Source organism: Rhinoraja longicauda, chromosome 6 (assembly GCF_053455715.1).
Source record: "Rhinoraja longicauda isolate Sanriku21f chromosome 6, sRhiLon1.1, whole genome shotgun sequence".
Taxonomy (NCBI): domain Eukaryota; kingdom Metazoa; phylum Chordata; class Chondrichthyes; order Rajiformes; family Arhynchobatidae; genus Rhinoraja; species Rhinoraja longicauda.
In genome coordinates this window covers 38,575,048-38,719,226 of record NC_135958.1, presented here as the reverse complement: position 1 = coordinate 38,719,226, position 144,179 = coordinate 38,575,048, and the positions used below count along the sequence as shown (strand labels likewise).

The 144,179-nt window shown below is 43.0% G+C and overlaps 4 protein-coding genes across 5 annotated transcripts in view; 1 reads left to right on the top strand and 3 right to left on the bottom strand.

The window, feature by feature from the left end:
• Window positions 1-46,529: 46,529 nt before the first annotated feature.
• snai3 (snail family zinc finger 3) lies at window positions 46,530-50,608 on the bottom strand. Its single transcript, XM_078401786.1, has 3 exons — window positions 50,444-50,608; window positions 48,459-49,097; window positions 46,530-46,824 (listed from the first exon to the last, which is right to left on the bottom strand). Exons 1-3 carry the CDS (start codon window positions 50,550-50,552, stop codon window positions 46,643-46,645), a joined length of 930 nt encoding a protein of 309 aa, XP_078257912.1. The 5' UTR covers window positions 50,553-50,608; the 3' UTR covers window positions 46,530-46,642.
• A 14,345-nt stretch (window positions 50,609-64,953) lies between these two features.
• On the bottom strand, window positions 64,954-109,103 carry rnf166 (ring finger protein 166). Of its 2 annotated transcripts, none has more exons than XM_078400825.1 (6): window positions 108,950-109,103; window positions 83,690-83,846; window positions 81,118-81,230; window positions 79,274-79,388; window positions 77,632-77,739; window positions 64,954-71,321 (listed from the first exon to the last, which is right to left on the bottom strand). In XM_078400825.1, exons 1-6 carry the CDS (start codon window positions 109,093-109,095, stop codon window positions 71,256-71,258), a joined length of 705 nt encoding a protein of 234 aa, XP_078256951.1. In that variant the 5' UTR covers window positions 109,096-109,103; the 3' UTR covers window positions 64,954-71,255. The 2 variants fall into 2 exon arrangements, with proteins under 2 accessions (XP_078256951.1, XP_078256952.1); XM_078400826.1 differs by lacking the exon at window positions 108,950-109,103 and adding an exon at window positions 84,400-84,520.
• Window positions 109,104-109,239: 136 nt separating this feature from the next.
• On the top strand, window positions 109,240-135,276 carry ctu2 (cytosolic thiouridylase subunit 2 homolog (S. pombe)). The gene is made up of 15 exons (XM_078401785.1): window positions 109,240-109,572; window positions 117,251-117,325; window positions 122,120-122,198; window positions 122,530-122,589; window positions 123,847-123,907; window positions 125,459-125,568; window positions 125,800-126,164; window positions 127,304-127,439; window positions 127,764-127,895; window positions 128,889-128,980; window positions 129,271-129,368; window positions 129,683-129,857; window positions 131,765-131,831; window positions 133,622-133,680; window positions 134,516-135,276. Exons 1-15 carry the CDS (start codon window positions 109,490-109,492, stop codon window positions 134,586-134,588), a joined length of 1,665 nt encoding a protein of 554 aa, XP_078257911.1. The 5' UTR covers window positions 109,240-109,489; the 3' UTR covers window positions 134,589-135,276.
• Window positions 135,277-144,134: 8,858 nt separating this feature from the next.
• piezo1 (piezo type mechanosensitive ion channel component 1 (Er blood group)) overlaps window positions 144,135-144,179 on the bottom strand; it is a 168,761-nt gene continuing 168,716 nt past the window's right edge. Inside the window, exon 51 of the mRNA XM_078401557.1 lies at window positions 144,135-144,179. This exon is cut by the window's right edge and continues 1,338 nt beyond it. The gene's annotated coding sequence lies outside the window, so the exon portion shown is untranslated.

Genomic DNA, 144,179 nt, shown 5'->3' with positions numbered 1-144,179 from the left:
AATGTGAGTGATAGAAATTTACTGGGCGCAGAAATAACTATGAAAGATGTTGAAGAGACTATTAAATCCATGAAAAATGGGAAGACTCCTGGCCCTGATGGCTTAAATAATGAGTTTTATAAAAAATTCAGTGGTTTGATCTCTCCACGTTTGCAAACTGTATATAGTCACGCCTTTAAACAACAGAGATTGCCACAAACTCTGACTGAATCAACAATAATCCTCATTCCTAAAAAAGATAAGGATTCTGAAGACCCTGGTTCGTATAGGGCGATAGCTCTTTTAAATACTGATCAGAAGATATTAGCGAAAATCTTAGCTCAGAGATTAAGTCTAGTTATAGACAAATTGATACACCCCGATCAATCAGGCTTTATAGCCAAACGATATTCATTTTTCAATTTGAGACGCTTGTTTAATATAATTTATTCAAATAGACTATTAAATGAAGATTTAGCAATCATCTCGCTAGATGCTGAAAAAGCATTTGATCAAGTAGAATGGCCTTATCTTTTCTCAGTGATGGAAAAATTTCAACTAGGTGAAAATTTTTGTGCATGGGTGAAACTTTTATATACATCCCCAACAGCTAGAATATTAACTAATCAAATGCTGTCATCTAAATTTCATTTAGCTAGGGGTTGTAGACAAGGATGTCCACTATCACCACTTTTATTTGCCCTAATTATAGAACCACTTGCTGAGAGTATTAGATCAAATTCACATATTTATGGCTACAACACTAAACATACAACCAATAAAATTTCTTTATATGCGGATGATGTATTAATATATATTACAAAGCCAGAAATTAGCATTCCGAATTTATTAAATCTCATAACTCAATTTGGTTCATTTTCAGGTTATAGAATTAACTGGTATAAAAGTGAAATTATGCCAATAATGGAGCATAATCCGGCCATACTTCAACAATTTCCTTTCAAAATTGCCTATGAAAAGTTTAAATATCTTGGAATTTACGTGACTAGGAAATATACTTCTTTATTTAAATCAAATTTTCCTCCTTTACTTGTTAAATTACACAGAAATATCCAATTTTGGAAAACACTTCCTATATCATTAGTTGGTCGTAGTAATGCTATAAAGATGATCTTTCTGCCACAGCTACTATACTTATTTCAAGCAATTCCGATCTACCTTCCAAAAAAGTTTTTTTAAAAAATTGATTCAATTGTTACTAATTTTATTTGGGACTACAAGACTCATAGAATAAATAAAAGACACTTATGTAAGTCTAAAATTAATGGAGGAATTGCTTTACCTAACTTTTTATTTTATTATTGGGCGGTTAATATTAAAAATATAACCTGCTGGTTGGATGATTCTGATCAACAACCGGATTGGTTAAAGATGGAGAAAGAGGATTGTTTACCATTCGATATTGGTGCGATCCTCTTAGCTCCAATAAATTTAAATAAAAAAACATATGGAGGTAATTCCATTATACATAGTGTTATCCGTACCTGGAAACAATTAAAGCTTACGTTAAAATTGAGTAAATTATCTGTTTTCCTTCCTATTGCGAATAATCCTTCTTTTAAACCGTCTGTCTTAGATAGAGGCTTTGCTCAATGGAAAAGTTATGGAATCAAAAGGGTGGGAGATCTTTATCATAAGGGAACTTTTCTTTCGTTTCAGGAGTTACAGCAGAAGTACGGATTACATGTTAATAATTATTTTAGATATTTACAACTTAGAGATTATGTAAAATCACACATGCAAGAATATAAGTTTAGAGGTCCAGAAATACTTGATGTATGCCTGAATCGACATTATAATTCAAATAAATTAATATCTTTTATTTACAATATTCTCCTTGACATTGACATTCCGTCATCAGAATCTTATAGACGAGCATGGGAGGACGAATTGAATCAAGTTATAATGCAAGAAATATGGGATGAAAGTTTATAACATATACATCAATGTTAATTGAATACTAGACATTCCCTAATACAATTTAAAATAATACATAGATTACATTATTCGAAGACGAAATTAAATAGGATTTTTCCTAGTATCTCTCCTATGTGTGATAAATGTCAATTTCAAGAAGCTAATTTAACTCATATTTTCGTAACTTGTATAAAAATGCAAAACTTCTGGTTGGAGATTTTTAAAATAGTTTCTAAAGTTATTAATAAAAAATTAGATATGGACCCAAAATTAATTATATTAGGATTATCAGAACATACTACAAATTTTACAGTAAGTCAGGTACATTTTCTTGATTACAGTCTAATAACTGCGAAAAAACTAATACTTAAATTTTGGAAAAAACCAATAACCCCCACAATTAAAATGTGGACTATGGAAATGACAGAGACCCTGCATTTGGAAAAAATAAGGTTTGCCTTAATCGACAAACCTGAGTTATTTTTAAAAATATGGTCTCCATTTATTGAATTTTTAGAAAAGTAAATGGGCTTGGCACAGGACTAAAATTAAAAAAAAAATTTAAATAAAAAGTTGAAACTTGAGTTGGGGGTTGGATGTACAGCTGTGGTTTTTGTCTCCCGGATCTACTCCCGTTAATTTTTATTGTTAGATCCTTTTTTCTTTTTTTTTAACCCTCTTACTCTCTCTCTCCCCAAGTTTATAGTTTTATATTTTTATTTTTACTTTCTCTCTTCAAAAATTTAAAAATTGAAGCTATGTAAGAACTTTGTAACAAATGTGTTTTTTCTTATTTCGATTTGTACATATGCTTTTCAAAAAAAAAAAAATTAAAAAAAAAAATAATAATTCAATATCCTTCTCCTCGGTAAATACCGAAGAAAAGAAATTATTTAATATCTCCCCCATTTCTTCCGGCTCAGCACATAGCTGTCCACTCTGACTCTCTAATGGACCAATTTTATCCCTCACTATCCTTTTGCTATTGACATATCTGTAGAACCCCTTGGGGTTTACTTTTACATTACTTGCCAAAGCAGCCTCATATCTTTTTTTCGCTTTTCTAATTTCCTTCTTAAGATTCCTTTTACATTCTTTATATTCCTCAAGAACCTCATTTACTCCCTGCCGCTTATATTTATTGTATATCTCCCTCTTTTTCCGAACCAAGTGTCCAATTTCCCTGGAAAACCACGGCTCTTTCAAATTATTATTCTTTCCTTTCCACCGAACAGGGACATAAAGACTCTGTACTCTCAAAATTTCACCTTTAAATATCCTCCATTTCTCTATTATATCCTTTTCATAAAACAACAATTTCCATTTCACTCCTTTTAAATCCTTTCTCATCTCCTCAAAATTAGCCTTTCTCCAATCCAAAATCTCAACCCTTGGTCCAGATTTGACCTTCTCCATAATGATATTGAAACTAATGGCATTATGATCACTAGACCCAAAGTGCTCCTCAACACATACCTCCGTCACCTGACCCATCTCATTTCCTAACAGGAGGTCCAACACTGCCCCTTCTCTGGTAGGCACCTCTACGTATTGCTGCAAAAAACTATCCTGCACACATTTTACAAACTCCAAACCATCCAGCCCTTTAACAGAATGTGATTCCCAGTCTATATACGGAAAATTGAAATCACCCACAATCACCATAACCCTCCAATCCCCTCCTATCCATATACCTATCCAATTTACTCTTAAATAATAAAATCGAGCCAGCCTCCACCACTTCCACCGTTTCTATGGGCTATTGTTGATTTTCGACTGCTGATAAAGTTGAAAACAGGCTGGATCTTCTCATGTTTCTACGGTTGTTCAACTACTCGCGGCTGCAAATTACATCAATCTCTTGTTGGACTTGAGCGACATTTGGAATGCGTCATTGAAGTTGCATTTCTCTGTATTAAATTCCATCCACCATTCCTCAGCCCACTTGGCCAACCGATCAAGAACCTGCTTCACTTTTTGACAACCATCTTCACTGTCTACAATACTACGCATCTTGGTGTCATCTGCCAACTTACTAATCATGCCTTGTACACTCATTCAAATTATTGATATAGATGACGTACAGCAATGGGCCCAGCAGCGAACCCTGGGCACACCACTGGTCACAGGCAACCAGTCCGAAAGGCAACCTTCCATGAAGCCCATTTTCTAACCAATCAGCTATCCTTGGATCCCATGCAATCTAACCTTCCAGAGTAGTCTACCCAAAACATGATTATAAAGCTTACCCCAACCTACCACCTTGTCAAATGTCTTGTTGAAATCCATATAAATGTCTACAGCTCTGCCCTCATCAACCTTTTTGGTCACAACTTCAAAAAAACTCATTCATATTTGTGAGATACAAACTCCCACGTACAAATCTGCGCTGACTATGCGTAATCAGCCCTTGTCCATCTAAATGCCTGTATATCTTATCCCTCAGAATACTCTCTACTAACTGTCCGACCACAGATGTTAGGGTCACTGGTCTGTAGTTTCCAGGCTTCCCTCCAGCCCTTATACAGAGGCACAACATTTGTCACCCTCCAGTCTTCTGGCATCTCACCTATGTTTAATGACGACTCATAAATTTCAGCCAGGGTACCTGCAATTTCTTCTCTAGCTTCCCAGTGTCATCGAATATATCTGATCAGGCCCAGGAGATTTTTCTACCTTCATATGAGTCAGGACCTTCAACACCTCCGTGACTATAATACTGACTGTCCTCAAGATGCTTCCATTGACGGCCCCAAGTTCCCTGGTTGTTATGTCTTTTTCCACAGTAAAAACAAGATAAATACTCGTGGAGGACTCTGGCTCCACACAGAGTTGACCGCTTTGATTCCTCCCATTCTCTCTCTGGTTACCCTTTTTCCCTCTATGCACTTATAAAATCTCTTGGGATTATCCTTAATATGATCTGCCAGAGTTATCTCCTGTCCCCTTTTTGGCCTCATAATTTCCTTTTTTAGCTTATTCCTTAGTTCCCAAAACTCCTCCAGGGATACACCATCCCAGTTGCCTATAACCTGCCCCATGCCCCCTTCTTATTTTTGGCCAGAGCCTCAATTTACGTCATCTTCCAAGCTTCCTTCCGTCCACCTGCCTTGCCCTTCACTCTGACAGGAACATGCATGTCCTGGACTCTTGTCAGCACACTTAAAAACACTCCTGTATCCTGACGTTCCTTTTCCTTCAAGCAACCTGCTTCAGCGAGTTCCTGTCTATTACCTTCAAGGTTGGCTTGCCCCCATTTACAATTTCAACTTGTGGGCCTGTCATGTCTCTATCCATAACTATCTTAAACCTACTGTAATAGAACAGTGATCACTGGTCCCAAAAGGCTCATCCACGAAAACATAATGCACCTGGCATTGCCAATTTCCCAAGACCAGATCAAGTGTTGCCTTCTCCCATGTAGGGCCCTCTACACGTTGCCGGACGGAACGTTCCTGAACACATTTGACAAAATCTGCCCCATCAATATCTTTTACACTATTTTGTTGCCAGTCATATTGAGAAACTTAAAATCCCTTACTACAACAATCTTATTAGTCCGGCAGCTGCCTGCAATCTCCTGGCATATTTGGTCTTCTTTTTCCCATTGGCTATTTGTAGGCTTGTAGTACACTCCCAACAAAGTGATCATCCCTTTCTTGTTTCTCATCTCCATCCATACATCCTCACTGGCCAGACCGTCAGAGGTGTCACCACTGCCGTGACATCCTCCTTAATCAATAACACGACTCCCCCTCCTCTTTCACTCCCACCTCTGACTTTCCTGAAGCACCAGCAAGTTCATTCAATTAGCCCTTCTAAATCTGACCCACTCATTGTAAGTAACTGTTTATTGGAACAAGCAATTTAAGCACTGAATTTCATAGTGCATGTTACCAGGAAGGATCTTTGTCTGCACTCTGTATATATCAGGCAAACATACGAAAGTGAGCAATGATTCACCTTCATTTTTAACTTGACTAGCTACAAAAATGTAAATGGTATAATTTGTTAATTGCATTTGGAAAATTAATTCTATATGTCATTTTCTTTCAAGATGTCAAGTTTAAGAATAAGGGGTAGGCCATTTAGAACTGAGATGAGGAAAAACTTGTGAATCTGTGGAATTCTCTGCCTCAGAAGGCAGTGGAGGCCAATTCTCTGAATGCATTCAAGAGAGAGCTGGATAGAGCTCTTAAGGATAGCGGAGTCAGGGGGTATGGGGAGAAGGCAGGAACGGGGTACTGATTGAGAATGATCAGCCATGATCACATTGAATGGCGGTGCTGGCTCGAAGGGCCGAATGGCCTCCTCCTGCACCTATTGTCTATTGTCTATTGTCTATGTCATCTCGACATTGTTCCTGGTCTGCAAACATTATTACTACCTGGATCCCTAGATCACGAGGATATTGCTGTGAATTGCAGGAGTTATCGCCATCCGGCACATCAGTTTTCTCTTTTTGACATAATAATTAGGTTGAATAGTCAGTTAGAATAATAGAGATGTAGCTATGTGGTCGGATATGGTGATAATAGGAAGAGTAGAACTTTTAGACTTAATTTATGTACGTTGTTAACTTTACTCGCTTCAGAGTTTCTCTCTTTTGTGCCATGGATTGGTTTGCATGTGGAAAGTATTTTGGAAGTATTGTGGAAGCTGTTATTTTCATAGTAGCTGAAATGTTCAAATATTACACCACAGGGATATAGCTGCCGCCTCAGTGCGCAGGGCTCTATCCTCACCTTGGCTGCTGCCTGTGTGGAGTTTGCATGTCTCCCTGTGGCCACGTGGGTTTTCTCCAGGTGCTCTGGTTTCCTTCTCCATTCCTAAAAAATGTGCAGGTTTGTAGGTCAATTGACCTTTATAAATGGCCCCTAGTGTGTACGGAGTGGATGAAAAACTCGGATAACAGAGAACTAGTGAGAATGGGTGATGAATGGTCGGCATGGACTTAGTGAGATGAAGGGCCTGTTTTCATACTGTATCTCTAAACTAATCTAAGAATAAGACCATTAATCCACCATTCTTGTGTGAACACCTTGGTCAAATTATCAGATAAATCCTACCCAATTAATAATAGAGACAAGAGAATGATAATATTTTGTTTAATTCTTGTCATAGAGAGAGACATCAGGAAAGGTGAACAGTTTATAATAGAAAATTCCACATCGTCTAAATTATATTTCCTCCTGTAAGTTTTCCGAATACATAGATTCCTGACTGGCTGAGCATTGAAAATAGTTTCTCCATTTCTCCAAGCCACTCACTGATAATTCCTCGGAAGAGAAAGAGACATTTATCATAACTGGACCAAACGTTTCAGAGTAGCTTTCAGATCAATTTGAAAAGATCATCATTTTAATTTTGTTTTATTTATTAAACATAGAAACATAGAAAATAGGTACAGGAGTAGGCCATTCGGCCCTTCGAGCCTGCACCGCCATTCAATAGGATCATGGCTGATCATCCAACTCAGTATCCTGTACCTGCCTTCTCTCCATACCCCCTGATCCCTTTAGCCACAAGGGCCACATCTAACTCCCTCTTAAATATAGCCAATGAACAGGCCTCAACTACCTTCTGTGGCAGAGAATTCCACAGATTCACCACTCTGTGTGAAAAAAAACGTTCTCATCTTGGTCCTAAAAGACTTCCCCCTTATCCTTAAACTGTGACCCCCTTCCCCAACATCGGGAACAATCTTCTGGACTTCCCCAACATCGGGAACAATCTTCCTGCATCTAGCCTGTCCAACCCCTTAAGAATTTTGTAAGTTTCTATAAGATCCCCCCTCAATCTTCTAAATTCCAGCGAGTACAAGCCAAGTCTATCCAGTCTTTCTTCATATGAAAGTCCTGCCATCCCAGGAATCTATTAAGATAACTATCTAAAACAATGCAAGAAATTCTAATAGATATTAATGTTATTAGTGCATGTTATATCATGACTGTGAGTTGTATGATCTTTTAATTCGTTATTTTTATTTGTGGGTTGTGTATTTCAGATGCCATTTAGGGTATCAGGAAGGGATGTGTATCAAGTATAAGCTTAAGATCCAGAAGAACAAAAAAATCAAAATCAGCACATTGTTTGTTTGCCATAGGAACTGCACAATATAAAAGATAGAATTTTAGAAATTGTGATATAAATGAAAATGCCGAAATACTCTGCAGGTCAGGCACAATTTGTGGAAAAGGAAACAAAGTTTCAGATTGACACCTTTCATCAGAATTGTATATAAATAGCAACAGAGATTTTAATGTGTCAAGCAGAAAATCATCAGCTTTTTCTGTTTGCTGACAACTAAATAAATGTATTGGGTGGGGAATAAAAATAATAAAATTAATGAACAATTTATTCTGATTCACTGTGAATATTGAACAGAAAATACTGACATTTTAGACATAATGAACATTATATGTAAAGGAAAGTTGTATTTGTTCTTTTTGGAGGTGTAAAGTAAATATTGCCATTGCACCAAAATAGCATCTTGGTGAAGTTAGTCTTGTTTGGTCTCCGAGGAGGTTTAGCAAACCAACACTAGGTGGCACATAACACTAAAGTTCTAAAAATGTACTGATTACTCCCCCTAGACAGAACAATGACAAGAGTTCTCCTAGCCCATGCCTTTCACCCCACCAGCTTCCACATCCAACACATCAATCTCTGGCATTTCCGCCACCTACAATGTGATCCCACCACCAGTTATATCTTCCCATCCCCACCCCCATTTGTGGAGACCACTCCCTCTGTAAATCCTTGAGTCGCTCATCCCTTCCCACCCAAACCATCCCCTCCCCAGGTACCTTTCCTTGCAGCTGCAGGAGATGTAACACTTGTCCTTATACCTCCTCCCTCAGCTGTAGCCAGGGATCCCAGCAGTCAATCCAGGTGAGACTGAGGTTCATTCTAACCTCATCTACTGTATTCAATGCTCCCGATGTGGCCTCCTTTATATCCGACTATATAGACCAAGCGTAGATTAGGCGACCGTTTTGCCAAACACCTGCACTTCGTCTGCTGGATTTCCCCATTTTAATTCCCCTTCCAATCCCCATACGTACCTTTAAGTCCTGGGGCTCCTCCATTGTCAGAGTGAGGCCAAATTTAAACTGGATGAACAGTACATCATATTTTGCTTCAATAGCTTACAACACAATAGTATGAACAATGAATTCACCAATTTTTAGGTAAACCCCACCCCCTTTTCTCCTTCCCATTTCCCCCCTCTCTCCCCTCTACCCCACCTGGATGTGCACCTATTTCTCCCTCCCCATCCCCTTCCACTTATATTCCCTCCTCTGGCTTCATATTTCACCTCTCTTCGATGCTTATTTCACATTTTTTGTCTATTCAACTCTGCCCTTTATCCAACCATCTGCCAATTAACCCCTTGCCCCCTCCTTACCTGTATCCACCTATCACTTGGCAGGTTTTGTACCGCCTCCATCTTTGTTCTAGCTTTCTCGCCTCCCGACCATTTAGTTTAGTTTAGAGATACAGCACGGAAATAGGCCCTTTGGCCCATCGAGACTGCACCGACCAGCGATCCCCGCACATTAACACTATCCTACACACTAGGGACAAATGCACCACTTTCCTTTCATTCTTCCAAAGCAAAATAGACAACATCTACAGCACCTTAACCACCAACGCACCTGCTCCCCCTCAAACCAGCTGCCCCCCCTTATCCTGTCAACCCCTGCCTCAGTTCTCCCCAGTCTCCACCACCGACCTCTCTGACCTCTTCACAGGAATAAAAACTGCCACCTGCTCTCTGGACCCCATCCCCGCCAGCTTTGTCAAGGCCTGCCTTCCTGCTCTCTCTCCACTTATCACTGCAACAATAAACTCCTCCCTGTCCACTGGCATCGTCCCGCCATCCCTCAAAATCGCTGCTGTCACCCCCATTCTGAAAAAACCTGGTCTCAACCCTGACACCCCAAACAACTTCAGACCAATCTCCAACCTACCCTTTCTGTCCAAAGTTTTGGAACGTGCTGTAGCTTCCCAACTCAAATATCACCTCTCTACCAATAACCTGTATGAAACTTTCCAATCCGGATTCCGCTCCAACCACTGTACTGAAACTGCGCTCCTCAAAATCACAAACGACCTTTTCCTCTCCTCCGACGCTGGCAACCTCAACATCCTCATCCTACTTGACCTCAGCGCCGCCTTTGACACCATAAATCACTCCATTCTCCTCACCTGACTTGAAACCTCCTTTAACATCACCGGCACAGCCCTATCCTGGTTCAAATCTTACCTCTCTGACAGGCACCAGTTCATCTCCATTAACAACTGTAAATCCCCCACCGCTCCCCTCCCCCAAGGTGTCCCCCAAGGCTCAGTCCTTGGCCCCCTCCTCTTCATCCTCTACCTGTTCCGCCTTGGTCAATTAATCCGCCGTCATGGTCTCAACTTCCACTGCTTCGCCGATGATATCCAGCTCCTCATCTCCACCAAGTCAATCTCCACCACCACACACTCTACACTGACAAACTGCATCACTGAAATAAAATCTTGGCTTCAATCAAATTTCCTCAAACTCAACTGCAACAAATCTGAAATCATCATCATTGGTCCAAAAACGCTCACCAAATCCACCCAAAACTTCATCCTCAATATTGATGGTCTCCCAGTATCCACCTCCCCTCACATCCGGAATCTTGGAATCATCTTTGATCAAACCCTCTCCTTCGACAAACACATCAAACACATCACAAAGACAGCCTTCTTCCACCTCAAAAACATTGCCCGTCTCCGTCCATCCCTCTCCTCCACAGCTGCAGAAGCCCTCATCCACGCCTTCATCACCTCCCATCTGGACTACTGCAACAGCCTCCTCTATGGCGCACCCTCAAAAATCATCAGTAAACTTCAATACATTCAAAACTCCGCTGCCCGTCTACTCACCCACACCCCGATCCGTGACCATATCACCCCCGTCCTTTACAAACTCCACTGGCTCCCCATCCCCCAGAGAATCCAGTACAAAATCCTCCTCATGACCTACAAAGCCCTCCATAACCTGGCCCCATCCTACCTGACTGACCTCCTCCACAGGCACACTCCCACCTGCACCCTCCGCTCTGCTGCTGCCAATCTCCTATCCCCCCCCATCCGGACCAAACTCAGATCCTGGGGGGACAGGGCTTTCTCCATTGCTGCTCCCACCCTATGGAACTCACTACCCCAAACCGTCAGAGACTCCTCCTCACTCACCACATTCAAAACAGCACTGAAGTCTCACCTGTTCAGTACTGCCTTCAACTACTGAAGGTCACCTCACCTTCTGTCTCCTTTCTCTGTTTGTTTACTTATTTATCTATTTATTCACTTCCCTATGTTCTTTAAATCCCTGTAAAGCGTCTTTGAGTGTATGAAAAGTGCTATATAAATGTAATACATTATTATTATTATTATTATTAGGGACAATTTACACTTATACCAAGCAGATTAACCAACAAACCTGTGCATCTTTGGAATGTGGGAGGAAACCGAAGATCTCGGAGAAAACTCACACAGGTCACGGGGAGAACGTACAACTTACCTAAAGATCTAACCCGGGTCTCTGGCGCTGTAAGGCAACAACTATACCGCTGCACCACCCTGCTCTCACTATAATTAGACTGAGGAAGGGTCAGACCTGAAGCTTCGCCTATCCATGTTCTCCAGAGATTGTCCCACTGTCCCACTGTTTTACTACGCACGTTTACTTTTTTTTAATTGAATAAGCTTGTTCGATTCGTTATCAGTTGGATAATGACTTTATCCTCTTATCTGGTCTACTGGAGACTTTGCTTTATCAAGAACTCTGAATTTTGCTTCTTTTTGTTTCTTAAGTGTTTTCTGGGATTTACAACAGTAAGCAAATGGCAGAACAACTGACATAAAGGAGCTGCATGCAGCTTTTGGCATCAATAACAGGTAAAAATTAAAAAAGCCGTTCCAATGAGAACAGAAATAAATGTTAAAAAGGTTTCTTGTATATTGGTGAGCCAGCTTTATTGAATAGTCCATCATTGCAATTTATTAATATCAATAGTTGTTCATGTTTTACTTGTCAGCTTTTCTAACAATATTTTTTTAACAATTTTCACAATTTTTTTAACAATTTTTAAAAAAACTTGTTCAACTTTTGGCTTCTATGGTCACAGCTGAGCTTCAAACATGTCCTAAGCCAGCTTCTACCTACCTCGGAAGTATCCAAGTTTGTGAATTCATGCTTTTTCCGTTCTATCCTATTTGTCATGGGTATTCACTGGAATTTAGAAGGATGAGAGGGGATCTTATAGAAACGTATAAAATTATAAAAGGACTGGACAAGCTAGATGCAGGAAAAATGTTGGGGGAATCCAGAACCAGGGGCCACAGTCTAAGAATAAAGGGGAAGCCATTTAAAACTCAGGTGAGAAAAAACGTTATCACCCAGAGAGTTGTGAATTTGTAGAATTCTCTGCCACAGAAGGCAGTGGCGGCCAATTCACTGGATGAATTTAAAAGAGAATTAGATAGAGCTCTAGTTTTGACCTTTCCCTCCATTGTCAGAGCGAGGCTCAATGCAAATTGGAGGAACAGCAGCTCAAGGAATCAAGGGATCAAGGGATATGGGGAGAAGGCAGGCACGGGTTACTGATTGTGGAGGATCAGCCATGATCACAATGAATGGCGTGCTGGCTCGAAGGGCCAAATGGCCTCTTCCTGCACCTATTTTCCATGTTTCTATGGTATCATAATGTAGCTCTGCATTCTTCCTGTGTAATTTGTACAATCTGGAATCTTTTGCACTTTAACTAGGCTTAGGGGTTGCTGGAGCTATGTGATTTTAAATAAATAAAATATACTTAGGTAACCATAGTGTTTATCTTTTTTTTGACACTTGATGAGAAAGGTAGTGTACATTTCCTTGGAATGATGATAGTTGCAAACCTTTCTGCATAGGTACATGTGTTTCAAAACAGTAGCATTAGTGTAGTTAGTGAATTACAAGTTTCCTCAATCATCACTCCTACTACAGATATCCTTCCTTTGTCCCGCCCCCCTGACATCAGTCTGAAGAAGGGTCTCAACCCGAAACGTCACCTATTCCTTCTCTCCTGAGATGCTGCCTGACCTGCTGAGTTGCTCCAGCATTTTGTGAATAAATACCTTCGATTTGTACCAGAATCTGCAGTTATTTTCTTATACTACCTGTTGCTCCACTGCGATTTCTCCTCAAGGTATGTCCACTTTGAAGAAGTTCTCCTCCTCTCTTCAATGAGAGTTTAGCAACATGCTCTCTCGCTGCTTCCCCTCTGTGATTTCTCCTGCCCTCCTACTCTACGACCTACTACAGATAAATAACTCGTACAAACCAAATAAACGAGTACAGGTCCAGCACCAATTTTCCCGCAACTGTTGGTCCTTAGGCACCTACTTTAATCCAAACAAATTACAAGAGTACATTTGAAATCTCTCCTGGAAATCCCCCAAAAGTGTGGAATCCAGGCCAGTGGATTGATCGAACATCAAGACTTCCGCGCCGATCGATGGGTTGAATTTGCCGCCTGCAGCTGGGGCACTGAAACTCCAGCTCAGCCGAAGCCAGCAGATCCGTTCCCATTGTCGACTGCCGTGGCCAACATGACGGCCCAATATCTCTGCTCCCTGAGGCCATGATCTATGCTCGTCCGGCAAAATGGATAATCCAGCAAGGCTGTGGAACCAAGGGAAATCGGTGGTGGACATGTATTATACAACCTGCAATGCCTACTCTGCCATGTATTGTACAAAGTAACATTAAATCAGTCTGAAGAAGGGTCCAAAACCAAAACGTCGTTTGTCCATTCCTTCCACAGATGCTGCCAGACCCGCTGAGTTCCTCCAGTAGTTTGTTTTTTGCTTAAGATTCCAGCGTTTGCAGTCCTTATGTCTCCATCTTAGACATTAAATCTTGTTTGTTCTAAAGTCCTTGTGTAGGGTTTGAAACTGTATATGTATAAAGCACATTGTATTTCCATGAATAGATGATAAACAACAAATGAAACATTGTACAAAGCAAAAAAAACTCAAAGCTACTACAAATCACCATTAGTTGCAAGGGCAACAGAAAACAATTCTAACTATTTACACGGGTAATAAATGAAGTTAGCAACAACAAAAGATGAGGACAAGTAGGGAGTTGTAGACAGAGCCCAAATATATGAAATCAGGATTCTTTATGTTCGAGCACATTTTTTTCCTCATTTATTATATTGTTTACATTGTACTATAGTTACCTATTCTGTTGTGCTGCTGCAATTAAGAATTTCATTGTTCTATCTGGGACGTACGACAATAAAACACTCTTGACATTCAAAATTAGATGTCAGTGGACACAATGCAGAGGTAGCAGAGGGCTCATCTGTGCAGGACATGGAGGACAAGCCCTGGGAATAGGATCATGTATGTGAATTGAAGGTTGGAGGGCGGGTAGGTGGATCAAGATGAAAATCCTCATTTTGACCTTTCTCTCCTCCATTGTCAGAGTGAGGCCCAATGCAAATTGGAGGAACAGCAGCTCATATTTTCCTTGTGCAGCTTATACCCAGCGGTATGAATATTGATTTCTCTAACTTCAAGTAACCCTTGCATCCCATCCCACTCCATCCCCCCCCCCCACTCACCCTAATCATTGTACTAGTTTCACTGTCGCCCTGTTGAGTTTCGTTGTGTGTGTAACCCGTTATCAACAATGGACTTTTTCCTTGATCATCGTTACTTTTTTGCATATCTTTCATTCATCTGTTCTGTATCTCTCTACATCACCGTCTACATCTCTCGTTTCCCTTTCCCCTGACTCTCAGTCTGAAGAAGGGTCTCGACCCAAAACATCACCTTATGGCGAGTCGTAGGCGATGTGCGTTGAGGTAGACGTTTATTGTAAGATTAACAACCGTGACAACCAACGCACCAAACGACAGACAACCATAAATCTTACTGTCTCTCTCGGAGTTCTAAACCAGACTGCTCTGTACCTTTACCTGCGCACCACCTCACCTCTTCTACCAATCAGAGGGCTCGATGGTCTGGACCAATCCCTGTGCCCCTACATGACCCCCCCCCCAGAACCCTCGGCGCGGTACCGGGCAGGTGCCCGGACCACCCGACCGGAGCGGGTGCGGAGAGGAGAGGGAGGCCCCGCCGGGGGTGGGGATGGGGAAGCCGGCACCGCGGGAGGAAGGGGAACTGACGGAGCCGGAGGCGGCAGTGGCAAGGCGACCGGGGGAAGAGGAGTCCCGAACGGGGGCATTGAGGGGGAAAACTGCTGTACGGGAGCCGCGGCCGGAGGTCGGCCCCGGCGAGGAGGTTGAGCTGCTGTGACTGGCTGGTCTGGGTCCAGGTAGGCGGGCTTGAGGCGGGACACCGAGATGACTTCTTGTCGTGTGCCCACTTCTAACGTGAAGGTGACTGTGCCTTTCTTCACTACCCCGAACGGACCCTGGTAAACCGGCCGGAACGGGGGACGGTGGGCATCGATGCGCCGGAACACAAACTCGCAGTCGCCCAAGGCCGGCGGGACATGTGAAGGGGGATCCCCGTGACGAGAAGCAGGGACCGGGGCCAGGGACCCCACCCGCGCTCGGAGTGAAGCTAAGAGTGCTGGCATGGAGGGAGGGGGGGTAGAACATTGAGGGAGAACGTCGCCTGGTACCCGCAGGGGCGAACCATAGACCAGGTCTGCCGAGGAAGCTCCGAGATCGTGCTTCGGAGCCGTGCGGATACCCAGGAGAACCCATGGGAGCTGGTCGGCCCAGTCGGGGCCGGACAGGCGGGCAGTGAGGGACGCTTTCAGCTGCCTGTGGAACCGCTCCACCATCCCGTTGGCCTGGGGGTGATAGGCGGTGGTTTGTTGTAATCGGGACCCGCACAGCTGAGTCAGAGCCACCCACAGGGACGAGGTGAATTGGGCGCCCCGGTCGGTAGTGATGACGTCCGGGACGCCGAAACGGGCAATCCAATTTAGTGCCAGAGCCCGCGTGCAGGAGGCTGCTGAGATGTCGGACAACGGGAGCGCCTCTGGCCACCGGGTGAACCGCTCGACTACCGTGAGGAGGTGGGTGTAGCCCCTGGAGTGGGGTAACGGGCCGACGAGATCCACATGGATGTGGAGGAATCGGACTGCGGGGACCGTGAACTGCTGGACGGGGGGCCGAGTGTGCCGGTGTACCTTGGAGGTTTGGCACGGAATGCAGGAGCGGGACCAGGCGGCCACCTGCCTCCACAGCCCGTGCCAGACAAATCGAGCCGCAACCAGGGCCGAAGTGGCCCGGATGGACGGATGTGCCAGACCGTGAATAGTATCGAAAACCTGGCGCCGCATGGAAGTGGGTACTACCGGGCGGGCGCGCGGCAGAGAAACATCGTACCAGAGTTTGGTACGCGTGGGACCACAGGCTACCTGTGCCAACCGCAACCCCGAGGTGGTGTGGGGGTACAGGGAGGGGGTGTCTTCCAGGCGCTGAGCCTCCGCGAGCTCCTGGAAATCCACCCCGGAACATACCTCGGCAACCGGGGAAACCGCCGGTCTGGACAGGGCATCCGCCACGGCGTTTAGTTTTCCCGCAATGTGCCGAACGTCGGTGGTAAATTCCGAAACGAAAGTGAGGTGTCTCTGCTGGCGGGCCGACCACGGATCGGAAACCTTCAAAAAAGCAAACGTCAGTGGCTTGTGGTCAGTGAAAGCCACGAAAAAGCGACCCTCTAAAAAATAGCAAAAATGACGGATCGCCAGGTAGAGGGCCAGGAGTTCCCGATCAAAGGCACTGTAAGCTATTTCGGGGCGAGTGAGCTGGGGGCTGAAAAAAGCCAAAGGGTGCCAGAGGCCGTTAACCTGCTGTTCTAAGACGCCCCCCACCGCCACGCCGGAGGCATCGACGGTGAGGGCGGTGGGGGCAGAGGAGCGCGGGTGGACGAGCATGGTGGCATTCGCGAGGGCCAGCTTGGCCGCCGCGAAAGCCGCGTGGGCAGCAGGGGACCACCCGAGCTCGGTGGGGTTACCCGCGAGGCATTGGAAAAGGGGGCGCATGATCCGGGCTGCCGCCGGGACGAATCGGTGGTAAAAATTCATCATGCCTACAAATTCTTGTAACCCTTTGATAGTGTCGGGGCGGGGGAAAGAGCAGATAGCAGCCACCTTCTCGGGCAAGGGAACGGCACCGGCCTGTGTGATCCGATGACCCAGGAAATCGACTGAGGATAGTCCGAATTGGCATTTGGACGGGTGTAGGATCAGACCGTGGTCCTGCAACCTTTGGAATATGGAGCGCAGGTGGGACCGGTGTTCGTGAGCCGACCGACTTGCCACGAGAATATCGTCCAGATATATGAATACAAAAGGCATACCCCGACCCACATGATCCATGAGGCGTTGAAACGCCTGGGCGGCATTTTTGAGGCCGAAAGGCATCCGCAGCCACTCAAAAAGCCCGAACGGGGTGATGGTGGCGGTCTTAGGGATGTCTGTAGGGCAAACCGGGATCTGGTGATACCCTCGGACTAAGTCCAGTTTTGAGAAAACCGTGGCACCCTCTAGGCTGGCAGAAAAATCCTGAATATGCGGGATCGGGTATCGGTCAGCCGTGGTGATGGCGTTCAGACGTCGGTAATCGCCACATGGTCTCCACCCCCCAGATGCTTTTGGGACCATGTGTAATGGTGAGGCCCACGGGCTGTCTGACGGGCGTATGATCCCCAGCCGTTCCAAAGTGAGGAACTCTTCGCGAGCGACTGCCAGCTTATCAGGGGGTAGGCGTCGGGCTCGGGCGAAAACAGACGGTCCCTCCGTAGGGATGAAGTGCACGACTCCGTGCTTGGCGCCAGGTGTGTCGAAACGCTGGACTAGGAGCTCAGGTCGTGGTGACGGCCTGGACGGTTGGGCTGGATGACACGGAAACCGAAGGAGCGGGGGGGTCAACGCTACTGGACAACGGCTGCAGGCTCTTCCCGCGGACGTCAGGGATCAATGAAAAAGCCCAAAGGAAATCCGCTCCCAGGATTGCTTGGCCTACATCTGCGATGATGAAAGTCCAGTTGTAGGTCCTGGAACCAAAGGACAGGGACATGTCCCGTGTTCCGTAGGTACGGACAGGGCTGCCGTTCACCGCAATGAGTGGGGGGCCGGTCTTACCTGATCGCGCTTCCTGGCAGGATGGAGGCACAATGCTGACGATCGCCCCGGTGTCCACGAGGAAAACGGTACCTGTATGTTGCTCCGCAAGGTAGAGGCGATGGTTCTGGCCGATCGAGTTTGCCTCTACATTTGATCGGCCGAGGCATTTCCTGAGAATGTGCAGGGGCTTCTACAGTTGCGTGCCGCTGCTCCCCACTGTCTATGAAAGAAACACCAGCCGCGCTGGTGTGTTTCTATGTCGCGGGCCTGTTTCAAAATGGCCGCCGTCGACGTAGCAGCTTGGCGGGTTTTTTGAAAAGTGGCGGGCGGTCGGTCGCTCACCGGTGTGGAAACCCGATTTACTGAGCCGGGGCGCCTCGCCTTTGCCGCGACCAGTGCGTCCGCCTTTTCTGCGAAATCCATCGGGTCCCCGAAAGTAACGTCTGCTAGGACTACACGGACGTCCTCTGGCAGCTTCTCGTGGAATGCCTCCTCGAACATGAGGCATTTGGTGTGCTCCCCCGCTAGAGTCATCATCTCCGTCATGAGGACCGACGGCGGTCGGTCCCCGAGCTCAGGTAAGTGCAGGAGTGTGCTGGCCCGCTGTTGTTGGCTGCGGCCGAAGGTTTTCAGCAGCAGCGACTTGAGGCCCGCATACTTGCCGGTTTCTGGCGGGTCGGTGACGTACTGTGCGACCCGTGCGGACGTCTCCGACGGCAGGACGCTCAATAGATGGTAGAACCTGGTCTCGTCCTCCTGTACTCCCCGGAGGTGGAACTGTGCCTCCGCTTGGGTGAACCACAGGCGTGGTTGGTGGGCCCAGAACGGGGGCAGATGAATGCTGACTGCGTTCGGCGTCGATGCCTCCCGATGGGACATCTTGGTGATCTGTGATCACGTCAGGGTCACCACTATGGCGAGTCATAGGCGATGTGCGTTGAGGTAGACGTTTATTGTAATATTAACAACCGTGACAACCAACGCACCAAACGACAGACAACCATAAATCTTACTGTCTCTCTCGGAGTTCTAAACCAGACTGCTCTGTACCTTTACCTGCGCACCACCTCACCTCTTCTACCAATCAGAGGGTTCGATGGTCTGGACCAATCCCTGTGCCCCTACAACTTATTCCTTTTCTCCAGAGATGCGGCCAGACCCACAGTGTTTTTGTGTCTATCTTCAGCTTAAACTAGCATCTGCAGTTCCTTCCAACACAAGATGCCGAACAAGCACCTACACTATCCATATTTTTCAAAAGTCTCAACTTGTCTCATAAATCACCTTTGATGTTTCCCTCTCTCACCTTAAAGGTAATTTGACATTTCCACCCTGGAAAAAGACTCAGACTGAACTAAGGGAGTTTTTGTTCCTCCATTCAATAGAGGTACGCCGCTAATCATTATTCTTTTTCTCCTGTCATTGTACTTCCAGCTAGTTTTGCTTCGGAAATTTCAGATGTTCAAATGCATTACAAATCGGTTGTCCTGTTTGGCAACTTGTACCTAGTTCTAGTTCTAAGGCCCCCCTCGGTTATGGCTGACCATGGGTGATGCATCCTGGTTGTTGGCTGCTTGCTAGAGCAGCGTAGATGTGTGGTCGAATGCAAGCCTGGGCGATATCATATGAAGGGCAGGCTGTTGCCCATGCAGCACGTCCCCCCTCTCCACGTCGCTGATTGATCCAAAGGAACAGCAGAGCCATTACAGTTTACCACCAGCGCCATCGCAGGAACTGCCAGAACGAGGTTGTAGACAATGACGAACTGCCAAGAATGGAGTGGAATTCCTGAAGCTGCTGTCAGGTTCAAAGTGCAATGATGTCAAAACAATTGCTTCATCCTAGCTCATCTCTCTTTGCAAAGAATGAATTCTCTCTCATCATATTAATAGAATAGAAAGCTTAATCTTAGGTAAAAAATCATCTAAAGATGATAGTTACGAGATTGTGTCTAGTTCCGAGCCACATCATACTGTGTCCTCTGATTTACGAATGTGTCATTGATATGCTTAATCAGCTCGCCTCTTATTACCTGATGCTGTTTCAGGAACCTCCATTAGATATCGTGAACGATCATTGGAAAAAGCTACCCTGCGTGAGGTACCTTTTGTTTTGGGTTATTATTGGGTTATTTTCACTGAACATTTCTCTCTCATCCATGTTCATTAAAGAAACCATATTGAGTAATTTTCAAATGGTTCATCTCAATGAAATATGAGCACAGGACACAAATGCTGGGCCTGACCTTGCCATGTCCAGGATGTCAATACAAAGGCACACTGGTAGGGTCACAAGATTGTGTCTCAGGGTCCATTGTCAGGATATAAATCGCAGCACCGGCTTTTATAAACCCAGTTTGTCAATGGAAGTGGAAGTATACTCAAGATCTTGATGAATAAAAATAACTATTTTTAATGATCAATCTTGCTTCGTCCTGTTATTTTCCATCTTTTTCTCATTCATTCCAAAGAAGCTTTTACAGGACTCAAAAATTAAAAAACAGTATGTTGCAGCTTCAGTCAAAAATTATTTCTGTCAAAAAGGGCCAATGTCTGCGATCAGAAGCTACAATCATAAACCTGTTTGTTTATGGTTGGAATTCCTCTTCTATCTCACAACTTGAGTAGAGTTAAACATCCTGCAATTGTTCAGTGGGATAGAGAATGATTCTTTTTGCTCTAGTTATTTGACAGCATGGGTCCTTTTCCATGCCCTGCTCTGTCTCCACATTTCTGCCTTTGTCAAAAATTAGCATAACCTCAGAACCTCTCAGTATTCAGGCTTGAAAGGTTCCCTGCAGCAATGCATTGATGGTGCATAATGGACACAAAATGGCCGGATCTTTGCATGAAATGAAACAGGTTGCACAAAGGAATCTCAATGGAAATGAAGAACTTTGATGGACATTTTACCTTCTTTAAAATGGGAATGAGCTGAAGGTTACATTTCAGCCTTTAAATTCCACCACAGTTATTCTCATCGTACTCTGTGTTGTTTTTCACTCTAATTTTTTCATGCTCTTTTATTTTTTAGGTTGAAACTAAACCCCTCGCCCATAATTGCATTGCCCTTGAAACAGCATTAAGGAAATTAGCATCCTGAAGAAGACCCCAATGTTTAAATTATTGCTTCAGCTGGCATTTACCATCTCCGAGAAACTAGGCTGTGTCAATCTGAGGTCATCCAAATGCAGAACAAAAATATGTTCGCTGCAAGAGTGGGTATTGGTGGTGAGGAAAAAGTGGAGATTGCCAATAACCATATTCATAACTTTATTCAAAATTTCTGACTTGCTCTCCCTGACACTGGCTGAGAATGATAACATTGATGCAAGGTATAAACATAGTTGATGAAAACGCGGCACAGATGGAAAAGAGATCAAAATCTGAAAGATATCGCAATAATCCCTACACAATATTCTACACAGTAATCTAATCATCATTCCAAAATTGAGAAAAAAATTGTAAGATTTAGGGTATGAAACGAAAATTGATAGTGGTGATCAGAAGAATCAGAATCAGAATCAGAATAGCCTTTATTGTCATCCAAAAAATGTCTTTTGGACGAAATTCTGTTACCCACGGTCCAACAATGAGCAATAAAAATAAGCAATAACACACACAATCACAAACCAACACAAAACAAAATAAAGAAACATCCATCACAGTGAGTCTCCTCCAGTCACCTCCTCACTGTGATGGAAGGCCAGAATGTATTTTCTCTTCCCCTGCCGTCTTCTCCCGCAGTCAGGCTGTTGAAGTTGCCACGTTCCAGGCCGTGCCGGACAGTGGAAGGTCCGCAGCGGACCCTGGAATATCTGTCTAATGATTGAGACAAATGTACATCGTATTAAATTGCAGCACCTGATATTTGTTACAATAAACATTTGCATTGCATCCAATCACATATTACATGCACCATATTATTCCAACAGCCAGTCTTTGTGGAATTCTCTGCCACAGAGGGCAGTGGAGGTCAAGTCACTGGATGAATTTAAGAGAGAGTTAGATAGAGCTCTAGGGGCTAGCGGAATCAAGGGATATGGGGAGAAGTTGGGCACAGGTTACTGATCGTGGACGATCAGCCATGATCACAATGAATGGCGGTGCTGGCTGGAAGGGCTGAATGGCCTCCTCCTGCACCTATTTTCTATGTTTCTATGATTTATATTTTTGTTCTCACCCAAATGAAGACAATATGTTGATTTGATTCAAGACTAAGAATTAAATTGGCTTTGATGGCAAGAGAGTTTACATAGAGTGCAGTAATGTGGAATTGATTTGACTTGGGAGTTTGCACTTTTACTTGGGAATTTCTTGAAATCAGCAGTTGCATTACGAGATCGATGCACCATTATATAACTAGACATCATTTATGATAGTAACCTTCAGTATTTGGAATTTTAAATGTTTTGTTAAAATGAAAACACTTATTTTTACTGCACCTATATCATTCTTCCCACTTTCTCTCAACAATCCAAATAACCTTTAAGAATGAATGAACATTCTTAAAGATGAATACTTCATTCCACAGAATCATAAACATCTGTATATAATAAAAACGCCATCTAATTTTTAAAAAATCACAACCTTTTGCTTCATAATGCATTATAAACATTTGTATTATTGTGAATATTTCACAATTTGACTTTCCAAAGTTATTGCAAGCCTGCGATGAGCCTTCAGTTCTGAATATGGACTGAAAACTTTGGAAAATCAAATTGTGAAATATTGACAATAATAAAAATGTTGGGCATTAATCACTGTATCTGTATTTACTCTAAAATGCAAAAATATACTTATGATAATTTGATCTTTCATGGAATGCTCAAGTTAAGTCACTAAAGGGTTAATTGGCTACGCGGAATGGCGGGACTGTCGTATGTTGAAAGGCTGGAGCAATTAGGCTTGTATACACTGGAATTTAGAAGGATGAGGGGGGATCTTATTGAAACATATAAGATAATTAGGGGATTGGACACATTAGAGGCAGGAAACATGTTCCCAATGTTGGGGGAGTCCAGAACAAGGGGCCACAGTTTAAGAATAAGGGGTAGGCCATTTAGAACGGAGATGAGGAAGAACTTTTTCAGTCAGAGAGTGGTGAAGGTGTGGAATTCTCTGCCTCAGAAGGCAGTGGAGGCCAGTTCGTTGGATGCTTTCAAGAGAGAGCTGGATAGAGCTCTTAAGGATAGCAGAGTGAGGGGGTATGGGGAGAAGGCAGGAACGGGGTACTGATTGAGAGTGATCAGCCATGATCGCATTGAATGGCGGTGCTGGCTCGAAGGGCTGAATGGCCTACTCCTGCACCTATTGTCTATTGTCTATTGTCGAGTTTTTAAATATGCAGTTATATTATTATAGTGAAAAACTAATGTGGAAGGATAAGTGTTTGAAAGAAGAAAACGTTAATGCAGGATAAAAATATTAGGGATTTAGAGACCAGAGAGAAACAAAAATTATATATACCACAAAGATTCAGGGGCCAAATGACCTATTTCCACATTGCATTATCTGTGTGATTCTGCTTGTGAAGAGTGAATGAATGAGAGAAATTGTGGAATGGAGGAGAATAGGGAGCCAAATGTAACAACATAAATGAAAGAAGAAGGACAATGAGGTGCCAGAGAGCAGCAACTTACGAAGGGAGATGGTTTGGGAAGGTGAGCAAAGGAAGCAAAGCTGCAAGTAATTTAGCACGTGGGAACCACCAGTTTGATGAAATACGGGAGTACAAAGCTACATTCTTTCAAAATTGGGCTTTACTTAATTGTGCCCTTGAGTTTCCCTTCAAAAACTTTACATATCAACAACTTTTACTTCATTAAGCATTGGCGGACTATTGTGTAAGTGATGGGGAGTTGGGGACAGCCAATGGCTTGCGTTGTACAGCTTAATTATCTGCAGTGAATAGGCTCGGAGAGACTGCAGGAACCTCCATTCTGTCTCTTTCTACTCAGTGCAACCTTGGCCAAAGAACGTAAACAAACAGCTGTTGCCATGGCACGGTTTCCCTTTAATATCCTTTTTTTGGTAGCTGTGTCTGCGCACACTGAAAACACTTAATGCCATAGCGATGGAGGAGGATGAGAAAGCATCCACAATCTGATAAACTTTGTACAGACAGTCACAAAGCACCTGCAAGTAAGATGAAATCTTAAAGCTGTGCTGTCCTTAGAGTGACCGAGGTGAGGAGGAATAAGCTGAAGGGTCTATCTCACAGATGAAATGTGACTGAACTTATTTTTATATGCAAAACCGAATGAAGTGTAACTTGGTTTAGTTTTTAGTTTACAGATACGGCGTAGAAACAGGCCCTTCGGCCCACCGTGTCCATGTTGACCAACGACCACCCGTACACTCGTTCTATCCTACCCACTAGGGGTAATTTACAAAAAACAATTAACCTACAAACCTGCACGTCCTTGGAATGTGGGAGGAAACCCGAGCACCTGGAGAAAACCCACGCGGTCACAGGGAGAACGCACAAACTCCGTACGGACAGCGCCCGTAGTCAGGATCGAACCCGAGTCTCTGGCGCTGTAAGGCAGCAACTCTACCGCTGTGTTATTGTGTGCCACACTGTTAACTCTTGATGAAGGAACAATTGATTTGAAAATCTCACTTTAAAAATGATTCTGAGTTACAGTAAACAAAATGTTGGATTCATTTGTATGTGGTCTATTGAATCTGTTTACATAGAGTGTAGAACATGGCCAAGTACAGCACAGGAACTGCCCCATCAGCCCACAATATCTGTGCTAAACACAATGCCAAGATAGGAAGTGGCGGCGCTGAGCAGCAGCTGCAGCTCACCTGCAGTCCGTTTGTCTTTTGTGTTTTTTGTTGTTTTTTTGTCATAATTGTAGCGTTTAGATGTGATGTGTTTTTTTGTGGTTGTGGGGGGGGGGACCGTAAAATTGTCTCTTCCGAACGGAGACGCCATCTTTTTTTTCTGGGTGTTGTCTCCGTTCCCGCTGCGGCTTACCATCGGCCAAACACCTGGAGCTGGCGGCCTCCAGCTGGGACCACCTGGGCTCTGGTTCGCAGAGCCCGCGGACCGGACTTACCATCTGCGGAGCTGGCTGCCTTCGGAGGCTGTGGTGGCGCTGCGAGTGTGGCTGCGACTCGCCTTTCGGAGGCTCCGGCCGCGGGCCGCGTGGACGTCGGCAGCTCGCAGGCCCTTCCAATAGTCAATAGTCAATAGTCGTTTATTTGTTACATACACATAAATGTGTAGTAAAATGAAACATTACCTGCAGTTGAACAATAAGACCAATAAGATTAATCAATAAAAATGCAATAACACATACAATCACAACTAACACCAAACAAAAAGAAACATCCATCACAGTGAGTCTCCTCCAGTCCCTCCTCACTGTGATGGAAGGCCAGAATGTCTTTTTCTCTTCCCTGCCGTCTTGTCCCGCGGTCAGGCTGTTGGAGTTGCCACGTCGGGGCGGTCGGGGCTCCCGATATTGAAGCCCCCGCTGGGCGGTGAAAAAAAATCCCGCGGCCTATTTCAGGCCGCGCCGGATGGTGAAAGGTCTGTGGCGGGCCGACCCAAGCCCCGCGATTCGGGGCGGGCGAACACGTTGCCTCTGCCGCTGCCGGAGCTCCCGATGTCGGCCCCCATCCAGGGGCCTGCGGGCTTCCGACATCCACGCGGCCCGCGCCGGAGCCTCCGGAGACGAGTCGCAGCCGTTCCCGCAGCATTCGCAGGCAGCCAGCGCCGCAGGTGGTGAGTCCGGACCGCGGGCTCTGCGAACCAGAGCCCCAGGTGGTCCCAGGTGCATGGCCGGTGGTAGGCCGCAACGGGAACGGAGACACGACACAGAACAAAGGTCGCGTCTCCGTTCTGGAGAGAGAATTTTACAGTTACAGTTCCCGTTCCGTCCCACCCCCCCCCAAAACATAACATACAACACTACATCATATTAACCCTACAATTGAGACAAAAACAACAAAAAACACAAAAGACAGACGGACTGCAGGCAAGCCGCAGCTGCGACGGCAGCGCTGGCTCCTCCCTCCTGGGTGGGTGTTATGCTCTGGAGCACACAGGAACTGGACTCAAACGCACGACTCACACACAAGAGTCAATTTGGAGAAAATAAAGGCGTTCTTTAATTTTCACATTAAAGAACACTGCGATTCGAACCAAAAACTCTAAACTTACTCAGCTACAAAAAACATTAGTTACAAAAATTACTTACTAGCTATACTACGACCGAGAGCACATGAATCACAAGACGAACTGGCACAGGACAAAGGGAGGCGTGGACTATATATACATGAGGTAAGGGCACACAGGTGGAAACAATCAAGGCGGGGCTGACAATTACAATGGCAGGAAGTCAAGGGACCTGAAATGAGAATCTAAACACAGAACATGACACAAGACTAACAGATATGACGGGACATTACAGTGGGGGCCGACTTCGGGAGCTCCGGCAGCGTCTTCGCCCGCCACGAATCGCGGGGCTTGGGTCGGCCCGCCACGGACCTTTCATCGTCCAGCCTGGCCTGGAACCGGCCGCGGGATTTTCTCCACCTGGCGGGGGCTTCATAGTCTTCCCGACTGCTGCGACGTGGCAACTTCAACAACCTGACTGAGAGAGAAGACGGCAGGGGAAGAGAAAAGACATTCTGGCCTTCCATCACAGTGAGGAGATGACTGGAGGAGACTCACTCTGATGGATGTTTCTTTTTTTTGTTTTGTGTTGGTTTGTGATTGAGCTTATTTTTATTGCTCTTATTGTTGGACTGTGGGTAACGGAATTTCGTCCAAAAGACTTGTTTTTTTTGGATGACGATAAAGGCTATTCTGATTCTGAAGATAAACTAATATCATCTGTCTGGATAAGATCCATAACCCTCCATTCCCTGCATATCCATGTGCTTCTTAAATGCCACTATTGCATCTGCCTCCACCACCACCACCCCTGGCAGTGCCCACCAAGCACTCTCCACTCTCTATGTCCCACACATCTGCTGCTCAAACCCCCATAGGCCTCACACCATGAACTAATGAGAAGAGCACTTTTGTGCTAAATCTATCATAATCACATTCACCACATGTAAATATTTTCTTAGCCCCTCTGTGGTGTGGAGAACAGCATCAGCTTCCCCAACCAACACTCCCCCACTATCTCTGCACTCCACTTTCACATAAAGAGGCCAGAACTGGTTGCATGCACCATAGTTAAACCCTGAGGAGATTTAATTAATTCAAACTTCCTTCAGGGAAAGGAGGAAAGGCAATTTCTGAATTCATAATCAGGATTTGATTTGTGATGGAGACGACTTAAGGAGAACGTCTTTGACTGTCCAATCAGGAAAGGGGCTCTCTAGATCTGGTGGCCTAGGCTTTCTTCCAGATACACTTGATCCATTTGGTTCAGAATATTCCACAGCAGTTGAGTACCGCACTGACAATTACTGTCAAATGAGTCCATCACCTGGGTGAACGGCACACATAGCTCATCCTGAACGTTGACGATTCTTAATGACATACTGCTCCACTAATACCATGCATTGTCCTATCTCATATTGAGTCATACAATGTGGAAACGGTCCCTTTGGTCCAACTTGCACATGCCAGCCAACACGCCCCGTCTACACTAGTCCCACCTGCCTGCGCTTGGCCCATATCTCCCCAAACCTTTCCTATCCCATGTACCTCTCCAAATGTTTCATAAACATTATCATAGTATCTGCCACAATTACCTCCTATTGCAGCCCATGCCATATACCTACCATCCTTTGTGGAAATGTTGCCCCTCAGGTAACTATTAAATCTTTCCCCCTTCACCTTAAACCTATGTCCTCTGGTTTTTGAGAGTAGGGGGAATCAAAGGCTGGTAGGTATATGGAACGGGCTGCCAGAGGAGGTAGTGAGGCAGGTACTATCACAATGTTTATGGAACATTTGGAGAGGTACATGGATAGGAAAGGCTTGGGGAGATGTGGGTCAAATGCAGGCAAGTGGGACTAGTGTAGATGGGGCATGTTGGTCAGTGTGGGTAAGTTGGGCCAAATGGCCCATTTCCACATTGTTAGACTCTATAACTCTATGTGAGATAGGACAATGCAGATCATTGATGGAGTAGTGCTCAGACACAATCATAGATATGTCAGGAATCGTTCCCACCATTCATCTTTCTTTCCTCAATCCTTGCCACATGATTCATTTGTCCATGAGTGGATTTTCACATTAATGAGCTCTTTTCCAACAGAAATCACACAGCCCACCACCTGACTAGGAAGTATCATTTTGCTAGATTCGATGGATGAAGTCATTATAATTGCACATGTTTTGTTTTCGGCCATTTGATTGGTTCTGAAATCTGTCACTGAAATCTTGCTTTATCAATGTTTCTGTTTTAAGATGACATCCACTTTGAGGGCAGAAAAAGGGAATAGACGGACATCAGTCTGAAGAAGGGTCTCGACCCGAAACGTCGCCCATTCCTTCTCTCCTGAGATGCTGCCTGACCCGCTGAGTTACTCCAGCATTTTGTGAATAGATATCTTCGATTTGTACCAGCATCTGCAGTTATCTTCTTACACCACCTTTCTCATCCCTCCTTCAGTTGATCTTCAGCTGTTGCACTGTGATTTGGATGGGACAATATGGCGTTGTTGGGCTAATGATGATTGAACGACAGAGCATGGAAACAGGTGCGTCAGCCCATTGAGTCCACGTTGACCATTGATCTCCCATTCTAGAAACATAGAAACATAGAAAATAGGTGCAGGAGTAGGCCATTCGGCCCTTCGAGCCTGCACCGCCATTTAATATGATCATGGCTGATCATCCAACTCAGTATCCTGTACCTGCCTTCTCTCCATACCCCCTGATCCCTTTAGCCACAAGGGTCACATCTAACTCCCTCTTAAATATGGCCAATGAACTGGCCTCAACTACCTTCTGTGGCAGAGAATTCCACGGATTCACCACTCTCTGTGTAAAAAAAAACGTTCTCATCTCGGTCCTAAAGACTTCCCCCTTATCCTTAAACTGTGACCCCTTGTTCTGGACTTCCCCAACATCGGGAACAATCTTCCTGCATCTAGCCTGTCCAACCCCTTAAGAATTTTGTAAGTTTCTATAAGATCCCCCCTCAATCTTCTAAATTCCAGCGAGTACAAGCCGAGTACATATTAGTTCTAAAGTCGTCCCACTTTTGTGTCTCCCCCCTATAACCCCAGGGGCAATTTATAGAGGCCAACCTGCACATCTTTTGGGAGGTGGGTGGGAACCGAAACACCCAGTGGAAACCCATATAGTGTACATAGTGTTTGTGCAAATTCCACTCAGACAGCACCCAAGGTTAGAATCTAGTGCTGTGAGGCACCAGCTCTACCAGTTGGGCCACTGTGCCGGCCACATTGGATGGATTTATGATCACAGCACTGAAGCATTTAATCAGATAAAGAATACCATTGTTTGTTCTGAAGCTATCATGAGAAAGAATGGATGGAATGGAAGAAAACTGATGGCAAGTGATCGCAGTTTTTGGTGAAACTGGTACTTAAGTGCATATGGTATGAGTTTATGGATTTTAGACACAGAAGTTTAGTTTAGTTTGGTGTAGTTTAGTTTATTGTCACATGCACCACCGAGGTACAGTGAAAGGCTTTTGTTGCGTGCTAACCAGTCAAGAAGGGTCTCGACCCGAAACGTCACCCGTTCCTTCTCTTCAGAGATGCTGCCTGTCCCGCCGAGTTACTCCAGCTTTTTGTGTCTACCTTCAGCAGAAAGACAATACATGGTTACAATCGATTAATTTACAGTGTATAGATACATGATAAGGGAATAACGTTTAGTGCAAAAGTAAAGCCAGCAAAGCCCGATCAAGGATAGTCCGAGGGTCATCAACGAGGTAGGTAGTAATTCAGCACTGCTCTCTGGTTGTGATGGGATGATTCAGTTGCCTGATGACAGCTGGGAAGAAACTGTCCCTGAATCTGGTGGGGTGCCAGAAAGGAAAGAACATGGCTCTTCAACAGTTATCCAAGTGCTCTGGATGCGCTCCCTCTGAATCTGGTTTCTGGGATTTTGCAGTAATAGGAGTCCAGCAGAACAGAGTACTCCGTCTGACCTGAGGTCACACTCCACTGCACCATCTAGAATCAGGGCATTTGCAAAGCTCTGGGAACCTCAGCCGAAGCCCATCTACAAGTAGATTGATGAGCTCTCAAGTTTTTTTTTAATGCTGAGAGGCTTTGTATCCCTAGTGCAAGGGCTCAAAGGCTGTGGAGTGGAGCAGGTGTACACCAAGTAAGCTCAAAATGCTGGAATCATTAAAGAGGCAACAGCGATACCATGCAACAGAAAAGGCTTCATTTGTTTTTTTATGTTTTGTATAGTTATTTCTTCTCCCCTAGCACAAGAGCAACTACAAAAGCATTTCATTGGCTGCGAAACACTTCAGGACACCCTGATATTCTGAAAGATGCTAAATAAGTGTTTCTTTCATTCCTTTTTATTTAATTCGTATTTAATGACCTGTTCTTTTCTGAAATCATCACTATGCTTCATTTTTTGATGAGAGAAAGACACAAAGTGCTGGAGTAGCTCAACGGGCCAGGATGCATTCCTGGAGAACATGGATGGATGACGTTTCGGGTAAGGACCCTTCTTCAAAGTTCTTTGATATATCGGTTTGGGGAAAAACACGGACATAAGCAAATGTGATTGATAAAGTGAAGGCTATAGGACGTTAAATGTAAGAATAATAAACTGTATGACATAGAAGAAGGATTTGCTGCCCGATATGATAATGCCAACCAGCCTAATCCTGCTTCCCAATTGTTAACCTGCAGCCTCATAGTATAGGAGTCATTAAATGTTTATCCCTGTACATTATAAATGCAATGGATATTACTGCTCCCTTTGCTCTTTCAAACAGTGTTCTAAACCTGCACCTCTTCACTTTTTCCCCCCCTTCGAACTGCACAACTCCTTCAGTTCTACATTTGAAGGAACATTACAACATAGACCAATAGTGTGAAATTGTACAAATAATGCATTTTACAACTTTTTCTAAACATAATTCTCCAGCAAAAGTTTGAACAGCAACCTGAAAACATACATACATTCAAACAGACACACATAGACTGACCCGCACAAACCATGGAGAGTTTGGAGATGGATAGGCTCGGTTTATTCTCACTAGAATACAGGAATCTATAGGTGACCTTATAGAGAGGTTTATTAAAATGATGATCTGAAGGGCAGCTTTTTTACACAGAGGGTGGTTCGTATTTGGAACGAGCTACCAGAGGAAGTGTTGGTGGTGGGTACTGTAATGACATTTAAAAGACACTTGGACGAGTACATGGATAGGAAAGATTTGGAGGGACAACGGCTTAGTGCAGGAAAGGGACTAGTTTGGTTCGGCAACTTTGACTAGCTGGGCCAAAGGGCATGTTTCTGTGTTGTATAACTCTACGACTCAATGAGAAGCATCGATAGGAGAGATTATGACAACCTTTTTCCCAGGGGAGGGGAATCTAAAATTAAAGGGTGCAGGTTTAAGGTGAGAAGGTAATAATTTAAGGGAAATCTGAGGGTAGGTTTTCCATACAAAGGGTGGGGAATATCTGGAACGAGCTGCCAGAGGAGTTAGCAGAGCAAAATTCAATTACAATGTTTGAAAGGTATTTAGTCAAGTTCTTGGATCGGAAAAACATAAAGAGACATGGGTTTAACATAGGCATATGGCGATAGCACACACATACACCACACATGCACACCCCATACCACATGCGCATAGTGCACACGATTATCACACGTGCACACACAAAGCACAGATGTGCATGCATAACATGTGTGCACTCAGAACATGTGCACATATGTGCACACACAACACGTGCACACACACGCACATAAACATAGAGTGCGCACACACACACAGTGCATACACAAACACACACAAAAAAAACACACACACGCACACACACACACAAAATGCATGGACGCGCACAGTCATACGCAATACACACACACACACAAACACGCACAGTATCTGGTTTCATTCTAACAAGTGCATAAATAGTCTTCATTCATTCCATGCTTGCCAGACCGATCTGCGGTATTTTTATACACAAACACACACAATGGAAACTATTTAGCAAGGGTTAGTGGAAGGCACAGCAAGTTCATAAATAAATATATCCGAAGCAACTTTCACCAAGTTCTGGATATTTATAACACAGTATTCCTTCAGTCGGTATTTGAGATCAAGTTTACGCATCTGAACATTACAATCAGATTTTCCAAGCTGAAATCTGAGTTACACTGTAGTCTTTAAAATGAAAATGAAGAAAATCGTCACAAGTGTTCAACTGCTTATCTGTAAAGTCAAGTTTAGTTTAACTTTGTTTAGAGATACAGTGTGGAAACAGGCCCTTAGGCCCTGAGTCCGCACCGACTAGCGATCACTCGTACACCAGTTCCATCCTACACACTAGGGACAATTCACTCAAGTCCATTAACTTACAAACCTCCACGTCCTTGGGATGTAGGAGGAAACTGGAGTACTCGGTGAAAACCCACGCGGTCTCAGGGAGAACGTGCAAACGCCGTACAGACAGCACCCGTTGTCACGATCGAACCCGGTCTGTTGCATTGTAAGGCAGTGACTCTACTGCTGCGCCACCGTGCCTCCCCATTCTAATAGTTGTCGACCAGAAACTAATACTCTATCCAGAAAATCTGATTGACCTTTTGAATGTCAATTGCATTTTTAGTTGATACTAGACCAAGTGGACCCATTGGGCCCAAACCTCTCCTGCATTGATGCAGCACCCCCTCTTACCCCCCTCCCCCCTCCCCTCCCCACTTCCCCTTCCCCCTCTCCATCCCCCTCAACACCTCTTATCCACCCTCCTCCCCCCTCCCTCCCTCCCCCCCACCTCCCTCCACCCCCCCTCCCTCCCTCCTCCCTCCCTATGAGATAGATTTAAACGTTAAAATGTGAATAACTTAAAAGATATAACACCGATTTCAATAAAACGACTTGCTTTACCATTAAAGCGATGACGGTGAGTAAGGTGGGCCTAAAATTGCCGTGCTGTCGTGTACCGTTTTGGCTGTAGTTCGATCACAAATAAACAAACAAATGAGAGTTTTAGTATATAGATTTCTAACAACACTGCAAATATTCATCATCGATTTGGTGAACCAAGTATTGATAGTTAGATTTAGTGGCACACCTCACACCCAAATAAGAAACCCCTCTTGAGAATTTGTACAAAAGCTCAGTTGAAATCATTGTAGGACTGTGCACAGACTAAAATATTGGAGGTGCTGGTATCTATATACTAAAACTCTCGTTTGTTTGTTTGTTTGTTTGTTCCTGAACTACAGCCAAAACGGTACACGATAGTGTGACAATTTTAGGCCCACCTTACTCACCGTCGTTCCTTTGGTGCTAATGGAAGAAGTTTCATTGAAATCGGTGTTATATTTTTAAAGTTATTCACATTTTAAAGTTTAAATCTATCTCCGAGGGAGGGAGGGGGAGGTAGGATAAGGGGGGTTGAGGGGGATGGATTGGGGAGGGAGGGGAAGGAGGGAGGGGAGGAGGTGGAGGGAGGAGGTGGAGGGAGGGGGAGGGGAGGATGGAGGGGGAGGGAGGGGGAGGGGAGGAGGGAGGGAGGGGGATGGGAGAGGGGGGAGGGGAAAGGGGAGAGGGGAGAAGAGGGTGCTGCATCAATGCAGGAGTGGTTTGGGCCCACCGGGTCCATTTGGTCTAGTTTAAACTGTTAAGAAAGCAGGAACATTTTCCAAGACTCCTAGCGTGCAGCACTTTCAATATACGAGTTAGTATGGAATTGGCATTGTATTTATCCTGGGGAATCTTTATTGGCAAAACCAAGACCAGAATTGATTGCTCGTCCCTTTCTGGCCTTGGGAAGGAGGTGGCGATCCACTTTCTTGAACCACTGCAGTCTTTCTGGAGAAGGAACTTCCACCATCCAGGAGGTTCCAGGACTTGGATGCAGTGAAGGTAATAAAACTGCAACGTACTTTCACTTTAGGGATTTTAAATCTTAGGGCCAACGCTCAATGCATGAGATGGCCGCTGAATAGATGGCCAGGTGGTTCATCACAATACTTAGCTCAAATTAAATTTAATCTTACAATTTACTCTTTTATATTTGTATAATAGCTGTTATTCGACTGAGGAAATTATGGGACTGAAATGCCGCAAGTCTTATAGTACAACAGAAAATGATTGCACATTACTTTTTTTGGAAACTGGGGTGCTCTGTTAATCGTTTCGTATTTGCAGTTTTTTTTCTGAATCTGTTGTTGAGTTTCTGCATTTCTTTCCTCCTGTTACTCAACACAAGAGTCCTCCCACCATAGGTTGTATAATCAGAGATGATCTACGTGGAGATAAAATCAGGTTTTGTGTAGGAAGGAACTGAGGATCCTGGTTTACACCAAAGATAGACACAAAGTGCTGGAGTAACTCGGCGGGACAGGCAGCATCTCTGGAGAGAAGGAATGGGTGACGTTTCGGATCAGACTGAAGAAGGGTCTCGACCGGAAACGTCACCCTTTCCTTCTCTCCAGAGATGCTGCCTGACCCGCTGAGTTACTCCAGCATTTTGTGTCTGTCCACAGTTCACAATGATGTATCCCTCTTGGGATCACACCATCCCTAGCCAACAATTGGCCTGTCAGGGAACCAATTACCCTGTCTGCGGTAGACACAAAATGCTGGAGTAACTCAGCGGGTCAGGCAGCGGGTCAGGAATGGGTGACGTTTCGGGTCGAGACCCTTCTTCAGACAGTTGTGTCTGTCTTCGATTTGAACCAGCATCTGCAGTTATCTTCCTACACTGTCCGCGGTTATCTGCAGCCGGTCCTGATTTGTCCTGGTCTGTTTTTGCTTCCTGGTCACAACCCATGCCCCCCACCTACCCTTATTTCTCCAGAGATGCTGCCTGGCCCGCTGAGATACTCCAGCACTCTGTGTCTATCTTTAGTATAAGCAAGCAGCTTCAGTTCCTCATTATTACACCAGTCTAAAGGCCGGTCTCCACCCTTGAGCCCTCCGAGGACAGTCATCAAAGAAGACACTTCCTTTAAAAGCACAAGTAAAGAATTGAATCCCCTTTTATTCTCTGCCCTTTCCCCACTATTTTAGAAAACACTCATTATATTAATTGCTTCTTGTCACAAGGAGATCACTGAATTGTTGGGCAAATCACATGAATCGTTGGAAAGGGTCTGTGATGCCTGTGCTTTGGGTAACCTCATCGGTTAAATCTCAGTTCCCAGACAAAGTGTTAGGATTATACCATCCAATCTTTATTGCAGAGGTAATTTAAAATTAAACAGAAATAATTTTTCTGAGGCATATCATTTCTCTTTTGTTGTTCTGCTTTACGGTTTGCGAGCAGATATTATTGTGTTACCACAATGGTGTGGTACAGTATTACTCACACAATGGTTCCACTTCTCTGTCGACTGCATGGTTTATATCTCCATGTTGACACGTTGCGGCAAATGTTTAATATGATGAAAAGTGTGCTATTCAAAAACGGAAGGTAGACACAAAATGCTGGAGTAACTCACGGGTCAGGCAGCATCTCTGGGGAGCAGGAATGGGTGACGTTTCGGGTCGAGACCCTTCTTCCCTTCCTACACATTCAAGAACGTAATATGAGGCCAATTCCAAGCCTGGAGTTAGCTCTGGGTGAACTCAGTAGTAAAGGCTGCAGCAAAGCAAAACCATTTACCTCCTAACTGATCAGCATTCAATGAACAAAGGGGGATAAATGAGAATGAATGGTTGAAATGACAGACTGTTTCATTTGACCAAGAAGTTTTAAAATATTGGCCGGGTGGTCACTGACAGTTTTAATTTATAGAGTGTGATTCATGTAAGAAGGCTCTTTACAGAGATAAAGGAAATAATAACAACAAGAAGAGGTTGCTAAAACAGGAACAACAATCGAAGATTTAGTTTTAAAAGAAAGAGTTTAGATGAGGGTAGCATGGTGGCCATTAGAAACCCAGGCATGGGGCACTCCCAAAGGGACCAGTGCAAATATGTAAAGAAAGAAAAATGAGCACAATATGATGAGCAAAGCCTTCCGTCAGCCAATATTGAAGCAATTTGAGGAAGGATATTCTTGCTATTGAGGGCGTGCAGCGTAGGTTTACTAGGTTAATTCCCGGAATGGCGGGACTGTCATATGTTGAAAGACTGGAGCGACTAGGCTTGTATACACTGGAATTTAGAAGGATGAGAGGAGATCTTATCGAAACATATAAGATTATTAAGGGGTTGGACACGTTAGAGGCAGGAAACATGTTCCCAATGTTGGGGGAGTCCAGAACAAAGGGCCACAGTTTAAGAATAAGGGGTAGGCCATTTAGAACTGAGATGAGGAAATACTTTTTCAGTCAGAGAGTTGTGAATCTGTGGAATTCTCTGCCTCAGAAGGCAGTGGAGGCCAATTCTCTGAATGCATTCAAGAGAGAGCTAGATAGAGCTCTTAAGGGTAGCGGAGTCAGGGGGTATGGGGAGAAGGCAGGAACGGGGTACTGATTGAGAATGATCAGCCATGATCACATTGAATGGCGGTGCTGGCTCGAAGGGCCGAATGGCCTCCTCCTGCACCTATTGTTTATTGTCTATTGTCAATTGTAGTCATATAGCTATAAATGAAAAACAAATAATACCAATGGACAGGTCTGGCATTGTGGAAGTGCATCCATAAATAATACAATTTTCACTGTTCAGGGTTGTACATTTTCATGGAATGCTCTGCATTCAGTGGAAACAAGACTTGAGTCTGACCGGATATATTGACCACATATTCTTTATCCTTGCACCCACTTCAGTACCAGGTCTCTCTCCCCATTTATTTCCTAATTCTGAGTCCCCTGCTTTCTTTCCCTGTGATCCCATCTCAGGCTCCTATCCTTGGCAGTTTGATCCCCCCCCCCTGTCCCCTCAAACCACTATTGATTGAAGCTAAGTAAAAATGTACACCTTCAACTTCACTGATAGCTGGTGTCAGCTTTCCAAGCGCCAAAGATGGACACAAAATGCTGGAGGAACGCAGCGGGCGAGGAGGAATGCGTAGGAAGGAACTGCAGATGCTGGTTTAAACCAAAGATAGACTCAAAATGCTGGAGGATCTCAGCAGGACAGGTAGCATCCCTGGAGAGAAGGAATGGGTGACGTTTCGGGTCAAGACCCTTCTTCAGACTTCGAGCACCAACTGGTTCTCGTGCAACTTAATCAATGTTCAAATAACTTCCCTCATTCCCCGGATGAGGGAAGAAGACGACTATATTGGCTCTGCCAATCCATAAGCATGGCTGTATCATGAACCCGAGCGACATTACCAGGGAAGTTGTCGATGCTGCTGAATAGCCTTGGGTTTATGAAGACATCATCTTGATAGCAGCCTGTTTAGTCTTTGGTTGGATTCATTCCCACAGTTAAAGGATGATTGAAATCTGTTGCTCTTTATCACAGGTGTTCCCGTTGGCACCCAGCTCATTTGCACAGTCTGTTTTTGGAGTCTCAGCAGCATATGTGGTTCCACACATGGCTGCCAGCAGTTTATTCTTAGACGCGGAGGTCTGTCGACGCGGGTCATGATATAATTAGCACCAGGGGAGCTATTTTCAAACCTTCACCTCTAATAACTACAAGGCTAGATTTACCTCATTCCAAAAGTAGGTTATTTTTAGAGAGTAGTAAGCAGCCAGTGGAGACTATTCATTAAAAACAGACCTCACCCTGGCTGGGTCCCAAGATGCTCCACACAGCTGGATACTATCTATTGCCGGCCTGCAAAACCAAGGCTAAGGGTATTTATTAATAGTATTTTTCCATAGTAAATAATATGTGAACCGTTTGACATGCTGAGCTTGATATCCATTTTGCTTTAAACTCAAATGAAAAGTTGTTATTGATTTCGTAAGAAGTAAAAGGTTTAGATTTGAATTTAAATCAACATCATATGAATGAAGATTGCACTGTTAAAACCCCATTTAACTTAAAAGGATTGGAAATATATCAATATCTATAGACTTTGAGCTATTTATTCAAAGAAACCATCCTCTCCTTTAAGGACAGAGAGAGCATGAAGGAGTGAAGGATAAGAAAAGCTGTCCAGCCCTTTGATCTGGCCCTTAACATTCCTTATACTCACACTAATCTCCAATCATAATTTTTAATATTTGTTATATATGATTCCACTTGCTTACTTGGCGTTTATCCGCTAATGTCTGTGTCACATGCATCTCAATATTATTCACTCTATATAATTACCATGCAAAAGAACCTTGCAATGGTAATTATATAGAGTGAATAATAGGCTTGTATACACTGGAATTTAGAAGGATGAGGGGGGATCTTATTGAAACATATAAGATAATTAGGGGATTGGACACATTAGAGGCAGATAACATGTTCCCAATGTTGGGGGAGTCCAGAACAAGGGGCCACAGTTTGAGAATAAGGGGTAGGCCATTTAGAACGGAGATGAGGAAGAACTTTTTCAGTCAGAGGGTGGTGAAGGTGTGGAATTCTCTGCCTCAGAAGGCAGTGGAGGCCAGTTCGTTGGATGCTTTCAAGAGAGAGCTGGATAGAGCTCTTAAGGATAGCGGAGTGAGGGGGTATGGGGAGAAGGCAGGAACGGGGTACTGATTGAGAGTGATCAGCCATGATCGCATTGAATGGCGGTGCTGGCTCGAAGGGCTGAATGGCCTACTCCTGCACCTATTGTCTATTGTCTAACAAGATATTTCTTCATTTTGGTTTGTATAGATTACTCAGCAATGAAAGACTTGTGGACATACAATTTGTCTTTAAACTGTTGACAAAGTCAATGCTGTTCTTGGTTTCTGGACCAGCTTTTTTGCATATCTTTCATTCATTGTTCTTTATCTCTCCACATCACTGTCTATACCTCTTGTTTCCCTTATCCATAACCAGTGTGAAGAAGAGTCTTGACCCGAAACATCACCCATTCCTTCTCTCCAGAAATGCTGCCTGTCCCGCTGAGTAACGCCAGCTTTTTGTGTCTGTCTTCAATTACTTTTCTGTTGCCTTATGTGTTTCCAGTTTCTTTGTCCCAACCAGCTGATCTCCATTAGGGACACCCAATTCCTTACACTCCCTAATCATATCTGGATGGCCTCCAGGGCCTTTGTTTCATCCTTGAGCAGATGTCCATTGAGTTCTCCTCCATGACCATCTTTCTTCACGTCCCTGAACACATTTTCAATGTTCCCTTGTTATGTAAATGTTTCATATTTTCCTTCTGCTGCGCTGGCTCTCAGAGCAATCCCTTCCATCCCACTCCCCTACTTATTCCCCTCCACCCTGGTTCTCCTGCCACCCATCAAGGGAAACTTGCAGTAGTCAAACAACCTAACAGCAGTTCCCATCTCCCCGTTTGCAGAACCAGGATAAAATCCTCACTTCTCCAGACAAACACAAAATGCTGGAGTACCTCAGCAGGTCAGGCAGCATCTCTGGAGAGAAGGAATAGGTGACGTTTCGGGTTTTAACAGTGCAACCTTCTTCAGACTGATCTGAATGGTGTCAAGTTAGGAAGAGGGGATGTTCAACGAGATCTGGGTGTCCTAGTGCATCAGTCACTGAAAGGAAGCATGCAGGTACAGCAGGCAGTGAAGAAAGCCAATGGAATGTTGGCCTTCGTAACAAGAGGAGTTGAGTATAGGAGCAAAGAGGTCCTTCTACATTTGTACCGGGCCCTGGTGAGACCGCACCTGGAGTACTGTGTGCAGTTTTGGTCTCCAAATTTGAGGAAGGATATTCTTGCTATTGAGGGCGTGCAGCGTAGGTTCACTAGGTTAATTCCCGGAATGGCGGGACTGTCGTATGTTGAAAGGCTGGAGCAATTAGGCTTGTATACACTGGAATTTAGAAGGATGAGGGGGGATCTTATTGAAACATATAAGATAATTAGGGGATTGGACACATTAGAGGCAGGAAACATGTTCCCAATGTTGGGGGAGTCCAGAACAAGGGGCCACAGTTTAAGAATAAGGGGTAGGCCATTTAGAACGGAGATGAGGAAGAACTTTTTCAGTCAGAGAGTGGTGAAGGTGTGGAATTCTCTGCCTCAGAAGGCAGTGGAGGCCAGTTCGTTGGATGCTTTCAAGAGAGAGCTGGATAGAGCTCTTAAGGATAGCGGAGTGAGGGGGTATGGGGAGAAGGCAGGAATGGGGTACTGATTGAGAGTGATCAGCCATGATCGCATTGAATGGCGGTGCTGGCTCGAAGGGCTGAATGGCCTACTCCTGCACCTATTGTCTATTGTCTATTGACCCAAAATCTCAGTCTGAAGAAGGGTCTCGACCCGAAACGTCACCCATTCCTTCTCTCCCGAGATGCTGCCTGACCTGCTGAGTTACTCCAGCATTTTGTCAATAAATACCATCGATTTGTACCAGCATCTGCAGTTATTTTCTTAAACAACCTAACAGCACATCTCTGGTATACAGGAGTAGACTGGAAGGCCTTGGTCAAGATTGAACCCAGGTCGCTGGAGCTGTGAGGCAGGTGCACTAACTGTTACACCACTGTGGATACAAGCACTTATTTCCTCCATGAAAAATGTATGAAACATGTTTTGTTTCACTCTTACCCAAGCCCCCTCCCTCACCTCTTTTTTCTGGTATTGACCATCACTTCCTGCTATCACCCACATTCACATTGCTTTTAGTAACTCTCCTGTCTGTTTTGATCTAGTTTTCACCTTTATGCGGTCCATCTCTAACTCTTTACTTCTTTGTGATTTCTCTACCTCTTATCTCCATTTCGGATGTCAGGTTGGTGACCAGGATCCATTACAACCCCACAGACCCCCACCCTGCTTCCTGGGAGGACCCCGTTCCATTCTCCTAGTTCCTCCATCTTCTCTGCATCTGTTTCAATGGTAGTGCCTTTCACGCCAGAGTTTCTGACATGTTTTCCTCTTATCTGAACACAAAATTCTTCCTTGTCGACAGTATTCATTCTATTTCACACACAACTCTGACTTCCCATCCCCCCATTTGCAGAACCAGGATAAAATCCTCTATATCCTCACTTCTCCAGACAAACACAAAATGCTGGAGTACCTCAGCGGGTCAGGCAGCATCTCTGGAGAGAAGGAATAGGTGACGTTTTGGGTCGAGACCCTTCTTCAGACTGATCTCGACCCAAAACATCACCTACTCCTTCTCTCCAGAGATGCTGCCTGGCCCGCTGAGTAACTCCAGCACTTTGTGTCTACCTTCGATTTGAACCAGCATCCGCAGGTTTTACCTGAACACATCACCGTCTCTTCTTCAATCACCGTTCCAAAGTGATCGTTCCCTGCAGGATGATTCTGTCCACTCACCCACATCCGTTCTATTTCCCACGCATACTCTGACGGAACCTGGTCTCTGGCCTCCTTCCAAGTGAGTCACTCCAGCACTCTGTCTTTTATGGCAAACCAGCATCTGCAGCTCCTTGTGGCGACAACTTTGATTTCTCTCCTTCCAGGCAACACTAACAGCTGACAAGCACAATTTTAAAAGTGTGGATGGAGCAGTTCACACACGATGGTTAAAATTATGCAAGGTTATTGTGTACAGCCGCACAAAAGACTGAGATTCATGGCCCTTTTAGTGCATTGGGAACTTGCATGAAGGGCACAGGAAAGAAATCAATGCCCAGTAGCACTGGAAAAAACTGGTGACTCTCGATATAGTGCCACTCAGCAAACTGAATTTCTAGGTGGTTAAAAGATGTCACAGATTTCACACAATTTCATATTCAGCTTTTAAAAAATATATTGTTTTAATTATTCAATTATTATTATTAAAAATGTCTGTCCTTTTTCCCCAAATGATCTAACCTTATTAAAATCGAAGGTATTTATTCACAAAATGCTGGAGTAACTCAGCAGGTCAGGCAGCATCTCAGGAGAGAAGGAATGGGTGATGTTTCGGGTCGAGACCCTTCTTCAGACCTATATTAAAAGTTATCATTAGGCTTTTCGCATGTTTAATGTTTAAAATATATTAGTGGACTCATTTAGACTGCCTTGACCTCTGCAGTAAAACATCAATGGCTCTAGACTTTCCTTCCATCTTCTCTTGGATCATTCTCATTCTGCATCTTATCCAAAAACTACAGCCTAGAACCTGCCTCTCTCTCAAATCAGAAATATGTTGGTGCTCCTGAAGATTCCTGACTGTCACTTGTCTATTTTGTGGTTATCATAGACAGCAGTGTTGCGGGGGAACCTTTACTAGAAGAACTGCAAAACAGTTCAGTGTCGTGATCCCCATCTTCTCGAGGGCTAATAAGGATAGGTGATAACTACTGGCTAGTCAGTGCCACTCATATGCCAACAACTGAATTACAAATAATGTGCAATGCTTAGTGCGCTCACACGCCCAGCTGGGGTGGCACCATGGGCTGAAGATGCTGCCCATTGAAAATAACATTGCCTCAACACACCCCTGCCCATGCAGCAGGGTCAGGCCAAGGCAGACAGGAAGCAGAACAGCTATGGTCACAGCCAGGGATTTCCAGTCCTGAAGAGGTCACATGGTATACATGGTTAGAAGGAACTCATCACATCTGCTACCACCGACACTTTAGAATTTACTTCAGACTTGGGAGAAGCAGCATGGAAACAGGCCCTTCGGCCCACCGAGTTCGTGCCAAGCAGTTGTAACCCCGTACACGCGCACTATCCTACACACTAGGGACAATTTACAGAAACCGATTAACCTACAAACCTGTATGCCTTTGGAGTGTGGGAGGAAACCGGAGCACCTGGAGAAAACCCACAAGGTCACAGGGAGAACGTACAAACTCAGTGCTGACTGCACCCATAGTCAGGATAGAACCCAGGTCTCTGCCGCTGTAAGGCAGCAATTCTACTGCTGCGCCACTGTGCTGGGGTGAAGAACTGGTAGAACATCTTTGAAGTTATTTCCATGCAAAGTGCACATTTCCCCTCTCGCACACACAATCTGTTCACAATTAAGGGTCTACATTGCATAACTGGGAATTGGCATTTCTCAAATTGGGTTAATGACTTCCAACATTACATTAGACCAAAGGTCAGAGGTATGAGACAATCCTAGAGTAGAGATTCCCAGATGGCCAAGGCAAATAAGGGTGCTGTCTATCTGATCCATGTCTAATTTCAGGCTATTACATTGAAACTGAGATGTTAATTTTACATCTGTGTTCAGGATGTTCAGGTGATAGACCTGGTTAGCCTTGGTATATGTGTAGGAAGGAAATACAGGTGCTGGTTTACACCGAGGATGGACACAAAATGCTGGAGTAACTGAGCGAGCCAGGCAGCATCTCTGGAGAGAAGGAATGGGTGATTTTCCGGGTCGAAATAAAGTTCTCGACCAGAAACATCACCCATTCCTTCTCTCCAGAGGCACTATCTGTCCTGCTGAGTTACTCCAGCATTTTGTGTCTATCTTTAGTCTTGGTACATCTTTGGCTCATGTTAAAATGTTCTCAAGAATTCTTCTGTTAAACAGGCATTTTATTGAACTGCTATTATGTTTATATTACCATTATCACATAGTAAAAAACACATGACAAGTTAAATGATGTTTTCACAACATAATATGCAAGAAAAATCACAGCACCATTTATATTTACATTCTGTACAGTATTTGCACATTTTCATTCTCCTTTCATTGAAGCTCCAAGTTTTTTTTGTAAATCTAAAGTCATATTTTTTTAAGCACCATGGACTACATTTATTTCCAATTTTGCTGCCTCAGAAAGTGTGGTAGTTGTTGAGTTGACTTAGATTTGTTGAGGTATAACAATTAGGGTTTTAGTCCAACTTCCAGCATGAGTAGAATGTAGCAAGAACAAAGGCAGTCTTTTGATTACGATTGTAAAGTGAAATATTGGCTTCTTCTCTCCAAAGTGTGCTGGAAAGCACAATCAGAAGTCTGAAGAAGGGTCTCGACCCGAAACGTCACCAATTCCTTCTCTCCAGAGATGCTGCCTGTCCCGCTGAGTTACTCCAGCATTTTGTGTCGAAGCATTCTCGAATCACTTTTCCTTCAGGATAATATAGACAGGAACATTGTGACAGTGTCTGTAAAACAGAACCCCTCCTAGCATTGTTTTTTAATGTAATGTTCCAACTAAATCCTTGTATGTAGGCATTTCAAATGACTAAAGAGTGAACCTAGCCCTGGATTAAAAACCTTACACAGAGTACAGCAGTGTTTGTATGTTGGAATAAAGTGTGCTAGGTAATCAGTTGCAATCCATGGGAAATCTAGATGCAAATTGGCAAAATAAAAGTAACCATCACAAGTATTGAAAGTTAAGTTTTATAAGCTCATGCAAGTTAATAAAAAACGATTCTAATAACCAAACTTAAAACTTGACAGCAAGGTTTCATCTATATTTTATCGCGAGTAAACAGTTCAAATTCATTTTAATGTTTCTTTGTCAGTGGCACATCTATGCCAATAGCTCATTTTAAATTTATTTGTAAATTGCTTATAATTTCTTTGGGACCACCATGAAAAAGCTTCTTAAGATCCTGGGACCAATGTTTTCCATTCCCCTGCCAGCACCATATTTCTCCTTTAAGTAAGATTCCAATTCTACTGGATTATGAGGTACAAGAAACGTCTTCTCAGTTTTGCAAAACTCTGCAAATCTTTTCAAAGAATGGGATATTAACATTACAATTTTCCATACTAACCAGCGGATTGATTTGCTCCTACTGATTTCATGGAATGTTCTAGAGTTTAACATCAACCATGATTAGGCTTTGCACAGTGCCTAAGGTTTAGATGGGGCAAAATTTGAGAGGTGTACACGAGTGTTTTTTGAAATAGTATGTCGATGTCCAACCCGAGAAGGGAACATATTGGACCTTGTATTGGGAGTTGAGCCTGGCCAGGTGACTGGTGTTTCAGTGGAAGAGCATTTTGGGGAATAGTGATCACAACCCCATAATTCTGGAGATTGGTTTGAATAGGGAGAAGGCTGGACCTTGCAGGACGGTACTAAAGTGGAATAAGGCAAACTACAAAATGGTTAGGAAGGAGCCTGGGAGGGTTACAGTGGGAGCAATTGTTACTGGGCAAGTCCACATCCGACATGTGGGAGTTGTTTAAAGATTAGTTGGTCAAAGTCTAGAACCGGCATATTCCAGTTAGGAGGAAGGATAAGGAAGGCAACCAAAGAGGTTGTAAATTTGGTCCAAAAAAAAAAGCATATGCAAGGTTTAAGAGGATGTAATCAGACAGGGCCTTTATGGAATATAGAGAAAGGTTGTAAGAACTCAGGTGCACAATTCGAAGGGCTAAAGGGGGCCATGAAATACCTTTGTTGAGTCAAATTAAAGAAAATCCCAAACTTCTTAAACCTAGATTAAAAACAAGAAGGTAACCAGGGAGAAGGTAGGACTACTCAACGATAAAGAAGGGAATTTATGTTTGGGGTCTAGGTGAGACTGTCGAAGGAGAAGGACATGGTGAGGTCCATGTGAAGAATGCAAGGATGGTTTGAGATTAAAAAGGAGGATGTGTTGAAGCGCTTGAAGAGCATTAAGGTGGATGTTGTCAACATGGATTTTAGTAAGGCATTTGATGAAGTCCCCCATTGAAGGCCCCCAGGACATTAAGATAAACAGGGCTAACGGTGAATTAGTCGTATGGATATAGCTCAACTACAAAAATAGGCGGATAAATGGCAGATGGAGTCTAATCTGAACAAGTGTGAGGTGTTGCACTTTGGGAAGTCAAATGCAAGGGGAAAATATACAATTCATGGCATAACCCTTAGCAACATTGAGGTCCAAGTTCACAACTCCTTGAAAGTGGCAAAACACAAGTAGACAGAGTGGTAAAGAAGGCATATGGCATGCTTGCTTTCATAGGTTGGGACGTTGAGTATAACAATCAGAAAGGCATGATGCAGCTTTATAGGAATTTGGTTGGGCTACATTTAGAGTATTGTGTGCAGTCCTGTTCACCCATTACAGGAAGGTTCTAGAGTTTTAAAGTGAGAGGGGCAAATGGAGATGTGCGAGGCAATTTTTTGTCCATAAAACAGAGGGTGGCAAGTGCCTGCCACATGCTGTGGGGGTGGTGTTATGAAACAGAGGGTGGCAAGTGCCTGTAACAAGCTGTGGGGGTGGTGTTTGTGGCAGATACAATAGCGCTATTTAAGCGACTTGGGATACACATGCAGATTTGCAGGGAATGGATGGATTTGGTCTGAGCAGCATGTTCAACACAGGCATTGTGGGCCAAAGGGCCTCTTGTGCAGTACCACTCTATGTTCCATGGACAAAATGGGCTTTTGTCATAACTAATAGAGTGAACATTGATATTGAACATTAGCCAATTACATCTGCAGGTCTCCATTGGGGTGAAATTATTTTGAGAATTAACAAACCAACCCGTACAGTACTTCTTAACCATTTTCAATTAGATAACGCTAAAATAATAGGCCCTCAACACTTTGCAAAACTCCAGCCTGCTATAACATCAGAATTTAATAATATCACAGCGTTTGCATCAAGGTAAGGGGCAGCATCCGGCTTCCTTGTGTTTGGATAGAAGAGACATTCTGGAGAAAGTCTTTGAGCAGCTCTTGCAATGATATCTCTTCACATCCGAGTGTGTCTGCAGATGTGCTCGTAGGTTGGAGCGGTCTGCAAAAGCCCTGCTGCAGTGTGGACAGGCAAACGGTTTCTCCCCTGCAAAGAGCAAACAATATAAATCAGGTAGGAATGTTCCACATTACCCTTAGCAAGAAGGATGCACGATTTAAAAAGATACCAGGTTATGGACATCACAACGTTGATTTTTTTTTTGACTCAGCAAAATAACCGTATCCCATCCCACAGTAAACCATTGGTACATCTGTGATGGCCCAATCCCCTGTCCTGTTTAACAAATACTTAAATAAACAAAGTAGAATAAAACCTGTGAAATAATTTGCTATTAAATCACTATGAACTGTTTGCTACATCATGCACTTTGTAAAACCATTTGCTTTTGAGTGGCAAATATTTCCAAATCCTAATTTAATTCCGTATACATGTCCATTAAATTAAATTCAATCCAGACAAAATGTCAGTGCTTTACTGTGTCTTGAGCATTTATTATCACCAGTCGGACATCACTAATATTGGAGCTCCATCTTCAGAATGTAGCCAGATGCCTGTGGCAATCATTACAGCAGGTATGTTGCTTGGCTATTGGGCTTGCCTTGAAGATAGCATGGCATGAGAGATCTGTGCTCCTCTGCCAGCTAGCAGTACTTTGGGCAACGTCAATAGTCAAAAACAAAAAACTAAAATCTCAAATTAAGATTCACTCAATGTTTAGCAAATCACAATTGCTGCACCTGCTATGAACTGTGTTACATAATTTAAATGAGGTGCTTGCTATCTATCCTACATGATGATTCACTGCTGGATAATGGTGATCCATGTGGGGAACTTGGAGATATAGTGGCAGTAGGATTGATGAACATAACCGCAATGCCCATTGCTTCAAATACATTATGGTACCAGCAGAGTAATATCATGTAGCATTAACGTACACCAATGTGTTTCTGAGTCTATCTTAGGAAAGGATTACTTTTGTGCAGCAGGCATTGATTGTATAGATTAATCAAGCCAGCAAATGAAAAATAAAGACAAACACAAAAAGCTGGAGTAACTCAGCGGGACAGGCAGCATCTCTGAAGAGAAGGAATGTGTGACGTTTCGGGTCGAGACCCTTCTTCGGACCCAACCTGTCTCGACCTGAAAAAGTCACCTATTCCTTCTCTCCAGAGATGCTGCCTGCCCCACCGTGTTACTCCAGCTTTTTGTGTCTCTCTTCGGTTTAAACCAGCATCTGCAGTTCCTTCTTACACAAATGAAAAAGGTTAAATTTTGCTTTCCTCTTAAGTAAAGGGTTAAACCTGCACTTTATTCGTTTTTTTTCTTATGGAAACCCTGATGCTGAGAATGTGACATTCTCGAAGCACAATAAGTGTGAAGATAACATTTTAATTAATATGTACTTTCTATCCAATCATTTTTTCCTCCCCAGTGTTTAGCTTCAGGGAAGCCCTTTGTCAGACGTTATGTATGAGCCACACAGCGAGTGCTGTGGGCAATTTTGCTTTCAGGCAGGGATGCAAGTGGGAGGGAGGGAGGGAGGGAGGGGAGGCGGGCGACGGTGCTGGCAGTGAAACAGACATCACTGCTGCGCCTCCGTCCTATTCTGATCCTCATTTCCATTGATGAACTTTTCAGCAGGTCACTGAATAATCAGCAGTGGGAACCTGGTGGTTTTTCAACCCTCTCCCTGACCGGAATGTTGTATTTGTACTTACCGGTATGTGTTCTGATGTGTCCCTGCAGGAGCCATGGTCTAGAGAAGGCTTTGCCACAGATTTTGCAGACACAGGGCAGAGTGTGAGTTCTTATGTGCATCTTCAATGCACCCAGGCTGACGTACTCCTTATCACAATACTTGCAGTTAAAATATTTTGTCGTCTGTGATTCACAATGCAGCTGTCTGTGTTTAGAAAGACCAGATGAAGTATTGTATGCCTTGTGACAATGAAAACACTCAAACCTCTCCAGGATTGCTTCGGCAGCACTTTCAACCCCAAGGATTTTCTCCTCTGTGTCACCATCTCCTTTAAATGTGCCATTGTTTGTCTCTCTTCTCTTGGCTCTTTTGGAAAGGGACAGGCTGAGGTCATTCACAGTGTTCCTTAGTGGGGTGTTGCTGTCCCTGACAGCTCGACATTCCTTCACACTGATCTCCAGGCTTGGCTGGCTGCTGAATGATGTTTCTGTTCCAATCTCAGCATCCAGGGGCAGGGGCAGGGGCAGGCACATTCGGAGACTGATCGGAGCCCTGTCCCACAGTGCGGGTGGGTCACAACCGATGGGGGCGAGAACTTCAGGCTGTGCCATCAGTGGAAATGTCAACTCCTCATATAAATATGGCAAAATGGCCGAGGCTGAAAAGAAAGCAGATTCACAACTCGTACAAGTTGATAAGAAATACTGGCTGATGAAGCATGAAAGAGGATTGCCTTATCCATAACAAACAACCAGAACAAATAATATTTCACCTAATCGTTGTGTTTAAACAAGTTTTCCAGTCCCAGCAATGTAGTATTTTTAAATGAATGGGAGTGAGTCATCTTTAACAGGTAAAAATAGAGAATACAGAAGCACAGTAGTAGGATTCTTTGTGCTAACTAAACACTTTTCTCAAGAGGAAATCGATGGCCATTGAAAGATCGAATCAAATGCTGTTTGTCAATTTCTTTCAACCCTGAATATCTTTACAAAGGGAATGAAAATGTCCACCACTCGTTATTTTCATGCATAATATGCACATTTGTGCCAAACAGCTAACTCCCTTTGTCATTCACACTTCCACCACCACCGTCCCCTTGCAATTAAGCTATACCAATGCAAAAAAAAAACAGGCCTCCCTTTTGTGAGGTGAAAACCCTGGTCAATTAGCAAAAATTCTACAGGAAATGATTCACTCAAACTAAGAGACCAACGTCCCTCTGAATGGGTCCCCACAAGTTAAAGGGGAAGTCTAGTATGGAACACGAAACAAGCCACTAAAAATAAACGACACAGGGGACTTCTGAAGAAAGAAGTTTGCTTTACAGTAACGTGTATTTATTTATTTTTTTAGTTGGGGGGGAGGGCGGCAAAACAGAATACTTGAGAAAGCAGCCCAAACATGCCTGTTGCTTATACCAGCCTGGTGTTGCAGGGCGATCCTGTGAACAAGAATTGGGGACCCGCCTGCAAGGCGATGCACCTGCTGAGCCTGGCGCTTTATCTTGCAAACCGCGCTGTGAAAACTATCTGCTCAGTGATTCTACCTGGCAGAGTTTACCCTTCGGTTGTGACGGGTTGCAAAAAGACTGCTGCCTGACCTGCTGAGTTACTCCAGCATTTTGTGAATGAATGCACCAATATCAAGACGGGGCTATTGCACTTTTTAAAGAAATGGACAAAGTAAATTGGAACATTCTGTCTCAACAACTTACATTATAAACAACAACAACATTATACTCCAAACTAAATGTTTAAGAGTGAAAGAAATACAGTTTATTTGCACAGCTAAAAATACTCACTGTGATGGATGTTTCTTTTGTTTGGTGTTAGTTTATGATTGTATGTGTTATTGCATTATTATTGATTAAATCTTATTGGTCTTATTGTTGAACTGCGGGTAATCTTTCATTTCACTGCACATTTATGTGTATGTGACAAATAAACGACTATTGACTAATGAACAATGTAAAAGAGAAACCACTGCCAGTGGCGTTCTTACCATTCTGGATCTCCAGCTGACTGTAGTTGGGCTTCTTGGTGCTGCAGTGTTTCTTCACCAGGAACGAGCGGGGCATGGCTGTGTATTCCCCTTCTCCCCCCGAGAGCATTCAGCCTGAAGAAGTGTGCTCCCGAAGCCCCGCTCTGCCCCAGCTCGGGTCTCAAGACGGGAGAAGTTCAAATAATGACAGGAATAACCAGTGCACCAGTGGAACAAGTGCAGCGAGTCAGCAGCCCGCCCCTCGCATTCCTCAACGTGGAAACTATCTGGACAGCAGGTGCCAGCGGCCAGACCTTGTGAACATGGACCCAATTACACACACAGCCCTACCACGCCAGGAGGAGCTAGCTAGCTAGCTAGCGCCTGTCCATCTGCCCACCCCGCACCACAGGTGGATCTCAGACCCACAGGCACAACCCGGGCGGGACGTGGTAACGGGACCCTGCTCCAGCACACACACACACACACACACACACACACACACACACGACAGGTGTCCAGGGCCCAGAGTGTTTTAGTGCCGGGAATGTGTGGGGAGGGACTGCAGGTGCTGGTGTACACCGAGGGCAGACACACAACGCTGGAGTACCTCCAGCGGGACAGGCAGCATCTGTGGAGAGAAGGAATGGGCGACGATTCGGGTCCAGACCCTTCTTCAGACTGACAAACTTCAGTCTATCCTCGGTGTTTTATTGTCATGTGTCCCTGGGAGAACAACGACATTCCTACTTGCAGCAGAACAATAGAATATGGACATCAGTCTGAAGAAGGGTCTCGACCCAAAACGTCACCCATTCCTTCTCTCCTGAGATGCTGCCTGACCCGCTGAGTTACTCCAACATTTTGTGAATAAATACCTTCGATTTGTACCATCATCTGCAGTTATATTCTTTTACGAATATGTAAACATAGTACACTGCAAACAAGATGATAAAGGAGAAAGAAAAGTTCAGTGTGTGTGTATGTACATACACACACCCACACACATATATATTCTATACATGTGTGTCTATCTTATATATATATCTAAGCTGGAGTAACTCACTAGGTCAGTCAGCATCTCTGGAGAAAGAGAAAAGTATATATACATATACACACACACACACATGTTCTATACATGTGTGTCTATCTTATATATATATATATATATATATATATATAAGCTGGAGTAACTCACTGGGTCAGTCAGCATCTCTGGAGAAAGAGAAAAGTATATATACATATATACACACACACATAAAAACTAACAATAATAGTGCAAAAAGACAAATCAGCATATTCTGTGTTTAATCATCTCATCAGTCTGAAGAAGAGTCTGGACCTAAAACATCACCTGGTCTTTTCCCTGCATAGATGCTGCCTGGCCTGCTGAGTTCCTTCAGCACTTCGTTTCCTGTTCCGTATTTTATATATTTAAAAAAAATTGTTCTTTGGTTGAGTCTAGTTTAGTTTATCGTCACTTGTACCGAGGTGCAGTGAAAAGCTTTTGTTGCGCGTTAACTGGTCAGCAGAAAGACAATACATGATTACAATCGAGTCATTCAAAGTGCACAGATACATGACAACGGGAATAATGTGAATAACGTTTAATGAATGGATGAAATATATTTTCAATGCTTTTGGAAGGTATTTATATATTTTGACTAGTTTTGTTTTACAGGTAGTGTAAGAAAATAACTGCAGATGCTGGTACAAATCGAAGGTATTTATTCACAACATGCTGGAGTAACTCAGCAGGTCAGGCAGCATCTCAGGAGAGAAGGAATGGGCGATAGTTCCTCTGTCCCTCTCTTCCCCTCCCCCTTCCCAGTTCTCCCTCTATCTTCCTGTCTCCACCTATATCCTTCCTTTGTCCCGCCCCCCTGACATCAGTCTGAAGAAGGGTCTCGACCCGAAACGTCACCCATTCCTTCTCTCCTGAGATGCTGCCTGACCTGCTGAGTTATTCCAGCATTTTGTGAATAAGTTTTCTTTTACATATCATTTTGTAGATACTTGCATACGTATAATAAAAATAGATCTGCTAAAGATAGCTACAACGAAATAAAGTGCTGCAAGATCATTAGAGTCATAGAATGATCGTCATCTAATGATGAAATAGGCCAGTTCGCCCAGCATGCACATGCTAACCAAGATGCCTATCCACGCTCACCCCCCCCCCATGTGTTTGACCCATATCCTACGAAACGTTTCCTCTCCATGCACCTGTCCAAATGTCTTTTAAATGTTTTTATAGCTGCCTCAACAACTTTGTCTAGCTGTTCATCCAGTAAACATACAACCATCTGTGTCACAGCCCTGTTAATCTTAGGTGTGCCTGTACCACCAGTCACCGTAGCTGATGCTCAGTTCTGAGAGTGAACCCATGGACAGCAACTGGCCTGGATGGATTCCCTCAGCACTTGCTGAGACCAGGTGGCAGGAGTATTCACAGACATCTTTGATCGCTCACGACTCCATCCCGAGGACCCCACTACTTCAAGAAGACCACCATCATCCCGGCACCAACAAAAAGCAAGGTAGAGTGCCTTAATGACTGCTGTCCAGTGGCCCCGACACCCACCATCATGAAGTGCTTTGAGAGATGGCGATGATGCACATTAACTCCAGCCTCGCAGCCAGCCTTGGTCCACTTCACTTTGGTTGCCATCGCAACGTCCACAGTAGATGCCATTCACCAGCTTGAACCTCTTTTCTGATACTTCTAGGCAACACGAACACCTATGTCAGACTTCTAAATGGACATATAGGGTCAGGGAAGGGTCCCTTTCTCCTGACAGTCTGAAGAAGGGTTTCAACTCGAAATGTCACCTGTTCCTTTTCTCTAGAGATGCTGCCTGTCCCGCCGAGTTACTCCTGCATTTTGTGTTTATCCGGTTTAAATCAGCAACTGCACTTCCTTCACACACATTCAGACTTCTATATGTTGACTGGTGCTCTGCTTTCAACACCATAATCCCATTCAAACTCACCTCTAAAGCCCTGGAGCTGGGAGTCAGCACTCCCATCTGCCTTGACTTTCTGACCCATACACTATCATCAGTGAGGATAGATGACAATAATCCTCCACAATGATCCTCATACAGGTGCCCCACATGGATGCGTTCCAGCCACTTACTATACTCACCTACACACTCACTGTGCCGCCAAATTCTGCTCTCACACCATCGACACGTTTGCAATGGCCAAGATTTCAAACAATGTCAAGGCAGAGTACAGGAAGGAAATGGAGAGCTTGGTGTCAAGACAACAACCTCTCCCTCGATGTCAGCAAAATGAGGGAGGTGGCTACTGAGGTCAGGAAGCAGGGTGGAGTACATGCCCCAATCAGCGTCAATGGTGCCAAAGTGGAAATGGTTGAGAGCTTCAAGTTCCTCAGCATAAACATCGCCAACAATCTGCCCTGCACCAACCACAATGAAGCCACAGCCAAAACAAACACACCCATGCCTCTACTTCCTCAGAAGACTAAGGAAATTCAGCGTGTCCCAATGACTCTCACCAATTTCTGCAGATGCACTGTGGAAAGCATACTATCGGGTTCCATCACAGCTTGGTTTTGGAACAACTCTGCCCAGGAATAGGAGAGAGGTAGATGTAGCCCAGTCCATCACACTGACGATACTGCACCACCGACACTTCATGCTGTCTCGGGACCTCTTTTCACCCTGGTTATTTCTTTTTCCCTCCACTCTCTGTGGGCAGCAACTATAAAAGTTTGAAAGCATTTCCCACCAGACTCAGGAACAGCCTTCTCCCCTCCGTTATCAGGCTTTTGAACGGTTCTGCCATAAGCTAGGGTATAGTCCCAATCCTCTAACCTACCTCATTGCGTACATTGGACTTTTTTTCTGGAATTGTAACACTTCAATACTGAAAAACAATATTCTACACTCTGGTATTTTCTATTTGTTGCATTTATGCAAGGCTTGGTTGTACATGGTACAATATTACCTGATGTAATAGGATAGCACATAAACTAAAGCTTTTCACGGTGTCTTGGTACACATTACAATAATAAACCAATAAAAAGTTGCCCTTCAGATTCTGATTTAATCTTTGCCCTCTTTGCCTATGCACTCTAGTTCCTGATTCCTCAACCTTGGGAAAAATAATATGTGCATTCGCGTTATTTGCAGTAAGCCCCTCGTGATTTTACACACTGCTCAGTGTGCCCCTCGTGATTTTACACACTGCTTAACATTGCTCAGTCTCCTACCCTCCAAGGAATAAAGCAATAGCCTGCCCCACCATTCAAAACCCTAATCCTAATCACAATGCATTTTGAGTCCTGACCACGTGCTTGTAAATCTTTTTGCACTCTTTCTAGCTCAATGGCTAAGTGCTATCTCATCAATGTCTTGTACAACTGCAACATATCATCCCAGCTTCTATATTGAATGGGCCACATGTCAAAAGGCCTTTTCACCTCCCTGTCTACTTGTGACACATTCTTAGGATATGTAAATGTCGCCCTAGGTCCCTCTGTTATATAGCATTCCCCAGGGCTCTACTGTTCACTGTGAAAGTCCTACCCTCGTTGCAACACATCACACATATGTAGAATATATGACAGTGCCACAGAGGACTGCGTTCGATCCTGACTTCGGGTGGTGCAATCTGTGGGGAGTTTGCATATAAATTTAGATCTTTGCAGTCTCCCTTTGACTGCCTGGGTTTACTCCGGGAGCTTTGGTTTCTACCCTTATCCTAAAGGCATGCGAGTTTGTGACATAATTGGTCTCTGTACATTGCTCTGAGTGGATGTGAAAGTAGGTTGACATAGATCTGGTGTGAATGGGAGATTGATGGTCAGCATGGACTTGATGGGCTGAACGGTCTGTTCCACACTATATCTCTAAACCAAACTAAATTAAGTAGGTGCCTGGCCCAAGTATTTCCGGTATTTTGTGGACTTATTTCAGAATTTCAGCCCCTGCAATGTTTTGCTATTTGATTGCTGCTCAAGTCTGTTTTCTGCTTTGTTTGGAATCCACGCACAACCATTGCCCTTTACCGCAATAAGCTCCACGTACTGTGTTATTGGAATAGAAGTATCTGAACACTTCAGATGATTAGGTAGTTGTAGACTATTTTAGAGAATACAGTAAACCCTCGACATAATGGACCTAAGGGAAAGGAATGGTATCCGTTATTGCCGATTGTCCGTTATAACCAAGTAAGGGATTATCATTGTAGATGCAAACAACTGCAGGTGCTGGTTAATGCACAAAAGACACAAGGTGCTGGAGTAACTCAGCATGCCATGCATCATCTCAAGAGAACATGGATTCGTGATGTTTTGGGTCGGGGCCCTTCTTCAGATTCTTGGTTTGTTATTGGGATTGGGATTGAGGTGAGTCAACGGCCGTGGCTTGCTGTCTCCGCGGGAGAGGCGTGGATCGGCGGATCATTGGTTGCAGGTAAAGGTTGATGGTGATGCTGGCAATGGCAGCGGTGGCAGGCGTGGCCTGAGAGTGGCTGGGGTGGTGAAATGGGCTGGGATGGCCCCGGCAGCCCAGCCTGGCAGCGACGCTCGGTAGGTCAGTCCACTATAACCAAAATCCGTTATAAAGAGGTCCGTAAAAACGAGGGCTTATTGTACTAATGTCTTATGACCAACAATGTAGAGCTATGGCAGAAAATGCATCTGTAGAAAGAGAAACAGTCATCAATTACGATTGAAGACCTTCAAACCATTGCTCCCATGATCCATGGATCCGAGGGGATATGAGTTTAATTACAGAAATCATATTAGCCATTGAACACTACAAAACGTAAAAGTTGGATTTAATAGACCAAAAAGTATGAAACTTTGGACAACTCTCTTGAATTAGAGACACTGGTCTTTGGCACATTGAACCTGGTAAGAGGTCAGTTTGTAAGAAAAGAGGGCCATAAAAATCATGTCGTTTTATTAACCTCGGACAGCTGTTTCACTAGAGTTGAACCATAAACTGCAATGTAAGACAACTGCATGAGCAGTGTGCCAAAATGTCTCTCTCTAGAATGTGTTTTATCCATATATGCTACACATAGTTAAGACATTGGTTATGCACTTGAGAAGAATTTGGATATTATGGATATAGGAGCCATTTTGTGTTTATTAGTTATTTTGGTATATTATTATATTACTTTGTATCCTGCTGTATTATTTTTGGACACCAAGAGGTTAATACTATGCTTTTGTATATGAAGTGGGTGGATCCAAGGGAGGAGTCTCATCATGAGTATAACTTGCCCAGTACTGACATAATGCTTCACTGACAATAAAGAACCTGCCGATATAAGGTTAGCAGGCCATACAAGTCAAGCCTACTAAAACATAAGGTTTTAGTCAGTAACAGGATAGAAAGGAGTGTCAGTGAGAAACTAAGTTCTTACTACAAACAAACAAGTTAACGACGGGAGATATACTAATCTGTTTTGTATTTTGCTTCGATAAACGACTAACTAACGGCCACGTCGTGAAGATCTCTTTGTTGTTATTATTTGAGTCAAGAACCACCGCTCCCATTTTCTTCGTCAAACGATAAGCTTTGGGGCTTTATAAGGAAGCATAAAGCTGACCGCTGCAATGGAAATACCATATATAATGTATATACTGAACTTATTGGTAATATGTAAATCAGTATCATTGGGATTTATGTCTACCTATCTTTATCTGACATTCCTCACTCCAGATGATCAGGATCCCGTTGTAATATTTGATAAGCTTCTTCATGGTTTACAATATCACCTATTTTAGCATCATCTGCAAACTTACTAACTATGCCCTGTACATTCTCATCCAAATCGTTGATGTAGATGACAAGCAGAAAATGGGTCCAACACTGATCCCTGAGACATTCCACTAATCACGGACCTCCAGTCCGAAAAATAGCTTTCCACCACCATCCTCTGCTTTGTATTATAAAGTCCAATATGTACCCAATAAATCAGCTCTCTCTGCAACCTTCTGGATCCAATGCGATCTAACCTTCCAGAGCAGCCTACCATGAGGAACCTTAAGAAAGACCTTGCCAAAGTCCACATAGGGTGGCATGGTGGCGCAGTGGTGGAGATGCTACCTTACAGCTCCAGAGACCCGTGTTCGATGCCAACTGTCTGTACGGAGTTTGTACGTACTCCTTTTGACTGCGTTGGATGGCAGGAATGTGGTTGTTTAGCCCCCACTGTTTTCTGTTCCAACATTCTTACATGAAGCTAAACATGAACTGTAGCCAAATAAAAATCTATGACAGATAGAACTGGGCAGATGGTTTCTACGGGTGAGACTAAAAGCAGATTTTTCAACATTATCTCGTGCTTTTGAAGAAAACCCACACTTGATCAGGTGTATCCAAAGTGTGCCACTTATGTTTGGTGCTACAGTTTGGTGTCCCATCAACAACTGGCCTCTTCCAAGCAACATGTAAAAACATGCAGTGAAAATGTAAACAACTGCTTGAAAGGTTCACTAGCAATCTTTTTTTAACTTAATAAGCCTTGTGCCTTAAGAAGCTCTTTCCTAAAGATTGGTGAGGACAGGGCCGTTTTTACAGCATTATGGGCCCCCGGGCAAAGCAGTGTACTGGGGCCCCTACCTTTACTCTCCCCCACCCCCCTTTCCCTACCAGCCCCCCCTGTCGTGCCGGCGAAAAGCACTTACCGAAAAGCACTTAGCGATGGACTTAGGGTGCTACATTGTTGCGAAAAGCACTTACAGATCGCTGTGAGAAGCACTTAGTGACCGAAAATGTTGCGAAAAAAGCACTTATTGAACCTACATTTTTAAAGTAGTATTTATTTATTGCAAGTCACTTAACATACACAGATCAGCATGGGGCCCCTATCCTCGTGGGCCCCCGGGCAAGTGCCCATCAGGCCCATGCGTTAAGATGGCCCTGGGTGAGGAGGCTTATTTGATAGGCAGATAGTTGAACAAAAGTCAGAGATGAAAGGACAGAAGGTGTGAGACAAGAGTATTGAACAGTTGCGGATTGTGAAGCTAGAAGAAGGAATGTAGGTGGAATGGGAGTGGGGAAATAGGTGCAAATTGGGAAGGGGATTGGGAGGAGGGAGGGGAGTTATACGGGGAAAGAAGGGAGAGGAGGAGGGTTAAGTAGTTACCACAAATTGAAGAATTCAATGTTCTTACCATTGGCCCAGGCCAGAATGGTCAGTTCCTGAGATTCTGCCGGCCTTGGTGCACCCTGCTTTAGTGTTTGGCGAAATGGTTGCCAAATCTGCACTTGGTCTCGCCAATGTATAGGCGGCCACATCACGAACAATAGGTGAGATGCAGTAGGTGAGACTAGACAAGGTGCACATAAACCTTAGTTTCATCTGGAAGAACTGTCTGGGTCCCTAGATGGAAATGAGGGAGGTGGTATAGGGACAAGTGCTACATCTCCTGTGATTGACGGGTTAAATGCCTGGGTAGGGGGGTTCATTTGGGCAGGAAGGGATGAGTGAACCAAGGAGTTGCAGAGGGAGTGGTCTCTGCAAAAGGTGGAAATGGGTAGGGATGAAAAGATGTGACTGATGATGGGATCATGTTGGAGGTGGCGGAAATGTCGGAGGATGATGTGTTGGATGCGAAGGCTGGTGGAGTGAAGGTGAGGACCAGGGGAACTCTATCCTTGTTCCATCTGGGTGGGAGGGGGAGCAAGAATAGAACCATCGGACGCAGAGGACATGCGGTGAGAGATCCATCCATGACAGCAGGGGTGAAACTACATTTACTAAAGAACGAGGACATCCCTCACTGAGGAATGGAAGCCTTCGTCTTGGGAACAGATGCGACGGAAAGCTAATGAAATCAATGAGTCCTGCACGGGGCGATGGATGCGGTCGTTGATGTAGTGGGGAAGGAGTTGAGGGACGGTGTCAGTGTACATGTGGAACAACGGCTGTTCAATGTCATCGACATTGCATACATGCATTGCAGGCAGCATAGCTGGGCCCTTGGCTACATCTTGGAGAAAGTGAGTGAAGTCAAAGGAGAATTTGTTGAGGGTGAGGATAAGTTCCACCAGGTGTTATTAGGAGTGTGTCAGTAGAGGGAAATGGATTGGCTCTCTGGTCAAGGAAGAATCGATCGTCTTTGAGACATTCCTGGTGGGGGGATGGAGGTGTAGAGGGACTGGGTGTCTATGGTCAAGAAGAGGTAAAGGGGGCCAAGAAACTAAAAGTTGTTGAAGAGGTGAAGGGCATGTGAGGTGTCTCGGATGTGACAAGGGATAAGGGGGCGTGGCTGTGTTCTGCAGCTGCGGCTCACCGGCAGTCTCTCTGTTTTTTTTGTTGTTTTTTTGTCATTTCGTCGTTAAATGTACGTTTTGTTTTATTTTTAACTCTGTGTATGTGGGGGTGTGGTGGGGGGGTTGGGGGAAACCTTTTTTCAAATCTCCTCCTCAACGGAGATGCGACCTTTACCGTGTCGTATCTCCGTTCGCGCTACGGCCTAACATTGTGGAGTCGGCGGCCTCCAGCTGGGATCGACCTCAAAGACTCCGGTCGCAGGGCCTGGACTTACCATCTCGGAGGCTTCGGCCGTGGGCCCTGCAGACCGCAACATCGGGAGTTCGCAGGTCCCTGGCTGGCGACTGGTTTTTGGGAGCTCCAGCCGTAGCAGCTTCGACCGCCCCGAAGCGCGAGGTACGATCGACCCGCCCGCAGGCCCTTCATCGCCCTGCGTGGCTCAGCCGCAGCACTTTCCATCGCCCGGTGGGGGCTCAGGACCTTAATCGGCCTGCTCGGCTCGGCCCTGGGACTTTCCATCGCCCAGTGGGGGCTCAGGACTTTCATCGGCCTGCTCGGCTCGGCCCTGGGACTTTCCATCGCCCGGTGGGGGCTTCAAAAAGTTGGGAGCCTCGATCACCTCGTGGCACCACGGGAGAAGAATGAGGAGGAGATAAGACTTTGCCTTCCATCACAGTGAGGGTGTGCCTAGAGCAATCACTGTGTTGGCTGTTTTGTGTAAAAAATTATATCTGTGTGTCTTGTGCTTTTTAATGTCTACTGCCGGACCCTGACGTGAGAGGACGCTGGCGTTGTTTATTCGCCGCTTTTCCGTCAGGATAGTTTGTCTGTTTGTTTCTATGTTAATTGTTTTTGTAAAGCGCTTTGAGCATGCGATAAGGCGCTATATAAAATAAATGAATTATTATTATTATTATTATTAGGGGGGGATGGGATGGAATCAAGGTATTTGGAGTTGTGGTCAATGGGGCAGGACTAGGCAGAGACAATGGGTCTGCCAGGTCAGTCCTGTTTGTGGATTTTGGGAAGGGGATTGAAACATGCAGTGTAGGGCTGGGGAATGATAGGCCGTGGAGGGAAGATCGCTAGAGGTGATGGGATCAGGAACAATCTGGGAGATGATGGCCTGGTATTTGACTATGGGGTCATAGTCAAAGGGTAGGGGCAGGTGTTATCCAAACAAAATGACTGTTATCATATTAGTTATGCAAGGCTTAATCTTGTCAACTGTGTCAGGGTTATTCTTTTATTTGGTTTGGCTGCAGCATCTATCTTTGACAAAGAGGTAACATAGAAACATAAAAAATAGGTGGAGGAGGCCATTTGGCCCTTCGAGCCAGCACCGCCATTCATTGTGATCATGGCTGATCATCCGCAATCAGTAACCCGTGCCTGCCTTCTCCCCATATCCCTTGATTCCACTCGCCCCTAGAGCTCTAACTCTTTTAGATTCATCCAGTGAATTGGCCTCCACTGCCTTCTGTGGCAGAGAATTCCACAAATTCACAACTCTCTAGGTGAAAAGGTTTCTTCTCGCCTCAGGTAGGTTGGTTTAATAAAATTTAATGTATAGTCCCTCCCAACTTGACAAGGGGAATGGAAGAGTCCAGCCAGTGATTTTGTTTTATAAAGAAGTTGAGGCTCCCAGAGTGGTGGCTAATATCATCCCTCAGCGAAAAAGTGGTTAGTCTGCATGAGAACCTGTGGTGAAAATTGGTGGGTTGCATTTGGCTTCTGAATAGACATTGGGAATACAGACTCTATAAATAAATGCAAGTACTTTTTAGCAGCTGCTTATTTCAAAGGTGAACAATATATCACCCCAGTATTGGCTCTCTGACGGCATGGTGGCGCAGCGGTAGAGTTGCTGCCTTACAGCGAATGCAGCGCCGGAGACCTGGGTTCGATGGAGACCTGGGTTCGATCCCGACTACAGGTGCTGTCCGTACGGAGTTTTGTATGTTCTCCCCGTGACCTGCGTGGGTTTTCTCCAAGATTCGGGTAGGATATTGCTTGGTAAATGTAGAAATTGTCCCTAGTGGGTATAGGATAGTGTTAATGTCGCTGGTCGGCGCGGACCTGGTGGGCTGAAAGGGCCTATTTCCGTGCTGTATCTCTAAACTAAACTATTAAACTAAAACATATCGTGCCTTCTTACTCCAGGAGTAGTTACATGTAATTGAGGAATGACTACCTTAGATTGTCATTGAATTGGACATTACTGCCCAAGTTTTTTAAGTTTCAGGTTTGAATCTAATATTTAATTTTTGAATGAAAAACTTTTAAGCATTGAAAGAGTTTTTGGGATATTTCAAATATGTTAAGAGGATGTCATCAATGCATGTATTAATTTGAACACGATAGTTTGAATAGTAAGCTCAGAGCAGAGTATCTCATCTGACAAGACATTTTACAACTTTCTGGACCTAATATTGAATGTAACAATTTTAGCTTTTAGCAACCTTGACAAGTGTCAGCATAACTTTACCTTGATTGGTCAAGTTTCTGTTTGTTTATATCCTTCCGTTCCAATTAGGAGTTGTTAAAGTCATTGTTACTTTGGTCCACATCCTACCACATTCAAGGGGTGCAGTCTCAGAAACGCCAATTCACCCCTTTAGCTTTTGACTTTGAATTAGTTTTTAAATATTATGTGCGTAATTATGGTAGACACAAAAAGCTGGAGTAACTCAGCGGGTCAGGCAGCATCTCAGGAGAGAAAGGAATGGGTGACATTGCAGGTCGAGACCCTTCTTCAGACTGATGTCAGGGGAGGGGGCGGGTCCCGGGCGGGTCCCGCCCCCTCCCCTGACATCAGTCTGAAGAAGGGTCTCGACCTGAAACATCACACATTCCTTCTCTCCTGAGATGCTGCCTGACCCGCTGAGTTACTCCAGCTTTTTGTGCCTACCTTCGATTTAAACCAGCATCTGCAGTTATTTTCCTGTACGTAATTATGATTCTTCTGACTGATTGTGGTGGTGGGGGAAGAAACCAGGAGATGCAGGATAAAGTTTGGCAAATGATGAGACCTCAGCTCTATGCACCTATCACTTGCCAAGCTTCGTCTGTCCTCCCCCCCCCCCCCCCCCCCCACTACCCAATCAGCCTGGAGGCTCACGACCCAAAACGTCACCTATCAATGTTTGCCAGAGATGACCCTCTGAGTTACTCCAGTACATTGTGCAAACATGTGACAGCACAGTGGTAGAGCTACTGCCTTACGGTGCCAGGGACCCGGGTTCGATCCTGACTGCAGGTGCCAGTCTGTATGGAGTTTGTACGCCCTCCTGGTGACCCCATTTTCTCCGAGATCTTCAGTTTCCTCCCACACTCCAAAGACGTACTGGTTTGTAGGTTAATTGGCTTGGTGAAATGTAAAGTTGTCCCTAGTGTGTGTAGAATAGTGTTAATGTGCGGGGATTGCCCATGTGCGGACTTGGTGGGCCGAATGGCCTGTTTCCGCACTGAATCTCAAAAACTAAAAATAAATGTCATGATTCTTTATTCCTACTCTGAAACCATGATCTCTGAATTCCTCCCTTTTCTCATCATCACGTTGCCCTTCAATGAAGGCTGTGAAAAATACCAGGATTTAACCTCAGCATCAGGGTTACTTCACCATCTCTCAATGCCTCCATGATCTCAACATCTTCATACTGCTTGATTGAAATTTAACACTGCATATGAAAGGTTCCATCAATATTGGGAAGACCACAGTTGCATTCCTCAGTTGTCACTACAGGCTCCATTCCATCACAAGTGCATCCATCCTGCCTGACAATGACAGAGACAAATACACATTTGCATACTTGTAATTGATTCTACGTTGAGCTTTGGCCATATACTTGCAATCATAAAACATGCTTTCATTTCATGTTCATAAGTGATAGGATCAGAATGAGGAAATTCGGCCCATCGTCTACTCCGCCATTCAATCATGCCTGATCTCGCTTTCTCTCTCAACCTCATTCTCCTGACTTCTTCCCCCAAACCCCTGACACCTGTAGTAATCAAGAATCTATCTCTGCCTTAAAAAAATAATATCCATTGACTTGGCCTCCACAGCCTTCTGTGGCAATTAATTTCAGATTCACCACCCTCTGCCTAAAGAAATATGGCGTTGTAATATTGTCCAACTCTGCTCTTCTGCATTTGAATCCCTTATTCATACTTTTATCATCTCACATGCTGCTGGTGGGTTAATTGGAATGTAAATTGGCCCTTTGAATTGTAAATTGCAAAAGAACCAAAGAGGAGTTGATGTGAATGTGAGAGTGAATGCACTGTAGATCTGCATGGGGGATGGGAATGAGAGCCTCCATGTGCCACAAGTAACAGGCTATTACCTACAAACTTGGTTATCCAAAACCCTGCGGTCTGTTCTGATGGAAAGTTACTGATATAAAGCATTAATTGCATTTCTTTCTCCATAGATGCTGCCTAGTTTAGTCAGAATTTCCATTGTTTTCGTTTACAGTCTCAAGTTAGGTTCATTTATCTTCCGTCCACTCACCGGTTCCTGTTGAGCAAAGCCTGAAATTTAAAAGCCCCCACTTAGTTTTAACTTTCTCTCACGGCATCAATCTTCCACAACCCTGTATTCGCCTTCAACCATCCAAATGTTTGTAAATCTGACCACTTGGGATTTCTTAACATTACAAGCTCTCCCAGGGGGTGGGGGTGATGCCTTTAGCAGTCAACCCCACAGTAACAGACTCTGTTCTCAGTTCGTGTCCTTACTTCTGGATTTACCTCCCCTGGACTTCGCTTTCCTCCTTAAAGACACATCCCAAAACCACTCTTTGCAAAACTTGTGCACACCATCACAGTGCACTTTGTGACTCAGCATTATTTTTCAAAAAATGTTTAAAAAGCCTTGTAATGTTTCATTTTATTAATAGACGCTTTACAAATGCATGTGCTTGCTAATGGATCATGTATTCCAACATCTTGGTTTAATTTGAGCCTTTACTGGAGGCAAAAGTGCCAAATGATAAGTGACAAGGCAAAGGGGGAAGGCAGGAGAATGGGGTCAGGAGGGAGAGATAGATCAGCCTTGATTAATTGGCAGAGTAGACTTGATGGGCCAAATGGCCTAATTCTGCTCGTATCACTTATGATAATGAAGTCAGAATATCCAAGTTTCCAAGCAGTAAAAACTTTGCTTAATTATGACAGTTGTAGACAAAAGATCTTGGAATTAAGTAATAAAAATGAAACAGATGAGTTGCTGAACAATCAAAATTTTATTTACAAATTGTCCAAATGTACACACTAACTTCACACAGCAACAAACAATTCCTAAAAAACTAGTTTGAAAATGTGCACTGTAGTACATTAAAAAATATTAGAAAATTAGACAAGGTTTGCTTTACAGTTTAGCATAAGATTTCTATAATCATTTTTTGCTGCTTGATGGAAGATTGTGGAATCTGCATCTCACACCTCTGCAGTCAGAGGATTACTACTGAACCGGAGTAAGTGAGGAAATCACACCAAAATTAGCTCAGTGGCCTTGTCTCAGTGAAATCCACAGCTTGTTTATCATCATTGGCCAGTCCCCGATGGATAACTTTAACTATTTTTTACATGCTTGTGTGTTGGAAAGTGGCTTACATTAGACAAAACATTGTAAAACTTAAAGTACATTGAAGCCAATTTAAAATTCAAAATCGCATGTCTAATTGAAAGGTCAAAACAATGGGAAGAATCTTTTTAACATTACAATTCCTATTCAGATACAATCTACAGTGTTGAAGATGATGATGAGCAGCTAGCAAAGGGTCATTGGTAACTAATACCCACGTTTCTTTTTGCTAGTGAGTTGCGAGCCAAAAAGTAATGCCCAAAAGAAATTAAATATAAATTTAAAACTTTAATAAATTAAGATATCGAAGAAATATAACTTATCTTGTACATTTGTATATTTGCAAATACAAACTGCAAGCCACCAGCAAGTTCTACCAGTGATCTCAACAGTTTCAAACACTGATCTCCACATTAATTAAATCTTTTTCACACTCTAATATAACCGTTACAGTATCAGAAATCACCTTTTTAAAAAAATGATGAGCTGGAAATTTTCACTTGTGCGCAGTTGGTTGAGGATTAAACAATGGAGCAGAATGAAAGTTTTTTTTTTCTGAAACAGTTAAAGTTACATTTTTCCTTCTGTTATTCCACTGCAAACCAAAATCCAACAATTCTCGAGAGTCTGAGTCTTATATACCTGGCCAGCCATATGGATTTTTGGTTCCTGCTATCCAAGTGCAAATTTTATAAATCACCTAGATTGCCAAATTCTCCCTTACTGTGAAGCACTACAGGACTTCTTCTGAAAACTTTCTGTACTAAACAACATAAAAACCTTTAAGATTTATTGCCACTGGAAACTTCATTCCCTGCATCTTGAAACTAAGTCTATCCACAGCTGAGACTGCTGATATCTCTGATGACTTCTTATTCATTGATGTGCTGCAGGTGATAGATCTCAGTTGACCTGTTATTAATTACAAATGCCACAAGAAGAAGCTTTGCTTCCTTTCACTCATTTATCACCGCAACAAGAGGTAAAGTGGAGTGTAGGCATTTAAAATGATACCAAGTTTCTCCCAATGGTTTTTAATAGAGGTTTAACAGCTCTTCCCAATTACTACCCTCTCTGTAGCTTTAAAAAATATATTAACTCAGCACTTGCTTCATTTTTTTTTTGGTTCAGCCACTTTTTAATGTGGAAGAATCCTGCTAAAATGATTTATCTGACTCGCATGAATCTAACTGGTTATTTGTGTTCCCCCTTGAACATACGAGAATCACATTATTTTAAAACGATAAGGAGATAACAAAAGATTCACCACCCAGCAAGGAATGGCTCGAGATGACATTACACATTAATACAATGTAAAAGGCAAGAACAAAGTAGAAAAGAAAACAATGTTTTTCAGAGCTCGAATTTCATTCTGTGAAGTCCCCTTCCCACATTGTATTTCTCTAATCAGTTAATTATACAGTTACGATTTCCTAGCCGAAACTTTGCAAATCCAAGACCTCAAATTTCGTGCATCACAGTATTAGTTTGGCAGAAACAAAGCATGGGAATGGATATAAATGACTTCCACAAGTGGAAATAAACTTACTTCCATTCACCCTCATATTCTCTAGTCTTTAAAACACCATCTGCACAATGAAAAAAAATCTAGCCATGATAAACGGATTCCTTGAATACAAACACACCATTGGCATCTTGGACTGCAATTAAAATAGAAATAAAGAGATGCCACTTCTCAATCGTTAGTGAGAGTCATGTAGATTTAAGATTTATCTCCCATTCTCATTAACATCATAGAAAAAAATATCTCTTGCATTTATAGTGGTCAAAAATTTGTACATATTTTAAAGATTTGGTCCTTAAAGAGGATTTTCCATGGAAATGTATGACCGTGCTTGAGCACAAGAACATTTCTCACCATATCTGCATGTGCACAGCCTGCAAAAACAACAAGGTGGTTACAACTGCAGACAGGTTATGAACTGGGGAGAAACTGAGGTGGAAATTGAGCTACAAAATCTTTTCCAGATTAGTCAGGAGTCAGTAAAATGTAGCATCGAGGTATGACAGTGGATTATATAGATTGAAAATAATTACTGGCTTCCATGTAGAACTCGCATGTTAGGCGGTCATTCAAAGATCATCCCAGGTGTTCCCTTTAATGCAGGATGGGTTTAGAACATATCAGCAGTGGCTGATTAAAATATAATATTCCTCAAAGCAGCAAAACAAAGTATGTGTGACTTTCAAAATCAGATCAGAGTTCAATGAAGGATCACAGCATGGCCATTCATCTCCGCTACAGCTGGAATGTTTCTACATGTATATAAAACGCTGTTCATCCATTAGCAATTCCCATATGTCCTCTCACAGCAGCCTATGGAATTGGCTTGGCTCAAGCAATTGCTAACCAACAGGATATTCTTCTGATGAGTTTGTGCGGTATATTCAATCTTCTTAAGCCATTTTAAACATCCACAATAATTATTTCATAGCTTCCTCTTCCTTGAACTTTATACGTAAATTTTAAATTTGCAGATAAGACCACAACTAGAATTTGTCATTTTACATTGACCGAGAAGCCTACTCTTCAAACAAAAACATTGTTAAATAGCAGCACAATAGTAGCATGAAATACCATGGGGTATTTTGCTACATTAAGGCATCATCCAAATACAGGCTGTTACTGATATATATATATATATATTAAAAAAAAGGAATGCATTATCAATTTATATTTAAAACCCATTTCAATGCAGGCTCTGTTAAGAAAATGAAAGTGACAAATTATGCCCTTGTAAAACAATGGTGTAGGGGTACAGGATTACTGAAAATAAACCCAATAATTATGACATTTCTCTGGTAATGGATTCTTAACGAAGTATTCAAACATATGAATCATCACAAAATCAACAGCGAATACCGCATTCAGTAATTGAGCGAGAGCTTCTACCAGTGCTGCACTAACAAGGATAATAACGTGATGGTTGGAGTAGATATTGCCTTTCTGCAAAACTTTTCTGTAACATTTAATTCCAGTTGCGAAGAATAATGATAAAGTAATCCTGGCAATATTCTTCAGTGCCTGTCCATATCACATTCACGATGTTGGAAATATGATATCAACTGTGACAATGAAGCTTTCTCCATTCATTTCCATCACTGGTTTAATTTGCCAAATAGGAAGGACAACCTGGAGCTGTTAACATGGATGTGTCCATATTTGGAAAATAAAGCATATAGAATATTGTAGAAATAACTCAAATGGTAATAATGATAACAAGATTAGAATCAAATACATCATCTCATAGGATAAAGATGCAATGTCTGAGGTTCACCCATATCCTTTGGAGCAATAATACACGAGCGTACAACACAAACCAATTATTCTCAGATATGCACAATGATTTCCTTCGCTAGTTCCTTCAGACCATGACGGGAATAGAATCAGAGTTGGTTAACCACAAGAATGTCATAGTAACAGTTTTACCCAAAATTAAAGCTATCCTTTGCTCCCTAAAGATTAAGGTTTAACAGCAGCTGAAGGCTTTCCCCTCTGAGCCTCCACTGAAGTTCTGCCTCAGGAATCTACACCCTGACATTTTGGAATGAACCGTGAAACCTGTCCTTACCAGAGGTATAAACAATATATGCATCTGACATGAGTCTCTGAGCTTTGGAAGGTTTCAGAGGAACCACCTTTCTGAATTAAACATTTGACAGACGTTATCTCTGGTAAGTCTGGATTGCTTTTGATCGTTCCTATCCAAAGATCAAGAACGGATTGGGTTTAGTCTGCAAGCTATTTTATGCACCGTCTCATTTTATGCTCTATTGTTTTTATGTCTGTATTTAATTTTGACATTTATTTTTGGTGAGATAAAACATCAGTACATCTGCTGACATTGGAGATGAAAGAGTTCACATTCACACATGTGCATCCACATACGCCTTTAGCATCAACCAAAGCTTTCGATTCACTTTTGAGCTTTTAAAGAACTGTATTCTTTGGTAATTTGCTGATAGCATTCAGATAGTTTAAGTCTGGCCTCCAGAATACGGTTTTTATTCTTTTGAGCAACCGCGCATATCAAAATAGTAAAATAGCAAGTCAGTCGGATCTCCTTCACGAATACAACTAAAACTGGATTGAAGTGTCTGCTCATAAAAAATACAATTTAAATTTGGGTTTATTTGCTGACATTTGCCCCTTCTGTGGTTCAAAGTACTGAGCCTCATCTATATAAAATTAGGTAGATCAACTTTGTTTTAATTTCCTGTGGAAAATGAACGGTTATTTAAAAGTGGTTTATTTGATGGATTGACCTGATAAAAATTGGGCTGATTACAAGTTTTGATAAATTGTATTGGAAGTACGAAAAGAATTACACCCATTATAAACTGGACATATTGTATACATACTGTGGGATAAAATTGCCTGATCTTTGACAAGGCACAGTACTGCCCCAAGGTCGATGCTGGTTTTGTGAGAGACCTTGTGCTACACATTTGGGTCCATCAGATTAAGATCCTTAGTGTTTTGGGAGGGTCCCAGACACGTTGAAAGTATCTTCTGTGCTCTCAAGTACAGTCTCGCTCAACAATTGTTGGCAAAAAAATGCTGTAGGTGCACTTTAATGAAAGATCCATCCATATGTGCTATTCATTCCAGAGGACTTTGATATGATGCAAATGCTACATTTTGATGGGTTATATAGCACAAGCAAAAGAGCACCGTATGCTTATTTTAATCATGCATGTAGCTTCCAAGTGTAATTGCAAAGGGTCTAAGGACTTCCAGTACCGATTTATCTCGGGCTTGGGATGAGGGCTGTGAATATGGGCAGGCACCCCCAGATATCGCCAAAAGCCAAAACAGTCATAGAATCAAAAATATAGTTGCAGTACCGACGAACGGCATGGCAAAAGAGGCATCTCAGTTAACTAATATATCCAGAATGAACACCTGCAGGTTCCTGCAACATGGGAGAGTTTTATAGCACTTCCCAAGAGCTTCATTAGGATTCACAAACTCCACCTTTTGTGGCAGAGTTGAGCAAATATCTACAATTGAAACCTTGGAGCAAGAGGTAACAACTTAAATAAATATTTTAAAAAATAAAACAGGCTTCCATACATATAAAAGATCTAAATATGTGGTACTTTGCAAATCATTGGGTTCAACGCCATACAGTGTTACTGCAACACCCAAGGTAATCAACCAATACTGTCTGCCATATTTTTCATTGAGATAACAGTTAAGAAGCCAAGCATTTAAGCAGGAAGACGTTTTCCATGGCAGTGAGCTAAATAGAGACAAGTTCATGTCATGGCCATGCACCCCTCGAACCCTGTTTTCACTAGATTTCCAATCTATTAGCTGTAAAATTCGAGCTCTGATTTGCAGGAAAATAACACACGTGGTACATGAAAGATTCTTTCACTCAGTTCTCAAATTTTCTATTCCCGCATGTACTTGTTTTTAAAATATCCTTTCGTATTTTAAAATCCACAATGACCTGCAAATTAAAAACAAACCTAAAACAAACGATCCCTTTTACATTAGCTCCTTCCCCCAACTATGTAGAAAAATGCTCGTAAAGTTGTACCCAATACATCTTGACATAGACGAGTGATCCTTATAAAAAACATTTGAGTAGAGCCTGTGACTGGCTGAGCTACTATAACTCTACAGGATGCTGGGCAAGTGAGCATGATCTGTGCTCAAGTGCGAAAAGCTAACTTGCATTGAGCATGAGAGCGCCCTATGGAATACTTGCAAGTGGGCCAGATATTTCCTCTTCCTCTGTACATATGAAGAAGTGACCTGTGCGAAGGATGACAGCACCTTACTGAATGCTGGGAGAGGACATTACTTTTGCTCAGATGAGAGAAGGTGACTTGTGCAGAGGATGACAGTACCTTTCAGTATGCTGGGAAACAGGTACCCTTTGCCCAGGACAGTGAAGTTAACCTGCACAAAGGATGTCCACTTAGATCTCTGTGATGACAGCGGCTTCATTTCTCAGTGAGTGAAAGTGCTATTGCTGCATGTAATGCTGCATCTTCATCAATGCTATAATCCTGCAAAGGAAAATGACAAATGCAGGTCATTCTGACATCTAGTGGTAGAGACTACACACAGCACTCCCTCAACGCGAGCAAAAAGATATTAATTCTGCAGTGAGATACGTGAAACTTGCACAAACGTGCGAGGTAGGAGATGGGGGAGTGTGAATGAGAAGGGGGGCAGTGGAAAAAGATGCAGTACAGCTGCTTGTAAAATCAAAATACAATCCCTCAACAGCATGGAAAATGAAAATATATATCGATTATTCCAGACCATAAGCTTTTCTGAAGAAAAAAATACATATTTCCTAATCCTACACATGCACCTCAAGCTAAAAGCTGATGGGTAGTCAAAAACTTTAGGCCCTTATTCCAGCACTGTCCACGAGACTAGTGGAATTAGCTGGTAACCATTTATTGAGATAAATTGGTATCTGAATAAATGCCATTTTGTATTCCACTGTGTAGTCAAATTCCCGAATCTTCCACCTGAGACGTGTCTTTGGGGCCCGGTCTCCTTTCCTCATATAGTCTTTCCCTCATTTTTCCCCACTGTTATTCTGATTTTGCACCAACCTAATTTAATTCAATGTGATTACTTAAAATCATTTTGTCAAATCCCACATTCAAAAGTAAATTATAAAATGTTCATTTAAATTAATAACCATGCAGTCTTCCATGCTTACTAACTGCACTGAAGCACTTAACTCAATTGTTTATAGAAATGGATGTAGAATAGAGAGGGAAACCATGGGTGAATCAAACCTGCCTGCACTTGCACTTTCCACATGTCGCTGAACATTAGTCTAGAATATGACAGCTAACCTTTGTTTGTGAGTGGGTACATTCAGAGGCACTCCGGTGTATACAAGTCCTTTATTAGCAGATCATTGGCAGTACAGATGCTGGCTACCGTTACCTCCAGCCCTCAGGATAGTTTCCTAACTAACACCAGGATAACGCAGTACAAAATCCAGCCTGGATTATGGACCGGATGCACAACAGTAAAACCAGACATGGATCTACATCCCCCTTCTTAAGCATAAGCCCCCAAACTAGATAAGAGTATATAAAGCCACTACAATATGAAAAAAACTACAGCCTACCAACATCCGACATAAGGGATGAAAACAGCAACTACGACAAACGCTAAGCAGAGGAGGATACAAATTTAGTGAGATAAATGTAAGGGAACGGTAAGGACTGTAATTAATCAGAGTCCATAATAAGTGTCTAAGCACAGTCTTGGTACTTGGGATTGGGCTTACAGACCCGTCCTGCACGAGTACAATACAGGCCCTCCACTGTACCCATTGTAGGTGGCAGCACCATAGGTGGTGGTACAAACGGCACTGGTCTCGCAACAGCCTTTTGCGCAGGAGACTGCACTGGTGACGTCACGGGTGACTGTATGGGCGATTTTATGGGTGATTTCACCACCGGCACCAGCGACTCCTTTGTTGGTATAAAGACCAGCTTGCGGTCTGCCGACGCCTGGCCTCCATCGGACTGTAACCTGCCATCTGCGACCTCCGTGTAGCCATGTGGACGCGGCTGAGATGGCACCGGCTCATTCACCGGTGGTAGAAGGTGTTTTTTGTTCCGCCGGTAGGTTCCTCCTTCCGATTGGACAAGATAGGACCGTGGATCCTGGCAGGTCCCACTAACTATGCCCAGACGATCATGACCTTTCCGGGTCTGCAGGCGGACCATCTGACCCTCCGACAAAGGCTGGAGAGGACAGCTAGACCTGTCGTAATACGCCTTCTGGATCTGCCGTTTATGTTGCAGCTGAGCCTGAACAGATTGGGGCTCGTGAACACGGGGCTGCAGCAGGTGTCTTGCAACAGGAAGGGTGCATATAGATGAGTTTGTCTGGACATTAAACGTTGGGCCGGCGAACCCAACACCGGGTCATGTGAAACGTTACGGAGATTGAGGAGGTCCAGGAATACATCAGACCCGGCTCTTCTGGATCTCTCCATGACCTGTTTGGCATTACGGACAGCCCTCTCCACTAACCCATTGGACTGTGGGTGATGTGTTTAAAATCCCAGCACGTAGCAAAGTCCTTGAAACACTGACTGGTAAATTGACCGGCATTATCCGACATGAGGGTGTGAGGTGACCCATGGACCGAGAAATGTCTTGCCAGTTTTTGAATTATCGTCGCCGAGGAAATTGTGCGGAGCAAATCGATCTCAAACCACCCGGTATAGGAATCCACCAGGACCAGATATTGATTGCAACGCCACTCAAAAATGACAGTGGCCACAGACCAGGGTAAATCAGGAACCGGGTGCAGCAAAAGTGGTTCCCTTTGCTGATGCGGGGCCAAACTGTTACCTACTGCACATGATTGCGCCCTCTGGTGCAAGTAGTCAGACATAGCAGGCCAGAAACACATACTTTTGGCTCGCTGGACCGTTGCCTCAGCGCCAGGGTGGCCCCTATGTATTGCGTCAAAGTGCTGCTGCCGTAATGAGGCAGGGATCACTGCTTTGTGGCCTTTCATAATGACCCCGTTCTCAATAACCAGCTCATCTCTAACAGGAAAGTACGGCTGTGCAGAGAGTGGTACCATATGCGATTTGCTCGGCCAACCGTGTTGAATGACGGACGCAAGCGACTGCAAAGTGTCGTCCTCTGCCGTGTGTGTCACTAACACGTCCAGACAAGACCAGGGGAGATGATCGACCATCATTACGTCAAAACAATCCTTCTCGGCAGCAGGCTGGTTATAGGTCTTCCTGGGCGCACGGGGCAGGGTGTCAGCCAGGTGCATGTCCTTGCCGGGTTTGTAAATTAGTGTCATGTGGTATTTTTGGAGACGCTGCAGCATCCACGCAGTCTCGCCGGGGCAGCATGGAGTGGTTTGTTCAGTACGGAAATCAGTGGTTGCTGATCAGTCTCCACAATGGCAGTCTTGCTTAAAATGTAGTCATTGACCTTTTCGCACACGAAGACAACCGCCAACAGTCTTTTCTCGATTTGTGCGTAGTGTGTCTCCACGTGCGTCATGGTCCTTGAGGCATAAGCAATGGGCTGGCCATCCTGCAGGCACGCAGCGCCGAGGCCATACTGGGGTGCGTCGCAGGTCAGCGTAACTGGTCGATTGACGTCAAAATATGCTAGGGTGGGAGGACACGATATCAGGTGTCTGAGAGTGTCAAAAGCTCACTGTTGTTGCTCATGCCACGTCCATGCAATGTCTTTGTGAATAAGCTGTCGCAGTGGAGCGGAGAGTTCGCTAAAGTGAGGAATAAACTTGCCAAGATAGTTCACCATGCCCAGGAACCTCTGCAGGTTGGTGATGTCAGTCGGAACTGCCATCTCACTGATGGCTGCTGTCTTCTCAGGATCAGCCTTGAGGCCCTCACTGGTGAAAACATGTCCCACATAGTTCACCTTGTTGACACGGAACCTGCACTTGTTGGGGTTGAGTTTTAAATGTACCTCCCTGGCACGATTGAGTACCTTCCTTAAGTTAACATCGTGCTCCTGCACGTCCTTACCCGCCATGATAATGGCATCGACAACAATCGCACAGGGGTATCAGTCGAAGAGCTGCTCCATAGAGCATTGAAACACTTCACTGGCCGCGTTAATCCCGAATGGCATCCGCAAGAATCTGTAGCGTCCGAAGGATGTGCTGCAAGTAGTGAGCAGAGATGATTTGTGGTCCAGGGGAATTTGCCAGAACGAGATCTTGGCGTCGAGAACGGAGAACACTGTCGCCGTGCCCATGTGTGCAGCCACCTCCTCCACAGTGCGCATCCCGTGATGAGGTCCCTTGACTGCAGTGTTTAAATCCCTCGGGTTGATGCATATACGTATCTCCTGCTTGTTCTTCATGGTGGCGGCCACCATCGAGGACACCCTGACAGTGGGGTCCGTAACAGGAGTAATAACTCCCAGAGCTTCCATCCTGTCGAGCTCTGCCTTAACCTGGTCTCGCATGGCGACAGGGATGCGATGAGCAGGGCGGACCACGGGTCTCACATCCGGGTCAATAGTCATTGAGTATGTGACCGGCAGCCTGCCCAGTTCGTCGCTGAAGAGATCCTTGTAGTCCGCGAGGATACGTCGTGCGGAGTCTGGGACTGGCGCAAGCTGATGCACGGCCTTGCCGAATGAAACCAGTCCCATGTCGATACATGCATCATTGCCAAGGAGAGGCATGACTGTGCGATCAACGACGTAGAATTGCAAAGTGTACGATTGTGCCGTGAGGTGGCACTGTAGTTCCACCACTCCAAGAGGAAGCACTTCGTTCTATGCTGTGCTGTGAGCATATGTGTGAGGGTTGCGTCTCATGTTTTTAATTCTTCAGCTCTGCGAAGCCTTGAAAACTCGGCATGAGATATGACATTGCATGCCGCACCTGTGTCTATCTTCACAACAACAGGCACATTGTTTATCTTTAATGTGACCATGGGATCTTTGTGTTTAATTAACTGGCCCCGGACAGAGTGTGTATTGAGGCGAACTCCATCCACTGAAGGCATACTCTCTGGAAAGTTTACAGTATCACTATCAGATAAGTCGTGTGAAGGCTCCGGGTGTATCAAATGTACAGCCTGTTTTGTCTCAATCGTATTGGAACTTCTTCAGCATTTCCAGAAATGATTTCTTTGTTTGCAACCATGACAAATCTGTCCAAAAGCCGGCCAGTTCTCCCGTTTGGCTATACGAGAGTAACCACAATTAGTGTAATCGTTATCAAATCTTATGCCAGACCTGCCAGGCTGGGCTTGTGTCGCTTTGAACGGTCGACGTTCCTTTCTGATATACGGTCCTGTCGAGTCAATGCGGAAAACAGGCTGAGGCACGGCACTCAAATTTTATGCGTGGACATCTGTCATTTCATAAATCTGGCAGGTGCTGATCGCTTTAGCTAGAGTCAGATCGCAATCACGCAGAAGGTCCCTTCTCAATTTGTCATTAGTGATACCACACACCAGCCTGTCTCTAGTGAGTTCATCACAGAGGTCACCAAATCTGCAACTCGACGTGGCGTGTTTCAAAGAGTTTATATAGGCTTCAACCGGCTCACCCGGTTTCTGGGCACATGCAAATAATTTGTGCCGTTCCATGATAAGGTTAGTCTGTGGATCACACAGCTGCCAAAATGTATTCTTAAGGCACACAGGGTCATGAATCGTCTGGGCAGGTGTGGTAACTGCACCAACTGTATCCAGCACAGCCTCAGCATAAACAAACAGTCTCGCCCGACGGATTGCTTCCAAACCTGCTAGATTGAGGAGAATGGATGCTTGTACGTGGGGAGTCTTGTCGTGGTGTGCAGCAGCCATGAATACATCGTAATCCTCCTCGAAAGTGCGCCAACGTTCACCGATGTTGCCGTCGAAGACAAGTGGATCAGGCTTCCGAAAAGATTCAGCCATGGTTAGAGACGCCAAAAGTCTTGAGGAAACAAATGGTGGTGACTCAAAAAGCTAAATTACATCCCACTTCTGACACCATATTTGTGAGTGGGTACATTCAGAGGCACTCCGGTGTATACAAGTCCTTTATTTGCAGATCATTGGCAGTACAGATGCTGGCTACCGTTACCTCCAGCCCTCAGGATAGTCTCCTAACTAACACCAGGATAACGCAGTACAAAACCCGGCCTGGATTATGGACCGGATGCACAGCAGTAAAACCAGAAATGGATCTACAACCTTTCCAACCCTAATTGCCAATTCATCGAACTGAACAGCGAGCCATGATCAAACCTGATAGTGCCCTGACCTCTAAGAGTTGAGAATTTTTTATACTCGACTATGCATTTCTAAACTGAGCTACTGCCATTTTCTAATTACACTTTACACTATGATTATTGGTCTTGGTCAACTTTCGTCACGTGTGCGGAGATTGTGAAAACTTGTTTTGTGCGCTAAATCCAGATAAACTGTCCACACAGGACTACAATCAGACCACACATGTGTACAGCAGTGTATGATATCTACAGAAGGAGAACGACACTTCCGTGTTTGCCCGAGATGCTGCCTGATCTACTGAGTTATGCCAGCACTGTGTGTCCATGCGCGTACAATAGGTGGCGCAAAATAAAAGAGAAAGGAAACAAAAGTACAGAAGACAATGTTATAACCACATAGAAAATCCACTTAAAGATCATGCAAGGGCTCAGCAACATAGATTGGGTGATCGTGAATTCATTCTTAACATAAGAGACGCATTCAAGAGTCTGATAACAGCAGGGATGGAATCTGGTGGTACATGCTTTAATGGGTTTATATCTTCTGCCTGATGATACAAAAGTTTGAAAACATGTCCCATGTAATGAACTTGCACTTACCACGAATGTATCATAGGAGAACTTGTGCCTGTGAAGCAAGTGTTGGAGAAAATTGGCACTCTTATAGCTTGAATCTCCCCACGGCATTGCCACACAGATTGGACATACCTGCACAAGCAGGGGGAGAAAAAAAAAAGAACTAGGAGATAAAATGATATGGACCAGTTCATTTTACTTGTTATTTCTTAATGTGTTGTACATTTGTTCAGTGGTGTTAATGCTAGAAACATTCCTACAGCATAGTCAGTACTGGATCAATTAAACAATAGTCAATAGGTGCAGGAGTAGGCCATTCGGCCCTTCGAGCCAGCACCACCATTCAATGTGATCATGGCTGATCATTCTCAATCAGTACCCCGTTCCTGCCTTCTCCCCATACCCCCTGACTCTGCTATCATAAAGAGCTCTATCTAGCTCTCTCTTGAATGCATTCAGAGAATTGGCCTCCACTGCCTTCTGAGGCAGAGAATTCCACAGATTTACAACTCTCTGACTGAAAAGGTTTTTCCTCATCTCCATTCTAAATGGCCTACCCCTTATTCTTAAACTGTGGCCCCTGGTTCTGAACTCCCGCAACATTGGGAACATGTTTCCTGCCTCTAACGTGTCCAACCCCTTAATAATTCTGAGTGTTTTCTTAACCCCTGCTCCCAATAACATACCACACAAATGCACTTTGCCTCTCTCACCACCTCTCAAACTTGGAGCTGAACTTATTTACAAATACAAGTTTGTGCAAATAAACAACGACCATTAAAGTAATAATTTTGGATAATCTTCAATACAACCAGCTAATGTGCTGAATTTTTCCAATTTTTTTGGCAAAGACAAACAACCGAGGAAATATTCAGAAGCTGAGATAAAAGGTACCACCAGACCTATAGCCATGAATATATATATAGTTATGCTTAAAAGATGGTTTTCCAGTTAAGATTATGAAGTGTTTCACAAAATCATTTAAAATTCAGTGCTTATAATTTATGACAATTGGCAAATGAATTGAACAGAAATATTAACAGTAATTTGCAATGGTAAATGTTAAGAGCATAATCAAAGTTGAAACTTCTGGAAGAATTAAATTACTATTAAAACACAAAGTACATGCTATATCACCAGGATAAGCGCTCAACCAAGAAAACCAAGCCCAATGCCAAAGTAGTATCTAAACTGCTTATACAAACTTACGCTAAGAACCATAACTAACTCCTAATGCAATAATAAGCTGAAAACTGGTTGTGTAGATGCAAGTATATTATTGGGGTTATCAAGTGGGCACCTCCCTTCACTGGTGTTTCGTTGAGTTAGACCCATGACACCTCGGGAAGGTTCAAGAGTTAGTTCTGGTGTCCCAGAACAACCTCCCTCAATACCTGCTCTCAGTATCTATGCTACCAGTATCTACTAAATAAAGGAAACTACAGACAATTAATTCACTCAAACAAATGCTAAATACTTACATACTGTCTCTGTCTAAACAAAGAAACACACAAACCGCACATTATACATTTCCTTTCTGCCCCCAACTGATACTGTTTCTTCTCCACCAAAATAACATGACCTACACATTCTCTTTAGATATGCCAAAAAATCTCAACCTTTAGCTAATCTTGTTTGAATAGTAAATAAGAAGCTGGACACTCACCACTTTGTTGGGATCGCTGCGATGATTTTCCATGCAGTGTTTGACTAGTTCCTGTTGGTCAAGATTTCGTGCCCCACAGTATGGGCAGACAAACGTGGAACGGTTTGGAATATTACTGAAAGAGAACAAGTAGGCTTGAGTAAATGCTATTCCTTGGAGCACAGGAAGATAAGGGGTGTTCTTATAGAGGTGTATAGGATGGTGAGAGGCATCAGGTAAATGGAGTCTTTTACGCAGACGAGGGGTAATCAAGAATGGGTGGACAGGATAGGTTTAGACGGATATGGGCCAAATGCAGGCAGGTGGGATTAGTGTAGGTGGGGCGTGTTGGTCGGTGTGGGCAAGTTGGGCCAAAGGGCCTGTTTCCACATTGTATGGCTCTGACATTTACTAACATATTTGCAAAGTCAAGGAAAGAATTGTATCTGGGTTATAACAGGCTTTTTATCCCCTTCTACATTGTATTCAGGAGAGGAAGATCACATAAGGAGAAGAAATTACAGACAATTGCCAAATGAAATAGCTGGATTATCTGTTTCTGAATTCACCAATTCCAAAATGATATTAATAAACATAGTTTTTATCTTGCAGCACATGTCAATAACTGGAGAGAACAGAGAAGGTTACAGGTGAATTGAGAAGTATTTTTCTTAACCAGAGGATCAAGGGAAGGCCAGGGAGAAAGAGTGCTGTTGTAAAAGGGCAGGAAATCACTGCTCGAGAAAAGATGGCAGAATATTATTGTATTTCAAAAGATATCTAGGTAGATACAGTGTATCTCATAAGTACAGATCAATAGCTGGCAAACGAGATTCGGCTGAATCACCCCTCCAAGCCATAAATATCTAGGATCTGCTCATTCCAACCTGGATTAATCCCAATGCTCACACTATTCGAGCATCTACATTTTTACTTACATATATTGAATCTGTACCATCATTCTATCTTTCAAAGAGTTTCACTTCGTTATTGAGCAAATAACAAAGTGCTGGAGGAACTCGGCATTTCAGGCAGCATCTGTGGAGGGAATGGACAGATGACGTTTGGGTTCAGGACCCTTCCTCAGACTGATTGGACTACTCCACTTTGCTTTTTGCTCAAGATTCCAGCATCTGTGGGTTCTTATGTTTCCACTTCTTCAATGTCCCATTGGGTCTTTGTCTCAAAATTCTGATGCTTCTTTAAAAGTTTCCTTGTACCTCTTCCAACTGCCAGCATACACAACATGCACATGCTTTCCACTTCCTGCTGACTTGTGCAATTTCCTCAATGTTTGTTACACTTCTGTCACATAACTTTCAGCCTTGCATTGAAAAGGGCTTGGTGTTGATTTTGATACTCTTGGTTCATCTTAAATACTCAAAATTTAACTTGTGGATTTATTTTCATTTATTTTTCTATAGATTCTCCCTTAAATGCTCAGAGCCAGATTATGCATGCAAGAAAGAAACTATGGTAAATAAAGTATAAAGTTATTTTTTGCAAATATATTCAAACTCATGGAAAGTTTGTGTTGAAAGTCACAAGTATTTTAATAATGTTTTGAATAAGAACTTGACATGGCTGTTTCGTAATGTTTTTTTCTTCAGAAGATTAAAAAAGTATTTTCCATTAAATGAAGATGCATGAGAATAATTTATACATTTCAGTTAATTCCTTCTCCAAAATACTTAAGCAGTATACTAAGCATGAAAGTTATCTGCAGGTATCAGGAGTAACTGGTAGTTGAAATGCTTTGAAATTGATTAGGAGTTTTGTGACTGCTTGATAAGTCTAATAATGGGTTATCTCCAATAATCTCTTTGGAAGAAGCAATGTTGCAACCAGCAGTGCAGACGTCTTACCTGGGAATGGGCTGTGTAGTAGGAACAACAGGTACGAACTTTGGACAGTTGTCCATCTGTTCTTGAACTTTATAGCAGGAAGAAATGTGGGTCCGCATCTTCACCAGAGTCACCTTGTACAATGATATATAGATTATATACATCAGTCAGAAATTGGGTAGTTAACAACATAGAATAGTACAACAGTCCACAATGTCTGTGCCAAACACGATGCCTGCACGTGATCCATATTTCTCCATTCCCTGCATATCCACGTGCCTTCCAAAAGCCTCTTAAATGCCACATTGTATCTGCTTCCAACACCAACTCTGGCAGTGCGTTCCAGGTAGAGTTATGCCCGTTGACATTTCTATCCTGGGACAAAGGTTCTGACTGTCTATCCCATCTACACCCTTCATAAACTTTACATATTTCTATCAGGTTTCCCCAGCAATCTCCAACACTTCAAAGAAAACAATCCAAGTGTTTTTAACTTCTCTTTATACTTAATACCCAGCATTCTGGTAAACCTCTTCTGTACTTCTCCAAAGCCTTCAGTAATGGGGCGACCAGAACTGCACACAATAATCCAAATGCAACCCAACCAAAGTTCTTTAAAGCTGCAGCATGGTTTCCTGACTCTTATACTCAATGCCCAAACTGCTAAAGGCAAGCATACTATACACCTTCTTTACCCCTCTATTATCTTCTATTGCCCCTTTCAAGGAGCAAAGGACTTGGACAAGATCCCTCTGTTTATCAATGCTGTCAAGGGTCTTACCGTAACTGTATAATTTCCCTGTACAATCGACCTCCCAGAGTACGCCAGTTCACACCTGCTTGTATTAAGCGCCATTTCAATCGACCTCCCAGAGTACGCCAGTTCACACCTGCTTGTATTAAACGCCATTTCTCTGTCCATATCTGTAATTGAACTATATTCCACTGTACACTTTGACAGCCTTCTTCATTGTCCTCAATGGCACCAATTTTGGTGTTGTCTGCAAACTTAGTAACTAACCCATCTACATTTTTGTTCAAGTCATTTATATATATATCACACAAACAACAGGGGTACCAGCACAAAATCCCACTGGCCACAGGTCTCCAGCCAGAATAACGCCCTTCCACCATTATCCTCTGTCCTCTATGGGTAAGACAGTTCTGAATCCAAACTGCCAAAGCACCATGCATCTTAATCTTCTGGATTAGTTTACCTTGAGAACAGCCACCATGAGTTGCACATTTCTCTCACATTAGTGCAAGAAAAATAATATTTTTTTCTTGTTTCAATTTGAATTAAAAGTCATGTTGGTGTCCTTTTGTCGGAAATCTGTTGCTTAATTTAGGGAAGTCAAGTAATTACTGTTATTGAGTCTTGGCTATGCAATCCATCCTTAATGAAAACTTCCTCATCTGAACACCATGGAACATTGATATGGCTCATTCCTCACTAACAGAGGACATCATCATCAACAGGCACCTCTTACACAACTATATTTACCCCTCAGACAATAATATTTTCCCACCGGTTTCTGTATCTGAAAAATAAAGAGAAAGATCACTGAACTTCGAGATTGTGGAGCATGCATAAACTTGCTCCAAGGTCAATTTCTTTTTTTCTAAGCAAACCTGAGCCTATTGCAGCTATTTGCTGACTAGACAAGGGAATGGATTTCCAAGAAATAATAAATAAATTTGTCATGCCTATAATTAATTATACCATGTCAAGCTTACATAATGACAAAGCTGAAAAACTTAATTGTTGCTAAGTAAGATATTGGATGCGAAGAATGTATTCACATTGTTTAGAGTATACCCAATATGGTTTGCCGATGAGTTATGGAGGGAGCGGTCTCTACGGAAGGTGAAAAGGGGCGGGGATGGGATAATGTGACTTGTGGTCAGATCATATTGAGGTTACGGAAATGTCGGAGGATGATGTGTTAGATGCAGAAGCCAGTGGGCCTCCTGTACATTGGCGATACCAAGTGTGGATTCGGCAACACTTACACTCCGTCCACCAAGCTCTACTGGATCTCCCTGTTGGTAACCATTTTAACTCCTCTTCCCATTCCCATACTGACCTTTCTATCCTGGACCTCCTATATCGCCAGAGTGAGGCCACATGTAAACCGGAAGAACAGCACCTCATATTTTGCTTATGTAGCTTACAACCTAATGGTATGAACATTGAAATATCCAAATTTAGGTAACTATATACCAACCCCCCTTGCAACTCTTCAATTTTTTTGTTTTTTTATCTCTGGTTTTTGTCCAGCCATCTGCATTTTAAAAAACTGTATCAACTTCTTACCTGTCAAGCTTTATCCTGCCCTTCCTCTCTGCCAGGTTTCTTTCACCCCCCCCCCCCCCCCAACATTAGTCACTTAGCACATTTGTGTCTTTTAAAAGAAGCCAACATTTGTAGCTCTTGGTTGATTAGTGTTACACTATGTTATGCAACAGGACAATAAACAGTTTTAGGACTGTAAACTGCACTGATGAAATATGAATGAACAATCCACTTTATTAATCAGATTTTTAAAACAATGTATTTTTATTTGGAAGTACTTGCTTTGTTTTAAATTACCTTCTTATTGCATCCCCGACACGGAGCCTTATACGACGACAACTGTTTCTCCACATTAGAGGCCTTTTCCACCTTTTTGGGGTCAAAGGGCATGCGGCAAAGTGGGCACAGAGGTGACACGACTTGGAGGCAGGGTTGCAAACATTCTCCACAGAACCTGAAAGATAACGGAGCATCGTTAGCAAGTAGTTTACAGGGGGCTTATTCAATAGTGTCATTCTCAAACAAGGAGAAAATTTCACTCTGCAGCTGAGCAAACATAGAAACATAGAAAATAAGTGCAGGAGTAGGCCATTCGGCCCTTCGAGCCTGCACCATCATTCAATATGATCATGGCTGATCATCCAACTCAGTATCCCGTACCTGCCTTCTCTCCATACCCCCTGATCCCTTTAGCCACAAGGGCCACATCTAACTCCCTCTTAAATATAGCCAATGAACTGGCCTCAACTACCTTCTGTGGCAGAGAATTCCACAGATTAACCACTCTCTGTGTGAAAAAAAACATTCTCATCTCGGTCCTAAAAGATTTCCCCCTTATCCTTAAACTGTGACCCCTTGTTCTGGACTTTCCCAACATCGGGAACAATCTTCCTGCATCGAGCCTGTCCAACCCCTTAAGAATTTTGTAAGTTTCTAACGAAACACCCAATTAGCAGGTTACTATACAGGTTGAACAATGATTTTCAGGCAACCGATAGTCCGCCCACCATTATAATCTGTACAAAATTATGAGAGCTCAGTTGAAGTTCCCCGAGCGGCCACAGATGGCGTTGGGAGAGTCGAGCACTGTTTCCGGTCGTCTCCCTCCATCATGAAAGAACCCACAATGCTCTCAATCTTCTCTCCTATTTCACAAAGACAATACAGTAAACCCTCATTTTAACAACCCTCTTATAACAGATGTTGGATATAGCGGACAGACCTGCCGACCCATCCCCAGCTCACACTGTGTCCCTGGACGTCTAGAGTCCCGGCTTTCGACCCCACTCCCAACTCGCAAAGTGCACCAGCGAGCCCTTCTTCACCCACCTAAGGACACAAAGTGCTGAGTAATTCAGCGGGACAGGATCTCTGGAGAATATGGACTGGTGACATAGGGACCCTTCCACAGACTGATTCAGTCGGCTGAGTTACTCCAGCACTTTGTGTTGTTTCATTTTATAACCAGGCACCAAAACTGGCCTGCAGCAGCGAGCCAGTCTTCACCGGTTCACACGGCTTTTGTTGCGACTCACATTGTAGCTCTTCAGTGTTCCTCCTCGCACTGCGGGGGTCCTCCCTCCCCTCTCACCTGCTGCAGCTTCAAAGGTGAAGAATGACGGGGAGAGGAGGAGGGGACGGTGGCCCGAAGGCCAGAAGCCGGGCTCCCCCCCCTCCCCCATGACTAGCGGTATTGGCGCCTGGTTTTAAAGTGCAACGACACAAGGTGCTGGAGTAACTCAGCTGACTGAATCAGTCTGAGAAAGGGTCCTGATGTCTCCTCTCCGTGTTCTCCAGAGATCCTGACCCAGCCAAGTTTTGGTGGGTGAAGGGCTCGCTGGTGCTCCTTGCCAGTCGGGAGTGGGGTGGGAGGCCAGGGCTCTAAACGGCCGGGGAGACGGTGGGAGCTGTGGATGGGCCGGCAGGTCATTCCATTCATATAAGAAGATAACTGCAGATGCTGGTACAAATCGAAGGTATTTATTCACAAAATGCTGGAGTAACTCAGCAGGTCAGGCAGCATCTCGGGAGAGAAGGAATGGGTGACGTTTCGGGTCGAGACCCTTCTTCAGTCTGAAGAAGGGTCTCGACCCGAAACGTCACCCATTCCATTCCATTCATATTCAACTTACATTTTATATTTATTTAATTTAAGTTTCTGGTACTTTGTGGTGCTTTAGAGACATGGGAGGGGTGCCATTAGCGAGCCAGGGGTATAATGTCGTTTCATTATCACGTGACCTCTGTCGGTCCAGAAAAACAGATACTCCACAAAGGCTCTGGAACCGAGGGTGCCGGAAAATCGGTGTTCCTGTATTAAGCTTATAAACAATTAACATTTCTAAAACCCTTTACTGCAATGTTGCATACTACAAAAGTGATTTACCATGCCAAAGATTCAAATTAGAGCAAGAAGCTAACATGCAAGTAATCTGTTTCAGTCATATTGATTGTGTAAACTTTAGTTAACAAAAAAGGACACAAAATGCTGGAGTAACTCAGAGTCAGGCAGGATCCCTGGAGAACATGGATCAGCATCTGCAGGTCCTCCTTTCTACAACATCTGCAGTTCCTCTTTTCTACAGAATCTGTAGTTCCTCTTTTCTATGACCCACTGAGTTACTCCAGCATATTGTCTTTTTTGTAGGCGTCCATGTTATCCAGGGATGCTGCCTGATCCACTAAGTCACTCCAAAATGTTGTCTTTTTTTTGTATACCAGCATCTGCAGTTCCTTGTTTCTACAAACATTTGCTAACACTTCTTTCAGGCCCATGAATGAGCCAATATAGAGACAAAATGCTGGAGTAACTTGGCGGGACAGGCAGCATCTCTGGAGAACATGGAATTGGTGACGTTTCGGGTCGAGACTCTTCATCGGACTTCAGCTAATGATGGGTTTCGTTTTATTATTGTCAAATGTACCGAGCTACAGTGAAAAACATTGTTTTGCATGCTGTCCAATCACCTTGGATATTACAATACATAAATACAATCAAACCAAAGTCTAGTACAATAGGTAGAAGTAAGGGGAAGATACAGAGTGCAGAATAGAGTTCTCAACTTTGTAGCACATCAGAAGTGAGGCTTCTCGGCCTCTGACAAATGCAACTGCGGAGAGGTACAGACAATGGCCCACCTACTGACGTGGTAGAGAGGCATGCACTGCGTACGATCTCCGCACAGGCACAGATGTGGCACTGGCTGTGGCAAAGCGACGGCAGAACGTCGTCTGACACGAGCGAAAAAAGTTCCATGGACAAATGGACGCAAGTATGCACAAAAATAGTGCTAAAAGACAAAACCAATACCCCCAAGTCTATGTAGATCAGAGCTTATTTGGAGGTTGTAGTGTTTAATATTCTGATCGCTGTCGGGAAGAAGCTGTCCATGAACCTTGACGTTAGTTTTCAGTCTCCTGTATCTTCTTCCCGACGGCAGGAGTGAAATGAGTGTGTGGCCAGGGTAGTGTGGGTCTCTGATAATGCTGGCTTTGTTTTTGAGACAGCGATTCCTGTAAATCCCTTACATGGTGGGAAGGTCAGAAACCGTAGTGGACTGGGCAGCGTTCACCACTTTTCGCAGCCTTCTTCGCTCCAGAGCATTCAAGTTGCCGAACCAGGCCGTGATGAAACCAGTCAATATGCTCTCTACTGCACAACTGTAGAAGTTCAAGAGGGTCATACCGTCTCAGCAATCTTCTCAGGAAGTAGAGGTGTTGGTGGGCTTTCTTTATAATTGCATCAGTGTGCTGGGTCCAGAAAAGATCTTCAGAAATATGCATGCCCAGGAATTTGAAGCTTTCACTCTTTCTGCCATCATCCTGTCGATATAGACAGGATTGTGGGTCCTCATCCTTCCTCTTCCAAAGTCCACAATGTGGTAGACCTGTTCTCAAACCAAGCAACCTGAAAGTCTCCTTTGCCTCCTTGGTGTCATTGAAGGGGGGGGGGGGGAAATGGCCTTTATTCCATACTTCTTTTAAACAAACAGAAAATGACACCACTTGAGTTCTAGTGTTTCTTGCATCTTAGATTTTTGTGCTAAACTCTTTGATATTAAATCCCTTTATTTAAGGGTGAAAATGCTGCCACAATACATGTTAACACACTTGCATTCCTCAAAAAAGGGATACTGATGTTCCAGGCATTTATTTTTTGGAAAATAATTTTGCGTTTTTATTTCCTCACTGTCACTATTTTTTTAGGTACTTTTGCATTGTCGGAGGAACGGAAGTTGAGCAAGTGTATAGCAGGTGGTTGTGCCCACAACCACTGGAATTCTTGAATTTATATTTACAGTCTGATGGGCAGATTTTGATTTGTCAATTTATCCCCAAGAAAGCCATTACCAATAGCTCAAAATGACAAATAAATTGGGTAGGTGCTTGACTATTCGCAATATTGGAGGCTTCTTCCAAAATACACCAGTTACAGAAGATTATGTTTCCATCAGCAGTGTATAAAAGACGTATCTGTGAAAGTAGCAGGAATTGTTTCATTATTTAAGAATGTTATTATCCTGGTCCCAGAATACATGATAATTAAACACTTTTGACTCTCGAAGTGTATTCTGACTGGCACTACAGTTCAATACGGTACTATTATATGGTACAATCCGATCACCTCTCACTGCTTCTACTGCCCGCATACAAACCCCTCATCCGCAAGACCAAACCTACAATAAAGGCGGTCAAAATACGGCCCGAGGATGCCACCCTACAACTCCAGGACTGCTTTGATCGCACCGACTGGGACCTGTTTGCACAGCAGGCGACCTCCGGTTCAGAGGTAGACTTGGAGGAATACACATCCACTGTGCTCTCCTACATCAATTGCTGTGTGGAGAATGTCACGGAAATAAAGATGTTCCCAAACCGGAAACCCTGGATGAATAAGGAGGTACAGAACCTGTTGAGGGCACGCTACAATGCCTTTAAATCTGGTGACACTCCAGCATAGTGTTGCCAGGTCAAACCTGAACAAAGGTATTAAAAGGGCCAAAGACACCCACAGGCAACGGGTGAAAGACCACTTCAACACCACGGACACCAGAAGCGTGTGGCAGGGTGTCAGGGACATCACTGGCTACAAGAGCAGCCCTGCCTGCCCCCACAGTGATATCACACTAACCAACAAGCTAAACACCTTCTTTGCCCGCTTCGAAACTGGCAACACCACCATGAGTGGAAGAACCCCAGCCGAGGCGGAGGGACAGGTCTTGCAACTGAGCACACAGGAGGTATAACGCGCTCTGCAAAGGGTCAACCCACGCAAGGCTGCAGGCCCGGATGGAGTTCAAGGAAGGGTACTTAGGGACTGCGCTGAACAGTTGGCTGAGGTATTCACCTGGATATTTAACCTGTCACTATCTCTGGCTAAGGTCCCCAAGTGCCTGAAGTCGGCTACCATAGTGCCAGTGCCGAAAAAAAAGCAAAGATCACCAACCTGAACGACTACCGTCCGGTTGCCCTAACTCCTATAGTCATGAAGTGCTTTGAAAGGCTGGTCCTCTCACACATCAGATCCAGCATCCCTGACTCACTGGACCCACATCAATTTGCATACAGGGCAAACAGATCCACAGAGGATGCCATCTCTCTGGCTCTTCACACTGTCCTGACTCACCTGGAGAGACAGGGTACGTACGTGAGGATGCTATTCATAGACTATAGCTCCGCCTTCAACACGGTCATCCCCACCAAGCTCATCACCAAACTCCACCAGCTAGGCCTCAGCTCGTCGTTATGCGACTGGATCCTGGACTTCCTGTTGGAGCGACCGCAGGCAGTGAGAATGGGCCCGCACCTGTCCTCCATGATCACCCCGGCACACCACAGGGCTGTGTTCTGAGCCCCATGCTCTACTCCCTCTTCACACACGACTGTGTTCCTGCATTTGACACCAACACCATTGTCAAGTTTGCAGACAACACAACGGTGATCGGGCTGATCACCAACGATGATGAAACAAAATACAGAGCCGATGCGCAGAACCTGGCGGACTGGTGCTCTAATAACAACCTGTCCCTAAACACCTCCAAGACCAAGGAGCTGATCATCAACTTCCGTATTTATTCACAAAATGCTGGAGTAACTCAGCAGGTCAGGCAGCATCTCAGGAGAGAAGAAATGGGCGACGTTTCGGGTCGAGACCCTTCTGCAGACTGATGTCAGGGGGGCGGGACAAAGGAAGGATATAGGTGGAGACAGGAAGATAGAGGGAGATCTGGGAAGGGGGAGGGGAAGAGAGGGACAGAGGAACTATCTAAAGTTGGAGAAGTCAATGTTCATACCACTGGGCTGCAAGCTGCCCAGGCAAAATATGAGGTGCTGTTCCTCCAATTTCCGGTGGGCCTCACTATGGCACTGGAGGAAGCCCATGACAGAAAGGTCAGACTGGGAGTGGGAGGGGAGTTGAAGTGCTCAGCCACCGGGTGGTCAGATTGGCCAATGCGGACCGAGCGCAGGAGTTGAGCGAAGCGATCGCCGAGCCTGCGCTTGGTTTCGCCGATGTAAATAAGCTGTCACCTGGAGCAGCGGATGCAATAGATGAGGTTGGAGGAGGTGCAGGTGAACCTCTGTCTCACCTGGAAAGACTGTTTGGGTCCTTGGATGGAGTTGAGGGGGGAGGTAAAGGGACAGGTGTTGCATCTCCTGTGGTTGCAGGGGAAAGTGCCCGGGGATGGGGTGGTTTGGGTAGGAAGGGACGAGTGGACCAGGGAGTTACGGAGGGAACGGTCTCTGCGGAACGTAGAAAGGGGAGGGGATGGGAAGATATGGCCAGTGATGGGGTCCCGTTGTAGGTGACGGAAATGTTGGCGGATGATTTGTTGGATCCGCTGGCTGGTGGGGTGGAAGGTGAGAACGAGGGGGATTCTGTCCTTGTTACGAGTGGGGGGAGGGGGGGCAAGAGTGGAGCTGCGGGATGTAGAAGAGGCCCTAGTGAGAGCCTCATCTATAATGGAGGAGGGGAAGCCCCGTTTCCTGAAGAATGAGGACATCTCGGATGCCCTGGTGTGAAACACTTCATCCCGGGCGCAGATGCGGCGTAGACGGAGGAATTGGGAGTAGGGGATAGACTTTTTGTAGGAGACCGGGTGGGAAGAAGTGTAGTCCAGATAGCTGTGCGAGTCAGTGGGTTTATAGTAGATGTCAGTCACTAGTCTTTCTCCTGTGATGGAGATGGTGAGGTCCAGAAACGGGAGGGAGATGTCAGAGATAGTCCAGGTATATTTAAGGGCAGGATGGAAATTGGAAGTGAAATGTATGAAGTCAGTGAGTTCTGCATGGGTACAAGAGGTAGCACCAATGCAGTTGTCGATGTAGCGGAGGTAGAGTTCGGGGATGGGGCCGGTGTACGCCTGGAACAGGGATTGTTCGACATACCCGACAAAGAGGCAGGCGTAGCTAGGGCCCATGTGAGTGCCCATAGCTACGCCTCTGGTTTGGAGGAAGTGGGAGGAGTCAAAGGAGAAGTTGTTAAGGGTAAGAACCAGCTCTGCCAGGCGGAGGAGAGTGTTAGTAGATGGGGATTGGCTGGTTCTACGGTCGAGGAAGAAACGGAGGGCTTCAAGACCATCCTTGTGGGGGATGGAAGTGTAGAGTGACTGGACATCCATGGTAAAGATGAGGGAGTGGGGGCCTGGGAACCGGAAGTTATCGAGGAGATGATGAGCGTGTGAGGTGTCTTGGACGTAGGTGGGGAGGGATTTAACCAGTTGGGATAGGATGGAGTCGAGGTAGGTGGAAATAAGTTCGGTGGGACATGAGCAGGCAGAGACAATGGGTCTGCCGGGACAGTTCTGTTTACTTCCATAGGTGACACAACGGGGAATACGCCCCGATCTTTATCAACGGGGACAGTGTGGAGAGAGTGTCCAGCTTCATGTTTCTGGGCACTCACATTTCGGAGGACCTAACATGGTCCAATAACACTGCTGCGCTGGTCAAGAAGGCACAGCAACGACTGTTCTACCTAAGAACACTGAAAAAGTCTGGTCTACCCCAACAGCTACTGACGACCACAGAGAGCATCCTAACACATGGCATCCCGGTGTGGTATCTCAGCTGCACGGAGGCAGATAGGAAAGCTCTTCAGCGGGTAGTCCATAGAGCTCAGAGGACCATCGGAACACAGCTACCAGCCTTGGAGGGCTACAACACATGATGCCTCAGAAAAGCCACCAGCATCCACAAAGACTCTTCACACCCCTGCAACAGTCTGTTCGAACTTCTACCATCGGGCAGACGATACAAGGCCTTCTACGCCCGCACCTCCAGACTCAGGAACAGCTTCATCCCCAGGGCCATAGCTGCTATGATCCGGTCCTGCTGAGCCGGATGGTCACATCGCACAGTGAACCGGCACAGATCTACTTGCACTTTATTCTGTTTTAAAACTGTTCTAATTTGTTTCATTGGGTTGTTTAAATGAATACTGACTAGCTAATTAATTTATTGCATCGTATGGGAGGCGCATTCCCAATCTCGTTGTACCCCTGCACAATGACAATAAAGATATATTGTATTGTATTGTATTACACCTATCAGTTAATGACTATTCAAGATCAAAGTCGAGCCACACCATCTGTTGCATCTTTCTCATTGTATAACTTAGGCATGCAGGCATGTCAGTCATTATTTATGGATTGAAACTTAGCTGAAATTGGTTTGATATGCTAACCAAGGATCACATTATGAGATTGGCAGAAAGAATCATTCATTCAATTGCTGCATGGTAGTTTTAGCTTCTCCAGTTGGAAGAAAGCTTCTAAAAGATGGAGATGCTATGTGCTTTTTGAAGGCTTTCAGTAATTTGATCACAGAGTCAAGATAGGGTTTTGCATCGAGTTTTCCAGGAATGTTATGCCTTGGACTGGCATTCTTTTACCTGTATAAGACATATATTATCAAGATATTGGAAATCTTTGTGTTTGCGTGCTGTTCAGTCAAATCATATCATAGATAATCACATCAGGTTGTGCAAAAGTGAAAATAAACAGAGTGCCGAATATGATGTTACAGTTACACGGAATGCGCAGATTAAAAAAGTGTGAGGGTCACAATGAGATAAATTGGAAGATTGGGAATTAATTCTTCACATTCGATGATATCTGTTCCACAGTGAGGTAACAGTGAGGAAGAAGCGGTTCTTGAATCTGGTGGGTCGCACTTTCACTTTTGTACTTTCTACCCGGTGAGAGGAGAGAATGACTGGGGTACGAGTGGACCTTCATTATGTTGGCTGCTTTCCAAAGGCTCTGTGAAGTATAGATGGAGGCCTTGGATGGTTTGGCGGAAGGTGGGGGCAGGGAAGGCTGGTTTGCATGGTGGACTGTAGAGGCACTGCTATGCTTTCTCTTGGCTGCAGTGTCAATGTAGTTGGACCAGGACAAATCATTGGTCATGATTACACCTAGGGGTCATTCCTTGATTCTACTTATATCTAAAAATCTGTCGATTCTTGCCTTGAAAAGACAGTGAATAAGCTTCTACATCTCCCGGAGTAAGAATTCCATAAATTCACTGCCTTCTGGGTGAAGAAATGTCTCTCCTCAGTCCTAAATGGCTGACCTTTATTTTAACATCACGATGCCTAGTTCTAGATACTACATCACAGCTTGCATCATCGACAAAATGTATGCATTTACGTGAAATCGCCTCTCAATCTTCTAAATTCAAGATTATTGCTCCACCAGGAATCCAGAAATCAGTTGCTGGTAGAACTGAATGTAGTAGGCAAGTTGGGGACACCTGCCATTCACACTTAGCCTTGTGGGAAAAGAAACAAAGTGAAAACCACCACCACGAAAAGCTGCCAATCCCAACCAAGGAACAGCTACCACCTGTGTGTGGTGGAAGGTGTGACTGGAAGACCTGGAAGTCCATCAGTAGGCTTCGTACAGGGATGGGCCGATGCAAGACCAATATGAGCAAATGGGGCTATGCAAATGCGGCAGACGCAGAATGTGAAACATGTGTACAATCCATGCCACACTTACCAAGAAGCCCACTTCCTGGTGAACAATGCTGCCTGGAAGATCTAGCAGTGGCAAACGAGAAGGCCGTCCACTGTGCAAGAGCCTGGCCGAACATTTGAAATATAGATGATGGACACGAAAGACTCAAGAGATTATATGACTTTTTACTTCATACAACCAATACAATAATCCCACCATCCCAGGAATATACCTGGTGAACATTTGCTGCACTCTATCCTTCACATATACACCCTTGTACATTCTTCCGTTTGCATGGAGCACCACTCTGTACACAATATTCCTAATGCAGTCTCACCAATCCGATTGGAACAAGATTTGCCTTCTCTTGTACTCTAGTCCTCTTGATATTAAGGGTACTTACCTTCCTAACTGTTTATTGTACCTGCACACCGACTTCCAGTGATTTATTTACATCCAAGTCCCTCTAAATACCAACATAATTAAATCTCTCATCACATTATTAAATTATTCAGCTTTCCAATTTTTCCAACAAAGTGAATATCCTCACATTTTTCCACTGGTCATTTTTTTTGCCCATTCAATTAACCTGTTCATATTCCCCTGAACTAAGTTGGCATCATAAAATGCTCACATGCAAATTACACAATGCTTCTTAACGGGAACATTTCAGGTTTTCATACGGAGTTAAAAATCAGAAAGCATATTCATTAAAATCTAATGGGGACAGCCATATACATTTCATTTTCCTAAACAGCGTAATGATGGGATTCAAGCTGGAAAAAGACCACTGAAATCAATGGATGCCTATTTTTTTTAAAGCCTGTTTGAGTTCAGCCTGTGGTTACTGCCTTCATTGGCAAGGTGGCAAAAACATATTGCTGATGTGAGTTTTCTCTGGGATTTACACAACAGATGCTTATTGCATACCAAAGTTACAGGATTCAGCAGTACAAAAAGCAAAAACGATTAGTCATTGAGGTCAATAACTGCACTGCAGTGTTTTCTGGAACAATACTTATGTAACAGTGAGATAGAGTCACAACTAGTTCAGAAAACTACTAAAAATACAAAAATATTACTGCAGTATCATTATTTTACAGAACCTGTCAGTTGGAAAAACACATCATGTCACTCGATAGAGGAAAAGCAAGTAAGTCTTTGTGAAAGGGAGATGCCCAAAGTATTTGTAAACCACCGCAGCAAGACTTTTAACGATGAAGACAGCAGATACAGTTCTGGCCTCCAATGTTCTGTCAGGTGCTCTGCTCCAGAATGCTCTTCAATATTTTTTGCTATAAAGGTGATTCTACTGACACAAAGCTTAAAGGCGAGCCAAATTTCCTTCTGAACCAAATAGTCTTTAAAATCGTACCATTATGGAGAAACACCAAATATAAAAACCAAAAAGACACACGCAATGCCTCTCACAATTCCACTAAATTCAAGGTGCTCAACAATTGGCAAAATATTTTAGAATGCACTCTTTATTATAGAAAATATGGCCAGCCAATTTGCAGATAACAAGTTCCCACAAATTTCAATGCTAAAAATGAACGGCTGATCTGTTTTAGCATGGTTCATTAAGGTTAAATGCTGGGCATGGGAGGATTCCAACTGATGTTATCAAACAAACATACTCTTGAATATCTGTCCAATTTTGCTTTGTACACTTAGTACAGTACTTTTTTTTCATCATCTCAAATCTCCTTTTCTTGTTCCTGGAAACAATGAATGCTTGTCAGAGTATAGTTATATATGTCATTGGTGGCTAAAAAAGTCATGCCAAAACTGCTTAATATTTGTGCATCAGACAGATAATCATTGTACCAATAGTAACCCAAGGCCATAGACAATTGGGCACCTCCTGCTGCTCAGACTAAACTCAAACTTCTCTCGCATTTAAAAATACAAACAATCAAGAGCTAACGATAAAAAATGTCTCAAGGAGAAGCATAACTGTACCGATAGTGTAAAACAGAGCTCAAGTAGTAAGTAATTAGCCATATGTTATCACAGCAGTGGTGAAAAACTAAGATAGATAGACCAAGGAGTTAACATCTAAACTGTTTGGGCTGCACCTTTCGGTAGGGCAGGAGGAGGTTGAAGATTGGTGCTTGGGGGGCAGAAATGTTGGGCGATTGTATAAGATGTGGACACATGTTTTCTTTCTGGTTAGGAAGGTGTGGCTTTGGTAGATAAGTATAGAGGCCAAGGAAGACTGAGGCTGCCAACTAAAAGGTACAACCTGCAAAGTTTGAGGTGCCATGCTACAACTGTAAGTCTTTGGTTGACCACACTTATAATACTGTGTATAGTTCTGGTCCCCCTAGCTACAGAAGGATGTCATTAAGCTGGAACGGATTCAGAAAAGATTCACCGGGACTGGAGCTTGGGTTACAAGGAGGCACTGGAAAGGCTGGGGCTTTATTCCTCCCGCAGCGTAGGAGGTTAAGCGGCCGGTGACCCTCCAGAGGTTTATAAAACCATGAAAAGATTTTCTCTTTTCTCCTGTGGTCCTGCAACTTGTTCTCTCGCACACATCCAACAACTCTCCTTTATTTTTGTTTCCCCATTTACCTTAAATGAGGGATGATGTATAGTAGCCAATAGCACATTTTTTAGATTTTAAATTTTTTAGATTTAGAGATAGAGCGCGGAAACAGGCCCTTCGGCCCACCGGGTCCGTGCCGCCCAGCGATTCCCGCACACTAACACTATCTTACACCCACTAGGAACAATTTTTACATTTGCCCAGCCAATTAACCTACAAACCTGTACGTCTTTGGAGTGTGGGAGGAAACCGAAGATCTCGGTGAAAACCCACGCAGGTCACGGGGAGAACGTACAAATGCCGTACAGTACAGCACCCGTAGTCAGGATCGAACCTAAGTCTCCGGCGCTGTATTCGCCGTAAGGCAGCAACTCTACCGCTGCGCCACCGTGCCGCCCTACAACATCTACAACAAGCACATCTTTGGGACATAGGAGAAAAGCACAGCTGCAAGCAGACATGTGCAAGATCACAGGAAGAATGTGTAACCTCCATACATTTAACAACCCAAGTCATATTGGACTTGGGTCATTGGAACCAGGGCAGTAGTACAAACGGTTGTGCCGTTCTGCTATCCCTTAAAATTGTCCAAAATCATTTTAAGGATAAGCAAACCAATGTCAGCAGCAACCACAACATGTCGGCCTTAAATTACACTTGGCTGACTACAATGGACAAGTCACATCACTCACACACCTAACACCAGGCCCTTAACAGTGAAACGCTATTCCAAGCTGCAAGATGGCAACAATCAAGGTGGTTCACAAAGCCTCTTTTGAAAAGTTTCACATGCCCACAGATTCACGGAAATTCCTGGCTCATAATTGTTCAAAATGGAGATGGAGCATGAAGGATGTATCTGATAATGCCCATTTGTCATCTGCACAAAAAAACCCTAAATCTGTGAATAATGGGAGGAATGCACCACCTTCCAAACTCTGCAGTGATCTGTAAGCAGCTCCTGCCCCACCCAATGTGGAGACTGTAAATCTCACACTGGTCTCCTCAGAACCCAATGAACTAGAATGGAATGACGTTACCTACTTCCATTAGGTCTGCTCAAAATAATAAATAGATAAAGTCAGAACATGCTTCATTTATTTCAAGAACATGCTGTCCTACAATCTTGCTAGCTTAGATACAAACTGAAATTCAATGATATTACCATCCTCAAAAGCAAGATATCTACCATAGTAATAGAAAACAAATTGCAGATGTATGTTCATACCAAACATAGACACAAAATGCTTGAGTAACTCAATGGGTCAGGCAGCATCTCCGGTGAAAATAGACAAGTGACGTTTCGGGCTGGGACCCATAGTACTGCTAAGCACATGGTGGGAAAAGGGTTGATTTACAATTTTAATTATTTATTATCACATGTACCCACTAAGTTACTCCAACATTTTGTGTCTATCTGTGTCTGTCATAGTCACGGTGGTGCAGCGGTAAAGTTGCTGCCTTACAGTGAATACAGCACCGGAGACCTACAGGTGCTGTCTGTACGGAGTTTGTACATTCTCCCCGTGACCTGCGTGGGTATTCTCTGAGATCATCGGTTTCCTTCCACACCCCAAAGACGTACAGATATGTACGTTAATTGGCTTGGTAAATGTAAAAATTGCCCCATGTGTGTGTAGGGTAGTGTTAATGCGCGGGGATCGCTGGTCGGTGTAGACCTGGTGGGCCGAAGGGCTTGTTTCCGCGCGGTATCTCTAAACAAAAATCATAATTTTAAAAAGTAGTCAGATATCTAAGGCCATTCCCCACTTCCATTATACAAGAAACTGCAGTTGTTAGTTTACAAAAAATAGACACAATGTGCTGGAGCCTCGTGGGTCAGGTAGTATCCACAGAGAACATGGAGAGGTGATTTTTCTGGTCAAGAAGGGTTCCGACCCCCCCCAAATAAAAATCACATATTCATGCCATCCAGGCCTGATGCCTGATCTGCTGAGTTACTCTAGCACTGTGTCTTATATCCAGATCTGTGGTGAATACAGAGGAGCTACAGCTACTAGTTAGCCATTGCTAGATATTCAGCAAACAACTTGACATGCAAGATACACAATACACCCTCTTTTTAAAGGACCCCTCAGTTATAGCAGACCTGCCGACGCCACGGTGCACCAGTGAGCCCTGTAGAAGACATGATTTGTAAAATTGCATTACCACCTAAAGTGGGTGGTATTGTAGATAGCATTGATCATTATAAAAAGCACAGCAGGTTCAGGACTGATCAGTGATCGGAATCTTGATTACGAGGATGTTGCCAGGACTTGAGAGCCTGAGCTACAGGGAGAGGTTGGGCAGGTTGGGACTTTATCCCTTGGAATGCAGGAGGATGCGCTGACCTTATAGAGTGTAAAATCATGAGGGGAATAGATGGGGTGAATGCACAGAGTCTTTTACCCAGAGTAGGTGAAGCACGAACCAGAGGACATAGATTTAAGATGAAAGGGGAAAGATGGTGAAGGATATATGGAATGAACTGCCAAAGGTGGTAGCTGAGACAGGTACTATAACAACATTTAAAAGACATTTGGACAGGTACATGGATAAGAAAGGCTTAGAGGGATATGGGCCAAATGCAGACAGGTGGGACGTGTAAATGGGGCATCTCGGTCAGCATAGGCACTGTTGGGCCAAAGGCCTGTTTCCGTGCTGTATGACTATTTTAATTTTAAAATTATTTAAATTTAGAATTCTTACAGTCCCCATATTTGTGTCAAAGCTGAGAATCTAGTTATTCTCAAAGCCTCCATCTTATTATCAAATTTGTTTATATTTATGACATATGGTTGTACACCCAACACAGATCCTTGTGGTGCACCAATAATTACTCTGAACAAATTAGAGAATTGTCCATTATCACTAATCTCTGTCCTACTGTTCAGGCAATTTCTTAACTAGGCCAATATTTTGTTGTCAATTCTGGAGAGTTTAAATTTTAGATTATAGCCAATTACGAGTGACTTAATTAAATGCTGAATGGAAGGTCCTTGATTATTTTTTGAATGAATAGTGCACAGAGAATGTCTATTATTTAAGATATTATTTAAGAAATCAGATTGAACAGGCACAGGTGACCCAGTTTACAAATCCATCCTGACTCTTTCAGATCATTTCAAAATGTTTAGTGACTCAGTCTTGAACTCTAAATAAATAATTTTACAATATGATGTTTAACTTCATAATGATCTTTAACTTCATGGCTTCTTATTCTCAATATTGCTAAGCAACAAAGTAAAATACATAATTTTTCAGTCAAAAGAATCGCTGCCAAATTAAGGGAACTTTGGAAGATATCACGGTATCTGCACAATTCTTAACTTTTTTTAATAACCGAGAGATGGAAACATGTGGTCTGTTGTTACTCCTCAGCGTCATTACTTATTACAGTAATGAAGGTGGTCATACAACCAAATCAGATCCATTCCAGTTCCCAATACAGCAAAGCTATCAGTCGCATTCCCTGAATCCCTTCAACTTACCAATACTAAGGGGAAATTGATATCAGCTAGTTAATCTACTGGCACATCTTTAAGGTGGGGAAATCCACACAGTTACAGGGAGAAGGTGCAAACCCACGTATAAAGTATTCAATGCTAGCATTGAACTTGGGTCCCTAGAGGTGTGAGGCAGCAGCATGACCTGAAGCTCCCACCTGCCACTTCTGCATATTTGGTTTTTTTTTAAAAAGTTTAATTCTGATAAGCTGCCATCTCCGATCAAAAATTATTTTCCTGCCACCCATGTCTTATAATATAAATGCAATAATTCAGTATTTCTATCGTATCTATATTTTGAATTACGATATCACCATTTGGAATTTAAGGCCCTCTATATTGCTGGCCACCTTTTGCTCAATTTAATTGGGAATAAAGTTTGTGTTGACTTTATACTTTTCCAGATTTCTTTTCATATTCATGCTTTGTATCATGTTATCACCCTTTCCTCCACAGTTGCATGAGGATGTTGCCAGAACTTGAGGGACTTAGCTATAGGGGGAAGTTGTGCACGTTAGGACTTTATTCCTTGGAATGCAGGAAGCTGAGGGTTGATCTTACAGACGTGTATAAAATCATGAGGGAAATCGACAGGGTGAGCACACAGACTTTTATCCAGGACTAGACCAAGTGGACCCGTTGGTCCCAAACTTCTCCTGCATTGGTGCAGCACCCTCTCCTCTCCCCCCCCCCCCTCCTCGCCTCGTCCTCCCTCCTCCCCTCAACCCCCTTATCCCCATCTCCCTCCCTAGAAGATAGATTTAAACTTTAAAATGTGAAACTTAAAAAATATAACACCAATTTCAATGAAACTTCTTCCATTAGCACCAAAGGGACGACGGCGAGTAAGGTGGGCCTAAAATTGTTGCGCTATTGTGAACCATTTTGGCTGTAGTTCAGGAACAAACAAACAAGTTTTAGTATATAGATAAGGGATTCAAAAACAAGAGCACGTTTGTTTAAGGAGAGAGAGACAAGATTTAATGGAACCCGAGGGGCAACTTTTTAAACTCAGAGGTTGGTACATAAATGGAATTAGCTGTTCAGAGGAGGTAGTTGAAGCAAATACTATAATAGCATTGAAAAGATACCTGGCCAAGTACCTGGAAGGAATGGTTTAGAGAGATATGGGCCAAGTGCAGGCATATGTAATTAGCTTAGATGGGGCTTCTTGGTTGGCTTGGAGGAGGTAGGCTGTGCCGTATGACTCTCTCGATTAATCCAGTCAGCAGGATCTATGGACATTGTTGCTTTCTTGTGTGCCTTTTATTTTAGTTTTAGCTTTAGATTAGAGATACAGTGCGGAAACAGGCTCACCAGGTCCACACCGACCAGCGACCCCGCAAATGAATACTATCCTACACCCACTAGGGACAATTTTTACATTTACCAAGCCAATTAACCTGCAAACCTGTACATCTTTGGAGTGTGGGAAGAAACCGAAGACCTCAGGGAAAAACCCACGCAGATCACGGGGAGAACGTACAAACTCCGTACAGACAGCACCCGGGTCTCTGGCGCTGAATTCGCTGTAAGGCAGCAACTCTACCCCTGCACCACCGTGACCGCCCTTTATGTCATCAGTCACTCGTAATTTTTATTTGCAAATTGAGCTTTTATCACCTTTGGGGTATAAATTGATCCTGGATGAAACTAAAGTTGTTTCTGTGAACTTCTCCCACCTAGCTTATGTTGTTTACCCATTAACAGATTTTCCCAGTTTAGCAGTAACAGCTTTACCACACTGCAAAGAAGTCAACTCTGCATGTATCTGAAATCTCACTAACTTTATCACATTTCTCTTTCAAATGTAAGTGGCGTTGAACACGATCACATCATGATAACTATTTGGAAAGTATTCACACATCATTAGCACAATAAATATAGTTCATTAGCCATTTGTAGATCTAATGTAGCCTGCCTTCTTCTTGGTTCTGAAAGAATGTTGCAAAACACTCTCCAGCACTCAGAAAACTTATTCCTATCCACGTGAATATTAAAACCCCCATTTAGCTACCACTGCTTTTGTCATGTGCAAGAACATTGTCTGAAATGTTACATTCTGTCTCTTCTCTTCCCATTTCTGGGAGCATCTAAATACTAAAACTCTTGTTTGTTTGTTTGTTCCTGAACTACAGCCAAAACGGTATACGATAGCGCAACAATTTTAGGCCCACCTTACTCACCGTCGTCCCTTTGATGCTAATGGAAGTTTCATTGAAATCGTTGTTATATTTTTAAAGTTATTCACATTTTAAAGCTTAAATCTATCTCCTAGGGAGGGAGGGAAGATAAGGGGGGTTGAGGGGGATAGAGTGGGGAAGGGAAGAGAGGGGTGAGGGGAGGAGGGAGCAGGGAGGGAGGGGAAGGGGAGAGGCAGAGGAGAGGGGGAGAGGGAGAAGGGGGTGCTGCATCAATGCACCAGGAGAGGTTTCGGCCCAACGGGTCCACTTGGTCTAGTATACACTAATTTTCATTAGCTATTAATTTTCTTCCACTTCTCAATGTTACCCAAGTCTCAAAGCCTGCTTAGCCTCATAATATTTTCTCTCATCAATAGATGATTTTATCTCAGCAAAGGCAATCCTTCCTCATACAAAATTCTTCATCTTCCTTGCAGACACGATAAAGCGAGATATTTATTTCCAAGTTCTAACTATCCTGCATTCTGCATGCGATTCCCTCCAGATTGCAGACCATGCTGACATGGAAATACGTCATAGGTCCTTCTTTTTTGCTAGGGCTACACACTGGGACTCCTATCTAAAAGCTCTGTGGGAATACTTCCTCCTTGACTGCAAGGTCTGTAGTCGTGGCACAATTAAGGGCAGGCAAGAAATAATGGCTTTGCCAGCAATATCCAGAACCTGAAAATGATTATTAAATAAAAGCCCAACTTCCAAGATCTGATTTTTCATCTGCTTTTTATGTTGAGAAGCCTGATTTTATTTGAAAAGAACTAAAATACATACACATACCTAGAATAAAGGTACAAAGGAAGAGTCAAACCTACTTTTTGTTTATGAAAGAAGAAACAACCTGATAATAAAGTATCCTAGATTCTCACCAACGTTTGTCACCCTTGGGTTCTTTGCATCGATGACATAATCATATACCGGGAGAAGCCTTCTCTAACAGATTATTTAATCTACTTCTTGTTGTGTTAGATAAGTGAAATGTGGGTGTATTAAAAATGACTTTGTAATAGATGGCAAGGCATAAACTCATCAGTTTTTTTCCCCAAGAGTCACTAAAATGCAGCAAACGCATGAAGATGATATCCCTGGCACAAAAAAAAATTTTTGAAGGGGTTTGTTGCCAAGGACAGCCAAGCATAAAATTATAGCATACAAGTAGTATAAGAAAATAACTGCAGATGCTGGTACAAATCGATTTATTCACAAAATGTTGGAGTAACTCAGCAGGTCAGGCAGCATCTCTGGAGAGAAGGAATGGGTGACGTTTCGGGTCGAGACCCTTCTTCAGACGAAGAAGGGTCTCGACCCGAAACGTCACCCATTCCTTCTCTCCCGAGATGCTGCCTGACCTGCTGAGTTACTCCAGCATTTTGTGAATAAATCAAATTATAGCATACAACTGTAATATTAATCATTTTTTTGTGGTGGTAATTATATATTATATATTTATAAAATGATTAAAATTTAGGGCATTTGAGTTAAGTATTTTTTTGATTTTTAACCTGTTTTGTCTCCCAAGAATGGGCAAGAATACACAACTGTATTTTCTCAGGTCAGATTTTTCTTCCAATTTATGGGTACTCAGCCATGAGGGCAAGCAGTGGTTATCGGTTCTTGTTTTTTTATTATAGCCTTATCTCTGTGCCTCCCTCTCCCCTGACTCTCAGTCTGAAGAAGGGTCTTGACCCAAAACATCACCAATTCCTTCTATCCAGAGATGCTGCCTGTCCCTCTGAGTCACTCAAGCATTTTGTGTTTATCTTCGGTTTAAACCAGCATCTGCAGTTCCTTGCGACACAGTGCTTATTAGTTTACACAATTACTTTACTCCCACATTTTAAAATCTTCTCCCTGCGTTCTCTTGTATTGCATGACAATATGGCAATGAACATTTCAGGATATCATTTAGGTGCCAAAGTTAAATAATTGTTCTCATTTCATATGTTTAAAAAGCGAATCTGAAGATACTGCACACCATATCATATGCAGTCTTTGTGCCTTCAGTTTATTATTTACAGGCACAGCAAATTAACAACTTCACTCCAACCCTGCATGGTGACTTATAATTCAGCTCCATGTTTTTTCATTCTGCACCATCACACATGATGCAATAGACAAATGAAGCCTTAGCAATAAAAGATAGATAATAGCTTAAAAGATATTGACAATAAAATATTGTGGGGAAACAATTGAGAATTTGTCAGTGTCCAATAAGTAATTTAATTTCTGTAACATCAGTTAAGACAACTTTATGGACGATTCTTCTCCCCACCTTTGGTCAGTATTCAAAAATTTGAAGTGACGTGGAAAATTTATCTTTAGAGATCCAGCATTGAAACAGGCCCTTTGACTCTGTGAGTCTATGCTGACCATCGATTGCCCATTCACACTAGCTCTATGTTTTGCATCCACGTCCGACACACTAGGTGCAATTTACAGAGTCCAATTAACCTGCAAACCCACATGTCTTTGAGATGTGGGAGGAAACTAGAGAACCCAGAGGAAACCCACGTGGTCAAATGGAGAATGTGCAAACTCCATGCAGACAGCACCCGATCGAATCCCCTATTGGGTCGCCCTTGACCGTAACTCAATATATTGTGTCCCCCTATTATTTTCTTTGCTCACAGTACTTGGTTAACACACTACTTCCCACTATTACCTGCCCAATTTCTATTGTTACTGCTTGCAATTGTATAATCAGATGTTATTATCATTCAAATAGACCATATAATCCCTTAAATTTGCTCTGCCATCAATCGTGCATGATACTCTACCTTAACTCCACTTCCGCACCTGATCCCAATTTTCCTCAGTTCCCAGTATCCAAATAATCTAGAAATCCCAATCAATCTTGGATAAATATGTACAGGCTGAGTATCAATAAACCGATGGCCCTCTGAGTAAATACATTTCTCACCATAGTCCTAGATATCTCTGCAGCCTGAGCAAACATCCTTTCAATGTCTAAAAGAGAAAGCTGTTAAGGGAACACAGCAGGTCAGGCAGCATCGGTGGAGACGGATGGTCAACAATGTGGGAAGAAACCATTCCTTTGCCTGCCCACCGTCCATCAAGCCCTTGATATTGCACGGGGCTCTCACCGCACTAAACAGATGACCCAAAACACTGACTGTCCACTTCCTTCCACAAATGATGCCTGCCCCACCTACTTCCCCCAGCAGCTTTCCTATTTTGCACCAGATTACAGCAACTGCAGTCTCTTGGGCCAGTTTTTCCATTCTTATTCAAGCAAAGAGGCCAAAATAATGAACATGGAACAGTACTCCATGTTCTTCGATATATTTGCAAATCCGTCACCATTTGAAAAAACTTTTCCCTTCGAGTTTGTCTTGCATTGCACAATGTATATGCATCACAAGTGAATAATTTGGTTAATGTGCCAACTCAGCCACACAGCGCATTCTTTGCAATGAGAAAATGGTGCCAGCACTTCCGTGCATGTATAGCTGCATGCAGAGTATGTCTTGATAATACAGATCCCTACAAATAATCATTTACAGCCTCTCAACTAAGATGCTACCACATGAACCTCATTAAAAAATTACAACTTTGGTCATTCACACAAAACTACACTTTAACAAAGCACCACGCACAATCAATTCAGCTATTTTGTTATTAAAGATCTACAGGTCCACCATATCCAGCCAGCCACAAATGGTGGTGCATAATTAAACAGCTACAGGGAAGAGGCAGCATACATCACCCTTGATGTTTGTGTAGTTGGGGTAAAGGGGGCAGTTGGTTCTAGCAAGTCACTGCTAAATGCAAGGCTGAAGCATCTGCAACCTTGTTCAGCCAGAACTGCCCAGCAGACACTATATCTTGTTTAAGATCCCCAACTTTAAAGTCAATCAGAACCCAATTGAATTCAGTCCATGTGTCATCAAGAAACAGTAACGGATACTGCAAAGAATACAGAACTAAAAAAAAACATCCCAGCTGTAGTACTGAAGAGCTGTGCTCCAGAACCAGCTGCATCTCTAGTCAAGTTGTTCCAGTATTGTTGCATCAATGATAAATAAAACTCTATTGATGTGGAAAATTGCCAACACGTTCTGTTCACAGAAAGCAGGACTAATCAAATCTGTCTAACTACCACCCAAATTTGTTTGCTCTGTTTCATTGGCATTGCGATGAAAGACGAGGATGACAACACTACCAAGTAGCATATACTCACCCATGACCTGTAGACTATGGCAGTGAGTTTTGTCAGGTCCACTCAGTGCTTTATCGCAATTTGATCCAAACATGGATTGAAGAACAAATTGCAGAGAGGAGGCAGGAATGACAGCTCTTGATATCAGGATAGCATGGCATCAAGAACCCTGGTAAAACTGAAGTCAATCGGCATCAAAGGGTAAATACTCCAATGGCTGAAGTCACATCCCATTCAAAGAAAGACGGTTGTGGTCTTTGGTCAATCATCTCAACTCCGAGGCAAACTGCAGGAGTTTCCCATAGCATTGTCCTTGACATTTTCATCTTCAGCTGTGATGGTAATTACCTTCCTTCAATGGTAAACCCGGAAATTGGGAATGTATACAGATGACTGTGGAACATTCAATTCCATTTCAGTTTCCATTTCAGGGATAGGCTAACACCCAATATTCTCACCGACTCCCATTGCTACCACGACTGTCACCATTTGATTCTCTAAGTTATGGAAGGCATACTCATTTGTAATTATGAATTATTTCTTTGTAGAAAGAATGGGGAATTAAGCACTATCTGCATCTGGTACAGAGGAGGAAGATCTGGGATAAACCAGCCATGATCATATTGAATAGCGAGGTAGGATGGAGACTGAGCAAGTTTGAGAAGCCAAATGGCATGCTGCTGCTCTTATTTGCATGTGTTCTTGCATTTACATGTTTGCAATAGGTGTCACTCTCAAAATCCATGTAAAATGTCCCATTCTGTGGTCATTTTCCTACTGAGTCTTTCACAATGCAATTTATTAATTGACTTCATTTCATTACATACAAATACTAAAACTGTGTGTTTTCTAGTTTTATTTCATAATATATTTATTGCTCCAGTAAACTGTTCAATATGTATTCATTAGTACTATTCTGAAAATGTAAAATTAAAATACATCCTTTAGATTCCTGGTGTTTATTTGTGAATAATCAATGTATGCTTGCTAGAGGAATTCAGTTTACTAAATAAATGTTGAAAACCTTAAGGGTAATAGAAAACTTGAAAACACTGACGGAACTTTGCCAAGTGCTTGAGTCTTTATTTTTCTTAATGCCCTGTATGAAAGCATGTGTGATATGAAAACTCAGCTGACCACAAGTACAAATACATTATCAACTAACAATGAAGATAGACACAAAATGCTGATGTACCTCAGCAGGTCAGGCAGCAGCTCTGGAGAAAAGGAATAGGTGACGTTTTGGGTCCAGACCCTTCTTCAGACCATCTAAAAAGTCTTGACCCGAACGGCACCCATTCCTTTTCTCCAGAGATGCTACTTGTGAGTCACTTCAGCATTTTGTGTCCGTCTTCGCTGTAAACCAGCATTTGCAGTTCCTTCCTAAACATAAATTGATAATGGTTGTTTCAGCCATTATCAGTAAGGGGCACTTCCCTTAAAACATCCTGGAGACACAAAATCTACACTATTTCAAAATAATACATGTTGCTTCAAATCATTAAAAGCAAAAACTGAAAACAGATTCCTCTTGGTTTAGAGCATGGAAACAGGCCCTTTGGCGCATCAAATCCACACAGACCATTGATCAATCACACTAGTTCTTGGTCATCCCACTTTCTATACCCACTCCCTACACACAAGGGGCAATTTACAGAAGCCAATCAACCTACACAACCACATGGCTTTGGAGTGTGGGAGGAAACTGGAGTGCCTTAAGGAAACCCACAGAGTTACAGGGAGAATGTGCAAACTCCACACTGACAGCACTGGAGATCAGGATCGAACCCAGGTCTCTGGCATTGAGGCAGCTGCTCTTCCAGTTGTTCCACTGTACACCTCTGGGTCAATATTTAAATATTAAAATATAAAGGGAGAAACAATTAATTTCATAAAATGTATTGAAGCAATTGAGGGTACATATTTTATTGAGAAAACCTATATAACTGCATTACCTATAGAGAAAACTGATTTCATCATCAGGTCAGATAAATCCTGTTGAGAAATCAATGAAAATGGAATGCATACATTGCAAAATCAGTATATAATGACAAATAATCTCATCACCTATGTATTTTTTTTCTGTTGAAGCAATACCTAATAATAAACAAATTAGAACAAGATATTCACACTTTCTTTTCCCAAGTGCCACCATTGCATATTTGTTTTGCCTTTCATTACTCATTGTCACGGAATATTTCATACTACTCTTTGCCATTTTAATCCTCTAATTGCTGGAACTCATCTGCACAAATTAGTATCCATTGAAAGATCTGACAACCCAGTTCGTCAGAGCTTTTCATACACACCATTTAAGACTGTTCCTTCTGACATAGAACTGTGAGGGTCCATTAAGAAATTTAAAATCAGTAATACTTAATTGGGATCAAGACTGCCAGAAAGTCAGATTTCCAGCAATTTCTGGTTGGTTTAGGACAAAATACAGCCTGTGTTCACGGGTGTAGTTTTGTTTATATTTTTGTTCTCGTCACTAAATCAAACGTGTTTTCAGAAATGTGGGACGAGCAATGGTTATTTTGTATCAAGGTTTGTCAATTATCAGATTCCATCTGAAGGTAGAAGAAACAACAATGGATTTACATATAAAAAACGCTCTGGCGCTCATGAAGCACTTGTAATAAGCACCACGAACTTCAAAATTACGGTCACGTTTGTATTTAAACACGTCCACAAAACAAGAAGGGGGGGGGGAATGATGTTTTAAAAATTAACAAAACAAATCTCAAATCTTCCATAAAAACGCTGCCTCGGCGCAAAACAGCAGGTGTCTAAAAGCCATTGATTGCACCGCTGTGTTGACCTGACAAGCAGTTCGTGCGGTCTGGCCGTGCATTGAACATGCACCACCGATTCCAGAGTGAAGATGACGCCATCGATTTAGCTCCACAAGAACTTCACGACACCCTCCACAAAACGCATCTTAAGCAAGACATGAGAGCGCAAGTTCCCGTGGAGGGGCAAGATGACCTCTCTGCCACCGGCTCATTGAAGGCTCGCTGCCGGTGAGCACAGCTGAACTTCCCCTCGGCTGCACTGCACTGAGTCTCAGCCATTGTCTCATCCCCCGGACCAGACCAGAGAGCGCCACTATTTATTTATCTGCCGACCCGACACGGCGGCTCCGTCACCAACTCACGCATGTCCGCAGCTTGCTATTGACACCGGCTTGTAGTACACCTCCAGGCAGATCGGGCAACTGTACGTGTCCGCCAAGTTATCCCCCGATGCCGCTGCTTGTTTTGTCTGATTCCCGGAGACTAAACTCCGAAACATCGCCATCATCCGCCTCCCACAACCTAAACAGTCATCATCAACCCGCGACGTCCGGGCGGCCGCGCGTCATCACCCCGCGCCGCCCACAACAACCCGACGTCAACGGCGGGTTGAAACCCAACCCGTTTCTACGGAAACGCCGCCATTTTGCTTTGTCAAAGCTGTGTTGTTGTCAGCCTCGGCCACGCTGCAGAGGAGCGGCACCGGCATCGTCAGACAGGGCTCGGCAACGCGAACATCGCAGTAGCGTGTTAACGAAAGACAGTTGCATTAAAATAATCAGTGTTAGCAAGGAGTAATATTTAATCGGCATCTTCCGATTGATTCATCGGCTGGCGCTGGTGGCGGCGACCGTGTGGTGGTGCGAAGGGAGTGAGCGGTGAGCGGAGAGCGGAGCGGCGCCATGTGCGAGGTGGAGGACGATTACCCGGGAGAGCCGCTGTACGAGGCGGCGGCGGCGGCCACGGGCACGGCCTCGCCCACGAGGTGGGAGCGGCGCGCACACCCCATTCATTTCTCTCAACGCTGCCTTTGTGTTGGCGAGGGGGCGGTAGAAGGGGGGATGCGGCAGGAGGGGATGGGTAGGGAGCGGCGGAGTATGTATGGTAGGAGGGAGTGAGATCGGGTAGGGGCGGTGGGTTGAGGTAGAAGCATAGTAAACAAGGTGCAGGATAAACAAGGTGCAGCACCGCCATTCAATATGATCATGGCTGATCATCCAAAATCAGTACCCTGTTCCTGCTTTCTCCCCATATTACCTTGATTCCGTTAGTCCTAAGAGCTATATCTAACTCTCTTGAATACATCCAGTGAATTGGCCTCCACTGCCTTCTGTGGTAGAGACAACCACAGATTCACAACTCTCTCCGGTGGGGTGGGGTAGGGGGCGGTAGCGTAGACAGGACAATGCTGTTAATCCCGTCTGATTTTCGTTAAAAAAAAAACGGCTGCATATAACATGGTGAACAGATTTAACGAGGGAGTTAACTGTTTTAATTTATGCTCATCCAGAAAGAATTAACTTAAAAGCACAGTGATTTTACAAATACATTAAAATAGAAGTTGGCAGAAAGCATGTAACTAAAAGAGAATTTGAGAATTCCTGTTGGGAATTTGAGAAGGAATAAACGAATGGATTAATGTCAGTGATTGTTTAATGGCACTTGTTGTGGAGAAATGCCACATCGTTGTGGAAAAAAGTACAGGAGAAAATAAGGGAACTAAGATTGGCCTGGATAATTGGTCTGAAGAAGGGTCTTGACCCAAAACATCACCCATTCCTTCTCTCCAGAGATGCTGCATGTCCTGCCGAGTTACTCCAGCTTTTTGTGTCTAAAATTGGACTGGTCTGGTTACAGTGTTTTCTTCCAGTTTTGTGAAACTGTCTTAACAGATTTTTTAGAGAGAAGCGAGAGAAAGAAAGGAAATAATAGTTCAAGATCTACAAGACAGCTCAATGGTGGAGCTAGTGGCTCGCAGTACAAGAGAGCTGGGTTTGATCCTGACCTTGTATGCTGTCTGTGTGGTGTTTGCAAATTCTCCCTGTGACCAGTTGGATTTCACTGGTGCTCTGGTTTCCTCCCACATCCCAAAGACACGGAGTCTTACAAATTAATTATCCTCTGTAAATTGGTCATTGTGTGTAGGGAGTGGATGTGAAAGTGGGGCAACATAAAACTTGTGTGACTGGATGATTAATGGTCAGCGTGGACTCATTGGCCTGTTTCCATGCTGTATCTTTAAATTATTAACCTATCAGTTGGCAACATGTTTGAATCCAATACTAAGTACATTGGTAACAAGGCTTTTAAATAAAATCTTTGGTCACACTCTGACCAAATAGAGGCAGTACCATTTTATGAAGAGAAAATTGCTTTTGACTAATGTAGGGGGATTTTTAAAATTAAAGGGCCTGTCCCACTTAGGTGATTTTTTTTAAAGGCGACAGTCATAGTCGTAGCAGGTCGCCGAAAAACCTGCGACTGCCCCCCCAACCCCCATGGCAAATGTCTACGACAAGCTACAACAGCCTACCACCTAGTCGACATCAAGCTATGGCAAGCTACCGACAACTGCGACTGAATCGTCGCGAGTAGGATATCCACCTACAACCACACAGGCGACAACCGAAGTCAACCTACGTCCACCCGGGAAAAGCTACGACCCTGTTGGCGACAACTGAAGACAATTCGCGTCATTTTCGCCTCCGGTTTTGACGCCAGTACCTGACGTAGGTTGACTAGATAGTCGCCAGTGGAATTCACCGAAGTCAACACGGCAGCCTACGTCACCTGGCGACAACCTACGACAACACCTACGTCAGGATACGTCAAGCTACGCTCATTGGCGTCAAACCCACTGTCGCTGAAAAATTTGCAACATTCTGAAAATCCAGTGGCGACCAGAAAGACGCTACGACTCTTTGGAGACGACTCACGACTATACAGGCGACACCCCGGCGACCGTGTGGCGACAGCCTGGTTGCCTAAAAAATCGCCTAAGTGGGACAGGCCCTAAACTGGCATGGTATTTTAGAAGGAAGAAGTGGATACATTGTCATAAAAGCAGAAAATGCAGGAGGCACTCAGGAATGGTTAATGTTTCAATTGTTTCTCCTACCATAGATGATGTTTAACCAGCAGTACTCTCTGCTCTTATTCTGCTGAGTGTTTTTGGTTTTCATTAACAGTTGATATAGTATATCTTATTTGGCATTTGACAAGTTATTTCACCAATGCCATTTTGCTTATGTAAGAGTGCACAGATGGAATATTTATTTTGCTCAAGTGAGCAGTAAATTACACAGAGTATTCCAGGTAGTTATAATTTAAATAATTTAGATTAAAAAGCAGTGTGGAACAATGTTTTCTGATTATTGATGGGAATTTGAGCAGCAAAGAAGATGCAAAAAGTTTGCAAAGTGATATAGGTAGGTTACCGAAGTGGATAAGATGATGGCTGACTGGGCTGGTGACTCGGGCAAAGGACAAGTGAGAAGCAGAAAATCCTACAATAAGACACAAAAAGCTGGAGTAACTCAGCAGGACAGGCAGCATCGCTGAAGTGAACAAAAGTGTGATGTTTCGGGTTGAGACCCTTCTTCAGACTGGTGGAAACATTTTGTGTCTATCTTCGGTTTAAACCAGCATCTGCAGTTCCTTCTTGCACAATCCTACAATAAGGTTCACCGTGAAGTCTTTCTGCCAACTACAGGGCACTAGTCAATAGTGTGATTGAAAACTCTTTGCTTGCTTGAATAAGTAGTTCTATCAACATCATTAGTGCATCCCTTCCACCATCTTAAAGATTCACTCTCTCCACTACTGATGCACTGAAACATGACATAAGAAATATACCATATGATTCTATGGGCCTTTTTGGCCGTTCAATGATTTAATCTTGTCCTTGGTTTCACTTTCTCTTGCCTTTTCTTCATAGTCCTATACTCCCATAAACCTTGACTCTCCTATTAATTCAATGATTTAGACTCCACAGGTCTTTGGGGAATCCTCTTCCATAAATCTATGTCCTCTAGGTTTTATCTATCTCTACTATGGAGAAAAGTTTCCTGTAGTTTACCCTAATTATTATACCCCTCGTAATTTTAATTGCCTCCATCTAGTTACCTCTTAACCTCCCCCAATCCATGGTGAACAAACCTAGTTTCTCCAGTCTTTCCTCATAAACAACTTCTCCCTTCCATGCAACATCATGGTGAATCTACTCTGTACTCTTTCCAATGCTGTCATGTCCTTCGTATAGCATGCTGTGTGTACTGCCAATATAAAGGATCTGTTGACATACTTCATGGCCCCTCTGTTCCTCAATACTCCATTAGTGCCTGCCGTTCTTGGTGTATGACCTCATCTCATTAGTTCTCACAAAATGCTATTTTTCAGCCCATTTCAACAACACAACTATGCAGCCTAAGACTACCTATCACACTATTCACAGCTCTGCCAATTTTCGTGGCATTTCCGAAATTATCATGCCTCCTGCATCCATGTTGAAGTCATTCACTCATATTACAAACAGCAAGGGTACCAGCACTGATCCTGTAGGACACCACTAGTCACAGACATCCAATCACATAAAAACAATCCGACATCATCCTCTGTCGCCTATTGCCAAACCAATTTTAGTTCCAGTTTGCAAACGTGCTCTGGATCCCATCTAGGACCTTGTCAAAGGGCCTTATTAAAGTCAGCATAAATCACATCTGCTGTCCTGCACTCATTGATATAGTTTGTTATGTCTTCAAAGATTTGAATCAAATTGATCTGAGATGATCTGCTCTGGACAAGGCCACATTTGCTGACTCTGATCAGTACCTGGTTTTCAAAGTGATCATTAATCATCTGCTTCAGAATTGTTGCCAGTATCTTCTTTGCTACTGATGTTAAGCTGCAGGAACAAGGACGTGTTGATGCTGGTTTATTAAGGAAAGCCACATAATGCTGGAGTAACTCGGCAGGTCAGGCAACATCACTGAAGAACATAGGTGACTGGGACAAGACCCTGATGTCAGACACACACTGTATAGTTGTCGGGCTTTTCCTTGCCATCTTTCTTGAAAAGGATGATCACGTTGGCTGTCCTTCAGTCATCTGGTACCTCAATTGTATCTGATGAAGATTAAAATCTCAGCTAGAACCGCAGCGATTTCCTCCCTTGTCTCCTGTAGCAGCCTGGGATAAATTCCATCCAGAGCTGGGGAATTTTTATCCACCTTTAAGCCCACTAAGGCATTCAGCACCTCTTATTTATGGAGAGCTGCACCAAACTTCATTAATTCCCCAACTGCACAATCTGTTTCCTTTGTGAATACCAATGAAAAATATATAATTTAGGACCATACCTCAATGTTCTGGTTCCATGCCCACATACTTAATGGGCCCTAGTTTTTCCCTGCTTATTCTTTTGCTCTGAAGGTAGACACAAAATGCTGGAGTAACTCAGCAGGACAGGCAGCATCTATGGAGAGAAGGAATGGGTGACATTTGGGGTCGAGACTCTTCTTCATCTGTTGCTCTTAAGACTTTTGCTCGTAATATACATATAGAGGCCCTTCAGATTTAGTAATTTGCATGTCCTTCTTAGCCTTTGTAATTTTGTTTTTCTTATGTGCCTCTACACTTTTTATATTCTTGATGGGTCTCCCCTATCATTAGTTCCCTAATCCTGTGGATTTGGTTAGACTCTGTGTCTGTGTATGATTCGAGTTAAAGAGTGTTTTATAATAATAATAATAATATTCATTTATTGTCATTGCAACGAGTACAACGAAATTAAAAAATAGCCAATCCTGACGGTGCGTAAAAACATATATGCAATAAATGCAAAAACAAATAAATACAATTATATTAAGTACAAAAGTTTTAACAGTGTTGCCTAGTGCAGAAGGTAGTGTTCAGTTCTCGTATGGCCCTGGGGTAAAAACTGTTCTTAAGTCTGTTTGTTCGGGATTTGATCGACCTGAAACGTCGACCAGAGGGCAGATGAACAAACAGACGGTGGCCGGGGTGGGATGGATCTTTTATTATTTTGCCTGCTCTACTGAGGCAGCGTAGGCTGAACAGGTGCTCCAGGGAGGGCAGTGAGCAGCCGATGATCTTCTGGGCCGTCGTGATGACCCTCTGAAGGGCCTTCCTGTCCTTTTCTGAGCAGCTGGCATACCATGACATTTATTGTCATGCACCAAAATGGAACAATGAAATTCCTACTTGTAGCAACACAACAGATTTGTAAACATAGTACTCAATAGATAATACAATAAACAGACATAAAAAAGTTAAATAAATGAAAAAAAACAATACATCCAACAAACAAAACAAAGCCCACATCCCCTAGTGCAACCAAGGCAGTTCAGAGGTTAGTTAGTATTAGTGCAAAACAGATTTGCTATTTAATTGCCGCATTGTGGAAATAGTCTTTAATGGCGAAATCAAGTAATTCTGACCAATATACTGACTTGAATTTCAAAGATGCAGAGGTCATTTCATTGAGAAATATAATATTCTAAAAGCTTGCAAGTTAAATGCTGTGCTGTTGATTCCTTTAACTGAAGATCCTCGAACAGCTGGTGTAGTTTTGGGATGAGGAGTTGGACATTTGGAATTAAGAGGAACATTTTCTTTATAGGGAGGTTATACATCTGTGGAATTTACTTTGGAAGGCCATGGGTGTTTAATTGTTCTGCATGTTTAAGGTTGAAATAAATGAATTTTTAGACTTGAGGGAAGAAAAGTCGGCAAGACACAGAGTTAGCCTTGATCATGTTCATATTGAATGACAGCAAACTGCAGGGCTTTTCCCAATGTTTCAATTGATGATTGATTAAAAAAAATCTTTTTTGCATTTTGTTGAATTGCCAGTGGGGACCATTGCTTTTTCTAAAGGGAACATATTCTGATAATATAGCTATTCCTTGCTAATTGCATGAGATTGTTTGTGTTTATGATATACTTTAATCCCTGAAGGCATAAATTCAAATCCTTCCGAACACATAGGAGCTGGAATGGCAATTTGATCCCCCAAGCTGTTCCATCACATTTCATAGAACACAACGTGTTGGAGTAACTCAGCAGTATCTTTGGAGGATATGGAGAGGTGACGTTTTGATTCGGGGCCATTCTTCATAATAAAAGGGACAATGTATTGACCCCTTGAACTGAAAAAGAGCCACCACAGGTTAATAACAAATGTAAAAAAACAATTTGTAAGGTCCAAAGCCAGCTGATTTTGGTGACTTACTACAGCACTTTGTGTTCTACGCAAGATTCCAGCATTCGCAGATCCTAGTGTCTTCATCAATTAGCATAATTGATATACAGATAATGTCAATTGTTTGCCTCTATTTTGTTCCATTTCCTTGATACCCTGAACTAATAACAAAACTATTTGCCGGAGATGTGATGTTTTTCCGGATCGTATCTCTGGTCGCTCTGCAGCCTAACATCATGGAGCTGGCAGCCTTGCTCGAGACTGACTTTAAGCCCGGCCGCGGGCTTACCATCGGAGCCTGCGATCCCTTGCCTGGGATCAAAGCTCCAACCGCGGATTTCAACATCGAGGAGCTCACAGTCTCGGGTAGAGACCGATGTCGGGAACTTCCAAAGTCACAAGAGGTTCGACCAGCCCCGAACCGGGGTCCGATCGCAGGGAGCTGTGACCCCCCCCCCCAATGCGGGAGCTTGATCACCCCTAGTATAAGAAAATAACTGCAGATACTGGTACAAATCGATTTATTCACAAAATGCTGGAGTAACTCAGCAGGTCAGGCAGCATCTTCTGAAGAAGGGTCTCGACCCGAAACGTCACCCACTCCTTCTCTCCCGAGATGCTGCCTGACCTGCTGAGTTACTCCAGCATTTTGTGAATAAATAGCTTGATCACCCCGATGCGGAGGGCCCGACCGCCAGCTATGGGAGCCAAGATCGTCCTGTCAACGGAAGGCTCAAGGGCCCCGACCGCGGGAGGACAAAGAAAGGAAGAGATTGAACTTTCTTTTCTGCCGTCCATCACATTGAGGAATGTGGAGGAGTCACTGTGGTGGATGTTTATGTTAAAATGTATTTTGTGTGTTTTGTTGCAGTTTACATATGACTGTATGGCAAATCAAATTCACTGTACGTTGCAAAACATACTTGGCTAATAAAGTAGTGATTATGATTACTACGATTATGATTAATTTAATTGAACATCACCAGTCTTTCGGTGAAATGACAGAGATTTATGTTGGTCTTTCCATGGCCGTGCCATGGTCAATCTAGAGCCACATCCAGGTAGCATTTTGTTGTTACATTGTGGACATAAACAAACACATATTAACCCGTTGTACTCGCCTCATAGCATTCTGTTTTATGTTTTGAAGTAATTGAAACCCAATATTGGGAAAGGCGTCCAAAGACTGGCCAAAATTATAGAGCTTGTTAAATTAATTTTATTTTCTAGTAAATAATCATTGTTCACTTTTTTTTCAGTTCAGGTTTTCAATACATTGTCCCTTTCTTCAGTTACCAACTTTTTAAAACTCTATCACACTAATTTCTTAAAGTATTAATGTTAGTCTTTGATAAAAGTTATATTTGTTCAGAAGTTGCATGGAATATCTGTAAGTGATTAAGTTGCTTTCATAATGTATCATATATATTCTATTCTGCAGCGTTGCACAGAAATGTATGAAATGCAAGGCCAATTCAGCAGTGTTGGTCATTCGAGTGGGAGATGCGTTTTGCAAGTAAGTATCAAAGCTTACAACTGAACATTTCAAAACGTGTAAGGATTGTTTGATAAACAATTAATTGTCAGTGCAGAAGAACAAAATCAAGCAACAGAAATGATTTGTAGAAATGACAGATGGAGTTTAATCCGAGCAAGTGTGAGTTGCTGCACTTTGGGAGGTGGAATGTATGGGGAAAATATACAAGTCATGGCAAGACCCTTAATGGCATTAGACGAACAGAGGGTTCTTGGGGTTCAGGTCCAGTACACCCTGAAAGTGGTAACACTGATAGATAAACATAGAAACATAAAAACATAGAAAATAGGTGCAGGAAGAGGCCATTCGGCCCTTCGAGCCAGCACCGCCATTCATTGTGATCATGGCTGATCGTCCCCAATCAATAACCCGTGCCTGCCTTCTCCCCATAATCCCTTGATTCCACTAGCCCCTAGAGCTCTAACTATAACATAGAATGGTAAAGAAGGCATATGGTACGCTTGCCTTCACTGGTCAAGTCAAGTCTACTTTATTTGTCACATACACATACAAGATGTGCAGTGAAATGACACTGGCAATGCCTGTGGATTGTGCTAAAACTACAAAACAGAATAGAATTATTTTTTTTAAAGACACAACACAAAAAATAAATTAATACAGTAAATTAGTCCCTGGTGATATAAGAGTTAACAGTCCTGATGGCCTGTGGGAAGAAACTCTGTCTCATCCTCTCTGTTTTCACAGCGTGATAACGGAGGCGTTTGCCTGACCGTAGCAGCTGGAACAGTCCGTTGCTGGGGTGGTAGGGGTCCCCCATAATGTTGCTTGCTCTGGATCTGCACCTCCTGATGTATAGGTCCTGCAGGGGGGTGAGTGTAGTTCCCATAGTGCATTGAGTCGTACGCACTACTCTCCGCAGAGCCTTCCTGTCCTGGGCAGAGCTGTTCCCAAACCAGATTGAGGCATTGAGTATAAGAGTCAGGAAGTCATGATGCAGTTTTTTGTAGAATGTTGGTTGGGCCACATTTGGAGTATTGCGTGCTACTCTAGTCGCCCCAATACTGGAAGGATGTTGAAGCTTTGGAAAGGGTGCAGAAATTTACCCTTTCTGGCATTAGGAGGTGTTAGCTGCAGGGACATGTTGGGCAGACTTGGATTGTTATCTCTGGAATGCCAGGGTTGAGGGGAGATCTGATAGAATTATATAAAATTATAAGAGGCATAAATTATAACAGGGTAGACAGTCAGAATCTTTTCCCAGGATGGAAAAATCAAATACTAAATATCATCGCTTTTAGATGAGCAGGGCAAAGTGTGAGGTAAGATATTTTTACACGGTGGTTAGTGCCTGGTTCGCACTGCCTAGGGCTGTGGTGGAGGCAGATGTGATAGTGGCATTTAAGAGACTTCTGGACATTTTGGTAATGTAGGGGCTCGGGTTATGTGCAGGTTGATAAGAGTTGGACTTGTCACCATGTTCGGTACAGACATTATGTGCCTGTGCTGGACTCTATATTAATACAGGAATAGGCTTTTTATCCACTTGAACATGTTCATGTTTAATTAAATTGTTTATGTGCATCTCAAATCTAAATTAAGTACACTCCAATATTGACAAAAGATAAATAGATACTTTTAAGTTCATATATTGATTGCACATTGGCATTGAAGTAGGCCATTTAGCCCATGTTGGAGCAATTCCATCTCCCGACTCATCTCCCTGTAACCCATTCTCACATCTTCCCTACCCATTTATTCACAAAATGTTGGAGTAACTCAGCAGGTCAGGCAGCATCTCTGGAGAGAAGGAATGGGTGACGTTTCGGGTCGAGACCCTTCTTCAGTCTGAAGAAGGGTCTTGACTCGAAACGTCACCCACTCCTTCTCTCCTGAGATGCTGCCTGACCTGCTGAGTTACTCCAGCATTTTGTGAATAAATACCTTCGATTTGTACCAGCATCTGCAGTTATTTTCTTGCTCTTCCCCACCCATGGTAATTATCCTAACACCTGTCCGCACTGTGCGCAATTTATAGTCGTCCATTTACCCAACAACCTGCACATATTTGGGAATATGGGAGAACCCATCAGACACAGGGAAGCTTGTGGAATCTGCAGGTATGTTACAATGAAAATACATTTTTCAAATTTTAGGTATAGAAATGAAGTAAAAATAGACATTAGTAAAAATAGACATGAAATAGATATGACTGATAACAGTTTATGTGAAGAGAGTTAAAAATCAAGAGAAAGAATAAAACGGGATTGTCCAAAAGGGAATAAAAATGAAGGAAGTGTGTTATTTCTAGGCGTGAGTACATAGCAGAATGGATTTATAAATATATTCGTTTTTACTGTGGCAATAAATTGGCTTTTAAGAATAGTTGAGGATTTATAAGATAATGTTTTCTAAAGGATGCCGTACAAAATGGATTATAGATTTTTAAAATCATTATAAATAAATGGTATATAATACAACGGATGGATAGATGATTAAACTATGAGATCAGTAAAGTATGAAGTATCGTCATACTACACAGATGGTCCCTTCAGCCCATCACATCCGTGCTGACCTTTTTTGCTCATCTGTACTAATCCAGTCTTTCCTAAACTTTTCAAAGCCTCTTAAATAGTAATTGTATCTGATTTCACCACTTCCTCTGGCATCGTGTTCAACCACCTCTGCAAAAAAAAAAACCAAAAAACCCTCAGATTATCTTTAAAGCACTTTCTTCTCTCACCTTAAACGTTTGTCCTCTTGTTTTTCACATCCTTACATTGGAAAAAAGATTTATACTTTCTACCCTATCTGTGCCATACATAATCATATACATTTCTATCACTCCTGTGATCCAGGGAAAACAAACAAACCAAGCCTATCCAATCTCTTCCCAACACTAAGGTCCTTCAATCCAGGTGAAAGATGTTATTGTCATGTGCACCGAGGTACAATGAAAAGCTTTGCATATTAACCAATCAGATCCGATGTACTATACATAAATTCAATCACGTCCAACTCAAGTACAATAAATAGAGCAAGGGGAAAGATACAGAGTGCAGTATATAGTTCTCAGCATTGTAGAACATCAGCTTCATTGGTAAAGTCCAATGTTCATATTGGGATAGAGGTGAATCAGACAGTACCCTGGCTAATGGAAGGACAGTTCAGAAGCCTGATAACAGACGGAAAGAAGCTGTTCCTGAGACTAGTGTTTTATGCTTTCAAGCTTCTGTACCTTTGGAGGGAAGCAGGGAGAAGAAGGAATGACTGGGGTGGGGCTGGTCTTTGATTATGTTGGCTGCTTTTCCGTGGCAGCGTGAGGTGTAGATGGTCAATGGTGGGAATCCTGGTCTGTCTGATGGACTGGCCTACATCTACAACTCTCCAAATTCTTGCAGTCTTGGGCAGAGTTGTTACCAAACCAAGCTGGGATGCAACCTGACTGTATGCTTTCTATGGCGCATCTGTAGAAGTTCGTAAGAGTCGTTGGCTTCATGCTGAATTTCTTCAGTCTCCTCGGGAAGTAGAGGCATTGGTATGCCTTTATGGGTCTCGCATTAGTGTGGTTTGTCCACGATAGATCATTGGGAATTTTAACACCAAGGAACATGGAGCTCTTAACCATTTTTACTTTGGCACCATTGATGCTGATTGGGGCATGTATTCCACTATGCTTTCTAAAGTCCTGACATGATGATACTAACCTCTCTGTCTCCTTCAGTACTCAGTCTCATCATTGTTGGTGAACCAGCCTATCAAACCTGTAGATGGAGTTAGAGTCCAATTGGGCCAAATTATTGTGGAGGAAATATCACCAATCCTCACGGATTGTGGTCTGAGGATCCAGTGGCAGAGTGGGGTGGTGATTCCCAGGACCAAGAGTTTGATGTTGAAGGTGGAGTCTAGGAGTTCCATTGCTATCTAGGAGTTCCAGAGATAGGTAGGGCCAGGGAGTTGGCGTCTGCTGAGGACTTGTTATTACGGTAAGAAAACTGAGGTGGATTAAGGTGGGCTGGGAGACTGGAGATAGTCTGCACCATTACTAGTCTCTTGAAACACTTCATGATATTAGTGGATGTCATTAGCATGACTAATGGTAGTCATTAAGGCACGCTGCCTTTTCTTTGGCACCAGGATGATAAGGTGGGTGGACCTTGAAGCAGGTGGGGCCCTCCGAATGGAGTACTGTAGTGAGAGGTTAAAGATGAATATCACTGTTCATGATGTGCACGGGTCCTGAGGATGTGGCCCACCTGGGCCGGGACCTGGAAAGTCCAGATCCAAAAGGTCAAGTAGTATGTTTTGGGGGAAGAGCAAATATAGATTGTAACTTAATGAGAAAAAATATCAATTTAGGATTGCAAACAGAGAGACTACTAAAGGTTGAATTCCAGGTTTACAAAACAAAAGTCAGAGGAAATAAGAATATGGGTGGTAATCATGAAGGCATTCTGTGTGTGTGATGCTGATTGCATTTAAACATGAGAATTTGATGCGGTTCTGGGCATTCCATTGAAGATGGGATATTGAAACCAAATTAAAAAAAATTCAGAACAGTAGCAGGAGTTATGGAAATTTTTGAGATAATTATGGGTTTCGTAAAAGATTCATGTTATTTTGAGAGGAAATGAAGGGTAAACACGGATAATTGGTCATGGAGGAACAATTTAAAATAAATTATCTTCATTTTCTATGATTACGTTTTGCATTACATTTAAATAGTGATATAATTGTTGATTATATGGCACCAAAAATATTTGAAAATTCAGAATTATTCAGTTTTCAGCCGGATTGTTTATGCTTCTCATTCAGATCTTGCTTCAAAGAATATTTTGTGCACAAATTCCGTGCAATGCTAGGGAAGACACGTATAATTTTTCCAGGCGAACAGGCAAGTAATTGAAGTAATTCTTTTCTTTTTAACTTTTTTTTGCAAGAATATCCTAGCACTAAATTTAAATTTGAAGCAACACTGTTCAGTTAAAAGAAAAGTCGAATGTGATAGACCGAATGGTACCTGGGTTTTGGGTTATATTTGCCTTTTACATGTAAGTCTTTTTGATGTAAGAATGTTAGTCTACTTCTGAGGAATTAGTACTAATTGCTAATTAGATTAGTAAGACTGAAAGTAATCACAATTTGATAGTAACAGAATCAGAAGTTCCCAGGTGACTAGATTTTTTTCATTTCTCTTCATAATTTTGTTTGCTTTTTTTGTACAGGTCCTGCTCGCATTATCTGGTGGTCCGACATCCAGTGCAATGCTTTGTCAGGTTCAAGAGGTAATATATTTTAATTTCCTGCTAGGTTTCTTTCTCAACAAAGGCTTATTTATGTATGTGGAAAATAAGTAAAAAGCAATAATTTGTTATGGATTTGATCTCTCGTATTAATGTGAACGTAGTACTTTAAATGTCTGTTTCCATGATATATCTTTAAACTAAACCCGTTTCCATCGACATGGGAAAGAGAATTGAAATGGCTACCAACCAGGAGCTCCAGCAGGCCGTCATGGACGGAGTCCAAATGTTTGCCGAGTCTATGCTTGTTCTCACCAATGTAGAGAAGGCCATATTGAGAGCACTGAGGGCAATAGACCATGTCTCTTTCACTGTCCATCTGAAGAAGAATCCAGACCCTAAAGGTTATTTGTCCTTTTCCCACCATTGATGTTGCCTGGCCTGTCTAATTCATCCAGCACTTTTTTTTTGCAGTTACATTATCTTGCATATTTAGAAATTGAAGCTTAAACTCTTAAGTCTGGGTCATTAAATGGATTTAAAAAAAAACCTATGTCTCTAACATGGAGAGACAAGAAACTGTAGATGCTGGGTTCTTTAGCAAAACACAAAGTTCTGGAGGAACTCAGCGGGTCAGATAGTATCTCTGGAGTCTGATGAATGTCCTGATCAGAAACGCAGTCTGTCCATTCCCTCCACAAATACTGCCTGACTCATTAAGTTCCTCCAGCACTTTCTATTTTAGGCAATAGCTCAAACACCTTGAAAACACCACTGTTCACTTTCCTCCAGTCTGAAAAACAACCATTCATCATATCCCCGTTACTTAGCCAACTTCATATCCATACCATCAATGTCCTTTCATGATGATGTCTGTTATACAGCACCTTAACAAAAACTTTCTAGAAATTCCTGTATAGCAAACCAATTGCATTCACCTCATCGACTCTACCTGTGACCCCATCAAAATGTTCTCTGTTGTTATGAATTAAAGTGCAATTTTTCAATTATAGTCAGTTGACTCAAATGATACAAGATACAAATAAATAAATGATATGAACGAATGGTACAAATGAACACAACTGATAGCATCTCCAATTTTACTTTAACGTGTGGCTGAAGTTAACAGCTATGAATGTTACGCAATCTCAATAGAACATTTGAAATTTCAATACGTTAATATATTCTTATTCTTGATTTAGATATTGCTGTGCGTAAATTGGCTTTGTATTCTTAGCAAGTAGATGTATATTCGCAAAATATTCTTATATATAATATAAACTCTTATTTCTCGTTTAGGGTTTGTCCAGAGAAGCTCCAAAGAAATTGCGCTTTTCACCTGGGATCGTGTATATAGACGGTAGAGTACGAAGTATATTCCATCCTCTGAATAAAAAGTCGGCAATTTAATTTTTTTTGTGTGATCACGTGTCCGAAACGTCACCCATCAAATATTATTCCTAAGATAGATACGAAAAGCTGGAGTAACTCAGCACAGGCAGCATCTCTGGAGAGAAGGAATGGGTGACATTTCGGGTCAAGATCCTTCTTCCTGAAACGTCACCCATTCCTTCTCTCCAGAGATGCTGTCTGTCCCGCTGAGTTACTCCAGCTTTTTTGTGTCTATCTTCGGAATAATATTTGATGTCTATCAAATCCTCAACATTGATGGTCTCCCAGTATCCACCTCACCTCACATCCGGAATCTTGGAATCATCCTTGATCAAACCCTCTCCTTCGACAAACACATCAAACACATCACAAAGACAGCCTTCTTCCACCTCAAAAACATTGCCCGTCTCCGTCCATCCCTCTCCTCCACAGCTGCAGAAACCCTCATCCACGCCTTCATCACCTCCCGTCTGGACTACTGCAACAGCCTCCTCTATGGCGCACCCTCAAAAATCATCAATAAACTTCAATACATTCAAAACTCCGCTGCCCGTCTACTCACACACACCTCGATCCGTGACCATATCACCCCCGTCCTTTATAAACTCCACTGGCTCCCCATCCCCCAGAGAATCCAGTACAAAATCCTCCTCATAACCTACAAAGCCCTCCATAACCTGGCCCCATCCTACCTGACCGACCTCCTCCACAGGCACACTCCCACCTGCACCCTCCGCTCTGCCGCTGCCAATCTCCTATCCCCCCACATCCGGACTAAACTCAGATCCTGGGGGGACAGGGCTTTCTCCATCGCTGCTCCCACCCTATGGAACTCACTACCCCAAACCGTTAGAGACTCCCCCACACTCACCACATTCAAAACATCGCTGAAGTCTCACCTGTTCAGTACTGCCTTCAACCACTGAAGGTCACCTCACCTACTGTCTCCTTTCTCTGTTCATTTATTTATTTACTTATTTATCTATTTATTAATTTCCCTATGTTCTCAAAATCTGTAAAGCGTCTTTGAGTATATGAAAAGCGCTATATAAATAAAATGTATTATTATTATTATTATTATCAGTCTGGCATTCCGTCAAAACTAGAGGAGCTATATTTTGAGTTTGATTCATTTTATCAATTATTTTTCATTTTCTGTCCTATTGCGTTGGAATTAATGGATTGTGGTAAGTTGTGACAGAAGCAGACCATGTTGCAGTGGTTGAAATAAACAAGTCCCATTTGAAATGTGGTACAAGAACTTTCCAATTCTCCTGCCTCTCCACAGAAGGCAGTGGAGGCCAAGTCACTGGGTGTTTTCAAGAGGAGTTAGATTTAGCTCTTAGGGCTAACGGAATCAAGGGATATGGGGGAAAAAGCAGGAACGGGTTACTGATTTTAGATGATCAGCCATGATCATATTGAATGGGAGTGCTGGCTCAAATGGCCTACTCCTGCACCTATTTTTCTATGTTTCAATTACTGACTTATTGTTGCATCTTTCCTGCTTTACCTACAGAGGGAGCTGTATGTGGAAGGAGCCTAGAAGAAAGACGGGAAACTTTATCACAGCTCGAACGCATGTTCCAGGCTTCAGGATTTCCTTACCATATAGTCTTTTTAGAGGAGGTAATTTTATAAAGTTATCCAAAACATTATGACATTGTAAAAGTTTTAGCAACTTTTCTCCAGAGATGCTACCTCACCCGCTGAGTTACTCCAGCTTTTTGTGTCTGGCTTCGGTTTAAACCAGCATTTGCAGTTCCTCCCATCAGATTCTGTGTTGTTTTTGACCCTGTAAAATCATTGACATTTATTTTGAAGTATTTGAAACAAAATCTGACTGCTTTTATTCTGCAGGTGTTCAAGTTGCCAAATTCCATATTACACAGTGTATCCTGCAGTCCAGCTGGCCATGGCGAAAGCTATAAAGAGGCAGTGGATGATTTCCTACAAAAACAAAGAGAGACTCTGGTTCATGCAGAGCAAAAGCCTACAGTTGTGGAGCAGTTGAACTTCACACATTCAGAAGATCCAGTTCAAACAAAACTTGGTCAGCTCAGTATTGATGATGTCTTTACTGACCAGAATTCTAGAAGCACCTTGACAGAAACTTCCACGAGTGAGAAATGCAAAATTACCTTGGCACAAACAGAAGCAGTAAAGGAACTGTTCAGTTCAATAAAGACTTTGACTGCTAAAGAGGAATTGCTGCAAACATTACGGTAAAGAAATCTTGAATATTACTTCAGTGTAAATCTACATATTTTGCTTATTAATTAAACTATGACCTGCTACTGTAATCTTCCCCTAAGTGATATTGGCACCTGCTTCTACAATACAGAAACGGGACTTTTGGCTCACTGAGTCTACACTGAACACCCAATTGCACCGATCCTACAATAATACCAATTTATTCTCTCCATATTCCCATCAACTCCCCCAGGATTCTACCACATATGTACACACGAGGAGCAATTTACAGAGGCGAATTAACCTACAGCCATGCTTTTGGGATGTAGAATAACCGAGAGTCCATGGCAATCCCACGCAAGTCACAGGGAGAATGTGCAACTCCACACAGCACCAAAGGTCAGGATTGAACCAGAGATATTGGATTTGGAGACAGCAGATTCCATAATCACAATCCTTCTCTTCCAGGAGAAACAAAGTGCACCTTGTTTAAAAGCACTTAAAGCAAGCAGTCTCTATAGACTGTGGAAATGCATTTTCACTTTGTTTTGCAATTTTCAAAGAAACTTTGATTTCAGGCAGTATGACAGCCTGCAGTGAATCTGTGGGCCTTTGCAAGTGCAATAGGTTATTTTCATATTTCCCTCATTTTGTTTGTAACTTAAGTTTCTCACCCTCATATACATGTCCAACTTCCTTTTGACTATTGTCTATGTCTTACAAAATTGGCTTCCTATGGGTATTGAGGTAGACTGCCAGCAATTGAATGGAAAATTAATCTTTAGCTCTTGTCTGGAACTTTAGCCAATGATTTTTTCACTAGTCCCTTAAACCTCTCATCATCTTAAACTATTATCAGATCATCTGTTATTAACTTTTAATGTCCTAAGAAAAAGTGTCCTGTATTTTCACTGTACCTTCATAACTGAAGTCTGGCACTCTTGATGACATTCCAAAAAATTCTCCTTTGCCCTTTCTAACTTTTACTCTCCTCGTGCTGTATGTATTAGCTTTCCTGTGGTTCTATGGGTGCAGATTTCTTGGATATTGTCTGAGTGACCAATCTTCATGTCAGTCTGGACAGTTGACTGAATTCTTGTATGCGAAGTGCTTTTTTTCCCTGATCATTGTCAATATTACATTTCTCAAATAAAAATGCATTTCTCAACAGACATCATCTGCTTTTGTACACTGCAAGGATCAATGGCTACACAAAAATAATGATGGGAGACAGCTGTACCCGATTGGCTGTAAAACTACTGACTAACATTTCACTGGGACGCGGGGCCTCACTTGCCATTGACACAGTAAGGAGTACCTATAGCAACTAAAAAAAATAATGTCATTTTTCTGGATTCTAAATCAATATAAAGTTATTATTTTTGATTGGCTGGATTATTACAGAGATATAAATAACAGGATCACACTTACATCCCTCAAAAATTTGAATATTGTTTAATTTATGATATTTTTTAATATACCTAGCTCCATGTTTTTGCTCTTTAAATTACGTTGGTGTTTTGTTTAATCCATAGGAATTCTTACATTGAAAATTTTCAGTAATATTAAGATCTCTGGTGTTTACTATTACATAAATATTGTCTTATAGTGTTGGTCCTTTCTGAATACAGGGTTTTTCAGATAATCGTTACGGAGATGTCATAATTGTACGGCCAATGAGGGAATATACGTCTAAAGAAATTGCTTTCTACAATAAGCTGTTTGATGTTCCTAATGTCTTTACCCCAGCATTGGATACAAAGGTAAGATAATTCATTGCATTACAAGCAGCACTATCCAGCCTGCTCCTCAGCCAACAATGAACCATTGTGCATTTCCTTGTTCATTGTTTGGTTTAATCTGTCCTTTTCACACCTTACATGCTCTTTGTCCCCTTCCATTTCTCTAGTTTTTCTCTCCTGACCCTCAGTCTGAAGAAGGGGCCCAACCTGAAATGTCACCCATTCCTTCTCTCCAGAGATGCTGCCTGTCCCATTGAGTTACTCCAGCATTTTGTGTCTATCCTCAATGAACAGTTTGTCTTTTGAGATGGAGACGGATCAAGAAAGAGGAGGGAGGAATTGTAAATGGTCCAAGTGAATTTAAGGGAAGGGTGGAAATTAGTAGCAAAACTGATTACATTGACTGGTTCTGTATTGGTGCAGGAGCAGTACCAATGGTGACTGGACCTCTATGGTAAAGATAAGGTGGTGGGGGCCAGGGAAGTGAAAGTTGTTAAAATGGTGGAGAGCATATGACATGTCCCAGATGTAAGTGGGAAGGAACTAACAAGGGGGTGGACAAGATAGATTTAAGATATGAGAAGATAGATTTGGTGGGGCAGGAGCAGTGAAATACAGTGGGTCTACCAATGCATTCCTGTTTGTGAATTTTGATAGAAACAGGCAGTGCAGGTTTAGGGAACTCGGGTTGGAAAGTGTGGAGGGGTGATCTCCTGAAGTGTTAAGATCTGTGATGATATGGCAGACAGTGGCCTGATGCTCATTGGTAGGGTCATGGTCCTGGGGAGATGAAGACATGTCAGCTGCCCCCTGGCCTCCAAGGTACCAGTGACACCATCCTCGTCTGCAGCCTTTTTGATAAGTTTGACATTGGTGTGGAGAGCTGTGTATATGCAAGACTTTTTAACCACTGTAGAATTTTGAATTTCATTCCTTGTAGTTCAGTAAGAAGACATTGAATAAAAGGTCATTGATCTGAGCAACATGTAAAATATCTGTTCTTCTCTTTTGTAGGCTAGTGATAAAGCTAGCATCCATCGACTGACTGAGAGTTTTGTGAACAAATTGCAGGCTGATTTCCCATCCACTGTAAGCACTGTTTACAGGTAAGAATTGTGCTGTTTCCTACCTTGTATAAATGCTTTCCGACATCAAGAGCTGTACTTTTGTGGAAAACTGTAGAGGTGCAGAAGAAACTGGACTAGAGACTCCCCTTCCAAATTTTTCTTTCCATCCACGGATGATTTTATCCTTCAATTTATGTTCGAAACCACCTCTTATTTGAACCGTACTGTAAGTGAGAACATCTTTAATTTTTACTAATGTAATTTTTACTCACCGAAACTGAGTAAAATATGAGATGGATAATAGTAAACTCAGCTACTTTTTCATGTAGAACGAGTGAGAAACTGAATGCAGCCTGTTCTGACTTGTGTGGAGCTGAACAGCCAGATCAATGTTTGCTGTGTCTCTGTGCTATGAACAATAAAATAGGTAAGTTATAAATAGTAAAAGATTGCTTTTTTTAATGCTTGCATGGATGTTTTGGTTTTAAAAGTAGTTATTTTCCACCTGTCCTTATTTCCTACCTTTTCAATTTAATTCCTTAAAACACAAATTATTCCTAACATGGCAAAAAATGCACTTCTTAGATTCTTAGATTCTCCTCAAAAATATACAACATATAGAAAGTAGATCATAATTATGAGACGCACACTCTGAAATATATTGTTTAAATTGCATTAGCATGTGAGAAAGTATTAAAAAATCAGGCATTTAAAAAAAATACTATTGTATGTTTTCTCAAGAGGAAGCCTCAGCGTTTCATGCCACCCTAATATCAGAAAAATTGTCACTCAAGCAAGCTCCTGATCAGGTGCCAGAGGGCACTGAGCAATCCTTCTGTGGCGGTGATGATGGAGAGGAAAATAAAGGAAAATGCTGTGATATGCAATCAGAAACAGCGTGCTTTTCAACAGACTGGTAGGTGTTTACGGGCAAGAAAATGTTTTAAGGTGGAAGAAAGAGCAGTGAAATCTGCAGCCTTTTTTCCCCCATTATCCATTTGATTTTAATCCTTATTATCAAGGGGGGGGGGGGATTATTTCAGTCATAAAAATCTGTTCATCATTTGAATTGACCAGAACTCTGTTGCTTTACTGAGAAGAAAGTTAATGGGGAAAATGGTGTAGTTCTTCAGACAACCCGTAATTCCTATTTCTTTTTATTTATATAGTATCCAAATAAAAATGAAAAAAAAATCAATATCATCCATTTAAACTTGAGAAACTGTTGTCTTTGACTCTTGTCACTGACATTTTTCTGTAGCTGTAGAATTTCATCTGCCTTTCTCGGCCATAGGTCTATATTTTTCAGACTTTAGGAGGTCTTCAGGCTTCTCTATCAAGAACCGCATTTACACCCATGTACCTCTGCCTGTTTCAACTCAGCCAGTCAGTACTGCCATTGGCATCCTGGTGTGCTGCCTAATATCCTCTAAATAAGAAAAGACACAAAGTGCTGGAATAACTCAATGGGTGAGGCAGCATGTCTGGAGAATATGGGTCAGGACCCTGCTTCAGACTGAATGTTGTTTGGGGGTGGGTGGATAGGGGAAGGAAGCTGGAAGAGGAAGGGCAGGATAAAGCCCAGCAAGTAATGGGTGGATACAGGTGATGGAGGGTTTTAACAAGCAGATGGTTGGACAGATGAAAAAAAAACCAGAAGGTGTGACAAAAGGTTTGAAGAGTTGCAGATTTAGTCAGCTACCCTAGTGCGAGGTGTTGGTTGTCCACTTTGCCTGTGGCCTTACTCTGGCAATAGAATAGGCCCAGGACAGAAAGGTCAGTATGGGAGTGGAAAGAGGAGTTAAAATGGTTAGCAACCAGGAGATCCAGTAGGCCTCGGGTACCCACGGGCAAGTGTTCGGCGGAATGCTTGCCGAGTCTATGTTTGGTTTCGCTGACGTACAGGACAGGAGGCCATTTTGGGAACGCCAGATGCTGTAGTTGAGGTTGGAGGAGGTGCACGTGAACCTCTATCTCACCTGGAAGGACTGCTGGGGTCTCTGGATGGAGGTGAGGGAGGAGGCAAGGGAACGATGTTACATCTGTGGTTACAGGGGAAAGTACTTGGGAAGGGGTAATCTGGATGGGTGAACCAAGAGGGAGCAGTCTCTGGAAGGTGGAAAGAGGTGGGGTTGAGAAGATGTGACTGGTTGTGCAGTCAAGTTGGAGGTGACTGGGATGTTGGAGAATGTGTTTGATGCGGAGGCTGCTGGAGTGAAAGGTGAGGACCAGGGGAACTATTCGTGTTCTGTCAACAGCAAGCGAGAGCTAAAAACAGAACCACAGGACAGAGGAGATATGATGTGGGATCCATCAATGACAGCAGGGGGATTCACGTTTACTACTGAAAGGAATCATCTAGGATGTGCATAGGCAGGTATTCATTCAAGACTCAGTTGCTTGTATCCTAACTTCAAGTTGTGTTAAACTATTACACCGCCTTACATTAATGAATATTAGCTCCAAGTTAACATATTCCCCATTTAAAATTCTCACTGTTGTGTTCAGTTCCCTCTGCGGCCTCGACCTATAACCTTTCTTCTTCCTGCCCCGAAACATTCTCCAATCCAGATCATTTCATGCATTACTTATTAACTTTGCAATAATACTGCCAACTGTGTCTTTGGCCATTTGTCTTTGGAGTTCTGATAAATTACTCTTTTGGCAAAACTTATACCCTGTTATAATAGATATTGTGCAACAATGTAAGTTTGCAAAATTACTTTTATGGCAGCTTTGTAAAATACATTGTACATTTCTTTGTGTCAACAGCAAATGATAGGAAGCTTAAGATAATTAGTTAAAATGTATTTGTTGTTTCAGTGGGAATAGAACCACCGATCTCCTTGCACTGCTTTGCTACAGTTGTAGACTAACTATCAAAGATATGGTAAGTCATATTGTTAAAAATGCAACTTCCAAAATTTGTTGTTGTTACAAGCAATGTTGATTTAATAACTTAAAACATTTAGAAGTTCCCCATCTGGTCAGGCAGCATCTGTAGAGGGAGAGACAGTAATACTTGGGACTGATTAATGAAAATTTGTGTAATAATATTTGACACGGGAGAACATAGTTGAACTCGTATTATGAATTCTGATGTAATAGTTATGCAGAAACCATTTAACTGGCAAAGGTAGACTGAGAGACCTAGGGTTGCAGGTATATAGTTCCATGGAAGGGGCGGCAAAGGTAGACAGGGTAGTGAAGGTGGCATTAGGCAGGCTTTCTCTTAATCGGTTGGTAGCTGGGATCAAGCTGTACCAATTCACGAGGGAAATCAGGAGGGCAAAATAGCACGCAAAATAGTTTTGGCAGGCAAGGTAGAAGAGATTCTAAAATTTATATTAAGAGTCGAGGTAATGAGGAAGAGAATAGGGCGCTAAACAATCAATGTGTTAATTTATGTGCAAGGCCACAGGAGATATGCAAAGACTTCAATGAATACTTCTCGTCTGTAGTGACTGGAGTAACTCAGCGGGATAGGCAGCATCTCTGGAGAGAAGGAATGGGTGACTTTTCGGATTGAGACCCTTCTTCAGACTGATGGTTCAGACCGTTGCAGTATTGCAAGCAGTTTTGGGCCCCAATGTGGAGAGGATGTAGAGGAGGTTTATGAGACTGATCCCAGGAATGATTGGGTTTACATATGATATGTTCGAAGGCACTGTACTTGCTGGAGTTTAGAAGGATGAGAAGGGACCTCATTGAAACTTACCAAATAGTGAGCGGCCTGGATAGAGTGAATGTGGAGAGGATGTTTCCACTTGTGGAAGAGTCTAGGACCAGAGGCCGTAGCCTCAGAATAACAGGATGTACCTTTGGAAAGGAGATAAAGAGGAATTTCTTTAGTCTGAGGGTGGTGAATCTGTGGAATTCATTTGTCACAGATGGCAGTGGAGGCCGAGTCAATGGATATTTTCACGGTGGATATTTACAGATTACTGATTAGTAAAGGTGTCGGGGGTTATGGGGCGAAGGCAGGAGAATGCGTTTAAGAGGGAAAGATAGATCAGCCATTATTGAATGGCGGAGTAGACTTGATGGGCCGAATGACCTAATTCTACTCCTCGGACTAATAAACATAAATCCAGATGAAAAAATCAACACCTTGCTCCTGTGGTCCCACCCTCAGATGCCCTTATTGATCTTTAATGAGCTCAGAATAGAGTTATTATTTTGTCCTTAACATACTTGCCCTCTTTAGATTCTCCTTTACCGTATGTCAAAGCCATCCCATGACTACATTTTAACCTCACTATCTCTCTTAAATGGACTTAAATCTCTTGATCAGAACCTCATTTTCGCTTGTCATCCAGGATCCCCTACTCATGCCAGGCTTGCTCTTCATCCTAACGGGAGCATGCTGGCTCTGATCTCTCTTCATCTCATGTTCAAAGCATCCCACTTGCCAGGAGTCCCTTTACCTGCAACGTTCCTGTCCAATACTCTCAGAATTGGTCTTGCCCCCAATTTAGGACTTCAACGTGTGGTAGGGTCAGTGTTTATGTATTAATCATGGAAGAAAAGTCAAACTCAGAATGTAAAGTCAGTTATATTAAAGAAAAGTCCAAAGATTTCTGTATTTTCTTATCTGTAAGAAGTTCTTACTCTTACAATTGGTAAGAGCTATGCACCAATGAAGATTCATTCTGTTTTCATTTGATTATTACACTCTAGGTATCACTGGATCTGTTGCCACAGTATGTCCTCTCTGAAGCAGAACGCAGGAAACGCAGGTGATTTTTCTTTTAAACGCAGTGAATTACGATGAAGGGTAAAGTTAAATTAACAAGACCTAGAGTATTTATAGAAATAATTTGATGATGTTAGATTGACTCCATACAGGCTTACAAAAAGTAATTCTACTTACTATGGACTTTAGTGCTGATGTAATCATGTATCAGTGTCTTAGGCAGTACAAATTAAATTCTAATTAATGTTCAATGTTTGCTTTATGTACTCACTTGGTCTATTGTGCCAGTGTGTTTTTATAACGGGTAGATGTATTCAGTGAGATCTAGCATTCACAAAAACTAAGCAGTGGACTTGCAGCTGATAAATCATTGCAAAGGAACCTTTTACTGTCAGGGATAATTTTGTTCCTTGTCACAGTTAAAATGTTGAAATGAAAATTGGCTATTGACTGACTAATGACTAATTGAAAATTGGCTAACCGGTTTATTTTGTTCACCAGCAGAGTTGAGAGCAACTCTTATTATTGAAGTCCCGCTCCCTGCAAAGCAATGTATGTGATTGAACAAATGCTGCTGCATATTTTTCTACTTGAACCCAATTAAGAAACCAAGATGTTTTACTGCGGGAACTATGCCCAATATTTAGAATGTCAAGCAATCACTGAAATTACAGAGGGGGTAGAAGGTTTCGAGCAGCCGATTCATTGGCAACACTGAGGATGCAGAGATCTTGTAACATACCAGCTTTCATAAGAAGTTTGAGCTGATGAGGAGCTAAATTAGGATTTAATGTTTATTCTTTCTTGGGCTGAACTCTGATATTGAAGATTGCACCTTAAATGGAAATAGTAATTGATAAATTTATTGTTTGTTGTAGAGCACAGGTGAGGGAACAGATCGAAGAGTTCCTGTTGGCTCCAGAGAAGGAGACAGATGTTGCTCGTTCCTGACCTGTCAGACTGAATTTGCTATATTGCAGATTATATACCGACTATCCATTTAACCCAGAAGCAAATGTGTTATGAATAAACTATGAATTGTAACTTGCCTTGTTATTTTGGCACTTAAAGTTCAGATAATTAGATTTCCACCTTCATTCCGGAGAGTTTGCATCACAAACTCCAGTGCAGATTGTCCATATATTATTCATAATCACGAACCATGCATTTTATTTTGACTTATAGTCATGTTTTGTTTACCTATTTACTTTGTGCTGCTCTTAAGTCAAACATTAAATATCATGTTTTGTAAATAAATTTGAAATATTAAATTCAAAATTGTTCCTAAATTTAGAATGGTGAGATTTTCTATAGCATTAGTTTTGAAGATTGTATTATTTTTAACGTTTAAAAATGGGTTAGATGTGTTATTCTGTCAGTCAGATTGATTTACTCCTATTTTGGACAGCGAAACTGGGTGGGAGAAAAAGCACACATCATTGCTCCAGCAACTCCAGTTCAATCCTGGTCTCTTGTGCTGTATCTAGAGTTTGCATGCTCTCTCTGTGACCACATGGGATTCCTCTAAATGTTTGAATTTCCTTCCACATCCCAAAAATACATGGGCTGACAGGTTTGATTAGCAACTGTAAATTGCCAATACTATTCAGATGCTTGGTAGCATGGAGGAGGTGGTTAATGGGGAATTTGGGGGGGGGGGGGGGGGAGGCAAGGGAATAAAATGGTGCCTAGCACAGAAGGGTATGTTTCTGTGTTCTATTACATCGATGGGTTAATCAAATACTGAATAGAGAATTTAACTAGATGAAAAGGAAAGCAAATTATAGCAAATTTCAGAATTTGTATGTGTCTTCTAACAGTACTCAAACTTGAACAGCTTGAATAAACTTCATTTACAAGCATTATGTATTTCTATAACTTGGTTTTACTAATAAGCATTTCTAAACATTTGGAGTGTAGACATTTTCTGCAGAGCAACAACACCTTTTCCCGGGAATTGTGCAACCTTCCGGAATGAACACTGAATTTTTCAACTTCATGCAAATTGCTCTCTCAAAATTTCCCCACGATCACACCATCTCGCTTGCCCTGTTTCTGTAAAAATTATTCTCTTGCGTCTTAACGAATCGTCATTTAGTCTCGTCTTACATCTCACACCTGCCACAGTTTGCAGGAGGGGAATGTTAGCTTGTTTATTTTTCCACAGATTCTGCAGTTGTTGGAAGAACTTAGCAAGTCAAGTAGTTTTATTTCTTTATTTTAATATTCCCAAGTACACCTACACCTGGTTTGTGACTAGAAAATATGAAAATTCCACGTCCTATAAAGCTGCTTCGCATTGGGGTAATTTTGGGATGGAGAATAAATGCCTACTTTGTTAGCAACATTCCCATACATTAATGAAAAGAATTGTATACAGGCATGTGAATTTTCCACAGATTTGTGTTTTTAAAATCCATTTCCCGTGCTTTTTGCATGATTTTCGCTTTGCCAAATCGTGTTTACCAGCGGAGAAATCAGATCGGAACAAAAAAGAAAATAAATGATGTATAAACTTGTAATGAACACTAGGGTTCCGTTAGGGGTTCCACGAGAAATCCCCCGCGCCCTGGAAGTCTCCCTGAAAATGTGGCACCTAGGCTGGGCAAGGCAGCCAATCTCTACCTCATCGGGACTTCCATGGCCGATCGGTGGGTTGAATTTGCAACCTGCGGCCGGGGCTCTGGAACTCCAGCCCAGCTGGAGCCAGCACATCTATCCCCATAGCCGACTTCCTTGGCCGGCTGGATAAACCAGCAAAGTTCTGGAACCAAGAGTGCCGGAAAATCAGTGGTGGAACTGTAATGAGTAAATATTAAATTTAAGTGGAAGATTATATACCTAAATAAATTAAGACGGGGTTAAAATATAAAACACAGCAGAAAAGCCAATTACCACCTTTCTGGGGTGATCAATTAATATGCAAATTTACTTCAAAATGTTATTAGTACACAGTAACATAGTCACATTATTTGGTAATGTCCGTTTTTACTTTGAAAGTACTAAAAGAGGCTTGAAACGGGTAATTTTGCGTGTAAATGGTTTTTTTTAAATCAATTTTTGACCCTCACGCAAGCACTCGGCTCTTTACCTTTTTTACCTCACTCACATGCCTGTGTACAGAAGTGAAGATTGAATTGTGTAAACTACGAGATGGTTCATTTCATAGTTGTAAATGTCATCTGAAAATTATTAAATTCAATGTTTAAAATTTAATTTGGTCGATAAAGCTGGTGGGGCTGATGTCTACCAAAGTGTTCGTTCAAGGATAATAGTCTGGTTTAAAGAATGGGTGATTTGGAATTAGAAAAGGGGACATTATCCCACACAATTTCTTAATGTCACTTGTGTTGTCAGAGAGTGAATGGTTTATCTATTTCACCACAAATATCTGACAAGTCACTAAGATGTTCTCATAGTGTAAATAGGCAGATACACTCCAAATTGTAAGGCTTGGATACCAGCATTACCGTGTAGGAAGGAACTGCAAATGCTGGTTAACACCGAAGATAGACACAAAAGGTTGGGGTAACTCAGCAGGCCAGGCAGCATCTCAGGAGAGAAGGAATGGGTGACATTTCAGGTCCAGACCCGTCTCAATCTGAAGGGTCTCGACCCAAAATGTCACTCACTCCTATCCAGAAGAAGTCTGAAGAAGGGTCTCGACCCAAAACGTCGCCCATTCCTTCTCTCCTGAGATGCTGCCTGACCTGCTGAGTTACTCCAGCATTTTGTGAATAAATACCTTCGATTTGTACCAGCATCTGCAGTTATTTTCTTATTCTATCAAGAGATGTTGACTGCCTTGTTGTGTCACTCCAGCATTTTGTGCCTTATCTCCAGCATTAAACCATTTCCAACATGTACAAGCTAACAGCTGGATAAATTGAATTAACTGCCCAATTTAAACAATCAAATATAAATATTAAAGGAAATACTATCAAAAGATAGTTGAATAACACCATTCCTTAAACTTGCTGAAAAAAATAGGTCAAGCAAAGATTTGTTAAACATACCAGTTCTAAAATAAAATGACACGACCAGAAATAATGTCATTTAAAACGATGCCGGTACAACCGGTACCAATCTGTTCATTATATTTCCTTTAAATTTTTTTCATAGAATATTTTGCAAAGTATATTTGGACATTGTTCTCATTTACAGGACACTAATCTATTATGTACATTTTTTGTTGAAACCCCCACTACTGGAGAATTCAGCAGGTCAAGCAACACCTGTGGAGAAAAATGGATAATTCTTTCAGCTTGGGACCCTTCTTCAGACAAATGGAGTAGAGGGGATAAAGAGGTGAAGGAAAAGGGTGGGGCAACAGGTGACAAGTGATGGGCAGAGTCAAGTGAGGAGGGATTAATTGACAATCGAGCCAGGTGGGGGAGAGAATGGTGGAGATAGTAACCAATGCTTGAGAGGATATGGAGATGACAAATGGTGAAATCTGATGAGAGCAAGGTGGGAGTAGATGGCAACAATGAGTTGAAGGAAAAGTGCATGACCTGGAATAGGGCAGGCTGGGTGATGAGCAGATGGAGGTGGTGGGAGAGGGGAAAGGAACAAGATGATTTGGTGCCGGGGAGTGGAACGAAAGAGGGTGTGTGTGTGGGGGGAGGGAGGAGATGCAGGGTAGATGAGGGAGGTTGCTCAAGATTCCTGCATCTGCAGTTTATTGTATACTATACATTTTTTGTCAATGGATTGAAACCCAGTGCACAATGTGACTGGGTCAGAGATGCAAAGCAAGCCATAGCCAATTGATATGAATGAATGAATGAGTTTATTGGCCAAGTATGCATAATTTGGTATGCTTGCCTTTATAAATCAGAGCATCGAGTATAGAAGTTGGGATGTAATGTTGAAATTGTACAGGGCATTGGTGAGGCCGAATCTGGAGTATGGTGTACAGTTCTGGTCGCCAAATTATAGGAAGGATGTCGACAAAATGGAGAGGGTACAGAGGAGATTTACTAGAATGTTGCCTGGGTTTCAGCACTTAGGCTACAGAGAGAGGTTGAACAGGTTGGGTCTTTATTCTTTGGAGCGTAGAAGGTTGAGGGGGGACTTGATAGAGGTTTTTAAAATTTTGAGAGGGACGGACAGAGTTGACGTGGGTAGGCTTTTCCCTTTGAGAGTGGGGAAGATTCCAACAAGGGGACATAGCTTCAGAATTGAGGGACAAAGGTTTAGGGGTAACATGAGGGGGAACTTCTTTACTCAGAGGGTTGTGGCTGTATGGAATGGGCTTCCGGTGGAAGTGGTGGAGGCTGGCTCGATTTTATTATTTAAGAGTAAATTGGATAGGTATATGGATAGGAGGGGATTGGAGGGTTATGGTCTGAGTGCAGGTAGATGAGACTAGGTCAGGGAGAATGGTCGGCGTGGACTGGTAGGGCCGGACAGGCCTGTTTCCATGCTGTAGTTGTTATATGTTATATATATGTTATACAAGGAATGTGCCTTGTACATTCTAGCCCATTTTACATCAAGTAAACATTCCTTTGCCATTTCCTGCTATTTAGGTCAAATATGAAAATGTTGAATGAATGTGAATAATCACCATATAAATGAAGTCAATTTTTTGACTTTATAAATTATGCCTTAAACTCACTGAAAACTCTCATACGCTTTTCTAACAATTTCTTTTTAAAAAGCACCACTTCCCAAAGGGAGATTTACTTGCAGGTAGCTGCTCCAAATCTGTTCACCAGTTCTATCTAAAAAAAAGAAATTTGCCTCCCTTAATTCAGATTTTTAGTTTCAGAACTATCCTTGTCTCTTTCCATAATGATTTTGAAACATATGGTCAACTCTTCCCAAAGTGCACCTGTAGTCCCAGCATGCCCCAATCCCAGCAAGAGCTTTTATGTACCAGCACAAAAAGCTCTCCCGTTTTCATTTTAATACATCCACCCCAAATCTTTCTTGCCTCTGGGCAAGATACATGGCACTGAAAATAATTGAAAGATTACAACTCTTGAATCTGCTTTCTAACCCAACTCTCTAAATTTATGTTGCAGAACTGCATCTCTTTTCCTGTGCACTACGACTACTTCCCACTTCCAAATGCCCTGCAGCCAAACTAAGACATCCCTGAGACACAAGGAACTGCAGATAGATGCGGGAATCTTGTGTAGAACCCAAAGTGCTGGAATAACTCCTAAAGGAGACACAAGGGGGTCAGATAAGGAAAGAAGACTGAAATGTAAAGCTCGAAGGAGATATAGTTGCAAGGAGATGAGCAGTGGAAAAAGGGGGACAGTATAGTAGGAGAAACAGGCATGCACCAGGGTAGGGGAGATGTTACCTAGAACAGGAGAATTCAATGTTCATACATTGGGTTGTCAGCTACCCAAGCAGAATACGAGCTGGTGTTCCTTTAGTTTGCCTCTGGCCTCACTTTAGGAATGGACAGAAAGTCAAGTTGGGAATGGGAAGGGGAGTTAAAATGGTTGGCAAACGGGATCCAGCAGGCCGTAGTAGCACAATGCAAGTATTCGGCAAAAAGGGTGCCTCGTCTACACTTGGTCTCACCGATGTACACAAGAACTTCACACCAGGGGGCAACAGATGATTCAAGGGGCTCAATCATGGCCATGGAAATACCTGTCCACTATCATTACAATCGAGCCCCTATTACTTAAAACTTTCCTGGTCTTTTCCTCCCCTACTGCAGGGCAGGCAAACAATGCTGCTTGCTCAGTCTGAAGAAGGGTCTCGACCCGAAACGTCACCCACTCCTTCTCTCCCGAGATGCTGCCTGACCTGCTGAGTTACTCCAGCATTTTGTGAATAAATACCTTCGATTTGTACCAGCATCTGCAGTTATTTTCTTATATTGCTCCTGTGGGCTATCTCACCAAACAGATCCAAGGCAGCATCTTGTTTTGAGGGGGGTGGCTGCTGGAGTCTCCAGCACAACCTGTCTACAGGCGCTGGTCAGGCCGCACTTGGAATATTGTGAGCAATATTGGGCACCATATCCGAGAGAGGATGTGCTGGCTCTGGAGAGGGCCCAGAGGAGGTTTACAAGAATGAGTAGGTTAACATATGATGAAGCCTTTGACGGCACTGGGCCTGTACTCGCTGGAGTTTAGAAGAATGAGGAGGGAACCTCATTGAAAAGTACAGAATAGTGAGAGGTTTGGATGGAGTGGTGGTGGAGAGGATGTTTCCACTAGTGAGAGAGTCTAGAAGTCATAGCCTCACAATTAAAGGACATTTTTTAGGAAGGAGATGAGAGAAATTTCTTTAGTCAGAAGGTGGTGAATCTGCAGAATTCTTTGCCACAGAAAGCTGTGGAGGCAAAGCCAGCAGATATATTTAAGGCAGAGATAGATAGATTCTTGATTAGTACGGGTGACAGAGGACTTGGGGAGAAGTCAGGAGAATGAGGTTAGGAGGGAGCGTTAGATCAGCCATGATTGAATGGCGGAGTAGACCTGATGGGTCAAGTGGCCTAATTCGGCTCCTCTCACTGATGACCGTACACCTACTCTCCCTGGTGGTCACCCACTATCTTTCTGCCTGTGCAACCATAGCTTTCAATGTGACCAGCTCACTAACCATAATGTGCTCAGAATCGTGGATGGTCCATATGGAGCACATCCGGAGTTCCAGCTGCACAATGCAGCAGCCAGATGCAATTCCAACACACATTAGATGCATAGCTGCAAGAACTGTTGCCTCACAGTGCCAGAGACCTGGTTTAGATCCCGACCTCGGGTGCTGGCTGGGTGGAGTTTGCACGTTCTCCCTGGGGCTGTGTGGGATTCCTCCAGGTGCACCAGTTTCTTCCCACATCACAAAGACCTGCAGGTTTGTAGGTTAAGTGGCCCCTGTAAAAATTCCCCCCCTAGTAGATGAGGAAGTAGGATAACATAGAACTAGTAAGAACGAGGGATTGATAGTCTGTGTGGACTTATTTCACAAAATGCTGGAGTAACTCAGCAGGTCAGGCAGCCTCTCAGGAGAGAAGGAATGGGCGACGTTTCGGGTCGAGACCCTTCTTCAGACTGACGTCAGGTGGGCGGGTCAAAGGAAGGATATAGGTGGAGACAGGAAGATAGAGGGAGAACTGGGAGGGGGAAGGGGATAAGAGGGACAGAGGAACTATCTAAAATTGGAGAAGTCAATGTTCATACCGCAGGGCTGTGTGGACTTGGTGGAGTGAAGGGTTTGTTTGCAGGCTCTATCTCTAAACTAAAGTAAACATGGTCATCCAGGACTCTCCCCACATTCACATATATTGCAGGAGGTATATTGTAAGGGTCGAAGTTCTCCTACCATTCCTTTGGACTCTGAATTTAGTTATCTCCCTTTAACTTACAGTTCTGGTTTTACAAAGGAACGACCTTCTACTTTAAATACCAACTACTATAATTCAAGAAACAAAGAGTTCATGAGAGCTACAGAACATCAAGCGTTTTGATGCACACTAGTGAGCTACCTCCACTACCATGTATACATCTACTTCAGTGAATGAAAGAAGCAAAGTAGAAATACCCTTCTGTCGTTACTCACCAACACACTCAACGCCCATACTCTGTGATCCACTGTGCAAAACCATGTTGTGGTTTCTGTCTCTGTTTTTAACCCGCCCCAAACAGCTCTAGCCCGGACAGGTGAGGTTAATTGACAGGCCACAATTCCAATTGCAAAGACAGGCCCCTCATTGAAGGAACCATGTTCACCTGCACACCCAAAAACTGCAAGCATCAGCAGAAAGAAAATGCTGTAATATTTTAACTGTAACCAAAATAGTAGTTTTGACATAAGATAAACTTAGTAAAATAATGGAGCAACAAATAAAAATCTGCTCGAGCAACTAAGCAGGTCGGGCAGCATCTGTGGAGGGAAATGGACAATTGACGTTTCGGATCAAGCTCTTACATCTATCCACATCCCTCCACAAATGCTGCCCAACCCACTGAATTCCTTCAGTGGAATCTTAGTTGATCCAGATTCCAGAATGTGCAGTACAAATAATATAATGTGTTTGCCTGGATTAGTCTACTACCTTTATCACACTTTAGCCTATCATGTCACGCATAGGACCAGTTTTATTCCATCTGAATCTGTAGGCATAATATTATTTTCCACCTTCATGCAATGACTTTGCTGCAGTATTGTTTAAAAAAAAAATCTCTTATCAACTTTGGTGCATTAGCAGGTTCATACTGAATGTAAGGTACCAAGTCAAATTGTGTGCATTTTACTATTGCATGTAACAGATATTTCATGACAGAATTATAAAGTTATAGAGTTGTACGGCATAGAATCAGGCCCTTCGGCCCAACCTGTCTCTTCTATACTAGTCCCACCAGCCGCATTTGACCCATGTATCTCTAAACCTTCCCTATCCATTTTGTAATAATTATATACATATTTATATTTGGAAGATTCTAGAATTTGCCAGAATCGTAATAATTCAGTCAAAGGGGGAATGGTAAGCCATTGCCCATTAGGTCATGGTAAATTTATCAATAAATTATACCATTGCACACTGTTACTGAACTTGCATCTCAACTGAAATTTTTGCCTAAACATTGCTACTTAATCAAATTTTGTAATAATGATATTAATACAATTTCAGCTCAGCATATTTTATCAAATTTGGAATAAATGAGAAATAGGTTTTTTGTTTCGGGATACAGCACCGAAACAGGCTCTTTTGGCCCACTTAGACCAGCGATCCCCGCACACTAACGCTGTCCTACACCCACTAGGGACAATCTACATTTATACCAAGCCAATTAACCTACAAACCTGTAGATCTTTGGATTGTGGGAGGAAACTGAAGATATTGGAGGAAACCCACGCAGGTCACGTGGAGAACATCCAAACTCTGTATACAGAAGCACCCTTAGTCAGAATCGAACCCATGTCTGTGGCGTTGCAGGGCAGTAGCTCTACCGCTACGCCACCGTACCGCCCAAATATTAGAGAAATGGAAGAGAACTTCCCAAACCAGATTGGAGACAAATTGTTTTTGAAATTGCATTATCCCCTTATCCAGCAACAAACATAATGCCTTAAACATGGAACACAAGGCAATTATAGCCATGTAACAGTCTCCAACTCATGTATCCCCGACTGCGGGTGGTTCGACTGCCCCGGTCCGCGGGTGGTTCGACTGCCCCGGTCCGCGGAAGAATAAGGAGGAAAGAAGATAAGACTTTATTGCCTTCCGCCACAGTGAGGAATGTGGGGGAGCGGCTGTGGTGGATGTTTATGTCAACTTTCATGTAGTTGTGTGTCTTGTTGCTTTTTTTCTGGTATGACTGTGTGGTAAATCAAATTCCACTGTACCTTAAATGGTACACGTGACAATAAAGGACCATTGAACCACTGAGATTGTATGCAATTATTTTTTATCCCAGCCGAGGAATCAGGTTTTATTCTCACAATAGGAAAGTATACAACCATAGTCATTCAAAGGACTTCTTTAATTTAGAAAAAGGTATCACTTTTATAATTCTCATCTCCCTTACAAATATTCTTCATTTATATATAATATATATATATATA

Coding starts and splice junctions, on each gene's coding strand:
- ctu2 (XM_078401785.1), top strand. CDS start 109,490: ATGTGCGAGGTGGAGGACGATTACCCGGGAGAGCCGCTGTACGAGGCG. Junction 109,573..117,250: donor GGCACGGCCTCGCCCACGAG/GTGGGAGCGGCG, acceptor TCTATTCTGCAG/CGTTGCACAGAAATGTATGA. Junction 127,896..128,888: donor CCCCAGCATTGGATACAAAG/GTAAGATAATTC, acceptor TCTCTTTTGTAG/GCTAGTGATAAAGCTAGCAT.
- rnf166 (XM_078400825.1), bottom strand. CDS start 109,095: ATGATGGCGATGTTTCGGAGTTTAGTCTCCGGGAATCAGACAAAACAA. Junction 83,847..108,949: donor ATAGCAAGCTGCGGACATGC/GTGAGTTGGTGA, acceptor GTTATCTTTCAG/GTTCTGTGGAGAATGTTTGC. Junction 79,389..81,117: donor ACTACACAGCCCATTCCCAG/GTAAGACGTCTG, acceptor GTTCTCTTTCAG/TAATATTCCAAACCGTTCCA.
- snai3 (XM_078401786.1), bottom strand. CDS start 50,552: ATGCTCTCGGGGGGAGAAGGGGAATACACAGCCATGCCCCGCTCGTTC. Junction 49,098..50,443: donor TCAGCTGGAGATCCAGAATG/GTAAGAACGCCA, acceptor CTTTCTTTTCAG/CCTCGGCCATTTTGCCATAT. Junction 46,825..48,458: donor ACACATCAGAACACATACCG/GTAAGTACAAAT, acceptor TGCTCTTTGCAG/GGGAGAAACCGTTTGCCTGT.